Here is a 144,179-nt window from a genome sequence, read left to right as displayed (position 1 = left end):
CACCCCCATGTCTCTGTCCACTGCTGGGAGTCCTCTGCACCCACACCCATGTCTCTGTCCACCGCTGGGAGTCCCCTGCACCCACCCCCATATGTCTGTCCACTGCTGGGAGTGATATGCACCCACCCCTCACATGTCCCTGTCCACTGCTGGTATTCCTCTGCACCCACCCACTCACCCACTTGCGCCCTTGCTGTGGTACACTGCTGTCCTGGGCATACACCACCCCCAATTTACAGCTGATGTGCTGCACCAAGCCGTACACCTACATCCGTGGCGGTGTACGCCTTGTATCCATCATGTAATGGGGCTGTAGGGGTACGCGTGGTACGGCCCGTACCACCATTGTGGCGTTGACGTTGGGGTACGCGTGGTACGGCCCGTACCCACGCCCCCCAGAGCGTGGGTACACGCCCCCCAGAGCGTGGGTACGGGCCATACCACCATTGTGGCGGTGACGTAGGGGTAAGCGTGGTACGGCCCGTACCACCATTGTGGCAGTGACGTAGGGGTATGCGTGGTACGGCCCGTACCCACGCCCCCCAGAGCGTGGGTACACGCCCCCCAGAGCGTGGGTACGGGCCATACCACCATTGTGGCGGTGACGTAGGGGTACGCGTGGTACGGCCCGTACCACCATTGTGGCGGTGACGTAGGGGTATGCGTGGTACGGCCGTACCCACGCTCTAGGGGGCGTGGGTACGGTCCATACCACCATTGTAGTGGTGATGTAGGGGTACGCGTGTACGGACCGTACCCACGCTCTGGGGGCGTGGGTACGGGCCGTACCACTACAGTGTTGGTGACGTAGGGGTACGCGTGGTACGGCCCGTACCCATGCTCTGGGGGCATGGGTACGGACCGTACCACCATAGTGGCGGTGACGTAGGGGTACGCGTGGTACGGCCCGTACCCATGCTCTGGGGGCGTGGGTACGGGCCGTACCACCATTGTGGCGGTGACGTAGGGGTACCCGTGGTACGGCCCGTACCCACGCTCTGGGGGCGTGGGTACGGTCCGTACCGCCATTGTAGTGGTGATGTAGGGGTACGCGTGTACGGACTGTACCCACGCTCTCGGGGCGTGGGTACGGGCCGTACACACGTACCCCTACATCACCACTGCAATGGTGGTACGGACCGTACACACGCTCTGGGGGCGTGGGTACGTCCCGTACCACCATTGTGGTGGTGACGGGTACGCGTCCACGTCCACTTCCGTTGTGGCGGGACGTGGGATTGGTCGACACGCCCCCCGAAGTGACCAGACCATGGAGGTAATTAATGTGCAGGATGTATTAGTATTTTGTGGGGTGTGGGTTATGTTTCCTGCCCCTTGCACCCCCCCCCCCCTTGCCCCTGGGGATTGTTCTGACCTTCTGCGGCGTCTGCGTCGGTTTCTGAACACGAGGTCGTAGGCTATGAGGGCCGGGATGACGAGTAGGTTGGGGTCCATCGCTGTCCGTCGCGTACCGGTGCTCCTTGTTCGCGTCGTCCTCAATTTCCCGGCAGTTTTTGGCTCCCGTAAAAATATGCTACGTGCGGAGTGATGTCGGCACGAATCGTACTTGCTGGTCCGTAAAACGCTGCCTGACTCCGTCCGGACGTCGCACATGCACCGTCCAGAATCAGATTTGTATGTATTTTTTTGCCAGTCGGTGTTTTTTACGACTTGTACGGAAATGGTATTTCTGTGCGAATCGTACTTGCGAGTTTGTAAGGTGTTTTTCCTGGGTACGAGTCGGAAGGAGAAAACGCTCCGTACGACCATTTGTACCCGGGTTTTACAGGATCGGAATCGGCACCTTTATGTTAACGAATTTGGGATTGTTTTCATGTTTGTGGATTCGCCAATGGTGCAAGGTTACTGAGAAAGATGGTCCTTTGAGTTTTCCAAAATATGGTGCTTTTGAACTGCAAATTATTGACAGATTAGGAGAAATGTTATCTGAAATAAAGTCCCCATCTAGAGTCGTACAATTTGAAGCCTTAAGCTTGTGGGAAAAGACAGCAAGAGACATGGAAAGAGAGGACGAAATGGTAAAGATTCAGATACAGGAGGAGGAAATTATAGATGACAAAAAGCCTCAAACCGATAGTGATTTAGGGGATGGAATATTGGATGCATTATTAACTGAGTGTCCTCCACCTAATGTGGTCCCCAGTACAAATTCTGATAGTAGTGTACCAGCAAGTACAACAGTGGCTACTGCTTCTGTTGAACCAAAGGAAATGCAGATTGAGTTAACTCTACATACGTTCCAGATTTCCCAACCACCTGTTGATTCGATACCGATAGTAATACCTCCGGGCGTTAATGATCCAATTGTGACTGATTCGGTACAAAAATTACAAACTGTAACTGCACAAACAATGCGTAGACAAATTTTGACTGTCCAAATTAATATGGTCCCAACTCAAGAAGCTCACAGAACTGTAGAAGGAGTAATTACATCAGGGTTTATCTCGACATCTCAGAATTCACAGATTACAGAACAGAAACTGCCCCAGACAGTTCAAGCATTGAAAGATAGAGAAAATATTGTCTTTACAACACCAATAGCAAAGGGAGAAACAAAATTCATTGAAGATGGGATTTTTCGACCATGGTTTGAGGAAGCAGCAGGGATTGAAAGGACAGAGAACATGGTAGAACAATTTGACCCAGAACCCGAAAAAGAGAGACCACACAATGTATCAAATTTAAAAATTGAACTTGAAGAAATTCGTACCACACAAGTTGATGGATTTCTTGAAATCTCAAATGTATTGTGGATTGATTTCAAAATGTTCCACCAAAAGATCTTAACTGGGTAAAGATCAAGAGAACCTCACAAGAACTAAAAGATTTGGTTAATGCATTTTGTGAAAGAGTGTGTCAGGATTTTCAACAGCACAGCAAGAGAGAGTGTACTGATGTTAGTGATTCTTTGAGTCTCAATTTGTTATTGGATTAATGATCTTTGGTCAGACCAGTGTGTACATTCAGCAAAGTGTGGTTGGTTGGCAAAGAAAGTTGATAGATGGGATTGCGAAGGATGAAGGTGAGATACAAGGTGTGGTTCCACAAGCAGGAGTACAAGGTGCTGAAGGAGATTTGGTGTTTTACAGGACAGAAATAGAAGAGTTTTGGTTGGTCCAAATTCAAGTATGGATGTCGCGATGTTGAAGAAAGTGACCTTTTGCCATCTTTGTAACAGATTTGAGCATTGGAAGAGGAAGTGTAGACTTAAACCTGATGCACTAAATGGAAATGCACAAATAGAGGGAGAAATGCAGATGCCAGTTCAGCAAAAGCAAATGGCAATTCAGAAACGGGTACCAATGAGACAAGTGCTCCAAGCCCAGATTGTCTCACAAAATATGGGAAGCCCTCAGTTTAACTTAAATCGGTTGTCCAAAGCAAATTTGAATTTTTTTCAGAACCAAAATCAGAACACGTTTCAACAGTCGGCTGTATTTGAAATCGACAATTTTGGCCCCAACATTTCTGAGATCATTAGATCCATTGTGAGAACAGTGGAAGGTCCAGACCTACCTTATTTAGGGAAAACGTCCGAAGTTGTAGGAGTTCTAAACAGACAGATTGCAAACTCAGTTTTAGAGAAAGTTTTAGCAAAATTAGGTTCATTTGAGGAAAGTTACCAGATTGCTCTTTGTGACTCAAGTAATGTAGGCCTGCTAGGAAAACATTTGTGGTGCAAGTTAAACTGCACAATTTACTGTACACCGAAAGATATTGAAAATCAGACTCCTGATGAGGATGTACAGTTTAGAATGGCTCAACAAGAGACAGCTGAAGGATTGGTTTCAGAAATGACGGTTGAAAAATTACCCTCTGATTTGGAAGAAACAGTGACCCCAATAGTATGGGAGTTCACAACGAAAGATGTCGAATTAATAAAAAGTGCAGAACCAGTCTTAGTCAAATTAGAATCAGATGCCATGTATACAGCAACACCATCATACAATTCGACACGAGAGACAGCTGCAGGAATTTCACTAGTAATTGAAGATAAACTGAGCGAGGGACTTTTGGAGGAATTGATTGGAAGTTCATGTAACTGTCTGATCACAGGTTTATAGAAACCCAATGAGAAGTATAGATTAGTGCAGAAGATTAGCAGCATAGTTGGTCTGTGTTGTCCTGTGGAACCGAATCCAGCCAATATACCTTTTCAAATTGCATGTACTGAAGAATGGCTTACCGTTATTGATATCTGTCAGGTTTATAATGAGGATAGTCAGGAGTACTGCCAAGGAGGAGATCAATATATGTGACACATAATTGAAAAAGGAGCTAGAAAGGTGTCACCAGAGAGAGTGGAAGCAATTCACCAGATGAATCCACCTCGAAATCAGAATGCTAATGGGAATGGTTGGCTACTGTAGACAGTCAACACCAAACCTTTCCCTAGTGGCTAAGCCTTTACTGAGGCTGACACACAAGGATGTGTCTGATCCGCTTCTATTGGGCAACGATTGCACAAAAGCATGCCTAGAGTCGAAAGAGAAAATGTGTCGTGCCCCGGCACTAGGGATGCAAGTTTATTTAAAAGAATATACACCAATTTGCAGTGAGAGGGAGGGCTGCGCTCTCTCAGTGCCTGTTCAAAAACATGAAGATGTTCAAAAGTCTTTGATGTGTTTCTCCTTGACCTTTGACCCCATCGTCACAGAAATGCCCAGCTGCCTTAACTTAGTAGCTGTGGTTGATGTCAGTCACAAAAAGAGTGAGAAATTAATGATGGAATGTCCAATAACTGAAATGGGTTCTCGTTTTGTGGAATTGTTACTGAAATATTTTGAGATTGAAACAAGTCGAAATTCAAATGTATTGAGTCTACTGCTAGTAAAGGAAAATGTTTGTGATGAAGATGAACATGAATGCCTAGGTGTCATGGATCAGTGCATGACGCCAAGGTTAGGCGCTAATGATGGACCACTGACTGAGCCCGATCATGTCTATTTTGTAGATGGCCAATGTTTACAAGAATTTACCTCAGCACAAGATACAAAATTGAATGTCCTTACCATAGAATGCAGTCTAACTGCTCAAATGGGAGTAACAATTGTCATGGGAAAGATAGATGCAAATTTGGTTGCCCAATATAGTGTCCTGCTAGCTTACACATTTAAGGGAAATTTCACATGTGAATCTGAAAAGGACACTGTCTATCCAATGTTGATGTCAATATCGAACACTTGTGAAGAGTTGCAGGGTGTACAAGAAACTGTTTCAGAGGAAGAACAACAATGATGGATCAGAACAGATTTTGAGAAAAACGCAAATGATATCCAAGTATCAGCTGATGGGAGATCAATGTTGCCAGACAGTTTGTCATTGCCAATGACACGATACATGCATGGACATACACACTTAGAGACGAATTCAATGAAACGTCTCTTTAGAAAATGTAGATACCAGCAAATGTTTAGGAAGCTCGCAGAAGAGTGTCGTCGAGATGTGACATGTCAACCAATGAATGCAGGGAAAAGAACACACGCTACATTGAGTCACATAGGGAGGTCAGAAGGTCCTTTCAAAAGAATGCAAAAGGACACTGTCATCAAAATGCCTGATTCCTACACAACCAGAAGAGTTGACAATCACATGGTAGCAAATGGGTTATTGCAAAAATCGATCCCCAGGTATAGATTGCAAGTTTCTCTGAAATCAGATCAAAAGACCCACTCTATCAATGAGGTCCAGAAAATGATATGTGCAGAACTACAGACTGAACAAGTATTGCACTGTAGCTATCAACCTGAAGTTTCAAGCATAATCGAGCAACAGAAAGACATCATAGAGTCTCGCTTTGCAAAAGACTGTGTCTCAACATCACTGGAGTGGCTTAATGATGTACCAGTAAAAGCACCTGTGACAAATGCAGATGAGAAGATGAGCCATTGCTGTGAACGATTTGCTGATGTGGCACATAGTTTCTTACCAAGTTGCAGTGGCTACACGAGATCTGCATAGTGAATGGTGCGACAACCTCGATCTGAGAGATGATGACATTCGTAAGACTTGGTTGAAACCAAAATGGAAAAGACTGTTCCAAATGATCCTGGTCACAACGATTGCTGCGAAGAGTGATGGCCTTCTGAACTGGGTGCATGTCTTCCATGCTCGTAGGGTCCTGTGTCCCCTTGATGAAACAGCTCCTCTTCCAGAAGAGATGCCAGCGGTGGTTGAAAGGCCATTGAAGAGGGTCAGTCAAGCTGTAGGGGAACACACTGAGTTTGAAGCAGCACTAAAGCAAACCGAGGTGGGACTTGAAAAGCAAGAACTGGAAAATGGCTCGGATGAAATGGGTGTCGAAGTGGTGAAAGAGCCAGGTCAAGCCTCTGGTGAAAGAACTAGTGCTGTGGACTCACGAGTGGGAGTGGAAGAAAGCTGGCTAAAGGGGTACACGAAAAGTCTGCAGTTGTCCCCTGGAAAAACATTTGCACTCATAGCTGAAACGTCTGAATCAGAATAAAGTAAAGGCGATGGTGGAAGGCTTGGATTGAGAAAGTCCAAAAGATCAATGGTGCTCTGTCGGAGATATCCAGCACCTGAATGGTCATGTTGCATGGACAAAGCACAGAACGTCACAATGGATGAACTGTGTGATGCAGGATATGAATTGTATAAGCCACCCTGATTTCAAGCCTGAGACAAAAAGAGAACTGAGCAAAGCTGAACAATGACTGAGAACTGTCAAAAGCTGAAAATAAAACAAGTATTGGTCAATGGAAAAAAAGAAGAAAAAAAAAGAACTGTTCTGTGAAAACTAACTGTTCTAAGAAGCTATTTACAGAACTCTGGACTCAACCTTTGAGCCTGGCTATATATGATCTGATTGATCTCACATGTGGAATGAACTTGGTGTGATGATTACAAATACTCAGAGGTGTGATTATTTAAATCATCAGAGGGAGGACTGAAAGAGCCTAAACCTGTGCTTTCTTTACTAATGGAAACCCTGCCTTTGCTTCAGAAATAAAGAACTGCATTTGAAAGGTGACACGCACATTTCTGTGCCACAGAGTGAAAACATGAGCTCTTGAAATTCACAGACTTCAGCCAGACACTTTAATTTAGCAACTTATGTAACTCATGTGCAAGTAATTCATAGTTTGATTTAAATGTGTTTAGTTAGATGTTGTTCTCATTATGAAAATGTGACTATAACTTGTGAAAACTGTTAAATGTGCATTAGTAGAAAATAACTTGCATTTGATTTAGCACGACATTTTATAATGTAGAAAACAGAACCAGCTCGTGATTCAGCTTGGTCTGTTAGTTTCTGTCGACTTTAAAGCTGAGAACTGTCAAAAGCTGAAAATAAAACAAGTATTGGTCAATGGAAAAAAAGAAGAAAAAAAAAGAACTGTTCTGTGAAAACTAACTGTTCTAAGAAGCTATTTACAGAACTCTGGACTCAACCTTTGAGCCTGGCTATATATGATCTGATTGATCTCACATGTGGAATGAACTTGGTGTGATGATTACAAATACTCAGAGGTGTGATTATTTAAATCATCAGAGGGAGGACTGAAAGAGCCTAAACCTGTGCTTTCTTTACTAATGGAAACCCTGCCTTTGCTTCAGAAATAAAGAACTGCATTTGAAAGGTGACACGCACATTTCTGTGCCACAGAGTGAAAACATGAGCTCTTGAAATTCACAGACTTCAGCCAGACACTTTAATTTAGCAACTTATGTAACTCATGTGCAAGTAATTCATAGTTTGATTTAAATGTGTTTAGTTAGATGTTGTTCTCATTATGAAAATGTGACTATAACTTGTGAAAACTGTTAAATGTGCATTAGTAGAAAATAACTTGCATTTGATTTAGCACGACATTTTATAATGTAGAAAACAGAACCAGCTCGTGATTCAGCTTGGTCTGTTAGTTTCTGTCGACTTTAAAGCTAAGCAAAGGAATGTTTTTCTCTCCGTGAGAAGAGAACAGTGGCATGATTTGCAGCTGTGACCTCGGTCTGAGCTTTATCTCTGTAGTTGCTGGAAATGTTGAACAAAGCCTCGTTTAATTCTTTGCTTTAGTGAGAACAGAAAATCACGTATTTCAAAAGTGCATTACCAAGTTTAATGTTTCTTGCTTAGTTAAAAAAAGGATCTTTTGCAGTTCATGTTATGTGTATAGTTAGAAATAAAATGTCTCTTTTAATAGGTTGGTTAGGAGATTAAATTGTATTAAATAAGATGCAGAATGTACCGTGGGAAGGATCTTTGCCTGTCTGAGAGATGACGTATGAAATCTGCAGATGGGTGGAGGCATCCTTTTGGAGAAAGCTGGATTACAGTTGGAGGAAGAGAAAGTCACGCCACATGCTTTGTAACATTATTATTTGATAAACGCGTTCCTAGTTAGGAGTTTGAGAGAGCAGAGGGGGAGAGAGGAGAGAGAAGAAGAGACAGGACGCCTTCCAGAACACAGGCAGGAAGACTTTCAGAGCCCTTTGAGAGAGACAGACAGATTTAGAGACGCAAAGCTGCAGAAGAGTTTCAGACTCCGACGCAGAAATGAAGGAGAGGGCAGAAGTGATTTATAGATGCAGTGAAGGAGAGGGCAGACCTTTGAGGGAGAGCAGAACGTAGGCAGACGTAGGCAGATTAGATGTAGGTTTAGTTCCATTCTGATTTTTGCTTTGACTAATTGGCTTTGCCAAGGCTTATTTGCCCTATTCTTTGTTTCCCTTCATGGGAGATTCTGCAATTATTAATTATTGATTGGCTTATGCTAACTCACTCTTGCTTCTGGAACTTTTCAGGAGTTCTGACTGACATCTTTTGAGCCCCATTGTCTTAGAATAGGGATTATTTCCTTTATGGAACGCGCTGTTTACAAATTATGATGCTTTGTGCTAATCTAATTTTTCTGTTATCAATTCTGTAACCTGATTGATACCTGATTACTGAATGAAGAGTCAGAGATTCTTAAATTTTGATTGGAAAATAAATCCCTTTAAAACTGTTCATAACTCTCATTATTGGCTAAAATGTTTATTTGCATTTTATGAATTGCTCATGTTTATGTAGAAGCTCCCTGGTCATAAACGGTGGCAAAGATCCATTGAGCTTTAGCGGAAATCCGGGTAACGGTAATCAGAGGTAATGGTGTCACATTTCCTAGATTTTCCAAAGCGAGATTACCGTGGGATTACCGCTGGAACACAGGTCTCCTGTGGGACTTCTAAAAACACTTCTCGACCCCCCCCGAACCACTCAAAGCTCCCACCTTTTCTTTTCCTTGCAGTCGAGACGTCAAAACTCCTCTAGTCCCTTCGTCCTTCTCACAAGACCCAGTGAAGCATCAGAGTGGGGCCCCGGGGCACAGGAGTTTGCAGGGACTGCAGAGTTCACAGGGTTGCAGGAAGCACATGGACAGGGTCACCGGGGGCGCGGCGGACTCTGGGTTGCTGGGGATTCCCTCTCTTGCTGCACAGCTCGTGTTCCTTCAGTAGCTCTCCCTAATCCTTCATATCTGCCTGCCTTGGCTCACTCCCGAGTGTTGGGCCGGAAGCCAGCGAGCCACTGAACCTATAATTGCATTTTAATGAAAGACATCTTGAGAAGTTGTTCTTATCTGTGGCACGAATCTTGGAAACACATGCGCCTGGGCCTAAGCCCCACCATGGCTATGGTAGTGTGTGAACCAATAAGATAGCTGAGTTGGTTAATGCACCTGCTGCACGTTACAAGTGGTCGATGAAGGGGCCGGACCCTGCGGCTGCTTTGGCGTTTTCTAGTTTATGTTTTGCATGTTCACTCGGTGAACAACCAAAATATAGAATCCAGAATATCGACTCTGAAATATAGATAGGACAGAATATTGAATTATCAAAATATAGATAGGTCGGAATATCGAAATTGGTGTATGAAATATCGATTACCATAATATAGAATTAAAAAATATAGATTTCCATAATATCGAATTGAAAAATATAGATTTCCATAATATCGTTTTTTTTTTTTGTGTTATGTATGGTAGTATATGTGTTAAAATTATGTATTATTTTTGTGATGTATGTTTAATTTTTTTAAACTAATGAATGTTATGTAATTTAATTTTTGCGTAATTTAATTCCGTAGCGGGTTGTGGGTTTATAGGGGAATAGGGTGGGAAGTAATTTAATTATGGTATATTAAATATTAATTATATTGATTTGTTTTGATAATTAATTGATTGATAATTAATTATTAATTGGTAATTCATTTTTATTAATTGATTAATTGATAATGTTAATTGTATTTGTTATTATTGTGAGTGGGTTGTGGGTTTATAGGGGAATTGGGTGGGAAGTAAATTAATTGTTATAAAGTAAATATTAATTTTTATTTATATGTATTGATAATTAATTGATAATTAATTATTAATTGGTAATTAATTTTTATTAATTGGTAATTAATTTTTTCCAATGGTAATTAATTTTTATTAATTGGTAATTATTTTTAATTAACTTTTTATTGGTATTGATAATTAATGTAATCTTATTTTAATATTAAATCATTACTTTCCCTACTGTTGCACTCTCAGGAGTGGGAATAGTAACTTTTACCCTCCCGCTATCCAACGCTTTCCCTACTGTTGCACTCACTGGAGTGGGAATAGTAATTTTTACCCTCCGGCTATCCACTGCTTTCCCTACTGTTGCACTCACTGGAGTGGGAATAGTAATTTTTACCCTCCAGCTATTCAACGCTTTCCCTACTGTTACACTCTTTGGAGTGGGAATAGTAATTTTTACCCCTACACTATCCAACATTTTCCCTACTGTTGCACTCACTGGAGTGGGAATAGTAATTTTTACCCTCCCGCTATCCATCTCTTTCCCTACTGTCGCACTCACTGGAGTGAAAATAGTAATTTTTACCTTCCCGCTATCCAATGCTTTCCCTACTGTTGCACTCTCTGGAGTGGGAATAGTAACTTTTACCCTCCCGCTATCCAACGCTTTCCCTACTGTAGCATTCACTGGAGTTGGAATAGTAATTTTTACCCCTACACTATCCAATGTTTTCCCTACTGTTGGAGTCACTGGAGTGGGAATAGTAATTTTTCCCTTCCCGCTTTCCAACGCTTTCCCTACTGTTGCACTCTCTGGAGTGGGAATAGTAATTTTTACTCTCCCGGCTATCCAATGCTTTCCCTACTGTTGCACTCTTTGGAGTGGGAATAGTAATGTTTACCCCTACGCTATCCAACGTTTTCCCTACTGTTGCACTCACTGGAGTGGGAATAGTAATTTTTACCCCTAAGCTATCCAACGCTTTCCCTACTGTTGCACTCACTGGAGTGTGAATAGTAATTTTTCCCTTCCCGCTATCCAACGCTTTCCCTACTGTTGCACTCACTGGAGTGGGAATAGTAATTTTTACCTTCCCGCTATCCAACGCTTTCCCTACTGTTGCACTCTTTGGAGTGGGAATAGTAATTTTTACCCCTACGCTATCCTACGTTTTCCCTACTGTTGCACTCACTGCAGTGCAACAAAATCTCTACTTTTTTTACATTACTTTTATTATTTTTACATTTTAAGCTTTTTTATATATTATATTATGTATGTTTTATTTAATTGTTTTTAATATTTAATTACTTTTATATTATTTTTAATACATTTAAAAAATTCGATATTTTAGCTAACTATATTTTAACATTCTATATTTTGGAATCGATATTTTAGTACTTACCTGTTTGCAGATAGGGAGTCTATATTCTGTGCGTCTATATTTTGTCGTCGATATTTTGGGCATTCTATATTATGTCCCTCGATATTTAGTCACTGAACCCTTCACTCATGGCGCCAGAGGTCTGCCAGGCAGCGGAGAAGTGGTCCTTGAAAACTTAAGATACTTGTGTTTTTGTTATTGAAGGACTCCCACATGTGGCAATTTGTTCCCCAGATGTTCATCGGGGCTTTAAGTGTGGTAGAAATGTGTCTTTCAAAGCTTTATTGCAATGTGCGATAGAAAGGAAAATTAAACAATGATCATCTAAGGCCAAGATTGTATGGTAACACACTGTCTTGGAGTTAACAGTGAGTGCCCATCCCTTTGTTTCAGTGTGCTCCTGTGTTGACTTAACTGCGGCATTTTGCAGCTTGGCTCCTTGGAAACCTGGGGGGATGCACCCCAGAGTTGTAACTGCACCCTGCATGACTTGTCCTGCAGAAACCTGTATCCGAGTCTACAAATCCATCATCTCCTCCAGGTAAATAAAATGAACCCACAGCCTGCTTCCTTCCTTCCTTGTTTTTACACAGCGCTCTTATCGTGTTTCTGCTGCTTTAGGGAGCTTTCCGGTGGCCTGGATGAGGAGCAGGGATGCCGGGTGGAAAAAAGGAGTACAAGGTGGGATGGACAGATGAGAACGCATGATAGTTTCCACCGAACAAGAACCAAGCAGCTGGATGAATTGTTATTTTGTTTATATAGCTCCTACTGAACGCTAGTGAGGCCCCAAAGCGTTGCCCAGTATCTGTCCTGTTTGTGGTGCCTGGTATTCACGGCTGGGTGACTCGGAAGAGCGAAGCGTTGATGAGGTCACACTTGCTGTCACGTTCCATGTTCAGCTGAAGTATGCAGATCGGCGCACCAGTTTTGGGGTTTTAAGAGGCCATGATGAGGGGGGATCCTGCCTGGCTCACAGGGGAGGGACAGTTAGCAGGGAGTGGCCAGAGCTTCATTGCTCTTTGGTGTTATTGGAATCAGTAGTGATCACTGAGATGTGTGACTCACCTTCTGCACTTGGGAGTGTTCAGGGGTCAAGCCAGCCTCGGCCCGAGTGCACCCTACTTGATTGGTTTGTACAGATTTTATATTGCAGAAGTTTGGTCTGGGGCCATTGATGCCTCAATGTGCAAATCTGAGGTCCTTGAAGGAGCAAAGCTTGGCCACAGGAGCCAATGATGAGCTTGAGGGGCAGCGGTGATGGGGTCACAGCTTTAAAGGTGTAACAGAAGCCTGGCAGCGCTATTCTGAATACCCAAAAATCAGCAAACAATGAAAACTGGAGCATCCAGGTGTAGTGAAGTGACATACTCTAGCAGGGAACAAACCCAGAAAATGGCTGCCTGAATCCTGTGGCCAAAACCTAGGTAAGTGGAGATAGCTGTGAGGACCTCAGGCTGTAATGGAAGGCTTTTGGAGTCTGGTTTACACTCTTCACCCTGCTCGTGCAGTCAGGCGCAAGCCTACTAGTCGAGTCATAACTTAACTTTTGCCCTGTCACTATTTCGACAGACGTGTACCTTCTTTACCCACTCCCTCATAGAAACTTTACCACAATTGGTAAACATAAACATTGGTCGCTGCGCTCTACCGAGAGGCAAAGGATTGGCTGAGCATGAATTCTGAACGCCTTTATCACAAACTGATGGGTACTGTTAATGAGACAGCTCTCAATTGTAGTCCGTTATAAACACCCACCCACAAGCCGCACCCACACATACACCTAGAGACGACTGTTTCACAATACAGTACACACTATACTGAGTACAAGTTGCACGAAAAAATCACAGAAACGCAACATCCTGTAAACAACAAATACTGTTAAGGAATGCAAGACTAAGTAAAACATGAAATGTAAACCGGAACAACGCTGTTGTTCTGCGCCTCGAAGAGTAGTGTCTGTTATATCCTGCTGCGGCTGTTGCCTAATGGTAGGGCATGGGGGGCTGGGCCGGATTGGGGTCGGCAACCCCGTAAATTCCATTGAGGTACTGATTGTTTTTCATTTGTGTTTTCATGTTTTTTTTAGACAGCCCATGTTGATGGAGACATAGAATTTTCCCAAAACTCTTTCCATGAATTCAGTTGTGAATGCAGGCACCCCTGGCCTTAGAACAGATAATAGAAGGACCACTTGGGGGCAGAAATATAATTATCCATTGCCTTCTCATCCGTCTTTCTCGCCACAGTAATTAACACATAAGCTTCAGCCTCCCACTGAAACACCAAGCAAAAGTTAGCATGCTAGCCTCCCATCCCTCCAATCACCAATCGTATAAAAGGAGCGACCTTAGGAAAACCTGTTTTTTGTTTCTGCACTACTCCGAGTGCTGCGTGGATGAGATTGTCGGTAAGTGGGGGGTTTGTCGTGGTATTGCTGAGCATGCCTTGGTGTCCTTTCATTAATATTGTATTTTTTGTTGGCTAGTGCTCCCTGGTGTTGGGAGTCCTTTTGGGGTGGGGAGTGTGGTCCTGCTGTAGTGGACTTGAACTTGTGCGGGGGTCGTGGTATTGCTGAGCATCCATTTCTATTGTTTTTAGGTCTCGCCTAGCGACGCAGCGCATGCGCTGCTCACCTTGGCGAGACCTGTTGTCGTCAGTTTCTCTGACGAAGGGGGACAGGAGATGTGCAAGCGTACAGACAGGAGATGTGCACTCCGTACACGTGTACATCTCCTGTCCCCGCGTAGGGCTGGCGTTTGGACACAGCACGCACGTGCCCAAGAGGCTGGTAGTGGTGGTGCATGATCAACCTCATGTTACCGACTCTGCCTCAGTACTCTAAACACATTAGAGGGATGATGCGTCCATACGACCCACATCCAACAACATTTCCCATGCTCCCCTTTCTGCAGAGTTGCCCTCTATGCCCTTTGCTGAACTGGCACACTACTACTACATTTTGCCTCCCACTGTGCAAAAGTCATGCTTCTGGGAACAGCTAGTGCGTGAGATACGGCCTCACGGTGCAAGCCGAAATTACCGTGAAAAAAGACCAGAGCAAGCTGAACCCAAAATGACTGATAAAGCAGTCACTTTCATGGTGTGGGTTAAAGCTTGTTTTGAGATTCGCTTTATATGAAGTTGCAACACACGGAATTCTAAACTTGCACGCGTATGGTGTGCGGGCACCATACGCGTCCACATCTCCTGTCCAGGCGCGACGATCTTACGTCAGCTGCACATCAGCTGCATTACTTACAAGACTGGACTGAGTAAAAGAACACAGGTCTTTGAAGGGTCAGGAGCGCTACAATGAAGTTTCTGTCTTTTGGATGCTTGGACAGCTGGGAGACGCTCACCCTTCACTCAAATAACTCTCACCTGACACTCATGCACTGCTCATCCTGCTCAAACATTCTGTTCATTCTACACATAGTCACTGCTTGCCCTGCATGCACATACGACTCCATACACTTCTCAGCCTGCACTCGCACCGTTAACCCTGAACCGACACTGCGCATGTATCACTCACACAGAGCTCACTTTCCTCAAACACCTCACGCCATGCAGACATACACCGTGATTTCACACTCCAGTCTATCGTAAACAGCCCACGTGTTACATCTGAGGGTGAGGTAAGCCGTTACTGCAGAGACTTGGAGTCTGTCCTGAGCATGACATCCATCAGAAACCTCGAGCCAGTACAAGCAGAACAGTGTTCTTTCCCTGCAGCATCCTGAGAACATAATTCTCAACAGAGAGGTCAGCTGAGTGCGGCGTTCCTTTTCAAATACCACTCCTTCAAATGCCTTAGAGTGCTATTGCTCCATACCCTGCTGGTGCCACAGCCAAGCGGCTAGTAAGCCTGTCATCAACTTGCCTAAGCCCCAAAACCATGGCAGTAACACATGCAGCAGTTGGGCATGCTCACACAGACTGTTTAGGCTGCCAAAAGGACCATGTGACGAGTCCAGCTGTCATTCACTCTCACCCCCAGAAGTCTGCATCATACTAAACTGTTACTGTACCCTCTCCACATCATGCGTGACAGCAGCAGAGGGACTGCCTGGGTCCAAATTGGCTGCCACCGCCCAGTTCCAGCTTAGTGCTCAGTTCGTGTCTGACTCACGTTAAGCCATTCACAAGCAAGGTCCAGGTGGAACACAGCCAAGACAGTGTGTGCACACCACAGAGGCACGTTCAGACTCCACAGCCAATCAGCACTTCAAAATTCTGTGCAGCGTGCTAGGATTGCCTGGGGTTCTACTAGTGTGCCAAAATCACACCCAGCGAGTCATTCTCACTCCCAGACGATTCTGATAATCTGTCAAGCCATGTGATTGGCTAATTGGATGTACTGAAATAACCAACTAGGTCTGTGTAAGTATCACCTAGCATGCACAGACGGACATGCACTCACTCACTCACATGCCTCATCTAGTCATGGGAAATCAACAGTAGTGCAGCAAGTATTAGTGCAACATGATGGAGAGTGTAATCCCTTGCACACCACTGCATCATTACTTTGGAATGTGGCAGCCACGTTAGGTGAGGCAAACCCTCCACCATCCAATTCGAGTGCGATATAAGTACTTTTTTAGAGTAAGCACACATTTCCCATCCAAATGAAATCATAGTCTCAGGGCAGCCAAAATTAGCAAGCTCCTCTCTCAGTACTCCTTTTGAAAGCTTTTCTGTTTATCACATCAGGTCTAGCGACAGCTGTGCTGCCAAGTTGGACCTAAAAATTATAAAGAATGGAAAGAAAAAAGTACAGACCTGCATTAGTTGGATGAACATATGTGATCAGAAAAATGCTGTCACTTGCAGTGTAAGAAAGCCAAAAGCTCAAGTTGGCTCGCCTCTTGGTCCAAACTGCATTCTGTGGTTGGCAAATCAATATCTGAGGGCTGGCCCAAGGCCCCTTTCTGTATGTATATATGGTGGTTTTAGGTCGAGCCTAGGAAGCGCATGCGCTGCTCTGCGAGGCATACTGTATTTGAGTATGTACTTGAAGCCCCAGCCATTCTCCACCTATATTTGTCATTGGCTTGTGTCATTGTCCTTCGTAAATGATGGCTTCTGATTCGTCAATAGGCTTGTTAGTCCCTCCTTAGTACCGCCTTGTCTTCATATGTAACCTTCCATGAGGACTGGCCCTTTTACTTCTGTTGTTACACTGTATGTCTTATCTACTGCAGGCATGACATGCTTTCCTGCAACATTCAGCACGCCATGCGCGCCTTCACTTTCCAAGCTGCCCGGGACAATGGCAGCTGCTTCTTTGAAATGCAATAGGTATGGCATTTACAAGAGTTTGAGCTATTGGCACTATAAATGACAATGCCTTTTATTTATGTGTTAATTATCAAATCAGATAAATAAAAGGAATTGTCATTTACAATTACAATAGCTTAAACTCTCGCAAATGCGAGACCTATTGCATTGCAAATGCTTGTTATTTTAAGGCTTTCTGTCAAAAGCTTAGCATAATTTCATAATCGAAAGGCAATCAATCTTTCTTTGTGTGATGCTGTCAAGCTGATATGGGTTGAGGTAAATACCTTGCAGAAGACCCACACAGGTGTTCATTTACGTTCTAGTACTCAATTTATTTTCTACTGCATATTTGAATGGATATTTGTATACCTAAATTTGTACTTACTTTTCTATAGACGTCGTTTCATTGCTGCCTCCGCTCAAGTTTCACTTCTATCAAAATATGTGAACTGCATCACTACAAATTCCCACACATGAAAAACATAAAACATGTCTGTGGTTGTTAAATTGCTTTACGATTTGGCTGTGTTTGGTTGACAGTCACTCATATAATGAAGATTGCGTTTGGCATCATTTTGGAATCAGTGAGTTAAAAATGTGTTTGGACCTCTGTGGCAATTTGTATAAGCGTCAATTCTGAGGCAAAATTGCCTGGAACTAGTTTGCCACATAATTAAAATGGTTTGGCATAGTAGGTGATAATGCTTTGCTAAAGTCTCCCTGAATTTAAGTTTCTGAACTTCATATCGTTGTGCCCTCAATTTGGAGGTTTTTAATAAGTGTAGCAAACTGCTATTTACATTTGTGTAGTTTCTCATACCCCTGACAAAGTCCCAAAGTGCTTTTGAATGAGATTACTCCATTTATTGTATTTTGCTTGAGGTGTTCGAGTTTAAAGAGTGGCATATGTAGTAAGAGTTTTGGTATCAGACGTGAATTTTAAAGGGTTGTTCCAAACGTGTAGTAGTGAACCACTTGCTGCATTAATTATTGCATCCACACTTTGTTACAACCTTAATTTCATCATTTCACCCAATTCCACACAATTCAACTTCACACAATTCCATTGCACACCACACAATTCCACTCCACAATACATAATGCCACTAAGCAGCACATACATTCAATCCACCCCACAAAATTCCAAATATTGCCACATAATTCAACACTGTGCCACATCATTCCACTCAATATGTGCCACTCCACGACACACAATACCATTACATATAAGTCCACTACACTTAATACAACATACTTACTATGCACATAATTCCATTACACACAAACACACTGATTCAGCATTTCTCATATTGCTTAGCCTCTTTATGCATCTATAACCTCCTCTCCCATTCATTCTTTCTCTCACATTCTTTCCACTACTCTATCTAGAGTTCATTCACCACTTCATACACAAAGTATTTATCACACTCAATCTTACTTTCTATTTTATACAACTCTCACCCCTATCAATTCAACATCTCACTTATTTTCAATACAAAAATACCCTACAAATCCACACAATTCCACAACTAACAATTCCAATTTAAACCACACAATTCACTACAAACAACATACATCCACTTCACAACAAACAAGCATTTGCCATGCAATAGGTCTCGCAATTGCGAGGTTTTGAGCTATTGGCAGTGTAAATGACAATGCCTTTTATTTGTGTAAATGACCTGCAATAATAAAAGACATTGTCATTTACAATACCAAGAGGTCTGAGTTTCTAAAATGCGATCTTTTAAACATCGTTTTTTTCCCAAGAACCACAAATTGCCGCACTTTAACAATGGCGCCCGTGTCCGCTGTCAGCAGCTTCTAAATACTTTTAAGGTCCGAAAGGCATTTGAGATTTTGGAAGAATGCTTTTTTCTAGGCGTGTTTTTTATATAAATATAGTGCTTCTAGAGTTCACAACTTGGGCAGTAAACCATATATTCACCTTGTTTTATGTCTCTATTCCCTTAATGTACACATTATCAATAGCCTCCGCCGCTTCAAACTTGGCATTTTATTATTGTATTTATATACTACCCTTATAAGGCATTGAAGCAGTTTAAAAAAAGGTGCTTCAGTGCATTGCTTGCGAGTTCCAAATAGTGTTTCACATACAGGGCATTGTGTAAAGCTAAATGAGAACAGTAGATATAACACCCAGGATAATGTGCTGCATGGCTAAATACTTTTAAGGTCCTAAAGGCGAGACTGATTGCATTGCAAATGCTTATTTTTGTAGTCTTCTGTTTTGAAAGGGAAGGTGGAACTAAATACCAAGAAAACGAAACGAATGTAATTTAACCCATATAGATCTGTGAAGGTGCGCATTACTGCACATAATAAATTTCTTGAGCAAGTTCCAGATTTGATTATCTAGGAATTAGATTGACCAGTAATCTCTCTTTGTTGCAGCAGATAAACAAGAGTGCACTTAAGCTTCATCTAACGACCTCAGGCCATTAACATTCCATGAAAGACTTCAAACCGTCCCTACCATCTTCTTTTTACTGGGGACTGACAACCATTATTATTTAAAACTTTGGACTGCATCTTAAAAAGATATCTAAAAAGGTTTCTGAGGACTTTTTTAAACACATTTTTTCTCATTATGCTCCCCGCTCAGTGCTCCCCCCTATATCCTCCCTGGAGAAGGCTTATACAAGCCTTATGGATGTCTGTGATGGGTCGCCACTAAATCAAGTGGGTTGAGGATTATATATACAAAAAGGGAAAGCATCTGCAGACTCGCTTAATTTCTAGACCCACCAGTATTAATCTTCCTGAGACAAGTCACATCCTCTTTGTCACCTCAGTCAAGCTATCTGCTTCCTTATTGTGCCTCATGTTATGCACTTTATTATTGTGCCATTCCTTGAGTGTAGTTGGAAATTTCGATTGAGCTGTAGCTCCTAGCCTCTTGAACTGCTGTATCCGTTTTCCTAGTTCCCATTGTTTAGTCAAGATAGTGTGTGAAATATCCGACCTAATTTCGAAAGTGGATTTCCCTGGCCTGAGCAGCCTAGATTAGCGTGGGAAACTCTCACGTTGCCCTTCAGTCAGGGTGGTCTAAATGCACATGACATGCAGATGTATGCCCTCTGTGCTCAGGCCCAGTATCTGCACTTCTGGTTGTATACGGTCAAATGTCAGTAGCACATTGCGGGGAAACAGACTTGGCCTCCCTGGTCCCGCTTGCAACAGCACTTTACCAGGACTACAAACATACACGCACGGCAGCGGACACAGTGCAGTGCGCGTGGTGGGCGTGGGATGGTTTGCGGCGACGAGCGGCTCTTGATTGTTTATATGCTCCCTCCATATCTATAGCGCATAATCCCACGCTACCTGCAATGATGGATGACGGAGTGTGCGTATGGGCCCAGAAAAAAACTCCTTTTTACATTCGCAGACCTGTACCCGAATGATCAGTTCAAAGCAGCACCTGCGCTGTCTGATACCCCTAAACCTAGCACGATGGACATCCTTATTTACACTGAACTTAGGGCCACATGTCATGCACTTCACACCACTTTTTCGCGGCTCCTCCCCCGATGCTACATGCGCTTGAACATATACTTTCACATACTTTGCATCGTAAACTTGTCACTAGACTTTGCATGACGATGCAAGATAAAGCATCTGTGTGCGTTCCTGCCACTCAGGCTCAATGGAGATGGGACACAGACCCCGCTGTAACTGATGAGCAATGGTCATATTGTTGGGCGCAAACCGCAGCTCTATCACCCAACTACAGTCTACAGACTGTGCCTTATACATTTTAAATTTCTACATAGGCTGTGTCACACTCCCTTACATCTCAAACGTATAGGACTGCGCAAGGAGGCTAGTTGTTTGCGTTTCTCTGTACCTCAAGCCTCGTTCTTTCACCTGGCCTGGTGAATGCCCCTTGATCATGGATTACTGGCGCGAGGTGCACTGTACCCTCCAGCAAATTACGGGACATCAAATCCCCTGTACCCTGCTGCTTTGACTCCTTGGGTACGTGAGAGAGATGCTTTTAATACTAGCCAAACGCAACCTAGCTAGGCATTGGGGGAGGAGGGCAGCTCCTTCCGCGCTGGCATGGCTGCGAGATGCCACTTATTGCCAGGATCAGCGGGCCCATTTCTGGGAGATGATGCCCTTACAGACCCGCCCGAAAGACATTTGGGAATAATTCCTATAATTCCTGCAAACACAAGCTCCATCCCACCCTAAACGCCAGCGTGGTAATATTACAAATCCCTAGGCCAACAGTATAAGACAATGTTTTTTTTTTTTTGGTTTTTTATATGCAAACTTGTATTTTGTGAAAGAACACACTTAAATACACATACAACAATCCAATTGAACTGGCATCAAAGTGACATATCACGGAATCAGTGACAATCAATAGCGAAACCCCCAGCCCCCTCCCCGGACCCCTCGCTCCCCCCACCCGCACCGTCTCCCCTAAATTAGACCCCCTAGCCATTTCCCCCATATTCTGCTAAACTTTTTGGGGCAACCCGAGCCGTATACACCATTCGCTCCTGCGTTGCGCACCAGTCCACCCCCCTTCTCCATGCAGCGCATTTGGGTGGGTCGGTCTGCCTCCAGGCAGCTGCCATATCCCTTTTAGCCACTACCAGAGCAGTAGTTAGGAAATATTTCTCATTGCGGGATCCGTCCAGTCCATCCGTTATCCCCAGCAATGCCAATTTGGGGTCATGGGGGACCTCCCACCCCAGGGTCTCAGTTAACTCAAGCTCAATCTCGCCCCAGTAGTTCCCCAGGCGCGGGCAAGTCCATACCATGTGGAAGAAGTCCGCCGGGTCTGCCCCACAACGTGCACAAGAAGCATCCGGAGAAAGGCCCACACGGTAGAGGCGTTCCGGGGTCAGGTAGGCGGTATGCAGGTAATAAAGCTGGATGAGCCGCAGCCTGGCTGATGAGGTAATCGTCCTGGGTGCCATAAGGGCGTCCCTCCAATCAGCTTCGTCCAATGGTCCCACCCAAGCCTCCCATCGCTGCCTCATTCCGTCCCAGTCCACCGGGGTGTTATTGACCAGGGTCCGATAAATACGGGAGATTCCCCCCTTCCCAAGACACCCCAACATCACCTGAGCTTCGGGCGGGTTATGGTCAGGGATCCTTGAATCCAGAGGGACATGAGACTGGATCGCGTGGCGCAGCTGGAGAGATTTATAGAATTGCGAGGGGTGCAGCGAGAACCGGTTCTGAAGCTCCTGGAAGGAACACATGTGGCTCCCCCGCCACACGTCGCCCAAACGAGAGATCCCGAGGAGATCCCACGCTCGGAACCCGTCTAACCCCGCTACCTCTCGCAACCAAGTGCCGTGCCAGAGCGGTGTAACTAGAGTCAGTTTCCCCTACCAACGGGTATGCCGTAAGGCGGCACGCCATGCCAAGAAGGGGGCTCGTATAACATCCGGGAGCGACCGAGGAACCACCGCACCGTAGAGCATGTTTTGAATGGAGGGGAACCCCATAAGCTGCACCTCCAGCCTGTAGGCCGGGTCATCCCACCCGCCCGAGAACCAATCATGGACCACCAGGAGCCGAGTTGCAAGGTAATACAAGTAAAGGTTAGTCATGCTCAGACCTCCGTCATATGACGGAATCCGACAACGGTCCAGGGCCAGACGGGATCTACCGCCCCGCCAGAGAAACTTGGTCGCCATCTTATCCAACTCCCGGAACCAGGGGCGGGAGAAGGAGCAGGGCGTGTTCTGCAGCATGTAGAGGAACTTGGGGAGGATCATCATCTTATAGAGTGCAATCCTCCCCAATGGATTCAATGGGAGCGATTGCCACCTCACCAGGTCTGATCTGGCTTTATTGACCACGGGGGCCACATTGAGAGCCCAGCAGAGCTCCGGAAGAAGGGTGACCCAGATCACCAAATATTTAAAGGAGAATCTCCGGAGGGGAATATCAGACTGCCAGTCGAAGCAATCTCTAGATGGGTGCAGCGGAACTAGGACCGACTTTCTGGGGTTGAGAAGGAGACCCGACGCCTGACCGAATCGGCGAAGAATCAGACGAACAAGAGGACCGGAGACAGCCGGGTCGGAGAGATAAAGGACATCATCCGCGTACAGAGCTATCTTATCAGGAGCCATCCCCGGCCAGTCCCACCCACAGAGAGCAGGGTCCGACCGGACCAGAACGGCCAGGGGTTCCATTGCCAGGGCAAAGAGGAGGGGCGAGAGCAGGCAACCCTGTCGCGTCCCCCGCCCAATGCGGAACGGGCGGGATAGAGCCCCGTTCACCAACACTCGGGCACGTGGTGCCGCGTATAAGACCCGGACCATGGCGCGAAACTGGGGACCGAACCCCATCCTCTCCAGGACCTCTCCGAGATAAACCCACCCCACCGAATCAAAGGCTTTTTCAAAGTCGACCAGCAGCAGGGCCAGGTAAAGATGGAGGCGCCCCCGGTGAGCCATGGCGAGATGCAGGCGCCGCAGGCAGTGCCGAGTCCCTCGGTTCGGTATAAATCCACATTGGTCCGGGTGGACCAGGGAAATAAGATGCGGGCGCAGCCGTTGCGCAAGGATGGTAGCGTATATCTTAATCTCGGTATTGATGAGAGATATCGGCCGATAGTCCGAGCAGGACTGTGATGGGGACTGTGTCTTGGGGAGAACGACTATCGTAGCCGTGTCCGTCTCCGGTGGGAACGAACCTTTCTCCCTCACCTCTGCATAGAGGTCCAGAAGCTGCGGAGCAAGGGTTTCACGGTAGTGGGCGTAATATTCCTGTGGGAAGCCGTCCAGACCCGGGGTCTTCCCGGGAGCCAGGTGACTGATTGCTTCGTCGATTTCTTGCAGCGTGAAAGGCAAATCAAGGGTCTCACCAGCCTCCCGTCCCAAGCGCTCCAGATCCACTCCACTCGCCCCCAACAGCTCCGCAAGGGAGATCCCCGGCGCCCGAGCCCGGTACAGTGTGGAGTAATAATCGGCAAAGGACTGTGCCACTGCTACGGAGAATGTGTGAGTCTCGCCGGTGGGGCCCACAATAGCAGGAATAATCCAGTTTGCCCGGGGGTACATGGCCAGCCGGTGGAGAAGCGTACCGTTCTTATCCCCCCAACCGTATACCCGAGCCACTGAGGAGCGCCAAAGAGTTTTCGCCGCCTCCATGGAGTGCATGCGTATCTCGTCCCGCAGAAAGGCCAACCGCCGCGCCCGCGTAGCATCACTCAACGTCTCCTGGTCCCGCTCAAGCTCCAAGGCCTCTGCTTCACACGCCGTGAGCTGCTGGAGGTGTCTCCGGCGCTGTTGCTGCACGAGCCCCCTGGCAGCCCCTCTAATAGTTGCCCTGCCGGCTTCACAAAGGACGGCCGAGGAAGAAACAGAACCTACGTTATGGTGATATTAGCTAGAAATCTCCTCTCCCACCGCTTTCCGAAAGTCTTTGTCCTGAAGGAACCAGGCGTTCAGGCGCCACACCGGGTGGGCGGAAAAGGGAGGCGGACCGAGGGCCAGAAGCAGCGGCGAGTGGTCCGAGAGACCCCTAGGAAGAATGCGGGCGTCCTGAACCCCCGCGCATTCGGTAGACGGGACGAAGATTAAGTCAATCCGGGCATGTGAATGGTGTGCTGCCGAGGTGTGGGTATACTGGCGAGCCTGTGGGTGCCAAACCCTCCACACGTCGCACAGGCCCTGGGCCTCAGCCCAACTCGACAGCTGCTTCGCGCGATCGGCTCTGGCCAGGGAGATCGGGCCCATCGCGTCCATGCTAGGCGTGTAGACAGCATTAAAGTCCCCCCCTAAGACGAGTGAGCCCGCCGGAAGTGTCGGAAGTAAGTCTGCGGTGTATGAGAGGGCGGCTTGCAACAGGGACAGCACCGCATAAAGGGACAGCAGGGTGAGTGGCCGTCCTTCGAGAGTACCACAAACAGCAACGGCCATACCTTGGGAGTCGAAATGCACCTGGGTTAGAGCAAAGGGAAAAGTCCGCCTGAGCAGGATAGCCACCCCCCGGGAGCCCCTAGCAAAGCCTGAGTGCCACACGCTATCGTACCCGTAACGGGCGAGAAAGGGAAAGTTATTGCCAAGAAGATGGGTCTCCTGCAAGAGAAGCACGTCGACCCCCATGCGCTGCGCGTATTTGAGGACCGCCATGCGTTTGAAACGGTCCAGAAGGCCATTGACATTCCAAGACAAAATGCGCATGGCGGCCCTAGGAATGGGAGTGTCAGCCATAGCCCCAGCCAGGAGCACGCAGGGCACGTAGAAAGGGGCTGTCCGCAGAGCGAGGCCCCAACATTAAAGCTAAGGGGGACGCAGGCGCGGGGCCTCCCCAAGGGGAGAGACATCGGGAAAGCAGACAAGAGGGCAAGTCAAAAACGTCATGATGCCTTAGAACAACAACCGTGAGGAGAATATCCCCCACCAACATAATCCCGCCTAGGAGGAAGAAACAACCCCAAAACAACCCCAAGCCCCCACCCCCCACCCTCCCCACCCTATACTTCAGAAACAGAAGCATCTGTCGCCCTAACTATGTGGTACAACAACCAAGCTAAAACGCTCGGGCTTGAGCGTATAGTGGACCCCCTCAGTAGATCGGATCAAGACTAAATCCCCTGCCCTGGCCGAGAGCTGCAATTAAAGTGGAGCACGGAAGCCCAGGTTCTAGCCTTGTCAGCCCAGTAGGCCACTCCCAACCCCCCGCCCCCCCCGACAGACCACACATAGCAAAAGAAAGTCAAATAACTGGACTGCGGGAAAGGTCCGAGGTGTCCATCTGCGCGGCAGGCAGGGCCGCGGAGCCCACCCGTAGGGGGGACCTAGCCCGGGGTCCAGTAGCAGCGGGACTGGCAGGAGCAACCGAAGAGGCAGATGAAGCTCCAGACGCCCGACGCGGCCGTCCCATGGAGCGCGTGACGACCACCTCTACCTCTGCGCGCCTCCGGGGCACTGTGCGTCGCCGTCGACGGGTTCTTGACGGCCGACAAACACTGCCTGTCCCTTGCGTCCCGCCGTCGGTGAGCCTTGTCCTGATCGATGCAGTGGATGTTCCTCCGTCAGCCAAGTCCAAGCTGCTCGAGGCGTGTCAAAAAATATTGCTCTGTGCTGAAAGATGACCCGGAGGCGGGCCGGGAACTGAAGTTGGTATTGGAGGCCCAGAGCCCGCATCTTCTGTTTCACCTCTGTGTAGGACCGCCGCAGCTCTTGGACCTCCCGGGTGTAGTCCGGAAAGATCATGATAGTGTGATTTTGATAGGTGAGAGTTTCAGTGCGCCTGGCCTCATGGAGAATCGTGTCCCTGTCTCTGAAGTTAAGGATCTTTAGGATGAAGGGGCGGGGGGGCGCACCCGGAGGCCTGGGAGCCAGGGAGCGGTGGGCCCTCTCCACAACAAACCAAGCTGACAGGCTGTCTGCAGGCATCCAGGATTTAAACCAGCGCTCCAGAAAATCATCCGCCCGGCCCGACTCAGCCCCCTCCGGAAATCCCACCAGGCGGAGGTTGCTGCGCCGGGCTCGGTTTTCTGCATCCTCAGCCCGGCGATGCAGCCCCCTAGAGTGAGTGGGTGGTCAGCTCCCGTACCTGGTCCTGTAGCTGACGGATATCGTCCTCGGCTGTCGATATTCTCGATTCGGCCTCAGAGATGCGGGTGGTGGCGTTACGCAAATCCTGCCGGAGGAGGGCAACATCGACCTTGACCTCCCCTACCATACCTTCCAGGGAGGAGCGGGACGTATCGATGGCCTGCAAGATGGCAGCCAGATCCGTAGTGGGGGCCGATGCCGCCTCCCCGATCGGGCCCGTCCCTCTTTCAGAGGTCGTAAATTGATCAATCCTGGTTTGGGTGGCCGCGGGCGTCGGTTTGGAGGCCCTGTCCTTGCCCATGATGGCCCCGCTTCGGTCAATTGGGGACGGCCGAGCCAGCCAGCGAGCAACGCAGGGGACCCCCGGCGACCCCACCAGGGCCGGGGAAGCGGACGACAGGAGAGAGAGCGCACGGGCGAGGGCCTCCACTCGCCTGGGTGGCCAGTCATTGCGAGCCCCGTAGATCACCTCCCGGCGCGCTGCCCGATACGGCAGCCGATTAGCCCTCAGGGACCGCCACCGATCCGCGGCCTGTCGGAACCCAGGGTGGTACGACGCCACCTGCCGCAACCCGCAGCTAGTGCCAAATTGCCGCTGTCCTCAGTGAAGCCTCAGTGCCCAATCACCCCACACGGGTGGCCCCCGGGACGTAGGCGGAGGAAGGGAAAGGGAGCCGGACACCCTGACCGCCGGCCTGCGGCCCGATCACCGGAGACAGCCCCGCGCCGCTCAACCGCCCCCCGCAGGCCGGGACGAGCACCTCCAGAAGAAGCAGCACCGGCAGGGGGGGGGGAAGAAGAAGGAAAGCCGCCCCCCCAGGCCACTTCCAGGCCCCCCCGCACAGCTCCGATGGCCCCACTGTTCGCCTCCGCAGCGCCGCACTTACCAGCCACCTTCCGGCACCAGGCAGCCCCCCGGGACCAGCTCCACGCCCCCACAAGCCCCGCCGGGCAGCTCTGGTAGGTGTATCTCTCGCCTCGTGGGGGGGGGAAGCCCCCCGCGACTGCAGCTGCGAACACCTCTCTCCAGCCGCCGGCGTTCCCGGGCCCAGGCACCTCGTGGGCGCCGCGGGCTCGAGTAGTTGCCCGCCCGGGTCTCCGCTCCGGGATCGCTGTGTCCTCACCCCGGGCCCACCTCTAAGTCGTCTGGCGGCGCCTGGGGAGGACAGGATCTCTCCAAACTCGGACCCAGGGACGCGGGTCCGGTCCATGCCCCAATGCGCCCACAACAGATCGGCCAGGGCAGCTCGGGGCGGATCAGGTAAGGAGTAACGGGGCCGGGCGCCCGGAGCCTTCCCGCTGAGCGGCCATGCTGCTCCGGCGCCTCCTAGCGCTATCAAAGTTTTTAAGTAGAACTGGTGATGCCCTAGTGTGTGTGTCCTCCTGTTAAAACTTCTTTGTGACGTGCAGAGATTCTGAGTAATATTGGAGATGCTAATGTGTATTATGTTATTTACAGCATGTTGTCTCTCCCTTCAACATGTCCTAGGTGTGTGACCTTCCCTTCTCCCCTCTCCTCCCCTTATCTTTTTCCTGTGTCTGATGTTCTTTGATCCCACAGTACAATGTACTCGTTTGAAATGTTAACTAACGTGCAAGAGTTCTTGTTTCAGTGCATGGGCCAGGATCTGCTCTTTTATAGAGTACATTAGGAAGTTTACCAAGATCTTTCTTGGTTTACTCCTGCCAGGGTGTCTCCTTAACGGGTCCCTCTGTATTCTTTGTATATCAGTAGTGAGTGCACCCTCCAGGATCTCTGACACTCCCACTGATTTAAGTAAGGCTACAATAAACCCCTTTATATGTTTGCCTTTCTCCCCTTCAGGTACATTCAGAACGCCTATATTATTTCTTGCCTTAATCTCCACTCTGTCAGTTATGGTTGCAGCTTTCAGTTTTGCTACTGTATCCTCGAGGAACCTGTGTTCGAACTTCGGTACAGCCGGTTCAAATTCTTTCATGGAACCTTAATGGCCTCAGGATGGTTAGACAATGCAACAAATTGCTACAATAGTTGAAGGACTCAGAGGCTTATATTATAAAATTGCAGGAGACCCATCTTACTAGGAAGAGTGGTTAGAGCTAAACAAAAGTGGGTTTGAGACATTGTATGTAGAGATCAGAACTCTAATGTGAGAGGGGTAGTAATCCTGATAAAACAGAAGCTCGAGGCAACCATTATATGGAGTGAGACAGATAAGATGGGAAGATGGGCCATTGCCAACTTACAAGTGTATGGCAAAAGATACACATTGGTGGTATACTATGGACCTAACGTGGAGGATACTGACCCATTAAAAATAGTCTCCCAGAAATGAATGCCCTTCTCTGACCCAATTATCATGGCTGGAGAGTTTAACATCATCATGGACAATAACTTAGGTAAGTCAAATAATAGTAGGGCTAGAATGTACAGGTATATTTAAAAAACAATTATGCGACGCTGAGGGCGTGCAAAATCTGGAGGATGAGATCTGAGATGCATCGAGGATATACCTTCCATAACAAAAAATATGGCCATTCCTCTAGGATAGATTTCATACTATAAAATCAGGGCATTTGTGAAGATGCTAAAGAGGTTAAACATGTAACCACCGGATAGTTCTCTATTGAAAGGACTCACACAGGTAAGTTTCAAAGCCCTTTTATTTTTCATTAATAGAACCACCAACTCCAGCTGCCAGCCTGCTTGGTTCTCCTGGTAGTAACTGTCTTCACGAGACGCTACCATGGAGATAGAACAACAAGCACATGCAGCTAATAGAATGAACATAACACATCCCCCTTACTAAAAATACAAAGAAAAGAAAGAAAAGAAGGAAGGAATCAAGAAGAAAAGAAAGTAGGCATGAGAATAAAGAAATGCGTAAGTGAAAACATAGCATAGATAGTTCAAAACATCACAAATGAAATCAATACAATTCATAGTCCTCATAACGTTTTGGAGGACAACGCAACCTAGGAGATGAACCTCTTGCATGAGAACTTGGCCAGACAAATCACTTGAACATGATGGAAACAAGGATTTGTCTCCCTGAAATCTCACCAAGTGAGACATACTTGAGGAAGTGTATCTTTTCCTACCTCGCCCAGGTATGCTTACAACAAGGAAGACCAGCAGTCGGAGGTAACTGAAACATAAAAAGATTTATTGCGCTCAAGCGGGTACACCACCTCACAGCTCCATGTGGCTATGAGAGAAGTGGACAACTTACACAGTCACAGGTGGCCTTATATATGGTTGTGCTGGAAAAAGCGTAGGTGGGAGTAGGTATGAAGGATTAGCAACTGCCAAAGATGATTAATGATCCCGGGACAGTATCATGTACTGGTCAGGACCAGTTCCTCTGCAGATGTGTATATGTGGCATGCAGAGCACAAATATAAGATTACTCACTAAATTCCATAAATGATCAGTAATTCCGTGGTCAACAGAAATAAAGCAGAACTGTGTATAACTTGTGCCAGAAATATAAACATAGACACGCCTGTGGTTACAGAGTCAGGCGCTCACTTCATTAATAATCTGGATATGGAACAAAAGGTCGCATCTCTTGTGTCAACAATAATTTGTTACCATCAGCAGTCTTTTGTTAGCTGAAATACAGTTGATATCAGTTGATAGGAAAGTTTAAACAAATGAGTCATTGACCTTTTGTCAATGCGCTCTGCTGGACTTGCACGCTATCAAGTGAAGAACAAACATATGCTCTGGAGTCATTTGATATATCAACATTTCCTTGAGCAGATGGAGTGGACACATTATGTGCTGAGGTGACAGGCTAGAAAAGGCTAACACAAAATGGTGACTGAAAAATACAAAATGGAGGAGCTTTCGTCCATTCAAAACATGTATTTCCACAATCGACCCTTTGGACGCAAAATCCAACATTTTGTTGCGTCTTTAGCGCACATGCTTATAAATAGGCCGGCTGTTACTATAGTGGGCCTCATTGCGCTCATTGACATAATCAACTGTATTCACGCTTGATGGGGCGTTATCCGAAATGTCAATATCCATCAATTGCTGTGTTACAACATCCCTCATTATAAGAGCGTTAGTTAGTGTCACTGGGGGCATTGGGGGTGGTTTCAACAGTCGTCCTAAACACTGACAGCACATGGGTAGACAACTAATGAGAACACAGCACCCAATCACTACAAGGAAGATAGCCACTAGGAACATCCCTATTTTCCAGCCCCATGCAGATAAAGTGTTCTAAAAGGAACCTGCAGGATCCCATAAGCCAACATCACTATGGACCTGGGCTCCTATATCATACAGTCTCTTGACAGCTTCCCTAACCGACGTGGAGGAGTCAGGTATATACGTGCAGCAGGAGGCCCCGATCACCCTACAGACTCCACCCCGTTCTGCCAACATCATGTCTAGAACCATCCGGTTCTGAAGGGAAACTAATCTAACAGCGTTGAGCTCCACTGTGATGTTCTCAATAATCCCTGCTGTCTCCTCTACAGTTGCTTCCAAGAGATGGGATAACCTGCGAATATTTCTGGAATTTATGGCAGGGCCATATCATGGAACAAAGGCCGTCAGCACATCACCAGCTATCTCAGATACTGTATCTCCTTGACCAACACTCCTCCTACCCCTTAGAGTTTTGGAGGCTCTATTTACTTCCTTTGTACTTTTGACAGACATAGCTGGTGTTACAAGTCCTAGATGACAACAGCCACCCCAATTCACTGGTAGCCAAGTATAGGCCCTGGAACCACAAATGAAATAAACTGAATCACCAACATAAAGTTGAACTGATATTTCCCGAGAAGCCACCTCAAAAGTCATATTGCAATTGGTACTACCCCCCATGTTGGCAGTACCGTTACTTCTAATACATATACTCCCAAGCACACCACGCTGCCTTATTTTCAAAAAAGGTATTTTCATGGTGTCTCTATCAAGCGGAGGTGTACAGTCATTGTTTACCAAAAATAGTGGGGTGAATATATTAGAAAAGGGGAACATTGCATTAGGCAAGATAACTTCAGTGCAATTCCATGGCTGGAGGATATCATTTTGATAACGGTTGTTCAGGGAGACGGTTGATGTTCTAGTGGTAGAACGGGACGTGACCAAGTTGTAGAGGACCCCTATTAGCTCATTTTTCAGCACTACAATGTGTAATGCATAACAGGACGCTTCGAATGGCAGGGGTACTTGGAGAAGGGGTATTCCTTCGTCTACATAGGCTGGAAATTGCATGCAGATCCAGCAATTATTTTTATCAATTACTTGATGGGTCTGATGAAGTAGGGTAAGAAAAGAGTTATGACGCATTTCCTTCCTGTGATCCAAATCCTCGGGTGCTACTGTAACTGAAGGGACAATATCAGAGGGAAGCTCAGAGGGAAGCGGGCTGTTTTTGCTATAGGATGGTAAAGCTCTAGAAGATATAATAAGCCGATGACCAAAGACATTATACAGAATAACAGACATAATATACATAGTTTGGAGTACCAATGCCCTTTCTTAGTCAATTTAAGGGTGGAATATGTATCCTCCATGTCTAGCAAAGGAATGTGTTTAGTTGTTTTTCCAAATAGCAATACCATTCGAGATATACTATCTCACATGTGTGGCAGTTCAACAGTGTTCGTTATAGGCCTCACTGTTACAGGCTCTGCAATTGATATTATTTGACAAAATTCGACCTCACGCCCTCTCCTCCAATGGGTCTTTGGGCTTGGGAGGTATTCCTTTATTCTCCTGTCAAATCTTTATCGGCAGTGTCCTTATTTTACTAACCTCACTGCACAAGTTAGTCCTTTAAAGATGGCACTGTTCAGTGCGCGGCAGTTGGTGCTTGCTCCGTCCTAAGCACTCTTCAATTTCCTTGGGCGTAGATTGTATCCTGATACAGTTCGTTGATTGTCGATCTTTGCAGGAGTGCAGTCACCAGTCCTTCGGTCAGAACGGTCCTCTTCCGGTGGCAATTTTGGCCAGAATGGTGGTGCTCTCTTCACGTTTGATAAATTAATCCAGTTTTTATGTCCATCACATCGAACTGCTGTCTGTGTGACTAACAAAACTTGAGATGGCTCCTTCCATCTGGGCTGTAAGCTGTTTTTCCTCACAAAGTTTTTGGTCAGGACCCAGTCCCCAGGCTTGATGTCATGTATGTCTCCTTCCAGAGGCGGGGACCAAGTGTCTCTGACCTGTTGGCGAATGGTAGACAGGGCAGAAGTTAGTTCTTTACAATAATCCAATAGAGCAGAATGTGTCAATTCTTGCAACTTTGGTGGAGAGGCAAACCCATATACATTTGCTGGTCTGCCCATCACAAGCTCATTGGGAGAGAGTCTGTTTTTGGACGTAACAGTTGTTCTCAGGGAGAACAATGCTAAGGGTAAAGCATCTACCCAACTGAGAGTGCTTGATGCACATATTTTTTGCAGTTTATTTTTTAATGTAGCGTTGCAGCGCTCTACAAGCCCCGCCGCTTTAGGATGATAAACTGAATGGAATTTTTACTTGAGCCCCAATCCTTGGCATACCAGGTCCATTATTTTATTTGAAAAATGTACCCCGTTATCACTCCACAGACTTCTGGGCAGGCCGTAGCGGGGAAAGTACTCCTTCAACAACATCTTAGCTGTGCTTAATGCGGTGTTATCTTTCAAAGGGAATGCCTCCACCCAATTACTAAAACTATATATAATGACCAAAACATATCTTTTGCCATTGGCAGGGGGCATTTCTATGTAATCCATCTGTAGGCATTCAAAGGGGTATTCTGGCAATCTGAAATGACCAGGTGGTACTTGTATCCTTTTTCCCCACATTATGAAGAGCGCATGTCATACAATTCTTAGAAAGTTTTACAGCTGTCTTTCTTATATTTTTGTTTTCCCATATCTTTTCAATTGTATTTTTCATCCCATCAGCCCCCAGGTGTGCAGGACCATGAACCATCTGAAGCATGGGTAGGAGGAAACTATCGGGCAAGACCCACTTTGTCCCAAGTGTATTCATCCAAGCCCCAAGGTGTGTGTTAAAATAATATCCTTCCTTTATCCATTGCTTTCTTTCTACTTCACTTGCAAATCCCTGAATCTCTTTTACCTCTTTGTAAGTATCAATTTCATTCTTCTCCTCATCTGCACTTGACATTACATAAGTTAAGGTGTACTCATTCAATGCAGTATGCCTTGCTGTTTCGTCGGCAAAGGCATTTCCCTGTCCTACATGGTCTGTGATTTTCTTGTGTGCACTACACTTCATAATAGCTAACTTGGTTGGCAATGCAAGAGCATTTAATAGTCTTGTAATCAATGTGCCATGCTGTATTTTGGCACCTCCAGATGTAATGAACCCTCTCTCGGACCATAATCTTCCGAAGTTGTGAGCCACCCCCCAGGAATACTGTCTGTCGGTGTAGATGTTTACTACTAACTTCTCTGAAAGCTCACATGCTCTAGTTAGAGCAATTAGCTCGGCTGCCTGAGCAGACATCTGTTGTATTTTACATGTTTCAACAACTGTTTTGTTGGTCGTTATTGCATAGGCTGCAGAGGTAGTTCCATCTGGTCTCTTTAGACAAGAGCCATCCACAAATAGTGTTCCATCAACCGTAGGCATAGGTACATCTACCAAATCTACTCGACCTTTCGTTTCAGTTTCAGTAACAATCACGCAATCATGTTGTACTTCATCCTGCTCCGAAGGGAGAGGCATCAGAGTAGCTGGGTTTATTGTGTTACACCTCTGTAAGGTCACGTTGGTGGCCATTAGTATTAGCTCCTAATGAGTCAACCTAGCATTAGTTAAATGCTGCGTTTTGGTTTTGTTTAATAGTATGTCCACTGAATGAGGTACGTAAACCATAACTGGATGTCCAAGGTTAATAGAGTCTGCCTGTTTTACTGCAGCAGCCGCTGCAGCAATGTTTTTGAGGCAGTTTGGTAGGCCTCTTGCTACCGGATCCAATGTTGAGGAAAAATAGGCACATGGTCTATTCTTCTCTCCATTTTTCTGAGTTAGTACAGCCATTGCGCACCCTTCTCTTTCATGTATGAATAATGCAAAGTCTTTAGTATAGTCTGGTGTGCCCAATGCAGGTGCGTTGCATAAAGCAGTTTTTAAAGCCAAAAAGCTATTGTGATGTTCTTTCTCCCAAGGGACGGGATCTTCCACATCTTTGTGAGTTAAGGACAGTAATGGTTTGGCCAGGTAAGAAAAATTTGGCACCCATTGCCTACAAAAGGAGACCATTCCCAGAAATGCACGCACATCTCTTTGAGTTCTAGGTCTGAGAATGTTCTGCACCATTTGTATTCTGTCAGATGATAATCTCCTCCCTCCTTTCGACAGGAGATGACCTAAATAGGTTACCTCCTGTTGACATTACTGTAGCTTAGCTGGCGAAACCTTATGTCCATGCAAAGCGAGAAATGTTAAAACAGCATGCGTAGCCTGCTTACAGATGGCTTCCGTTTCAGCTGTGATCAATAAGTCATCCACATATTGCAGTAGTACCGTACCAGGTGGCATAACACAACTATCTAGTTGTCTTTAAAATGCCTGGCTATAGATGCTAGGACTTTCTGTATACCCCTGGGGAGCTCGACAGAATTGGTACGATCTTCCTTGAAAACTGAACAAATATTGGCTATCTGGGTGTATTGGAATACTGAAGAAGGCATTTTTTAGATCAATTACAGTGAACCACTGGGCTGAAGGTGGTACAGACAAAAACATTGCAGTAATGTCTGGTACAACAGGGTATTGAGGTTCCACTATTTTATTAATGGCTCGTAAATCAACAACCATCCTATATTTGACCTGTCCTGTTCCATCATCACGTTTAATCACAGGTAGAATGGGGCTAATACATAGGCTACTTGTGACTTCTTTTATTATCTGTCGTTGCAGCAAGTCTGATATGACAATTTTCAGTCCCTCTTCACCTTCTTTTGATGTTTTATATTGGGGAATACGAGGCAATTTAACATTTTGTTTTACTTTAATATGTACTGGGTCAATATCCATTTTTCCTACATCATTTGGCCCATGTGCCCATAATTTTGGGTCTATATCATGAAGTTCAGGTGGTATGTTATTTTTGTCTGAAACCATGTATTGTCTAGATAGGGCTGATTTTTGCTTAGGTAGAGCTATTTTCTTGCAAGTCAGGTAGACACCATCTGATGTACAGTATATAGTGGCATGCATCATTTTCAAAGCCTTCAGACCTTGATCTTTGGTCAAAATAATTTGTCTGTTCGGCGTGGTTATAATTCCTCTGTTGTCCCCTACCTCTCCCTCTGTCTGTATGGCGAGTTGTATTCCCCCTGAAAGTATTTGCATTATTTCTCATAGTCTGACCCTGGCCCTGTAACAAAGGGCACTCATTCTTCCAGTGACCCTCCTGATAGCAATTGGCACAGGTATTATACCCTAACCCTGCTCTTTACTGCGTCGGAGCTGAAGCAGCTCGACCAACCCCTCTACTACGTCGACCTCCCCTCTGAAAATGTGTACGTCCTCTTGACCTTCCTCTGTCAGGAAAAGCTTGCTGCATCAATGCTTTTGTTTTTAACTCCTTCATTTGCTTATCCTTTTTTCCTTTCTCTGCATTTCTCTTATTCTCATAATAGCAGGCCATTGTTAATAATTCAGCTGGATCTTTAGCAGTCCATGTACTTTCGTATGTCTTTATACTATCTGATAAGTCAGGTAGGAGATTGTGAACAATCTGGTTAGCAAAAATGCGCTTTCCTTGTACAGTCTGTATATCTTGTCCACTATATGCTCTTCTATTCTGCTGAGAAAATCAGTCACTTCCTCTCCCTCCTTCTGTCGACATGCAGTCAATTTATCCCAATCCACCTTTTCTCTGGGCAATATTTCCTGCATTCGTGTTATAATATGCCCTGGTAGATCCTTTAATGTTTGTGGCACAGCCCCTCCCGCTGGTCTACCAGTGTCATCACGTATTATGTTTTGCCAGTTAATGGCTGCGCAATTGTTGTCCCTGACTTAGCCCCATATGTCTTGAGGTACTAAAAAATCAAACAAAAAATCAATGTCCTTTAGTATCATAGGCGTTAAATTAATGGCGGATTCAAGTTGTTCATAAAAGATCCTTGGATTCTTTCTAGGATCAGGCAACTCCTTTTTAATGGCCAATAAATCGGCCCTAGTCCAAGGAGTATGAACATATTGGGGAATAGGTGGATTATTTCCACCTAAGGGATTTGCAATTGGATGTACCTCTCTCATAGGGAAAGCTGAGGTATCATAATTGAGTTCTGGGCCATAGTGTTGGTGGATATGTTTTTCGGTGGCGCCACATACAATAATGTCTAACTCCTTTTTGGTAGTGATAACAAGCATCAAACTCATTTTTACATTGTGCGATTGTTAATGTGGAATGGTCGCTATCCCTCCATAATTTATTTAACCAATCTGGCGGTTTGAAAATAATGGTACTGTCCTCTAGTAAGAGGTGACAGTGATCAAACAGTCATGCCGCCATACTATTAATGACGAAATTTTTAACTCTTAATTCTTGCATTCCTACAAACGTCTCCCAGGCTTCTCTTTTAGGTATTTCTCCTAGGTCCATCCATTTTTTTGTCATTTTCCTTATGATATCTTTTTCTTCGTGGCCTAGTCCGGTTTGTCTGATGTATTTATGTGGTGATAAACTATCCCCAGTTGGTGACCAAGAGTAAGGGGAATCCGTCCAGTTGTGTGTTCTTCGTGTATGTACTGAGGGGGAATCACATTGCATTGTAAATGGTGTCATTAACATGGGAGGCATTGTGCTGGAGGATGCTGGAGCAGATGGTATGGTCGGGGCGTTTCCTACTGATCCATGTGCACCCTGAAAATTATTAACAGGAGTGGCTACCTGTTGAGCCTGCACAACAGGAGGGATCATCTGCTGAGCTTGCTGAGCAACAACATTAGCTTGTTGACCCGCAGCCCCTGGACCCGGGGGTGCAGGTATTTGGACAATATTATACGGGGCGGCTTGTCTAACAAATCCTCCAATACTTAATCGACAGGGGGGCACTTTCTTTTTTCTATCGCAACAAAACATTTATCTGTTTTCATCCTAAATTCTCTGTCATGCTGTTCGATATTTTCATTTATCTTCATATTATTATATTCTGCTACCTTGACCATAGTTGTTTTATTCTGTTCTCTTTCCCTATCTTTTTTTTGTTTCATATTCCGCGTTCTGGCAGATTTCTCCCATGTTTAAAATACCTCAAACATAGCAGGTCGAACCTTTCCTTCCATCATACATTGTTGTAAATACTGTAATTTAGCTAAATCAAAGGTACCATCATAAGGAAACTGTAATTCCTTATCCTTTTTTGTGTACTCATGCCATATTTTATTGTATAAGTTCACATTCACTCCTTTCTTTATCATTAATATCCAACCAGGACTATCTTCAACAGGAGTGGGGACACTTTCGTCCAACCGATAACCTGAACTTATACAACAGAACGTTTTAGAAATGCATTTCTTCATTGTTCCTATTATTTTAGTTATAACTATTCTTTTACCACAGTCTTCAACAGACTTAATTGACCAAACTTAATTAACAAAAACATGCAACAGAACAATCTCACCAATCTGTGGTGTATCTTGCGGTCCTTGAATCGTCCGACTGTTGGTCTTCGGACAACACGTCTGTTTCAGAAGGGATCAGCTTGTGGACCTCTGCCGGGGAATCCTGTGTCAAGAGGCCTGTCGGGACTTCAGATGGCAGCTGCTGCGGAGAAACGCTGTCTCCTTCGTGCAGGGGCCCCCACGATCATTCGGTCCTCGGTCGCACCTCTCAACCACGGACTCAGCTAGCCGTTGGATGTCCCACGGAGAGGTCCCACCAGAGTCGCCAATTTGAGGAAGTGGATCTTTTCCGACCTCGCCCAGGTATGCTTACAACAAGGAAGACCAGCAGTCGGAGGTAACTGAAACATAAAAAGATTTATTGTGCTCAAGCGGGTACACCACCTCACAGCTCCATGTGGCTATGAGAGAAGTGGACAACTTACACAGTCACAGGTGGCCTTATATATGGTTGTGCTGGAAAAAGCGTAGGTGGGAGTAGGTATGAAGGATTAGCAACTGCCAAAGATGATTAATGATCCCGGGACAGTATCATGTACTGGTCAGGACCAGTTCCTCTGCAGATGTGTATATGTGGCATGCAGAGCACAAATATAAGATTACTCACTAAATTCCATCAATCATCAGTAATTCCGTGGTCAACAGAAATAAAGCAGAACTGTGTATAACTTGTGCCAGAAATATAAACATAGACACGCCTGTGGTTAAAGAGTCAGGCGCTCACTTCATTAATCATCTGGATATGGAACAAAAGGTCGCATCTGTTGTGTCAACAATAATTTGTTACCATCAGCAGTCTTTTGTTAGCTGAAATACAGTTGATATCAGTTGATAGGAAAGTTTAAACAAATGAGTCATTGACCTTTTGTCAATGCGCTCGGCTGGACTTGCACGCTATCAAGTGAAGAACAAACATATGCTCTGGAGTCATTTGATATATCAACATTTCCTTGAGCAGATGGAGCAGACACATTATGTGCTGAGATGGCAGGCTAGAAAAGGCTAACACAAAATGGTGACTGAAAAATACAAAATGGAGGAGCTTTCGTCCATTCAAAAACTGTATTTCCACATACTCCATTTGCTACCATTAGGAACAGTAACTACATTCTTGTAAACATAAGTGATGACAAAAGGACCCATAAACTTAGTGATACACTTTTTATGTCACTGTGGGTTTTTGATAAGTACCCATTCACCCACCTTCCATGTTGTGGCTTTGGTAGAATTCTTGAAGTCAAACCTCTCCTTATACCTCTCTTGATAAGATTTAACTTTAGCATCCACCTCCTCCTTATTCAGAACAGGACCCTCAATGAGAGGTAACCAGGCAGGATTGAGTTTGGATAAAGCAACTCTCCCTCTCAATATTTGAAAGGGAGACTTTTGTAATACAACATTGAGAGCAGTGCGATGTGCCCACCAAGTATCTCTTAAAACACTCTTGAGAGAAACCTTCCTCTCAACAGCCCTCTGCACACATGCCTTTACCACCCTGTTCATGCGTTCCGCAAGTCCATTGGCTTGCGGTGCATAAAGTGCAGTTTTCTGATGAGTGATGCCATAGTCCCTCAAAAACTCCTGCATCTCTTGCGAAACAAAGTGCACCCCATTATCCATGATGAGGAATCTGGGTATGCCCTCACATGCAAACTCATCCTTCAGGAAATCAATAACAACCCTGGTGCTGATAGAACTCACACACCTGTTGGACACCCATTTGGAAGAGTAATCCACCAAAAGAATCACAAACTTCTCTGAAGGACTCAAGAGTTCAAAAGGACCCATAAGTTCCAAACCAAGCTTTATCCAGGGCTCACACTGAACCTCAACAGGTGACAAAGGAGCAGTATTAGTGACTTGGGATTTATCACTGGAGGTACACTGACAGCGCTCTTTAACCACCTCTTCAACATGGCTATCCATCCTGGGCCACCAATACCTTTCACGTAGGCAACACTTAGTGAGATTCCTCCCTAAGTGTCCCTCATGAGCAAGATTCACCAGCTTAGGTCTTAAGGCATCAGGAGGTATTACTCTCTCACCCCGCATGAGTTGACCCTGACATAGAGTAAGTTCATTTCTAATGGACCAAAAGGGTGATAGATCAGAATCAAATCTCTTGCTGTCAGGCCACCCTTTAACAACAAACTCCTCAACAATAGGAAGCAACACATCTCCTAACAAAGCTTGTTCCCATTCTGACTCTTGGATAGCTGGTTCCTTGACCCAGCAAACACTAACAGCATCACCTTCAAAGGTATCATTGCAAAAGTCAGTGGGGAGTCTTGACAAGCAATCTGCTGCCTTATTGGCAGAGCCAGGAAGATATTGTACTCTTCCAATCCCTCACTCCAACGCTTAAGTTTAGGTGTGAGTCTTTCACTCTCCGGACATGAGAAAATCTGAACTAAAGGGCGATGATCAGATCTAACTGAAAAGGGAATGCCCCAAAGGTAAAACTTAAAATGTTTAATTGCCCAGACAATAGCCAAACCCTCCCTTTCGATACATGAATACTGTTGCTCTGGTTTTTTCAACGCTCTTGAGGCAAAAGCAATTACTTTTTTCACACCACCGTCAACTTGGGAAAGTACCGCTCCAAGACCACACAAACTAGCATCAGTAGTTAAGAAAGTTTTCCTCTTGGGGTCAAAGTGACCAAGTGTAGGCATCTTACCTATTGCCTGTTTGATGTAACCAAAAGCCGAAACACACTCTGGAGACCATACAAAGTGTGTGCCTTTCCTTAGGAGGGCCCTGATGGGTTCAACAGTGGAGGCAAAACCTTGAACAAACTTAGAGTAAAACTCAGCAAGGCCAAGGAAAGACCTGACCAGCTCCTCCAGACATGGACCAAGGTGACCCCCGAAGACACAACACGCATGATGAACACCATCCACTCCGGATCGCCGACAGACCCGTGCCCCCACCATGTCTTCAACAAGGCCGCCTCTACCATCGCACCCCACCTCCGAGACATCATCAACACCTCCTTCGACACAGCCACCTTCCCGGAAAGCTGGAAGCACGCCGAGCTCAGCGCTCTGCTGAAGAAACCAACAGCGGACCCGACCGACCTCAAGAACTTCCGCCCCATCTCGCTCCTTCCCTTCCCCGCCAAAGTCATCGAGAAGGTCGTCAACAAGCAACTGGCCGCCTTCCTCGAGTCGAACGGATCCCTCGACCCATCACAGTCTGGATTCAGAGCCAACCACAGCACCGAGACCGCCCTCATCACAGCCACCGACGACATCCGAGCCCTGCTTGACAACGGTGAAACAGCGGCACTCATCCTCCTAGACCTCTCCGCAGCATTTGACACTGTCTGCCACTGCACCCTAGTCCAACGCCTCAACGACACCGGCATCCAAGGGACGGCCCTGGAATGGATCATCTCATACCTCTCCGGCAGAACACAGAGAGTACGCCTCCCTCCTTTCCTCTCTGAGGCCACCGGAGTCATCTGCGGCATCCCGCAAGGATCATCGCTCAGCCCCACTCTCTTCAACATCTACATGAAACCCCTCGCTGCCATCGCACGCCAACACAACCTCAACATCATCTCCTACGCCGATGACACCCAGCTGATTCTCTTCCTCACCAGAGACCCCGACACCGCCAAAACCAGCCTACACGAAGGGATGAAAGACGTCGCCAAATGGATGGACATCAACCGCCTGAAATTGAACACGGACAAGACAGAAGTCCTCATCCTGGGACCATCGCCTTCCGCATGGGACGACTCCTGGTGGCCCCCGGCCCTAGGCACCGCACCCAAGCCTACGGACCACGCACGCAACTTGGGCGTCATCCTGGACTCCTCCCTATCTATGACCAGACAAGTCAACGCCGTATCCTCAGCCTGCTTCCACAACCTTCGCATGCTCCGTAAGATCTTCCGCTGGATCCCGACCGAGACCAGGAAGACGGTCACCCAGGCCCTCGTCACCAGCAGACTAGACTACGGAAACACCCTCTACGCCGGTACAACAGCCAAGCTTCAGAAAAGACTTCAACGTATCCAGAACGCCTCCGCCCGACTCATCCTGGACGTCCCCCGACGCAGCCACATCTCGAGCCATCTGAGAGACCTGCACTGGCTCCCCGTCAACAAGAGGATCACGTTCAGACTCCTCACCCACGCACACAAATCCCTCCACGACCTTGGCCCAAGATACCTCAACGACCGCCTGACCTTCTACACGCCCACCCGCCAGCTACGATCCGCAAACCTCGCCCTCGCCGTCGTCCCTCGCATCCAGAGAACCACCGCCGGAGGAAGATCCTTCTCCTACCTGGCGGCTAAGACATGGAACTCCCTGCCCGTCCACCTGCGACTGACCCCGGACCACCTCGCCTTCAGGAGACAGCTCAAGACCTGGCTGTTCGGGCAGTAGCAGACCCCCTCCCTCATGCGCCTTGAGACCCTTCCGGGTGAGTAGTGCGCAATACAAATCTCATGATTGATTGATTGATTGATTGATTGGGGAAGGAGCATCCACAATACTCCTAGCCAGATCCAGTTTTGGTCAGAAAGCCTCCCCAGAAATAACATGTCCCAAATATGTGACGGAAGGTACCCTAATCTTACATTTTAGTCTATTTACAGTCAAACCATTGTCACTCAGTCTTTGTAAAGCAATTCTCAGAACTCTGTCATGTTCTAAATCATCCTTCCCGTAGACCAAAATGTCATCCTGGAAGAACATGACGTTGGAAATGTCGCCCAAAATCATCTTCATAATGCGTTGGAAACAGGCAGCCGCAGAGGCTAACCCAAATGGCATTCTGATAAAATGGAAGGACCCCCAGTGGTGTCACAAAAGATGTTAAATGTTTTGACTCTGGATGGAGGGGCAGCTGGTGATAGACTGAGGACAAGTCTAACATGCAGAAAACCTTAGCACCATCAAGCATGTTAATCGACTCAGATGTTTGGCAGGGGTTGACGGTCAACCAATATCCACCTATTCAGACTCCTCAAGTCCACACACATCCTTTCACTCCATCATTGGGGGCCAAAACCACTGAGGCCAACCATTCAGAGGATTCGATTTCCTCAATCACACTTAGTAATATCAGTCTCCTGAGTTCATTTCTGAGAGATTCAAGCATCATGTTAGGAACTTTCCTAACCTTGTGTACCACAGGTGTTGTGTTCTGCTTGAGTACTATACGGTGTTCAGAGAAGACTTGGGTGAACTCCTCAAAAAACTTGCTAGAGGCTGCTGATTTGTCAACTAACATGACTTGCTCAGATGGAAAACGAGCATTAGGGTTGAGGAGTATTCCCCAAGTCTCTCTGATGTCTCCAGCCAAGAAGATTATCGCCTCGTTTGGCAACATAAATCTTCCCAATGGTCCCTCTCCCCTTGAAATGAATTTTCATGATGGCAAACCGAATTACATCAAAATGTGAGCCACCATAACTAACAGGACTAATGTCAGGGGCCGAAAGTTTAGGCTCGGGAAAAGTCTTGTCCCACAGTTCATTACCCAGCATTGTGAAAGGAGAGCAAGAGTCTGCCAAAACCACTATTAGCTTGTCACCAATCATCACCTCACATTCTGGAATACTGATGAAATCCGCGTTCACCACTCCATCACCTCGCACGCTTAGCATGACAGTTCTCAAGGTCTCACCAGTTTCAACATTCTCTACAGTGCGCACTTTGCCACTGGACTTGCATACTCTGTGTGACCCTTTATTCCACATTTGAGGCAGGTTGTGTTTCTCGCATAACACAGTGGGTAGTTGGAGGAGTGATTGGTGCTGCCACATCTATAGCATTTCATCTTCAAAAAATCTGTGGAAGGTTTGGTCTTGGTTCCACGCATATTTTTAGAGACATTGTCAATAAAGTCTTGAGGAGGTTCCCTTTCTCTTCGGGTCAATTCATGAATGCTACTAGGAGTTGGAGCACTATCCGTTATCGCCTTATGAGTTTTCATCTCTTTAACCCAACCAGAGTTATTTTCCATGCCCTCTACAATAGCTACAGCTTCCTTGAGAGACGGGTTTTTAGACAGAAGTTTTTCTTGTACTCTAGGACTATTAGTACACCTGACCAATTGATCACGTATGAATGAGTCAGTGAGGTCCCCAAACTCACAGGTACGGGCAAGTGTCTTAAGTGATGCTATATAATTCCCAATCTTTTCATTAGGCTCTTGGATCCTCATGAAAAACTTGTGCCTTTCTAACACAACATTGATGCGTGGTCCAAAATACATTCTCAACATTTTTATGGACATTTCAAACACATCAGACAGATCACCATATCCCTCACCAACAGGAATTACGTCAATAATTTCATAAATATTGCGCCTTTCCACTCCAAGATTATGAAGACCCCCGGGACCACGCACACAGTTCAGCGAAGACATCGCAGACTTCAACAGCCCGCACGCCCTTCCCTCCGCTGACTACATCCTCCTAGGGGACCTCAACTTCCACCTGGAGAACAACAATGACAGAAACACCACCACCCTGCTGCACAACCTCGCCAACCTCGGACTCAAGCAACTGGTGAACACCCCCACCCACTACGCCGGCCACACGCTTGACCCCGTCTTCCCATCCAGCAAGCACATCTCCTTCAGCCACTCCACTGCACTCCACTGGACTGACCACAGCTGCGTTCACTTCAGCTTCAGAAAAACCACGAAACACCACCACCCGCAACAGGCTCCTCGCCGGAGCTGGAGCAAGATCACCGCCGAGCAGCTCACCGCCTCCCTCAGCCAGAACCCTCCCACCTGCACAACGGACCCCAACGAAGCAGCCAGCAACCTCACCAAGTGGCTGACCACATGCGCCGATGACCTCGCACCACTAAAGAACCCTCGCAGCAGACCCGGCAGCAAGAAAACCCCCTGGTTCACCGACGAACTCAAGGACTCCAAGAAGAACTGCCGCACCCTCGAGAAACCCTGGCGGCTCGACCAGACCACAAACAACAGGACCGCCCTCAAGCACGCCACCCGCAAACACCATCAGCTGATCCGCGCCACCAAGAAGACAGCACTCAAAAATCGACTGGACAACAACGCCCACGACAGCAAGAAAACTCTTCAGCATCGTCAAAGAGTTCTCCAACCCCAGCGCCGGAAACAACGACATCACCCCCTCTCAAGACCTCTGCGACTCACTCGCCTTGTTCTTCCACCACAAGATCGCCGACATACACAACAGCTTCGACGCACAGACCACGCACCCTACCACCGAACCAACGCCCGCCACCACCACCCTCGGCAACTGGACCACGATCAGCACCGAAGACACCATCCACACGATGAACACCATCCACTCCGGATCCCCCACCAACCCCTGCCCCCACCACGTCTTCAACAAGGCCGACGCCATCATCGCACCCCATCTCCGGGACATCATTACCACCTCCTTCCACACCGCCACCTTCCCAGAGAGCTGGAAACACGCCGAGCTTAGCGCCCTCCTGTAGAAACCAACGGCAGACCCCACCGACCTCAAGAACTACCGTCCCATCTCGCTCCTTCCTTTTCCTGCCAAAGTCATCGAGAAGACGGTCAACAAACAGCTCGCCGCCTTCCTCGAGACGAACGGTTCCCTCGACCCATCGCAGCCAAACACAGCACCGAGACCGCCCTGATCGCAGCCACCGACGACATCAGATCCCTCATCGACAACGGAGAAACGGCGGCCCTCATCCTCCTGGACCTCTCTGCTGCGTTCAACACTGTCTGCCACCGCACCCTAGTGCAGCGCCTCAGCAACATCGGAATCCAAGAGAAGGCACTGGAGTGGATCATCTCGTTCCTCGCCGGAAGAACCCAGAGAGTCCGCCTCCCCCCGTTCAGATCCGAGGCCACCGAAGTCATCTGCGGCGTACCACAAGGATTATCACTCAGCCCAACCCTCTTCAACGTCTACATGAGCCCCCTCGCAGCCATCGCACGCCAACACAACCTCAACATCATCTCCTACGCCGACGACACCCAACTGATCCTCTCCCTCACCAAAGACCCCGCCACCGCCAGAGCCAGCCTACACGAAGTGATGAAGAACGTCGCCGAGTGGATGAAGAACAGCCGCCTGAAACTGAACTCAGACAAGACGGAAGTCCTCATCCTGGGATCATCCCCCTCCGCCTGGGACGATTCCTGGTGGCCCCCGGCCCTGGGCACCACTCCCAAACCAACGGACCACGCACGCAACCTGGGCTTCATCCTGGACTCCTCCCTCTCGATGACCAGTCAAGTCAACGCCGTCTCCTCATCATGCTTCAACACCCTGCGCATGCTCCGCAAGATCTTCAGATGGATCCCCACAGAAACCAGGAAGACCGTCACCCAGGCTCTCGTCACCAGCCGACTGGACTACGGGAACACCCTCTACGCCGGAACCACAGCCAAACTTCAAAAAAGACTCCAACGCATCCAGAACGCCTCCGCACGACTCATCCTGAACATCCCCTGACAAAGCCACATCACCGGACACCTGAAAGACCTGCACTGGCTCCCCGTCAGCAAAAGAATCACGTTCAGACTCCTCACCCACGCACACAAGGCTCTCCACGACCTGGGCCCTAAGTACCTAAACGACCGCATGACCTACGCCCACCCGCCAGCTACGATCGACCAGCCACGCCCTCGCCACCGTACCTCGCATCCGCAGAGCCGCCGCCGGAGGAAGATCCTTCTCCTACCTGGCAGCCAATACTTGGAACTCCCTCCCCATCCACCTCCGGCTAACCGAAGACCATCACTCCTTCAGGAAGCAGCTCAAGACCTGGCTGTTCGAGCAGTGACGAACCCCTCCCCCCAGCGCCTTGAGACCCTTCCGGGTGAGTAGCGCGCTATACAAATGTCGTGATTGATTGATTGATTGAGCTTGTCTCCTATGAGCTGAGAACTTTTCACCACCAATGGCTACTAAATATGAGTCAAAAAGTAATTTCCATCTTTTTCACGGTAGTAGTGGTTCACCTTTTTCACAAAGAAAAGGCGGTGGTTGGCTCATGATAGTGGCAGCCATGATGAAGTTTAAGAGTATTGAAGTTCAGTTACTTGTTTGGTTAATATGCACAAAAATAAGTCAGGGGTTAAATCAAAAGCAAGTAAAAAGATGAATGGTGCAGGCACAAGTAGTTTTAAAATGGTACAAACTGGCACAGTCTAAAAAGGTATCTCTGGCACAGATAGCTAAAGAATGTCAGTACAGCTAAAAACATGTGTAATTCAATTTGAAACACATTTCCAGTTAAATGACAAAGTACGAGTTAATCCTTTAAGGAATGATATTAAGGAAAATGTCTCAAGCGATTTGTGTTTACAATCGCTGAAATGTAAAGCCAATTTCACCTGTGGCGTTGCTCTGTGATGAGGTTGTCATGGAGACCCACATAAACAAAATGGCGGCACACAATGTTACGCTACGTCGATTGCGTGCGTGAGTGTGATGACAATGTTTAATGCCCCCAGGCTCTGCACGTCACGTTATCGAGTGCATGAGCAAGATCACGAGCGGTGAAGACGGTTGAGAAGGCAAAATCGGGAAAAGTGCTGAAATTCACTTAAAAACGGCCCAGACTGGCAGAAAAACCAGAACAACAGCAGCAAAGTCAGGAAATCTCGAGGATCACAATACTTCTCTGGTCACAGGAAAGGCGTGGAGAAGAAAGTCGATGCGCAGGTTCAAAGGAAAGAGGAAAAGTTGGTGGCAGGCTTATTCCTCCACAAGTGTCGATCGTCACCAGTGTTGAAAGGACTCACACAGGTAAGTTTCAAAGCCCATTTATTTTTTTTATTAATAGAACCACCAACTCCGGCTGCTAGACTGCTTGGTTCTCCTGGTAGTAACTGTCTTCACGAGACACTACCATGGAAATATAACAACAAGCACATGCAGCTAATAGAATGAACATAACATTCTCCTAGAAATGGAACTTAACATGGAACAGAAAACTAGTAGGTGGACACTCGACAGGTCACTGCTATAAGATCCAGATGTCGTTGAGCTATTAAAAATGGAGACTGATGAATGTTTTAACTAAAATGTTGAGGGAGGCATCGCTATTATTATTAAAGATTCTTTTAAATGTCGAGTTGAACCTAACCCTGTCGTTGACTGCGAAAGCTTATTCTTCTCCATCTTACTTTCTGCTACTCTCACTTTCTCTGGTATCCTAATCTATCGACCCCCTGGGGTGGGTGAACAATTTTTCAATTCCCTTCCGGAAGTAGTGGCATCCCTGGCGAGCTCATCCACCAATCTCACACTTCTAGTGTATTTTAACTTGCATCTTGAGGATCCAAGTAAAACGGATGCCTCTGATCTCATCCAAGACCTCGCAGCAATCCAATTTACACAAAAAGTCATAGACCCTACTCATATCAAAGGCCATACTTTAGACCCTGTATTTACCAACAGCATGGAGCAGGTAGTTGAGGCACCAATTCCCCTGCCGTGATCTGACCATTCATTGATCCCTTTTTGCTTGAAAGCTTCTATCCAACGTGATTTTAAGGGACCCAACTCCAGGAAAACACTCCCTTGGCCTAAACTCTCTATAGATGCCTGGTCAACCGTACTCAAACTCTAAACCTACATTCGATTCTGACATTCTCCTAGCTTCCGAGACACTCACACACTGGATTAAGTCCTCCTTGGACACAATCATTCCAGCTAAAACTACCCACCGCAGGATGAGAGAGAATCTCCTCATGGTACTCCCCCAAACTCAGACTGCTTAAACAGGATTATAAACAGCTGGAAAGGAAACGGAGGAAGGACTATAGTGAGACTAGTAAAATGATATATAAAGAAGCCATAAAAGGCTACCAAGCTGAAATTAAAAAGGCTCAGGCAGTATACTTCGAAGAAAAAATTAACGCAGCAGCCAATGCCCCCAAAGATATCTTCTGCATTGCCAAGACACTTCTGGAACTCCCTCCCCCTGACACCTCTATAGGTATAACCACTGATCGATGCAATGAATTTGCAGAATATTTTCAGGGAAAAATTCAGACCATACATAACACTTTTCCAGAATCCCCAGGGCCGAGCGATCTTCCTACTTCAATGACCAATGATCCATCTGACATAAACAGGAATATGGATCACACTCTGGAGGAATTTCCTCCTTTGGATCTAAATACTCTCTCAGACATTTTCGCACAAATAAAATCAGGCTCTCCACTGAATCCCGCCCCTATCCACGCTCTGCGCAAGGTGAAAGCGGTGGTATAGCCAGCCATATGGGACGTAATAAATCTCTCTATCTCCAATGGAGTAGTTCCTCCGGCCTGGAAGCATGCGATGGTAAAAGCTCTACTGAAAAAGCCCAGCTTAAATCCGGAAGCCTTGAGCAACTACCGTCCCGTATCACTATTACCCACGCTCAGTAAGATTCTGGAAAAGCATATAAACTCCACTCTGTCTACCTTCCTAGAAACTCATGAGCTCCTACATCTTTCACAGATGGGCTTCCGTCCCTAACATGGAACGGAATCCGCACTAATTGCCGTGGTCGAAGAAGCAAAAAAGATTATTGATCAGGGAGTAGCAGCGGCCATTATCCTCCTTGATCTCAGTGCCACTTTTGACACAGTAAATTTTAGCGATCTCCTCGATAGACTTCAGAGGGCCGGGTGGCAGGGGGAGTGTCAGCGGTCACCCGAGAAAACACTGAAGAGGCATCAGGGATTGCAAACGAGCATCGGAAGCGATCCGGACTACAATACCCAGGAGTCTATGCAGGGGCCGCGTTGATGACGTCAGTGTGTACCCGGAAGGAAGGTATTTTACTTTCAGCGCGGAAGCAGCGGATGCCGGGTACTCTTGCTGCAGAGATGCCAAAGTTCGTAGGGGTCCGGTAAGGGTGTGCAGTGCACCATATCTCTTTGTTCCATGTTAATGTTGCTCAGCGGATGCGGCAACCCTTGACGATAGCTAAATACGCTGTCGCTGTCCCATTGGCTGAACCCATTGCCGGGTTCTTGCGAGAGACCAGAACAAACCCGCTTGCTCTTTCCTGGTTACAAGCTGGGTGCTGGGCTCTTTGCGATACGGAAGGGAGGCGGCTGCCTTCCTTAAACCTTTGTGGCATTCTCTCTTGTTTGGCAAACCCTGGTACTTGTGCAGAGAGAACGCGTAACTGTGCTTGAACAAGCAGCATTTCCTTGGGCTTGTTTTTTCTTTATGGTGAAACTCTTTTGAGAGCTCTGTTGTGGATCTTCCTTGGATTCCAAGGCAAGGAGGGCGAAGAGAGTGCGTTGTGACATGTTGTTGTGAGAAAACTATCTCTGCGTAGAAAGCACAAGCAACACATTTATTCTTTATGATTATAGTCTGAGAAGTATCAGACACTTTGAGTTCTCATTCCACTACCTTATACCTTGTCTCCTGAGGAGTTGTGTAGTTACTCATTCCTGATTTAAAGGTACTCCATGTTCATTCACCATGTGATTAAGCGCCTATGCGTGGGCCATCTTTTTTGTTATTTCGCTACAGGGGAACGTGTATTCACACAAGTCAGCCCTGCACCCCTGTTAAGGCACGCCGAGCACATCCTTGGGTAGGTGTTATCACCGGAAATAAGCGAGAGGTCGGTGAGTTAGTGAGCTCTTGGTGTTAACGTGTTGTTTTATTTGTAGATGTGTATGAAGCCCTGATAACCACTATATGCTGACTATAATGCGGAGGAATTTTTCTTTACAGGTACATATACAGAGTACAAAGGGTCTGTAGTCTATTCATAGTTTCATATGTATATGTGTGTTCACTGTGCCTTACCTGGTCATTATTCTTTACAGGTCTTCCTCCCCGCTGTTCCCATCCTTCCCTTCCCCCGCTTGATCCCTCCATTGAGTCTGTAATGCTAAACCAGACCGTGGTGGTATCGAGAGGTGGACCATAAAGAGCAACATACGACTCTGAGGATCCAAGGCTGCGACAGGGAGCCATTGCATGGATCCAATCCTTTCTCAATGACAGAACATTTCAGGTTTTTGCGGGTGACTCTACCTCTAGGCCTTTACCTCTCAGCTATGGAGTTCCTCAGGGATCCTCCCTGAGTCCTACGCTGTTCAATGTGTACATGAGGCCACTGGCCGATGTTGTCCAGCCGTACGGGATCAAAAATGTCACCTATGCGGATGACACTCAGCTGGTGGTCTCTCAAAATCACCCACAGAATATTCCTCCTGACCTGGAATCCTGCCTGGAGAAGGTTGCCACCTGGATGCAACAATCATGTCTCAAACTAAACAGAGACAAAACCAAAATTATGTATCTAGGTAATACATTTAACAAGGAGCTCAAAGTGCCATGGCCAACATGTCTGAGACCCACACCGGTCCCTAAGTCCAAAATAAAAAGCTTGGGCATGTGGCTTGACAAGTAACTCAAATTCGACCAGCAAGCATTGGAAGTGGCAGGGGTCTGTCAGGGCATCCTGAGAAAGCTGTGGAAAATCCTCCCCCTTCTCCCAATGGGGGCAAGGAGAACCATGGTCCAGGCCTTAGTCCTCTCGCGCCTGGACTACAGCAATTCACAGTGCCTAAATCCACCTTAAGAAAGCTTCCAGTGGCACAGAACTGCGTTGCCCGACTACAGTCGGGCTCGTCTAGAACGCAGTCAGCCATGCCCTGCCTAAAGTTTCTACACTGGCTTCCCATAGAGGAGAGGATCAAATTCAAAGCCCTCTGTACTGCACACAAGGCCCACGTATTAACCAGCCTCTCATCGCTGCATACTGCCCGAGGAAATCTCTCCGCTCGGCGAAGCTAATGCTAGCTACCATCCCTAAAATTCAAAGGATGCGAAGTGGGGGACGTTCCTTCTCATACAATAGCTTGGGCGTCTGACAACACCTCCGAGAAATACCATTGTACCTCCTCAGGCAACTCTGGGATAACCTCCCTGGCTGAGTTCATGAGGGCATGGATGTAACGACCCAAAAGACATGTGGCATTTGCAGACTTAAGTGCTTTACTCCCTGAGGAGAAAATCTTCTTCACTGATTGCTCCATGCGCTTTGACTCCCCATCAGCAGGCATAGATGGGAAAGAACCTGCCGACAGCCTTGAAGAGCATGAAGCTTGGACCACCAAGCTTTCAAGGGAAGGATGGGTGGACAGGAATGCAGGATCCCCAGGAGCCACCTTGTATCTCCTTGCCACGGTCCTTAAAATCACTGGGTGGACATTGGCTTCTTCCAGACATCCAGAATGGGCTCTGTCAACTACTAATTGAAGGGAAGCAAAGGTTCTGCGACAGAGGAAAGGGGATGAAGAACCTCCGTAAGAATATTTGATTTTAACTTTGCTGTAGGAAGAGGCAACTCCAAGAGGTGAGCTGCATTCCTAATCGCAGCATGCGTCGGGAGGCCCTTCTGTGATGTAAGCTCCCATTCAGGAGAGGTGTCCAGGCCTCTAGCCTACTGCAAACCCTCAAAATCAGGTCAGGATCCACAATCTCTCCTTCCTCAGCCCCTCCATGTTCTTCTTGGTATTCTTCTTCCTCTAACAGCCTTTGAGCCTCTCTCCGAGATTTGATCCTCGGAATTGGGGTCGGCGGTACCAGGCCCGGTGCTGGTGACTTCAAGGTCGGCGTCGAAGGGAGATCCACAGGAACAGGAGTTGAAGCTGGTCGAGGTTGAGTCGGCGCCGGTCGGAACGAAATAGCGCCGGGGTTGAACCATCTAAAGGAGCTCGACCCTCCAAAGACTGCAATGGCGTTGATAACCTCGGCTTTGGAACAGGCCAACTCCCTGGAGCCATAGGCATAAAAGGCATTAGTTGTTTAGAAAAGGAGAGGATTTGGGGCAAAGCACAACCGCACCTATCCCTAGTGAGATTATTTAAATAGTTGGTGCTAATGACCGGAGATCCAAAGCCTCTAAATCTCCTGAAGCTACACACTTCAAACAACCAAAGCAAAATTTAATGGTCCAGCACCCAAGAAGCAACAGATATTAGACATTTGTACATGACATAAATAAATGTCGACAGTTAATCTTTCAAAAAATGGACTTTCAGCAGAGACGATTCTTGTCTTTTTTTGATCCTTTATTCAGAAATTTTCTTTCAACATATTAAAACAGACCATAGCCAACGCGTTTCATCCTCACGGACTTCTTCAGGGCATAAAATAGTAGCTTTGTTTTTCTGTGGTCTGGGCTCTTTCCTTACGATTGTAGGTAGTCTATTTGCTGTGTACGTTTCTACAGTATCTGGCAGAGTACTCTGGTGATTGAAAAACCAGTTCCTTTTATTTTTCCAGTTTGTTGGATTAATCAGTATCCGCCATTCCTCAGTCAGAGAGTATCTTTTCGTTTTGTATCTGCCGGCTACTCGCGTGGCGTCATTGTTACCAGGCATTGTTACCATTCCTAAGGCATTAGTGGTGCCTTAGGAAAGGGAGGTGGAAAACCTCCCAGGGAATATACCAACAGGTGCACCAGTTGGGGCCAACAGGTGCGCCAGTAGAGTTTGCAGCTCTGGCGAACAAGCCAAACAGCGCATTTAAAACATTTGATGGATCCGATCCTGGAACTGGGAAAACGGGATATGTCCGATCCGGTACCACAGGCTCTGGAGCCGTTCGAGACGGCATCAGGTTCGGCTCGAGTTGCGGCACTGGAGACCCCAGAGCCAGAGATGGAGTGGTTGACTTTGGCAACAGTGGAGGCGTTGCATCTCTCGTTGTCGGTAGACCTCGTAGTATGTGGACTTGGTGACTTCGAGCAGGTCTGAGACCTCATACGACACATCTTCTGCTTTCTGGCCTTGGCCATGAATAACTTGGTCTCACTCTCCTTCAGCGCCTTTGGATTAATTCGCTTGCACAAAGTGCATGTCCCAACGTCATGATCCGACGAGAGACACCATAAACAGTCTTCATGGGGTCCAGTGATCTGGCCCCCACATTCTCTGCATGGCTTGAAACACAATTTCCTCAGAGTGGTCATCTTTGACAGCTACAAAGTGGCAACAACAGCAACAAAGAAACCCCCAGAAATGGAGAACTTGGGGAAAAAAAACGTTATGCGTCAATGGCGCAGAAAAAAGGGAACTGACGTCAGCACACCTACGAGGTCTTCTTATGGCTCCGATGAGGTCACACAGAGTCGCATGAGGAGCTGTTACATTGTGACATCCTCATCAACATGGAAGAGATGAGGAGATGCACATCGGGTAATTCAAAAGGTGAGGAATCTCCAGGCAGATGTATACATCAGAACACGAGATAGGGTTAGTCCACTTAAATAATTGAGGGAAGGCAGGCGGGCTGGACGGTTTCCCAATGAGTTTTATAGGGCTCTAGGAGATTCATTAATCACCCTTACTGACATGATTGTTTGGCGAGATATTGTGCAACGGTGTACCACTTCCTCAATCATGGGGAGAGGCTGTAGTTACTTTAATTTTAAATCCAGGGAAAATGCCCCAAACTCTGCGAATCATATGGGTCCATATTGCTTTTAATTAGGGACCATAAACTAATAAATTTACTAATGTTCTGGCAAATAGGCTGGGTCTGGTAGTGGGGCCTTGGTGCATAGAAATCCGAAGGGCTTTATGAAGGGCAGATTCCTCTATAAATTGATGCCTAAATGAATATGTTCAACTGACTTAGCTACTACCTTTGCGTCCCCATTATCGGTTTTCACACTGTACACCATTAAGGTGCTCAATAAGGTAAACTGGTCCTACCTTAATGCAGTCCTGAAACTTAACTCAGGAGAAATCTTTCAAAATGTGACCCCTAAGTTGGCAGGGTAGGCCCAGAAGTGGGTCCCTTGCTCACTTTGCCACTAGATTCAAGCTAGCCTGGCTGATAAGCGGTGTTACCCCGAAACCGATCCCAGGATGCTTGTTTCCGGTCCAGTGAAGACATGGCTTGGCAGTTCGGGCTGGACTGTTTCCATGAGGCACAGGGCCAAGACTAATTTGCATACAGCTGTGTCTGAGCTGGGGTGGCAAAGTGAACTAATGAATGATGATGGATTTAACCCAGATCTGTGACTGGGGGTGAGTGTTTGAAAAGTTTCAGCACTCCGTCCATCATCTCCTTGTGTTTGCATAGCAAATAAAGTAAGCCTTGGACTAATAATTTTCAGGAAAGCAGAAGAGCCTGTGAAACGTAACAGGGACTCCAAACTGGTGTTCTATTTGATCCTGTTGGCGAGGAGGGAGATCTGAAGGAAGTGTTTATCAGAAGATACTCCTACTAATGCCAAGTGGCTGACCTCTGTAATATGTACTCTGAAAATGGTCACCTCCCCTTAGTCCTTAAGAGGATCACATATCTGAGGGCCGTTGGTCCCATGGTTGGAGGGAGATGTGATGGAAAGGTAAAACCTAAGGTCCCATGATTACACTGGACTTCGAACTCCTGTAAGCCTAGGGCTCTAGACAGAAAAACAGGATAGCATCGTGGGGTCAGAGGTTTGAAGCTGGAAGTAAAAAAGGTGAAAGAGGAGAAGAAGAAAAAAGAGTGCACTTAAGCTACAACAGAGAGCTATGGCCATTCAAATTTTTTATAAGAATAGTAAGACAAGAATTCTTTCTTCAGCACTAGAAATATATAATGTTAAGGCTAAGGAAACGGCTTTGAATGGATCAGAGTTATGGGGACACTTAAAGGACACAAGGCTAGTAGTGGTTAAAATACATTAATTTGGTCCCTACTAAATCTTCCACAAAGTGCTCTCCGCTTCCCTCAGTTACTGGATGTAGGGGTGTATCCCAATTCTTCAGCAGCCAAATTACAACCCTTGATGTACTGGCACAGACTCTGGTCTACAGCGGAATTATCTCCTTATAGGTTACCACTTTAGAAAATATTGCGAACAAAAGGTCATATGAAAATTCCCTGGCTAGCATATGTTAAAAACATTTTCTATAGTATAGACGTTGCCAATCTTTGCAAATCCTCAGCGAATGCTACATTGGTGCCAAAATCTGCCATTAAATAGAAAATGAAGGTCTTTCTATAGGAAGTGGAATTGCACAGATGCATATAGGGGAGTCTGAGCGAGATTTCTAGATCATAAATCTATCTATTTATTTGATACAAGATTCTGCCTATTAGTAGCTTCTGTATTCGCTGGGAAGAGAAATATTGTTCTAGGACTTTATGCCCATCTTGCAGATGTGAGATTGAAACCTTGCACCATTTTTTATTTTTACAACGCTTACGTAATCCGCTGAAAAACGTGGATTAAGCCATTTTGCCACTTTCAAGGGATTAGACAATGCCAAACTGTGCTGAGAGCTAACACTGATGATGCTATTACTATCAGTGTTTTGCATGGGTTATACGCACAAACTTTTTAGCTTTTAATATTGCGCATCACTTAAAATGATCTTCTAGTATCTCCCATTGGAAATTTTGGCTTTAACTTGTATTTTTATTTTTTGCTAAACAATTTTATTGATTTTAGACAATAGTAAAAAAAAAACAGCGATGCAGTACAGCTCAGTGTTGATAAGAAGTCCCACATTTGTTTGGATGTTAAACCATGGTAGCTCATAACCCCGAAAGGTCCCAAGTGATACATACAGCCAATCAAGTAAAATGTATTCCTTCTATCGGTCCCAACCATTTGCCCCAAACCTTACAGTGCTTAGCCGGACAGCCCCGAGCTTCGTATAATGGCTTCTCTTGTGCTGCACACCATTCCACTCCCCTGCACCGCTTCGCGACTTTATGTGGGTTGGGAAGCTACCAGCTGGCAGCTATGTCTCTTTTGGTTATGATCATGGCCGTATTGAAGAACAGTTTATCATTCCTGGACCCATACAGACTGTCTGTGATCCCCAGGAACGTGGTTAGTGGGTTATGTGGAACCTCCCAACCCAACGCTTCTGTGAGCTCATGTTCTATACACCCCCAATACTGCATTAAGAGGGGACAGGTCCAGACCATGTGGAAGAAGTCCGCCTGGTCCTGGCCGCAGTGCATGCAGGATGCAGTCTGGTTCAAGCCAGCACTGTGGAGGCGAGTGAGGGTTAAGTAGGCTGTATGCAAATAGTACAGTTGGATCAGGCAGAGCCTAGCTGACGGAGTGACCATCTTGGGCGCCATCAGTGCGTCTCTCCAATCTTCTTCTTCAAGTGGTCCCACCCAGCTCTCCCATTGGCTTCTGAGCCGATCGAGTGCAGTTAGGGTGTTGCTAGTTAGGGAACGATAAATATGTGAGATTCCCCCCCCCTTCCCAGGTTCCTCATCATAGTTTGCCCCTCTGGAGGACTATATTCCGGTAGCATTGTGCCATCCGGTATGTGTGAGTGTAGGGTGTGGCGCAGCTGTAAGTATCTGTAGAATTGTGATGAGTGTAGGGAGTGTCTGGTTTGCAGATCTTGGAAGGTGCATATGTGTTCGCCAGTCCACACATCCTGAGTTGGGAGATCTCAAAAACGTCCCCTGCCCGGAATCCTTTTAGTGTGCTAACCTCCCTAAGCCACATGCCATGCCAGAGTGGTGTGTATTGGGTCAATTTGCTTGTCCAGTGGGTGTTGCGCAAGGAGGCCCACCAGAAGAACAGCCTGTGTCACCGCAGGTAGAGTTCTAGGTATGGGCCCCCCATACATCATCATTTAGATTCTAGGTCGACCCAATTAGCTCAATTAGAGTCTGTATGCCGGGTCAGATCAACCCCCGTTAAACCAATCATGCAATGTGACTAGGCGGGTTGCCAGGTAGTATAAGTTAGTCATCCCCATGTCCCCGTCAAAGAGCGGGATTCGGCTTCGGACAAGGCTATACGAGGTCTCCGACCGCCCCAAAGGAATTTAGTGGTTAGGCTATCTAGTTCTCCGAACCAGGCCCATGGGAAATAGAAGGGGGTGTTTTGAATGACACAGAGGAATCTAGGGAGGATCATCTTTTTAAACAGGGCGACCCTCCTTAGGGGATTCAGTGGTAACGTCTGCCATTTGCAGAGGTCTTCCTTAGCTCTCTTCACCAGCGTGGTTATGTTGAGGGACCAGGCGAGATCATGGAGCAATGTGATCCAAATCCCCAAGTATTTAAAGGACTGTCGCCTGATGGGTATTGTGGATTGCCAATCGAAGCAGTCTCTAGTTAAGTGTAGAGGGACCAAGACTGATTTGCTTGGGTTAAAGCACAGACCGGAGGCCCGTCAGTGGGGACCAGATTGGGCTGGTTCCGCAAGGAAGAGTAAGACGTCGTCAGCATACAAGGCAATTTTGTCTTCTTCCGAGTTGGGGCACCCTCAACCCCGAATTCCGTCATCTGACCGAATGAGGCACTAGGGGTTCCATCGCTAAGGCGAAAAGGAGGTGTGAGAGGGGGCATCCCTGCCTCGTTCCTCTTCTAATGGGAAATGCTTCCGACAATACCCCATTGACGAGCACACATGCCTGAGGCCGAGAGTAGAGGACCTTCACCAGGTTGCGAAAGCATAAACCGAAACCCATCTCGGCCAACATGTCGTCCAGGTATTGCCAATCCACTGAGTCAAAGGCCTTCTCAAAGTCAATGAGAAGTAGTGCCAGGTAGGGAGTTAGTAACTGGCGGTTTACCAAGGCCATATGGAAATGTCGGACACAGTGTCTAGTCCCCCGCAATGGCATGAATCCACATTGGTCGGGGTGGATCAATTAGGTGAGGTAGGGCCTCAACCGTTGGGCTAGGACTGCAGCGAATATTTTAACCTCTGTATTTATGAGAGAGATTGGGCGGTAGTCAGCACAGTTGGGCGAAGGCGGTTGTAATTTATGGAGAACAACAATGGTGGCAACATCCGTTTTGGGGGGAAAGGAGCCCTTCTCGAGGGCTTCAGCAAATAGGTTAGAGAGGTGCAGGACAAGCGTCTCCCGGTATGCAGCGTAGTACTCCTCTTGAAGACCATCGGGGCCTGGGGTTTTACCAGGTGAGGTGCGCGCTATGGCATCACTGATCTCCTCACAGGTAATGGGGAAGTCTATATCAGCGGATTCAGCTGCGCTGAGGTGAGGGAGATAGAGATGACCCGAGCTGAGCAGGTCAGGGAGGGAAGTTTCAGGATGTTGGGCTGAGTATAGCTCGCGATAGTAGGAGGCAAAGGTCTGGGCCATTGCGAGGGGGGAACGATGGGGAAGGCCGTCCGGGTCTTTAATCTCCGGAAGTATACGGTTAGCCATGGGATATGTGGCTAGTCTATGTAGGTTCTTCCCATTCTTGTCCCCCCAGCCATACACCCTAGCTATAGAGGATCTCCATAAGAGCTTGGCAGCGTCCAAGGAGAGTTGTTTAATTTCACCTCTCAGGTGTATGAGTTGGTTCTCCTGAGTCTCGTCTCGGTCTTCGGGATGGCGCTGTTCAATGAGGAGCACCTAGGTCTCTCACAGGGTGATCTGGTTAGTTTGAGCCTAACGCTGGAGCTTAAATTGGCCCTTGGCGAAGCCATGGATGGTGGCTTTGCTTGCCTCCCATAGGGTACCGTGGGATAGAACAGAACCAGTATTGGTGAGGAAGTATTGCTGAAGCTCCGCCCCAATCGCTTTTCTTAAACTCTTTGTCCTGGAGGAACCATGCGTTCATCCTCCAAGTTGGGCGAGTCGAGTTAGGGGGTTCCCCAATGCTCAGGAGTACAGGTGAGTGGTCCGAGATGCCCTTGGGAAGGATAGTGATATCTCTAACCATTTGGCAATCGGTAGGGGGAACAAATACGATGTCCATACGTGCATGGGTGCGGTGCGCCGCTGACGTGTGAGTAAATTGCCTACTCCAGGGATGCCAGATTAACCAAGTGTCGCATAGGCCCAGGGAGTCCGCCCAGATCGCCAACTGTTTGGCGTGCATGGCTCTTACAGCTGAAGGGCTGCTTGCAGTGTCAAGGTGGGGATTTAGAACCGCGTTGAAGTCGCCTCCAACTATTGTAGTTTCCAGAGATAGGGACATGATGAGGTTGGTGGTGTGTTCCAGAGTCTTTGTGAGCATCGATGGAGGCGAGTATATGGAGACTAGGTTGAGAGGGTTTCCTCTTAACATTCCACTTAGAGCTACAAGGCCTCCCTAGGGGTTGCTAGTGGCCTGTGAGAGCACAAAGGGGAGATTGCACCGCATAAGGATCGCTACCCCCGTGAGCCTAGAGTAAACCCTGATTGCCAAACTCTATCATAGCCATATCTCGCTAGAAAGGGGCAGTGGTTGCCCATGAGATGAGTCTCTTGGAGTAGGAGTATGTTGGATGCCTGGCGTTGGGTGTAGCGTAGGACTGCAGACCGTTTAACCCCATTGAGGAGCCTGTTGACGTTCCAAGATAGTATACGGAGGGAGAGTCCATTATTATTCGTGCACGTCATGGTGGGTGCAAGTGGGATTGGAGGTCTGCATGACCCGGGTTGGCTGTGGGAGTGACTGGGGTCTGGTTTGAGTGCAGGATAGCAACTATGACTGATGATTGTAAGCGGTATGCGGGACTATCGTAGTGTACAATAAAAAGGCTGGTGTGACAACATGATAAAACAGCAGGACAAAAGTCCCAACCCCCCCTCCCTACCCCCTCCCCCTACACTTCAGGAACAGAAGCATCTGTTGCCCCAAATTAGGCAAAGAAAGTAACCAAACTAAAACGTTCGGGGTTGGATTGCGTGGAGGACCCCTCCTTATATAAGGATACTCATTATCTCGGCAAATAGATCAGTAAATTGTAACAAGAACCCTGCCATGGTGCATTTGATATTGAAATAACAAAATCGCAGCCCCGGTGAGGTCCATCACTTTAGGAGCACCAAGCTGCGAGAGATGTCGGAATCAGCAGAAGCAATGTGGAGGCTTTCCGGTGAGGCGTTTCTTGGTACAATGCGGCTCTAACTTTAGGTTCTGCAAGTCTGCGGAGTGTGAACTCCATGTCTTTTCCCCGTCTGGCCCTCTTGGGCTCGCCTCTCAATGATGGTGGTGGCACCTCAGATCACCGGGCTTCTGGAGAGATCCAAGTCTGTGGCTGCAGGATCCAGAGTCTTGGAGGGATTCCTTGCGGGGTATAGGTCATCCGTGGAGCCGTCTCGGCGCCTGGTGGGGGAGCCCATCGAGTTCACAATGGAACCGTAGCCCGTGCACCTCCTTGCGTGCCCCGACTTCTGCCTGATTGTGTGCGTCTCCTGCACTGCTTGGGGGATGGGGGACCGGGAATCTTCGTTCCAGATGATACAGAGCGGATCCGGAGTGGTCTTTCTTCAGTTATATAGTTCCAGGCTGATTGTGGAGACTCGAAGTGCGTTTTGTTTTGGAATACAACTCGGAAAAGAGCAGGGAAGAGGAGTCTATATTGGAGGCCCAAAGTGTGAAGTTTCCGCTTGACCTCAGTGTAGGAGCGCCGCTGAGCCTGAACTTCTTTGGTATAGTCTGGAAAGATCATTATGGTTTGATTCTGGAATTTCAGGGCACCTTGGGTCCGAGCCGTGCTCAGGATAGCGTCTCTATCTTTAAAGTTAAGGATGCGAGCAATAATGGGGTGGTGCGGGGCACCAGTGGTGGTTTGGGTTCAAGAGATCCCTGGGCACACTCTATAGCAAACCATGGTGACAGTGCGTCTTTGGGCATCCATGAGGTCAACCAGCCTTAAAAAAAGGCTGCCATTTGGTCTCGCTCCGCCCCCTCCGGGAATCCCACCAGGCGGAGGTTGTTGCGCCGTGACCTATTTTCGGCGTCCTCTGATCTTCTGTGTAATTCTTTGGTGAGGCTTTGCAGTTGGGTCACTTGTTGGATGTCATCTTCAGCTGTGGATATGCAGGAATCCGTTTTTGAGATATGAGCCGTAGCGTTGCGCAGGTCTTGGCGCATGAGTCATATCTACTCGGACCGCCCGATCTTATTTTCAACCGAGGTCTGGGACGTGCTGATGGCCTGGAGGATTGCGCCATGGTCCGCCCCGGGGAGGGAAAGACCCCCAGCCGCGCCCTCCGTCGGGCCTGGCTCGCTTGTGGTGTATTGGTCCATTTTTGTCTGGGTCTGGGTGGTGGATGCCATGGGGGCTCGGTCTTTCCCCATCACAGATGTTGAGTGGAGCCCGGGACCATCTGAGCGGCGGTGAAACGCAGCGCAGGACTCACACAGAAATCCGTAGGGAGGTCTCACAGAGGGTAAGTAGACGGCGGATAGGATCAACGTTTGGTCAACGTTTGAAGTCGTCCGCGCCTCCTGGCCCAGAAACCAAAGGAAGACAGACCACGGATCCAGTCAGGCCTCAGTGTCAGGAAGAGATCCCTTCGGCCGCAGGACGGCACCAGACAGGACCCGGGGGGGAGCAGGTAGACGCAGGAGCCCCCCACGTGCTGTGCAGGCGTTTGGGACCAATCAAAAGCTCCGGGTTTGCTGGGGCGGTTCTCAGTCTCACCTCTCTCGCCGGTTCCTCACCTCCCCAATGGTCCGGACGGCTCCCGGGACTGGTCAACTCCTACAGTTCCAGCCAGGGCACAGCCCTTGCAGTTCATTGGTTAGCGACCAGTGGGGGAGGCGGTCTGTAGTATGGTCTCCCGGATGGTGAGCGTGCAGTGGGGCCCAGTCCAGCCAGATACCTCGATGGCCGCCTTCCCAGAAAGTGGGTCAGGTTGCAGATTCCTTCCTCCTCAGGGGGGGAAACCCACTCGCAGCTCACAATCAAGCTCTGTCAGGGGCGTTCTGCAAGTCGCACCGAGGGCCCTACAACTGGCAGAGCGCCAGAAGCAGCGACGGATCAGGCAGCCGGACCCACTCTCAGCTGCACATAGAGGGGGGTGACCGGGGGAGCGCAGAGCCGGACAGGTGTGTTGATGCATCCGCACTCGCGCCCGCCTCAGTTCAGGGTTCTCCCCCCCGGATCACACGGCCCGAGGCCTCCGATAAGCAGGAGCACTCACCGTTGAAAACCAGGCGTCTGGGCCGGAGGCTTTATCCCCTCCCCGGAATCCCGTCTGCGCCAGCAGACTGGTCAGTGCAGTACTCTATTGTGCCGCCAAGGACCCAGGCAGCTCTCCTCCAGCGCCGGGCTCAGTCCGCAGCAGCGAGAATCCCGGGCATCTGTCTTGGACTTCCGTTAGATCTTCCGTTTATCCACAAATGGTGGTCGCTCAGCTGGGGGAGCCCAGCAAAGGCGCCCGCGGGACGCACCGCACCCCACCCCACCCCACCCCACCGAGGGCCTAGCCCCAACAGACCAGCCACGGAAGGTATCAGGCCTCCCCAGCAGTGATGCCCACTGGTTGTCATAAGCGTCTTGGAGAGCCAAGCATGGAGCACCCAGGCAATCTTCGGCGCCGACAGGTGGGTCACGGCTCGTCTCAGATCTCCGGGGTGATTATTAGGAGCAGGGAAGGGAGTGCATCCCGTCATCAGGCCGCGGCGTGGGCCTCAACATTGGAAGGCTACGGCCAGCGTCAAATGGGAGATCTGAAGGTACCAGACATACCAGATTGATGGAACCGCATCAGGAGGTCGGGGATTATCTTCAGGGTATAAAGGCAACTGCCGATGGCTGTAGATGAAGGAGCAGATGACGGAGGTGTCCAGAGCACTCTTAGAGTGCGACTCCTATCTTGATGCTCCAAGCCACGCCTCCCTTAACTTGTATTTTTAAAGAAATGATAGCACTTTAGTAGTTTTCATGCACAATATTTTTGTTGTTTTGCAAAATATATGCAAGAAATTTGCATTTTCTAATGATGAATTTTTTATATTGTACATTGGATTGCTAGTATTTATTATTGAAAACTAAGTGCAATTACATTGTTGTATTTGTTAATAACTTATAGCAACTTTGATCTTTTTATGTGCAAAATGTTAAGCTGTTTTTTTTCAAATCTGATTATGATGAATTTGGATTTATACATTTTAATCAAGCCTAGTCTACCTGGGATTTGTATGTGATGAACTTAAACTGCTTTATGTACTGTATGTTTTTTAAAGTATCTTGTATCGGAAAATACATGAAATATGCACATATTTCCTACCATTATGCAATGAAAGCATACAACACAGTAGTCCAGGTGTATTAGTATGTGCTGACTGAGGCAAAAGGGTGAGGGAGGCCTACCAGCAACTTTCCAGTCTCTGGCAGGACTGATCACCCTGGTCTGTAAAGGTCCATCTTCATTAAAAGATATCAGCAAGAGGGTCTTAGAACACCTGTCTATTGTCTACACTCCTTACATCAGGTAAATAGCCAGGATGGCTCCACTGTGTGATCTTCATTCTCAGCTCATATTACTCAGGTTTCTCACCACAGCTTCCAGAAACCCAAGCTATGTTTCCCTCCCCAGTTACAAGATCCAAATTATAATGCAGTAAGTGGATGACTTGTTTTAAATCACCAGAACTGACAAGGAGTCAGCTATCTAGCAGTTGTGCATCCAATTATGCCACAGATGCAGCAGTCTATACTTATGAAAGATCAACCAGCTCACTTGAACAGCATTTAGTAAGATATTTTGTATCCTGTTATATTGGTGCACCACCCTAGAATCTACCAACAAGCAACAAGGCAGCGACCCTCAGTGGTCTTGCAGTGGCATAGTTGCGGTCCCCAAGCATCCAAGTAGTATCTCAAACCCTGTTCTGCAGAAACAAAACAGCAAGGGAGCGGTAGACTCAGTGTTCCCTACTGGAAAAATGTATAAGAAGAATATCATAAAATGCTAAATGCCTATCAATGCCATGATGCATTACATCATACACAGAGAGGTAGAAATTAATTACTTACCTGTAACTTCAATTCTTCAGTGCTGGTATTGTTCATAGTGTCACATGCTTCAAATATTCCCCGTTGTCAGGCTGGAATTCTCTGTACTTTTCAAATGTGTTATTGATATTATTTTATCTATCTGGTTTGCTATGTAATATTTTGATGTATTGAAGTATGTATTTTTTGAGGTGGTTTAAGCCTATTTTAGTGATACGAGTTTTTTTCTCATAGTTAGAATATTTATATTTATAAAGTTTGTTTATTGTGTGTATAATGTAAAATGCTGTTATTTTATTGATTAGCAATGAAATGTTTTTGGCAGTATTAATGTAGTTGATATTGTGTAGTTGATTTAGGTTCATTTAAAGGTAACAATATTTTTATTTCAGGTACGTTTGTTATCGATATAAGTAAAAACAGATGCCATTAACTGGTATTTTGGTCATCAATGTTTGCGTTTTTATTAGTTAGTATAGAAAGGGAATATTTTTGTAAACAATATTTATTTTCCAATATTTTTGTGAATTGATATAGCCGCTATTGATATTATGTAATTGATCATATATATCGGGGATTTGCTCACTCTTGTAAAGATTCGGTTAAAACACACATTTAAAAATATGACAGAGTCTCTGAAAACCAATCCAATGTAAGAATAGCACTATTTTTGACCACTTGGATATTTGTTTTTTAACAACTTTAGCTACACTATTTTACAGGTATAGAAAGCTAAACATAATTTTGCTCACTTTTAAAGTCCTCAGACATGATGTTTATCTGCAGCACTCTTCAAAACTATAGATAAATATTCCGCGGTTTTGGGCAATGTTCCTATTGATAGTAAGTGAAAATATTACTTGGGATACTTGCGTTGTGCAAAAAATGGTGACCATAGTGTTGATAACAGATCATGTCAACAAAATTAGATGTATCATCATACAATTCATCATTTGAAAATGCAGCGGATTGTTCTAAATCAGACAGCATAGTATGCACAGTTTCAATGTACCAATCATCAGAGAGAGTACTGGAGGTGATGATATCACTGACAGAAATTTTGAACAAATGCAGTATTCTTAAGAGTTCAGTGGGACCATACACATCATAGGAAACTGTGTCCCAAACTATTCCTTAAGGAACTAGAACTGCTGTAATGTTCACTAAGGACAAGTCCCTCTGGTCACGGTGTGAAGATGCATGCGGTTTCAGGACCAAGTTCACATGTTGCACTGCAGAGCGTTCTCGGAGGTAATGTCTATTCAGGAGCAAGAAAAAGACAGTCACTATACCAATCTAAAGGACTAGGAACAATAGACCAATTGCAATCCAGAGCTGTAGCCAGGGAAAAACAACGCAAGTCTTTTTCAGCCAGAGGTAGAAATCACAAATTCATTGTTTGTGGGGAACAGTCGGTGGTGGTAACTCGGGTACACTTGGATCCAATGAGAAATCGTCAAAGTCCATGAAGTAGCCAGATGCAGTCCGTTCTATCTTTGGTATCTCAGCTGGTTTTGTGGAACTGGCAGATGCCTCCTTTCGAGAAATATTCACATAGATGTCAGTTTTAAGCCGAATTGAGATCTGTGTGTCATTTGCAGTTTGATGTTGCGCAGCTTCAACAGGTCCCAGTTGCATTCCATTGCTGGTAACTCCTTCACTTCGTGGACTGGAGTCTTCAAAAGTTATTATTCTTTTCATCTGAACTTCCTGTATGTTAGCAAGTGGAGATCGGTGGCTCCCCAGGAGCCCACCTGGTTTACTGTTGAGTATCAGCCACATAGTGTGGTTTGATCAGATCAATTGAGGCACATCTCTTGTCCGTGCAGCTGGCAAGGGGCAGAAGAAGTACTGTTTTTGTTCCTTCGACAGCCAGAACAGGTACAGGAGCTCTGCAGTTGAGGCAGGCATGACTCGTGGGTAGGGGGGCAGGCGGGGGGGGTCGCGAGGGCGATAAAAAAAATGTCATTGAAAAAAAATCACTTACCTTGCTGCCTCCCTATCCCGCGTCACTGCTCCTGCTCTCCTGCTTCCGATTTCAGGAACAGGAATCAGGCAGCCAGGCTCCCTCCCCTAAGCCAATCACAACACTGTAATTGCAGTGATTTGATTGGTTTGAGCGTCGTGACACAGCACTCAGCCAGGGGATGTAGGGGTGGCCCTGTTCTCCATGCAGGCTGTAATGCAGCCTGCATGGAGAAGTGGGAAAGTGCCCTTGACTGGTTTTAGCAGCTCGAGAGGGCCGACCAAACAGTCACTGCGCACTTTTAGGTTTGGGCAAACCACTCCTCCACTGCCCTACTTGCAGAGCAGAGTAGCCTTGCCCACCCGCCCGTCCGCAAAGAAGCCAAACATAAAATGATAATTAGTGAAAGTTATTATCATTTTATGGTTTTGCTTCTGCACTGCTTGAAAGAAGTGGGGTGATGTTCCTCTGCCATAACGGAGGAGCTGCCCCTGTAAGATGGCTCAAATTCTTTTTTGTCCACACTCTTTTCTCTGACCAGGTCTCCAACTTTCGGGACCCAGGCAGGTCTTGCCTGAACAGCTTTTACTTCTCCAGTAGCGGTGCGTTTTACTTTGACGTTGCTTTGTAATGCCCGGAATTCATTGAGTTCCTGTAAAACAGCCAAACGATCATTGATGTCAAATTGTTTTTTATCCGCCACTGTGTTGTCACAATGAAGGTCAGGTACCCAGATTCTTATCCCGAACAGGACTTCATATTGAGTACGGCGCCCCAGGGATTTTCTTGGCATGTTGTTAAGTGCCCTCTGAACCCCCTATAGGTGATTGACCAAACTGCCACTCGAGCCTAATACCCTAGCTGTTTAGGATTGCTTGACGACCCAGTTCTTCCTCACCACGATCGACTGTCCCTCCGGATGATACGGGTAGGAGTACCGCAGTGCTACACCCAAACTTCCCATGGCATCTTTGTAAGCCAGTGAGCTAAACACAGGGCCACGGTCGGAATGTAATGAGCCAATTGCGTATGTTCCAATGAAGACTCGCAAATCCTTTATAACACTTTAACAAAACCCACAGCAAGAATCTAGAGCAAGAATCCATTGCCACCAAGATGTACTTGTAAGCTCCGCCAAGGGGCTGCAGTGATCCCATTAGGCACATGCGAGGGGTCTGTCTGATATCAGTATTGTTGTTTGAGGTGGGCGTGCTACAGTGGAACCTTTCATTTGTTGACAGAAGTCGTACTTGAGGACAAAGCCCTTGATCTAATTAGCAAGACCTGGCCACCAGTAACGCTATTTTAGTAGTGAAACAGTCGCAACGATACCTGCGTGTGCTGAGCCCAGACCCTTGTGTGCAGCTAGAATTAATCCTAATCTACGAGCTTCTGGGTGTTACGGAGAAGCACACAGACGTTGTGTCTTTCATTCACTTTGGCGCGAGAGGGGACCAACTTATCAGGGTTTGACCCAGACTGGCAACAAAGGCCTATTTCGCTTCATCGCCAGAGGGACGTTGTTAATACTACGTGGGGCATCACTAGCCTGAGCTGGGGTTTCCTGAGTGTTAGTGCATTTGTTTCATCAGTCATCAACATTATTTTGACCGTATTATGGATATAGCGGTGGACTTGCCAGCTATTCCAGGGATTATTTGATTAGAATTACACATTTGTCCTATGTTACCCGCAGTGTGTATTTGGACACTACTAACAAGACAGGATCCATTACATCGTGGAACCCTGGCTAATGTTCATCATTTTTGCCTTGAAAAAGTCTGAATACTGATATGTACAGACGAAACACGTGTAGGCTTCAACAACTGCTGGGAATTTGTCTTACAAGAATAAATGAGTTTTTTCAATGGATATGACTAATGGATGATTTTTGAGAACCTACATATGATCTGAATAGAATATACTCGCCTACGGATTTAGAAACTTTAATACATTTTATTGGGACATATACTCATGGGATATATGCTTTTGTTGAATTTATTGTGACTTGTAAGGGTGTGCTACAACTGTGTTTCTAGAGATGTTAATCTACGATCCATGTTTGGTATTGGTCTATCCCCCACTTCTGGAATTTGAGCATACGGAATGTTTTGCGCATCTAACCTCTTGCAAGGCTGAGCTGTTGCGTGTGGCGTTTACAGCTATCATTTTTTGTCCAGCTATCCTCGTACTGGAACGAGTGATTGTAGCAACGGCAGCAGTTTGCACTGTCGCCTTGGCGGCTTCATCAGCCAATGAATTCCATTCAACCATTGGACTCTACTTAGAAATGGCCATCCATTCCCAATCCATGCTGGGTTTTGTGGAAGCCAGACTCCTCATACTTGAAGCCAGCCTGCTGTTGTCAGAAACTCCATTACCTAGAATTCCCTGCTCACTGCTTCGTCTCCACCCTTGCAGGCCACGGATGGGTTGAGGAATTCAGCTCACCTGTGGCTGGCTGCTGCTAGCCTGCTCACACCTGATGCATGTGATTACTGTGAGCTCTTTTAAGCCGCAGCTCCTTTCAGGCCAAGGTTGGTAATTGTAGCTGTACACCAGTGAGACCGATCCTTGTTTCCAGTGTTTCCAGAGCTTTTGATATCCTTGTTTTCAGTGTTTCCTGGGATATAGTTATTCCTTGTTCCTGCGCTCCTGCTGTTTTCCTTATTCCTGAATTAGCACTGCCTGCAGTGCTGCCTTGACTCCTGAGCCTTAGCATTCTTTGTTCCTGTTTCCGAACTGCAGATATTTCTTATTCCTGATTTGCACTGATTGTAGTGCTCTCTTGACTCCTTGTTTCCTGAGCTGTAGCTATTTCCTGTTTCCTTGAACTAGCACTGCCTGCAGTGCTACCTTGACTCCTGAGCTATAGTAATGTAATGTTCCTGAACTAGCACTGCCTGCAGTGCTACCTTGACTCCTGAGCTATAGTAATTTAATTTTCCTGAACTAGCACTGCCTGCAGTGCTGCCTTGGCTTTTGAGCTTTTTCTAAATTCTTGTTCTTGCTCCAGGCTACTTTGTTTTCATGACTTCTGATCCAGCACTTTTCTAGTATACCCTTGTAGCCTCCCCTTCTGTATATCCTTTTCCAGTCCTTGTCTTTCTTCCCATTTCCTTGGTTCCAGTTCGTAGTTTGCTGTCTTCCTGTTCTACTCTCTTGCTTCTAGTTTCCTTGTATGTTTGTTACTTGCTTTCTGCATAGCGTGCCCTAGTTTTCCTTCCTTTCCTGTTAAGCACTCCTCCTTGCTAGCTTCTTGTCTATTGTGCTTGTGATTTGTTCTATCGCCTTGCTGTTACTGCCTTGCGTGTTCATGTTTGATCGCCAGGATCCGTGGGCACAGCTGATAGACTAGGTGATGTTTCTTGTTCACTGTGAGTATTGTATTTGAGTTACATTTATAACATCACCATGGGTATCAGTTCTACAGACCCTGCCTTTGCATACATATCCTATATGTGGGTATTTGCAGTCAGTATCTGTAACAGCAATTGTGGGTGAGGAACTTACTGAGCTTCAGTCTTACAGCGTGGAGCTCCTCAGTGCTTTACCCCACATTCCCTTTATTGTTAATGTTGTTTTATAAATATGTCTTGCATATCTGTCCTGGGTATAGTTATTCTGAATGCTAAATCACCTCTTAAGTGCTTATTCTTTCTGAGTTCTAGCTATCTTGTTCCTTTGTTCAGGCTTTCCCTTTGGAGTCCTTTTCTCCTCTAACTTCTTGTGTGATCCTGGGCAGTGCTGTGCTCCCCTTTCTGCTAACGTTTTCTACTGAGGCACCAGTCCTTGCCCAACTCTCTGACTGTGTCCCAGATAGTCCCAGACAGTCCCTGACACTGGCGAGCTATTGTTACTTCTGTTGCGCTGTCTAGCATCGTCAGAGCCCATTCCTCATTCAGTACTAGAGTCCTCAGTAGCCTGGGATTTTCTTATATAAGGCCAGCCATCTTCTTCTTTTTAAATTGAGGTTTAGTTTTGTGTTTATCTTCTTGTTTGATAATGTAGTCTGAAGTGCGATTAGTTTCTTTTTTTGGCTTGACTCGCTCTTCTGATCTGTGTTCTGACCGTCCTTCCCTCTCCGAGTGTTTTGATGAAATCCAAAAGGACCAAGAGGAATGTGTATCAGTATACTGATACCTGTCAGGTTTTTTGATATTATCACGGTTTCTAAAATTGTATCTTCTTTCAGAGAGCTCCTGTTGAGGAGACCCACCCCGTGATCCCGATGCATTCTGCTTATTATTTATTGATTGTTTGTTATCCCATTTCTTTTTAGAAGATTCAGATGCTTGCTTTGAGTTATCCTTTTCTGAATTACCCGCTGCTTTCCCAGGTTGGGCTCCCAAGTTATCTCTACCCAGCGAAGCATAGGTTTCTCTGATAATCTTAGGCAGTTCTTGCTCTTGTTGTGCTGGAGTGAATTCCCTCAGGCGTTGGCGTATAGCCACCGCTGCTGCCTCCTTTTATGTTACCTAACATAATTGCTTATTCATGGGCAAAATTACCCATCAGTTTCATCCCCAAGTCCAGGGCAGGTTCTACCTCGTACTCATTCTGTATTTGTTTCATTACATCTGTTAAAACTGCTATTGAGGGGTACCATGAGTTCTAGTAAAAACGGCAGCAAAAACTGTACCCCAAGTGGTACAATCCTCTATCGGGGGTAACACCACCACCCTTTGCCAGGAGGCCGTAATGCAATAATTTCATAGTAACTGCATGTCTGAAATTTTCTGTACTGTTAAGAGCAACTTCCTGCTCTTCTTCCTCTGTACCTGCAGTGCCGTCTCCACTGACAGACATTGTGGGAGGAAGTAGTAAGGAAGAGAAATAAGGTTTTGCACAGTGTGGGGAACTATAATCCTTCAAGCTTGAAAAACCTACAGCCAATACATAGGGTCTACCAACTCACCTGCTGCGGATTTCCCTTCCCACTCCAGATGTCTCTGGTTAAATGTGTGTAGGGGTCTCTGAGAAAGTATGGCTGAACTACTCAGATTTGACCGTTAAATAAGAACCAAACCAAAGTTGGCGGCGCCATGTCGTGTAGTTCCCAGAAATGCATAGGATCTGCGCATTTGTTGGACAACAAACTAAGGGATTGGTGTCTAGACTGATTCCGGACAGCCCCACAGGATATGTCCGCCTTTAGACCAGCTAGCTCACAGTGCCACTATAAGCCCCCGAACCCTACCAAGAAGCGAATAGTTTCTGGCAACCATTAAGCATGACAACCCTTCAAGGAGCGTGGAAACAGTACAGTACTTTTCACTCAGTCTCACTTAGTCTCAGAGAGATTCACAGAATAAACGTTGGGGTCATTTTCAAAGAGAATTTATTGAACCAAGCCATTCTAATATAAAACTTATTTGCTGCGACAATCAATAGACAGCAGCAAATGTAAGAGATTACAAGCACATTTCTACCATGGTGCTAAGTAACGAATATATGCAGGCATATATAATAATAGTAATCTTTGCGTACTCCTACTATGCGTACCCCACCCAAGTGTACCTAAGATGTATGTGGGTGTGAAGCCAAGAATCCTCTAGGAAAGAGCCAACACCATGACCTTATGGGAGAGAATAAAGGACACCGTCTTGGTCAGGAGTTGGACACACCACAAGGAATGTCAGACAGCTGTGTGTCAGTGTAGACGCGTCTCCTCTAGTTACCTAGAGCAGCCTGCGGTGGGCTCGAGAGGCTGTCCTCCAACATTGGACAATGCGGGCTGCCTGGTTGGGACCGAGCACCCCGAAACAAAGAAAAGGGCCAGCCCGCGGCACAATGCTGTGAGGCCACAATGAAAAGGGCACAACAAAAGAAAAGAAGTCACAGCTCTCTAACGCAGTGGGAGAGCGGCTAAAATGCACGGTGCTCGTGAGGAGAGCCCCATAATGCCCTGCTGGGCTTGCCCGCATTTCTTTCACAAAAACCACTCGCTTGCACCTTGTGGTTGCCCCAGGACAACGGAATCAGCACCAAATAATAGCTTAAGTGAAGGAGAAGCAGAAGGAACAGGGTAGCCTCCCCCAAAAGAATCACCAGGGTCCCCACCCTAAGTTGGGTGGGACTCTGAAAAGATAACCCCTCAAGGATTTCCAGACATTTCTCAAGCACTGCCCAGGCTGGAACATGTGTTCTTCAGTTGGGAGGGCTGTGCCCTCTCAGGGCAAAGACTATGACTGTAGTCTCTGTGGCCTGAAGGTGGTAAACATAAGGTTTCATGTTGCGCAAACATCTTTTAAGGTGATAGGTTGTAATTACTCATGTGCGTTGATTAATAAGGTGAAGCCCTTTAGGGGCTATGTTTACATTGCAGTATATTATGCTTAAAGGTAGTAAGAGTGTATGCTGCAAATGCCCTCTGGGGTGAAGGGATATAAAAGCACAAGCTGTGATTATAACTATGACGCTCTTTAGGGACAATGTTTTAATTGCATTATTCATACTAAAACTTATGCTGAGTACACAAATCACCCAGACATGCATAGACCCTTTCTCCTGTGAATGTTTTAATGAAGTAATAATGCTGACAACCACTCATATTCAAGGTATACATGCTTTATTGCCAATATTAAGAGCTCATGGTCAAGGTATACATGCTTTATTGCCAATATTACGTGTGCCCTTTCAAAGTGATATTACATTATTGCATTTTAATACAAATGAAGGTTTTTAAAAGTGATTTTGTTGATCTAAATCCCCCTTTGGGAGGGGTAAGCGTGATTACACAACATTTCACCGAGAAGTATTTACATCAGCTTATGTAAATTTGTAATTTGCTGCATAGTATTGAGTAGTGTGTGTGTCACAAATGTACCTTTTCCTTTTTCAAAATTCACAAATTTCCAAACATTATTGCGTATCTGTGAATGGGGATTATTATCCCACACCACCTCCCTTGAGTAGGGTTTGGACTGCACTGCTTCACTACCCTATAAGAGTCAAGCGCTACAATGGGGTGTTTGGTTCCCAGTGGAGGACAAATAAGGACCCATTACTTGTGCAAGCCACACAACTAATGACTCATTTCCTAACAAAGAGTGATTCTTCAGTCAAGTTCTGTTGAGGCCAGTTACAGACAAACACCAAGATTACAACTTCATTGAACAACCTTTATAGTGAGAAGGCACTAATACCAAAAAGGCTACCAAAATGACACCGAGTAGGAAAATAGAAGACTCTTGTGGAACAAACAGCAGAACATGTACAACTAGTATGCTAGGAAGCTCTGGTAGCTGCATTTTGCAAACTAAAAAAACAGGACCTACAGACAGTGCATCCTCCAATATTATTATTAAATAAAGTTGGTAAACTGTGTTCCAAGACTTTGGCAGGTTATATGCAAGACTCTCTTAATGTAATACTATTCAAGGACCAGAAGGTTTATTCAGCATCAAAACATCAACAATGACATCTAGTAGCTTACGGCTTAACTTCCTTACACAGGAACAAAAGTAAACTGCACCGATACCAATAAAAGTTGATGCGGAATATGCCTTTGACCGGGTTCTATGGACATATTTATGGAAAGTAATGAAAGTTTTTTTAACAAGACCTCCTGCTCCTATCATAATTATTGGGGATCACTACTAAACATGTTTTGATTACACTAGACAGAAGGCAAGGGTTCTCTTTTCACCCATGCTATCTGATCTAATTGTAGTGCCCATGCCAACTGTGCTGTATATTAGTTTTGAGATTAACAGCTTTTAACTGGTTCATAAAATTAAATTATAGGCTGTCAACCTGCTCTTATCATGTAGTGATTCTAAACCTTTGGAAGAACCATTAGAGAGTATGAAGAAGTTTGGAATTCTTTCAAGTTACAAAGTCAATGTCAATAAAATAGATACTGACATGGTAATAACATATGGAGGATAGGTAGGCAAAATAGAACTCTGAAAAGGTAAACTATATAGGGGTTAATATTTCTAAAAAATGTAATATCTTTTTGCACCTAATAACGTGAAATGGCCTGAGAGAATAACACCTCCCTTGTCATTATTTGGTAGGGTTAAAATGACAAATTGTCAGATCCTGTTCGGGGGGGTTACGGGACAAACAAGGAGAACTGAGAGCGGTGGCTGGGATCCTTTGCCTCTGATATTCTGGGGTCTGTCCAGGTATGGTTCTGCAGAATTGGTCCAAGTACAACCCCTTCAGCACTTGACACTCATTGGTAACTAGGGCAAGCAATTACAGGCTTCTTGGGGAGGTGGTGTGGGGGTGTGCAAGCTCAGAACTCAACAAACCCCCAGCAGTGCAATAAGGGATTTGTCCAACCCAATAGTTTACTTTGGAAAAGAAAGATACCTTAATACTAATGTAAAACTTAGAAATTTACAGAACAGGCTACAGGTATACTTGGGCTTCTATGCCTTGTACCCTGGATCACTTCCCCCCTCTCCTGAATGTCCCCACCTTCATAATTAAGCAGGTCTTCTTCCTCTGTGTTTGAGTTTTCTAAGGCTCATTTGTAGATCACCCCTTTGAATAGTTTATGCACTCAGTGATCTTGTACAGTTGACGTTACAGTTTTCACCACAATAGAGTTGATGCAGTCCTACTCTGGAGGCTGGTGGGGACCTACAGTGTACGATCTTCTTCCAGGTGCAGAGACTCCGGCTAGACGTTCTTCCTCCATTTGGGCAGCAGCATAGGCCTCTGCCTAGAGTTTTTGCAGGTATGGTGGGCTCTAGACACTGCCTTTGTGTAGCACGAGGCTCATTACAGCAAGATATCTCCAAGATGGGAGCTTTCTGCACCTGTCCACAGCCACACTCAACACCCCTACCATCTAACTAATGATAGTGCTACAGGAGGACCAATCAGCAGACCCTCTCAGCAACATGCCCAACTAAATTTCTAAAGGAGCCTTGTCACCCCTGTCCTCACTTCGGTGACTAGTTCTCCTTCTTTCAGCTTCAGGAATTTCAGCAAAATGCTTTCACTGCCTGGAAAACAAACCCACCTCCATCTTGTGCAATGGATCAGGCCAGAATCTTCAAAAATAGAACCAACAGGCCTTTGTCAATATGGGTCATTCATGTTTAGCATGAATGCACCACACAGGCCACATACAAACACTTGCATAACATACATTTGGGATGTTAGTGCTCGGATCTTGGCTAGCACATAGAAGCAAAACTTCACACAAATGGACCAGCACGCTTAAACTCCAATGGCACAGGTAAAAAGGTCTGTTCACAACTATGAATTCAAAAAAAGGCAGCACACTGCCACAACCACTCTACACACTAGGCCCATGATAGGCACAGTAGTCCACAGTCAGTAGATGAGGACATGCTTGGTGTGCTCAACCAGGTCACAAGAAAGGTCCAGGACATCATTCATATCAAGGCATAGGCCTAGGCCTCTCAGCATACACTAGATTAGTGTTACGCGAGGGCCAAAATTAAAAAACCAAGACAGCAGATACTCGAGGTTCGCCTCTGAGGGCAGGAATAAATGACTGTACACCATGCAGAGGACTTTCCTGTCCCTTCAACAATCCTTTTGATATATATATGTACATTTTCAACAATTTTCTATTTATGTATCAAAATACTTCTTTGACAAACTAGAAGTACACATCAATAGATGTATTTTTAGATAATAAAGTCCACAGTCCAGGAATTTTGTAAACTGTAACATAGTGGTATATTTTGCTGCTGAAAGCGATGTGGTAGATCGAGAAGTGAAAAAGCTTCCAGCCATGCAGACATTAACATTATCAGTTTTTAAAATTACTTTTCAAAATTAAAAATAACCTTTATTACAGTAGATGCTTTATACAATTTCTGAAACAAAACATTAGCTTGTGAGCATTCATTAAAAGAGAGATGAATACTTACAGCTTTTGCAGTCTGGGTGGTGTCATCATAACAGTTTTTATTGTCTGTATTGCCACTTTTGTTCCCCCTATGTACCTGAGGATTTAAAAACAGAGACAATATTTCAATGATCAGTTCTGTAAAGGTATAGCACAGTAAGTATAATAACGGAAACATTTATATTAAGTACTTTCAGTTATATACGTTTGATAAATACGATGCAGCTTTCTAGTCCTGAATTCCCCACTCAAGGCAGGAAGATGGGGATATCAGGGATCTGTAGAATAAAATGTACCCAACAGAACACTACCCAAGTAACATCTACTATTAACAGAGATGTTACTAGGAAGATCCTTGAATCTTGAAAGATTGCCATAATAGCCCCTGAAATTTAGATGGTCACCCTAAAACACAGACAAAAAAGGTATCAAAAATATGCTGCAACATAGGACACCCAAAGACATCTACAGGACTATGGCAGCCACATAAGGTGTAATCTGTGACCTTGCTATAGTCTCTTCCAGCCCTCAGGAGAAAAGAGACCAGGTTAGTGTCCACCTTCTGGGTAAGACAGTGTTTACTTTCAATCATTGGACTCGGGCACTTGGAATGGAGAGTAGATCTACCCTTTTCTAGAGAATGAGATTGCCAGTGTTTAGTAAACATGTTCACATGTTGTGAAGAGAACCACTTCTTGACTTGAAAAAAAGGGGATCACAATCAATGTTCAGAAAGGCTGAAGATGAAAGAGTGAGAGAAGCTCCATTGGTGCTGTTGCCCGTGAGGGCCTCATTCAGGTTCTCATAAGGGATAGACGCCCTCCTCAAGAATCATTTGGTGCAAGGAGGTTGGCCCTCACAGAGGGGATGATTCCAGGCTTTCACTTATCCTGGGATGGCTGCAAGTCCCAAAGCTCATTAGCAGTAGGTCAGAAGTGAACTCTTAGTTTTGGGGAGCAGATTTTGGCTTGGCGAAAGTGGTGGGTCTTAATGCTTGCACTCTACATTACCAGACATTAACAGTTTGGTGGCTGTCATGGAATGCTTGGGTGACTGGCAGTCAAAGATACCATCACCTTGAGGTGCCTGGGGAACAGCCTCACCAAAGACAGAAGCAAATGCGCAGTTCACGCAAGACGTAATACGTATGGGGACGTGAGGAGAACGACAGCAAGGAGACACCGTGGCGAGGAGGAGGGCGGGCCACAGATGACAGAAGAGAAGGTAAGTGGGTTTTTAAAAAATATTTTTGCAGGGGGCTGACTCAGCAGAGGGGCGTACTCCGCTCCGCCACGGAGTCTGAGTTTTGCCGCAACTTCACTTTCCCAGCGGAGTGCGGAGGGGAAACAGCGTTTGCAACGCTGTCTCCACAACGCAATTCCTTTACAACGCGGCGTTGTTACCATGCGTACCATTACATCGCAAGTCGTTTCAACGACTTGCTGTAGGGAGCGCGCAATCCAACACCTTCCCTGCTGTTGCACAAACTGGAGTAGGAATAGTAAATCATACTATTCCTAAGTCCAGCGCGACCCCTACAGCATGCCGTTGAAACGACTTGTGATGTAATGGTTTGCGTTGAAACAACGCGGTCGTTGTAACAACCGCATTGTAATGGAATGTGTGAACAACGCATTTGTTTAAAATAGCCATATTCAGCGCGGAGTTGGTAAAACTTCACTGGCAGAGCGGAGTACTCTGCCTGGGCTTAGATATGACCTCAGAAAGTGAGTTCTGTCATGAGGATGCCAAGTGACCTAGAGCAGACTTCAAATAATGTTTCAGCTTGTGGAGTCCACAAGGATCTAAAGAACTTGGGTTCTGATGTACTAAGAGTCTGGTTCTGGGACTCTGATTTTCCGTACTGACCTATGTATTATTAGGTTTATTTGCACAATGAACATGTTGGGACAGAAAAGTCCTTTGCACGGTAAGAGACGTGTACCCCTACCCTGAGTGCACAACTACACTGTCCTCTGGATCCATAATGCTGATGTTTTGTCATAGACATACACGGATCATTAGTGTGCACCATGACATAGGTCTGTCCCACAGATTATGGTTTTGTTGGACCGGGAGGAGTGCCCAACTCGCTACCCTCAAAGTGGTGGAAGTCCATTGCCTACTCCAGGAGTAAAGGAGTACAAACACAGTGGTGGTAGCACACCGTACAGTGATCAGTAGTAAGGAAAAGGACCTTTTTACACTACCCTGTCTCACTGGAGTGAGGTCTATAGGATCACTCTACTTTTTAAAAGTTCTGGTACTGTGTGCTTAACTCACCCTTGGCCCACATTAGGTAGATGTGTGGTACTGCTAGCACAGGGGTAGTGACTCTGTACTGGATAGAGCAGTCTGGTTTACTACATGTATGGATAATATATGTACTGAGTGTATGCATGTCTCAGAGGAATACATTACATGAGAGATGTAGTTATGTGCAGTTCGTGTGCAGGGACTGCATGTACTATCTGTATGAGTGAAATACAATACATGATGAAGAGTTGTGCAGCGCGTACATAGTTAGTGTGTGTGCTGGCAGGAAGTGTTTGTAAAGAGCACACCCGCGTCAAATATAGAAAGGCTTCAGTGCTGAACAGTGCGCACAGACTGAGTGTGTGTGCTGGATGCTAGGGTACATTTAAGGGTACAATCCATAGTTATTAGTGCTGAACAGAAAGTGTGCTATGAATGTACACTGAGTGAGTGTGCCTGCAATGGTATATTGTATGGAGGACCCTGGGTTCCAGTTTTGGAGCCCCAGGCCTGCGTGGTGAAGACATGAGGGCAAGAGGAATTCCCCCAGAAAGATTTGAGTATTGCTGCATTCCTGTGAACTGGTGTAGGAAAGTGCCCTTTCTGCATGGTTGCACCCTAATGTTTTACCCGATACCTGATGCGATTTGACTGTGTGCCCTGGGTCTCTGCCAATAAGGTTCGCTGGGCCTGTGTTCTTTTTCTGAAACTGTACCATTTATTCCACAATTAGCACAACTCTGGCCTACCTGTAAGCCCCTTGTAAAGGGTACCTACTGTATCAAGGGCATGGTAGCCAGGGAAAGGCCTATGAGGGCTGCAACACCCTCCGAGAACTTTCACCACAAACATGCACCACTGTTTTTGCAGCCTGCGTGTTTTGGTGCAACTAAAAGTGAAGAGTCGACATGGCACACATCCCAGTGTTCTGCCTGCCCAGCACTGCCTGAGGCCTAGGTAAGTCACCCTTAAGGCAGGGTGCCCGTGCCCTATACCTCGTGTGAGGACCTATCTGCATGAACAGACAGGTCCCTATAATAGCTAAGGCCATTCTTAGATATATATTAGAAGTGCCCAGTAAAGCCATCCTGAGTATATTGTCTGGAAATGGTCATCACAAGTTTTCCAGTACCACAATGGCTTTACTGAATCCTGGGATGTTTGTATCAAACATCTGAGAATAATAAACCTGCACTGAGTCCAGTGTCAGATGTATTACTCCCTGCACTCAGGGGTCCCTTCTAAAGGAGACCCCTTAACCAAACCAGCCTCTGGTGGGATCCTGACTGGTGAGCACCAGCCTGCCACCACAAGACAGGTTTCTGGCCCCTGGGGTGCAAGCCTTTCGCCCTGGGCCCAGAAATAAAACCTTTCCTGTGCAGAGGTGTTCATACCTCCCCCAGGTCAGGGAGAGCAATCTTCAAAAAGGCCTTGTCACCTTTGAAAAGCGATCCCCAGTCTCTCCTGCTATCAGGAGCAGGCCTCCTTCCTGTCTCACTCTCTTTTTGGTGGGAAGACTAGCGGGAAAAAAGTGGAACAGCCCAGAAGGTGTGCTCACCTCTGCAAAGCCCACGCCCACTCTTCAGTGCCCACCATCTTGCAGACAGCATCCTCCAAGAACGCCGGGGACCTGACCTGCCTTGCCTTCCCAAAGGACTCTGATCTCCTGTGGACACGATATTTGTCCAACAGCAACCCAAGCCAGGACTCCAGTTCCAGCTGGAACAGCGAGTCCTCACCACTTTGCACCCAACGCCCAAGTCTGAGTGGCCCAACAACCCAGCAAGGTCCCCCTGGAAATCCTGGTCATGGATCCAGCATTGGACCTGGACCTCCGACCTTCTCCTAGATGCCTGCAGCTTCATTCTGATGGGTCCCCGCGACCGGAACCAGTGAGAAGAACCTGACACGAAAAGACACCCCAAAACCCACAGCCCATGAGTCGTGAAGTGCCCGACCGATGGTGTTCTAGTATTCATGTACTATTCAACTTGGTTTCCTTCGTCTAGTCGTCTGGCTACAGCCTGAAGACCTTTTCCTCGACTAACATCCTGCATAGGAAAAGCATTGGGCTCCTGACACCTCCTAAGCACCCTGCAACCGGCCGCCCCAGTGCAGCTAGTGGTGTGGACTTGGTGCTAACCTAGGACCCCCTTTGCCCTAACCTTAACCCCTGGAGCTAGCCTCCCAAGACCGAGTGGCCTGCCAGTGAGCAGCCCCAAACCAAGGTGCCCCCTAACCCCATTGGCTAACATTGGCGCCCTGCACCCGGCCGCTCTAGTGCCGCTGGTGGTTCACATTGAGTACAAACCTGAACTTTGGTTCAACCCTTCAAAACTCAGTTATAAAAACCATTTACTTACCTGCAAACGTAACACTTCTTTTTTATCCATAGGATTGCATAGTGGACTTTCTATAAAAAATATTCTGTGTTGAACTGTCTTGTACTGCAACAAAAGTAACTTAGTGTCCTCCCAAGAGATAACCTGCTTACTGCCATAATGTAATGCTTAAACTGTGTTAGGAGTTTGTTTCATCCCACACTAGAAAAGTTACTACAAAGTAACTAAAAGTAATCTTAAAGTAATGATAAGTATTTTGAAGAGCTTACAATCCATTTTCTTGACTGCAAAGTCATTTGTATGTTACTGAAAAACAAGTGCACACTGAAAACTGAATGGTTTTACTGTATTTAAAGTATAACTCACCTGCTACTGAGTAAATCTTGGTTCTAGTAATAAAAATAACAAAGTAGCACCTTTTTATACAAACAATTGGTCTGGATTCAGTTTTTGAGTGTGTGACATCATTTCTTGTCTGAGCATGTACAACAAATGCTTAACTCTACCCTCTGATAAGCCTGGCTGCTCACCACAAAAGAGAATAAGGTATTCTCTACTTAAGCCTCTGCTATACCTCTGGGGATCCACTGGACTCTGTGCACACTATACCTTACTTTGGAATAGTATACAGAGCTAGCTTTATACAGTTGGGTAAGGACAAACTGGAGAGAAGGAACAGACTCTCTTTACATCTCAAAAGACTGCTCTTTGATTGCATGATAGATCACAAGGAGGTGGCCTGAACACATCTCAGGAAGGGAGATGGGGCTGATAAGAGAATCTTAAAGAGTAGGACTGGGGTCTGTGATTAGCCTTTTGATGCACATATCATTGTGGCTGACATCCAGGTGTAAATTCTGGTTAGTCTTAAGAATTATGTTGTGAACAATCAGCTTTGGAGTTGTGCCTGCTTTAACAGACCTTTTTCATGACAGAAGTGTGCACAAAAGAAGAAGAACCCGAAAATATAACTTCAAAGACCCCAGACCCTTAAGTACATTTCATGTCTGAAAAAGGACTATAAGAAGGGGAGGTTGAGTCCCCAAAAATGTGTCATCTGCCAACCAGCCAGATGGGCTGTGTGAGGAGGGGAAGCTCTGCCAGATTTCTGCCTGTGACTAGAACTGGGGACGTAGGCCAAGGGACATCACCCAGAGACATCAAGACCATCTGCCCTGGAGCCTGGAACACCATCGCCTGCATGCTTGCCAAGACCAGTGTGCCCTGTGAGGAAGAGGGGCGTGTTGGATGGAGCTCTAGGGAGCCCTGCAGAGAAAAATCCCTGAGCAAGGTGGGAGGAGAGCGATTGCACATCGATCGGGTCGTTGCCAGTGTGCAGGAACAGTCCGGCAACCCCCCCCCCCCCGTATGCCTGCACCCCCACGGTGATCCCGTAAGCCAACAGGGGCCACAGGTAAGAATACTTGGGCCAGAGCAATGAAGCCTTTTTTTAAGATGCTCTCCGTAAGTCTGTGCCCAATAGCATGCCACACAGCAACCCCATACGCCAGAAGGAGATGCCGGAATCAATGCGCCCAACTGTTCAGGCGGAGAACCAGACAAAAGGATTACTGCTGTGCCAAAGAACTCCCCCTTTTTCTAGCGGAAGTTAATCTTACCTTTTGTATCTGCCAAGCGGGAGAAGCTAAGATCGCTGGAAATTCCTGCACAGCCGGATGATGATGCATTCATCACGAATTGGCCCATCTTAGCTAAACAGAATACAGACTTGTGAGTGCCTGAAGAGCAGGCACTCGCTGCACCGCTGAAAACTGTCACATCATCGGAGCGGGTAAGACTGACACCGGGCCTTTGGGGCCTCAGGGGTTTGCTTGATAAAGGTGATGTGGCACCATAGACACTTTAGAGCATGGGTACTCACAAACTTTCTCTTGGGGGCCAAATTTACAGTGTGGTTTGCGGCCGAAGGCCGCACCGGTGGGGGCGGGGTCAGAGGGGGAGGGGCGGGGCTAAAGCAAAAAAAAATTGTGACCATGAAGTTGAACACAGGTCCCTGCAGCAGACGCCTTTGTCCACTGAGCCACCAGACCCGGCATACACACATCTCTCTCTCTCTCTCCCTCTCCCCCTCCCTCCCACTCCCTCCCCCCTTCCTCCCTCTCTCCCTCCCTCTCTCCCCCTCCCTCCCTCTCTCCCTCCCTCCTTCCCTCTCTCTCCCTGTCTCTCTCCCACTGTCTCTCTCCCACTGTCTCTCTCCCCCTGTCTCTCTCCCCCTGTCTCTCTCCCCCTGTCTCCCTCCCTCCGTCACCCTCCTCCTTCTGTCTCCCTCCTCCTTCTGTCTCCCTCCTCCCTCTGTCTCCCTCCTCCCTCTGTCGCCCTCCTCCCTCTCTGTCGCCCTCCCTCTGTCACCCTCCTCCCTCTGTCGCCCTCCCTCTGTCTCCCTCCCTCTGTCTCCTTCCCTCTGTCTCCTTCCCTCTGTCTCCTTCCCTCTGTCTCCTTCCCTCAGTCTCCTTCCCTCTGTCTCCCTCTCCCTCCCTCTCCCTCCCTCTCCCTCCCTCCCTCCGTCTCCCTGTCTCCCTCTGTCTTCCTCCCTCCCTCTGTCTCCCTCCCTCCCTCTGTCTCCCTCCCTCTCTCTGTGACCCTCCATCTCCCTCCCTGTCTCCCTCCCCCTCCCTCTCCCTCTGTCACTCTCCCTCCGTCTCCCTCTCCCTCCCTCCCTCTGTCTCCCTCCCTCCGTCTCCCTCCCTCTGTCTCCCTCTCCCTCCGTCTCCCTCCCTGTCTCCCTCCCTCTCCCTCTGTCTCTCTTCCTTTGTCTCCCTCTGTCTCCCTCCGTCTCTCTCCGTCTCCCTCCCTCCCTCCCTCCCTCTTTGTCTCCCTCCATCTCCCTCCCTCCCTCCGTCTCCCTCCCTCCCTCTGTCTCCCTCCGTCTCCCTCTGTCTCCCTCCCTCCATCTCCCTCCCTCCCTCTGTCTCCCTCCCTCCGTGTCTCTCTCTGTCTCCCTCCCTCTATCTCTCCCTGTCTCTCTCCCTCCCTCTGTCTCCCTCCCTCTCCCTCTGTCTCTCTTCCTTTGTCTCCCTCTGTCTCCCTCCGTCTCTCTCCGTCTCCCTCCCTCTGTCTCCCTCCGTCTCTCACCGTCTCCCTCCCTTTGTCTCCCTCCGTCTCTCTCCGTCTCCCTCCCTCCCTCTGTCTCCCTCCGTCTCCCTCCCTCCCTCCGTCTCCCTCCCTCCCTCCGTCTCCCTCCGTCTCCCTCCGTCTCCCTCCCTCCATCTCCCCCCTCCCTCTGTCTCCCTCCCTCCGTCTCTCTCTCTGTCTCCCTCCCGCTATCTCTCCCTGTCTCTCTCCCTCCCTCTGTCTCCCTCCCTCTCCCTCTGTCTCTCTCCCTGTCTCTCTCCCTCTGTCTCCCTCTCCCTCCCTCCCTCTGTCTCCCTCTCTGCCTCCCTTCCTCTCCCTCCATCTCCCTCCGTCTCCCCAGACTGCGCCTGTCTCCCTCTCTCTGTCAACTTCTGTCTCCCTCCCTCTCCCTCCGTCACCCTCTGTCATTTCACCCCGTGTGTGTCAGCCCTCAGACCAGGCTGAGACAGCTTCCCAACGCGCGCACACACAGCCGCACTGAGACAGCTTCCCAGCACTCACACACAGCCCGCACCCGAGTACTTCACAGGTCTTTAAAAGACCATTTACATGTTAATAAAGCTTTGTTGTATTTCACCTCTTAGGCCCCTGCATCTCCACTTTGAGAATCACTGGAATCCCCCGGCCCCCACAGAGCAGAGTCTGGGCAGCTAACACTATTGAATTTGTTTTTTTTAAACACATGTAGGATGTCTGCAAGGTCCGCGGGCCGCCGAGGAAGGCTTGCCAGGCCGCTGGCGGCCCGCGGGCCGTACTATGAGTAACCCTGCTTTAGAGTAAAAAGGGAACTCTTGAGTATGGCCCTCATAGTTTGTATTCCCTTATGTAGCCACAAGTGAATGGAGAATAACTCTGGACACGTTACAAGAAGGAGAGTGGGACTGGGATTAGCCTGACACCTACTAGAGCCCTGACCTCTAGAAGGATTGGGTTGTTGTATTTCAATGTCGCATTTCTTTGCATGTCTAGAATTAGAAATAATAAAAAATAAAAAGCACATATTTGGCTGGACATTGATTTACTGTTAGTACTGTCTGCACTTTGAGTTATGAGTCATGTTCCCTGACCTGTATTTACATTCTTTCCCTCCCCGCCTGAGAGAATTTTGTCTGCTGAGTTACAGCTATCACTCAGAGTAAAGTGCAGAAGGGGTTCTTGGCCCAGTTAAGCAGGATTTTTAGTAGGTCGGGCCCCGGAACATCTGGAGTAAATAAAATGCCTCAACTACCACGATTGGGCACTCTGGACAAGCTTTTGACAGAACATTTGCAGGGGGTTGGCGAATGACCTGCCTAATGAATATTAATTAGGCAGAATGTGATTTGCAATTTGCGATCCCCTGTGATTGGCTACAAACTCAGGGATGGTGACCTTGAAGGGACAGCCACCACTTTACCTGTGTTTGCATTCTCAAACGGGATACTTTTAGTTGCGTAACACAATATATGGGGCCACCCTGCAGAATGTGATAAGGGACTGCTGGATCTCCAATATCACAAATGTTCATAGGCTTTAGGCAGACTGGGGTTTAAAACTGTAATATAGAGGAAATATGAGGTTGACTAAGGCAAAAAAGAGAGAAACATCGGAACTGGGTAATAAAGGCATAAACAGAATTGACAAATGTAATAAAGTTGTCATTGGCTTGTATAACCAACACAATATGTATATTGAAATTTACAGCCAAAGGTTACAGGGATGTTATAGTTAAGTTCACGTTTTACCCACCCAAACCATAGAAATTCTGCAGCTATAGTTATACTCACGTTAGGAAACTATAACCCGTGGCCTAAAGTTACTTAGCGGCACAAGTTCTAGTTATTTACAATAAGTAGAACTATAACTGCCAAATTTCTATGGTTTGTGTGTGTAAATCGTGAATCTAACTATAATGTCCCTGTAACCTTTGATTTTTTTCAGTGAATTTCTATGTTTTTTTTAACGTAAAGTAATATAATTATAGTACGTTAATACAACCACCATTGCACACAGCCTTGGGCTGTTTTCAGAACTGTAGAAAAAGGAATGCCTACTTTATAGGTAAGCTGCGGAGGAACTTAGCTCGAGGCCCTGGACCTTTCCAGCCTCGTATTTGTGAATATATAGTAGGGGTTTGAGCATTTGCTCCTCCTTCAAAGATATGAGCGTTTCCAGTCAGAAGGATAATTCCTTTACATAAAGAGAGACGATTGTCGTGTGATGGTTTTTAGATGAAGTTACTTAATTGGCATCAACATCTTTGTAATCTAAGAGATCATGTTTTTGCTCTTCTGGGAGCGCAACAGCCGATACGTGTTTCGCCCTTCGTTGTCAATTAGACCAGGGCTTTCTTGAGGACAGTAGAATAATTCACAAATCATACAGTGTATAAACAGCTGAAATTATTTGCAGCAGAAGGTCGTCCCGGGTTAGTCCCTCTTATCAGACATAGCGGCGAAATAGCCTTGGGCTGTGCTAGGCGGGGGTAGGATGCACCCAACCCCATGCTGCGCACAGCCTTTGGTTGTGTGCGGAGTGGGTATGGTGTGTGAGTGGGCGAGGGTTTACTTTCATTGGGACTTGAATCCGCAAACCCCGATACAGGCCCAAAACATTTTTGGGCAAATTCTTGCCTATGAGGGGTCCCGCAGAGACCCTTCCATGTGTCCTATTGGGTCAGGATACCTTTATCCTAACCCCCTAAATGTTTTGACACTTTTCTTTTCCCTTACCCAGGCCAAGCGACAAACAAAATGGCAGCTGCAACTTTCTTTTCAGGTTAAGGTCTGCCAATCAGGGCCTTGCTTTGGCCCTGGACCCACGGATCCACCTCATGAGTAGATCCAAGTCCCTAGATATCTATATTTTTCTTTCAATACTCCGAAAATACTGAACAGATTTACATCAAATTACAGCAAGCATTTACAATGCAATGGTCTCGGCAATATTATAGGTAGAGCTATTGGTATTGCTCATTATTTTTTTGCATATGTGAAACCTATTGCATTAGCAGAGAGAGAGTGAGATAGAGAGAGAGAGTGAGGTATTGAAATAGAGAGTGAGGTAGTGAGAGATTTACAATTTACATTTACAATGTCTCTGCATTGTTAAAGTTAGAGCTATTGGCATTGCTCATGACATTCATTTTGTTTATGTTTTTGTTTTTAAAACATTTAACCCCTTCAGCGCTCATGACGGAGCCACTCCGTCATGAGCCACGGGTGCCGTGTGCTCATGACGGAGTGGTTCCGTCATGCTGCGGCCGTTGGCCGCCGCTCCTCCCACGCTGCGCTGCTTCCCCGCCTGTGCGGGCGATTAGCGCAGTGGGCGGAGTCATGACGGAACCACTCCGTCATGAGCACAGCTCAACCGTGGCTCATGACGGAGTGGCTCCGTCATGAGCACAGCGCCACCGCGCTGCCCCCAAACCCCCCCAGCGCTGCGGCGGAATTCCTGCCGCAGCCAAGGGGTTAAAGAAACGGCATTGTTATTTACAATGTTAATAGCTTAATCACTCTCAAATGCGAGACCTATTGCAATTGCACCCACACACAGAGCCACACACCCAGAGCCACCCACACAGAGCCACTCACATAGAGCAACCCACACACAAATAGAGCCATCCACAGAGCCACCTACACACACACAGTTACCCACACACAGACAGACCCACCACGCATAGAGCCACCTACAAAAAAAGTCACCCAAACACACAGCGCCACCCACACACACAGAGCCACCCACACACACACAGACCCTCCCCCACACACACAGAGCCACACACACACACACACACACACACACACACACACACACACACACACACATAGCCACCCCCCCCCACACACAGAGCCACCCCCACACACACAGAGCCACCCCCACACACACAGAGCCACACAGTAACCTCAAAATTTAACACATATTTACTTTTTGCTGGATCAACTGACAAACCCCTCAACAGGCTCTATGAAGATTAAGATTTCATGAGTAATTATTTTTTTTACAACAGGAAGTGAAGTATAATTTGTAGGGAGCTAGATCCTAAATCTGAGAGCAAAATATATCCTGTTTTTTATTAGAATAACTGGCCAAACGCTGCTCTTAACATGGTTTGGTAAATAGAGGAGACATCCTTGTTTTGTTTCCATGGCAGCTTCTTATGCACAGGCAAGGCTCACACACGTGACAGAGGGCGGGGGTGCAAAGCCGTGTCCATATGAGCCACTTCCAGGCTGCTCCCTCCCATGCTGTCAGTGGAATGTAGAGCAGACCAGCTGTCGGGGTTACGTGGGAATGTACACAAGTTAAAGGGCCATCCTTTCAAAGTATGCGCAGGCTGCAGGGTTCTCACGAGGGTTCAAAAGGTACCAGCAGACATGCAGTTAAAAGCGGTGCCTCTTTAAATGTCTGCCTCACCCCCTTGCCCTCTCTCCCTCCTGTCTCTGGTAGGAGCCGAAGTTGGCTTTTCAACGTGCAGTGGAAGTCCTTTATTCACTTTCTCTCGAGGGTCTGGTCTGCCTAGATTTTTTTAAAATGTAAAACTTGTCCATATTCTAGTCGAACCCATCGCGTTTATTTACACAGTGGCAGATTTTGCACTTTGGGGGGGAGGGGGGCCGCCGAGCTATTGTTTAATGATTGCAATGGGTTTACTCTCTCCCGGCTTTAAAAGCTCGAGCCGTTTTCTCTAAATATAGCGCCTAATATCAGGCATGCTCATTTTTCCATGAGCGCTAGGTTTTGACATTTCAGTGGGTTGAAGCACAGGGAGCTGTTGTGCTATGCAAAAGACAAAGCCAACATTTTTTGTAAATTAGAATAAAACGCTCATTTCCACAGCAGACAACGCAAACACCCTGGGGAGAATTTAAAACCTGACCTTTCCCATCGAGATGGCGCGTGGAGCTAAAAAAGTGGCTGGCCGGGCTTCCCTGCCGTGAGAAAGAAACACATGAGGGGGTGCACGCACGCACATGCAGTGTTAAAAAACAGACCCGATTCCATACCGTGAAATCCTAGTACATCGCGTGGGGAATAATAGCGGCAAGAAACCACTTTACTTTCACTTTTTCTACAGTGTCGGATGATATAATGACAAGCAACAAAAAAAGCTATTATCGGTGCGCATAAAACGAAGGCATTAGCATGAGACATTTTTAACAGCAGATGCTCTCGGAGACTCACCAGTGACTCAAACACACAGGGTCTGCAGTCTAAACAGCAGCACAGTGGGAGAGATGACCCTGCGGCTAGAGAGCTGGTGCGACATTCCTGAGACTATGAACCTACAATCCGTGCAGGAGTCCACGGGGGCGCTTCCTGAACTGTGAAGCCTTGCTTCAGGGAGCTAGGTTTGTGAGGAGGTCTCCGTTTCAGCTCAACAATGCCGTTTGTTAGTGACGGGGTAGGTGTACCTTCCACAAACTGGTCCTGATCTATCCCAGCTCACTCCAGCAGCCTTGTGCGTACCGGTATGTTCCCCTGTAAAGCAGGCAGATCGGCCTTGCTGGCTGACAGAGGTAGAAAAGCCTCCTTACAAGGCTCGGGCCTGGTTTACTGTGAGGCTTCTCCAGGTGTCCACAAGCCTCCTCTTTCAAACTGAAGCCCCTGGTTTATGGTAGCTGCCTCCCTTCTCCAACCGCGGCTCCTGTCACCTAGGGAAGGGCTCGTTGCTCCTCTGTTGGGACGGTGTGAACGGGTGCTGCATTTGACTCCTGCCTTCCGTGACCGATGCCCACCCCCTCCCCTCATCCGTATCAAAGTACCACAGTGCAACTCAGAGGCTGCAAAGCACTGTTCTCTCGAGGAGCTGAGGTACAGTGCTCTGGAGTCATGGATGTGTCCCGTCCCCTTGGACCTTGACCTAGGTACCCCCCGAGAGGGCCCGCTGTAGCCTTACCGTTAATGATGTTGCTGTTATTTGGAACTCCTCCTTTGCCCGTATGTCGAAAGCAAAAGCGCATGAATAATGTGCATTTGCTTGAGGAAGGTGAATTTGCCACTCTCACCAGCACCCAGCTGCAGAATCGTCACAAGCCGCTTGATGCGATTCTTCTCCACTTGAAGGTTTTTATCGATCTTCCTCGACTTGCGCTGCTTCTCGGCCTCGCGGCTATTAAGCACACAGTGTGGAAAGCAGACGTAGAGCACCCAACGGGTGGGCAGGAAGTCTGCCATCTTTGCAGAGCTTCATGCGAGGGAGGCCAAGAAAGAAGCGCGTATGACCCGCCCTGAGAGGCCCGGCCCACAAGCTCTGCCGTCCTCTCACCACCTCTGTTCTTAAATGCGGGAACTTTCAGACACCGCTGGAGGGGTGGGGGGGGTGAGGGCAGGGGGGGTAGGTGAGGAGGGTAGTTTTGCCCTAATCTATTATGGCGATACAAAACTCCTGTGCAAAGCGCTGAAGCTGCTTTTTACCACTTGAATAACAACTGCCTGCGCGTGAACAGGCCGATTGCTGACACACACTAAGCCTGAATGCACATGCACGACAGCCTAGACCATGAGTACAATGACAACAAGCACACCACTGCCTTTCTCCGAGGCGAAGCAGAAATGCCTCGGAGAAAGGCAGCGGCGTTTCTGGATTCGGGGGCGTGTTTTTCTTTTCTCTCCTCTTGCCATTGGCTGGAGGAGATAATGAGAAAAGTAGCAAAAAACACGCCCCCGAATCCGAAAAGGACGGGGCCTGTTCGGAGAGACAAACCTCTTCTCCAATGGCTGGCCAGCATTCAAGAGGCCAGCCAATGGAGAAGAGGGGAGAAGCGGGTTCAAGCCCCTCTTCTCCAAAACATAAAATCTCGGAGCGAGACTGCGCAGGCGCAGCCTTCGAGCCGAGACCTAAAAAGCACTCTTTCTGGACTAAGATCCAGCTTACTGACAAATTTGGTGTAATTCCGTTCAGCGGTATGGGCTATAGTTGTTTTAAAAAAATGCAAAATCCCTATAAAGATTGAATGGGGAAAATGTGTTTTGGAACCCACCTTGTTTCTCGGGCTCTGCTTGACCAATCACACTAAAACTTTCGAACCAGCAGCTTAAGTAACTGAGACACTAGTTTTGCAAATTTCGTGATGATTCGTCAAACCGTGCCAAAGTAATTAGCAAATCAAAAGATGCTTTGTTCACAGGAAAAGTTGTTCTTAACTATAACTACCAATTGGCTATCACCAGAAGGTTAGATATAAGTATATATATTCACAAACAAAAGGTTATAGAGACGTTATAGTTAGGCTCAGATTTCACTCTTACAACACCAGTGAAATTCTGCAGTTATAGTTAGTAAGCCAACTATAACACGTGCGCCCGCAATGCACTGCTTATGACCTCACATATTATATCACTAATGACATGGTCAGTGATATCACTAATGACATCAGTGAGCGCTTTAAAAACGTTTATAAATGTTAAATATATATACCACGGCATGTTGGTGAATCAGTGGGGGTAGGAGTGCCTGTATGGATGATCTAGTGGGTGCGTGACTGACTGTATATGTGAGTCTGTATAGGTGTCTCAGTGGATGTTTGGGTGAGTCACTGGTTGTGTGAATGTCTGTATCAGTCTGACAGTTGGTGTCTAAGTGGCTGTATGGGTGCTTGAGTGGGTACGTGATAGGCTATATGGGTGACTGATTGGTAGCCTGAGTACCTGTATGGGTGTCTGAGTGTCTGTGTGGGTGGGTGAGGGTGTGTGTGACAGCCTGTATGGGTGAGTGAGTGGGTGAGTCAGTGGCTGTATGGGTTAGTGAGTGCTTGTGTGAGGGGCTCTATGGGTGACTGAGTGTGTGTATGGCTGTCAGTGAGTGAGTAGATGTGTCAGTGGTATATGGGTGAGTAACTGCATATGTGAAAGGCAGTATAGGTGAGTGTTAGAGAATATGAGTGACTGTATGGGTGAGTGAGTGATTGTGATAGTGGCTGTATGGGTGAGTTTGCTTGTGTCAGTGACTGTGTAGGTGAGTGAGTATGTGTTAGTATTTGTATGAGTAAGTGAGTGTGCAACTGTATGGGTGATTAAGTGGATGTGTGATTGACTCTATGGGTGAGTGAGTAACTCTATGGGTGACTGACAGTATGTGAGTGGCTGTATGGGTGTATGAGTCGATATGTCAGTGGCTGTATTAGTGAGTGAGTGGGTGTATGAGTGGCTGTAAGGGTGAGTGAGCAAATGTATGTGTAGACCTATGAAGCAGCGAAGTGCGTGGGTGTGTAAGTATTGATATGGGCGTGTGAATGGGTTTGATAATGGTAGTGTGGAACTTAGAATGGGTGTTAGATTTGGGGTCTCTAGTTGGCACAGGTAGGTACTTGTGACAAATAGGGACCCTTGCCTCCAGTCAAGGTAAGGGGGTACACTCCTAAAATAACCCCTGCTCACCCCCTTGGTAGCTTGGCACGAACAGACAGGCTTATCTCAGAGACAGTGTGTGAAGCATTTGTGACCACATACAGTAATCCAGTGACAACACTACAAATGGACACCACACAGGTTTTATATCAAAAATAAGTATACTTTATATAGATTTGCCACAAGACAATAAACGACAAAAATACACAATACTATTACTTTAAGATGGTAGTTTTTAGCTTAGTTTAGTTCAGTTCTTAAGATGCGACACTTTGCGTCAATGTACCTTACGATGCGTTGCGCTTCCACGACAAGCAATGTCGCAGTGATGGAAATGCAGCAAAGTTCTAGTGCAAAGAAATAAAGACGTGAAGATCTTCCAGATACGGCACGCTTCTCCGGGGATGCAAGAAGTTCTTGGTTCGATGCGTGGACTATAGCGGCGACATCCTTGTTCAGAAATGCGACGGCAGCAGCTCCGACGGCGGTGCGCTTCTCTTGGGATGCGAGGCGCTTTCCTCGATGCGGTGCAATGCGACAGTTCCAGCGGCGACACCCTTGTTCAGAAGTGCGACGGCGCACGCTTCTTCCTTGTTGCGAGACCGTTCTCTCGATGCAGTGCGACAACTCCAGCGGCGACACCCTTGTTCAGAAGTGCGACGGCAGGCAGCAGCGACGACGACACGCTTCCTCTTCGTTGCGAGACGCTTCTCTCGATGCGGTGCAGTGCGACAACTCCATCGGCGACACCCTTGTTCAGAAGTGCGACGGCAGCAGCAGCGACGGCGACACGCTTCAGCTTCGTTGAGTCGCGCTTCCAGCTCCTTGCGACACGCAGTCCCTCAGAAGGCCCAAAACAGCAGCAGGCACTTCCAAAGAACTCTGAGGAGCTGGGGGTTGAAGTCTGTTGTCCCTGAGACTTCAGCAGGAGGCAAGCTCTGTTCCAAGCCCTTGGAGATCCTTACAAGTTGAAATAAGCACACAAAGTCTCTTCTCCTACCTTTGGCAGTCAGGCAAACCACTGCAGGCCAATCCCCCAAGCAGCACTTCAGCTTAGGGATAGTCTCTCCTCAGTTTCTTCAGGTTCCGCTCCTCAGAAAAGGTTTCTTCTTGTTCCAAAAGTGATCTAAATTCTTGGGATCAGGGTCCCACTACTTATTCCCCAAAATCCTTTGTTCTCTGACGGGAGAGGGGCCTTTGCCCAGTCCAAACCAGTTCCTGTTTACCAGACTTCTCCTTTCCTTTCACAGTCCAAAAACATCAGACGCTCCACAGGAGGTGGAGCCAGCATTTTGGAGAGAAAGCACAGCCCTGGAGCACTTTGTTGAAATGATTCCTTCTCTCCTTTCACAGTGCAGGGCAGAGACATCAGACGCACCACAGGGGGTGGAGCCAGCACTGTGGAAGGCAGGCACAGCCCTATTCAAGGTTCAGGTGTAACCCCTCCCTCCTGTCAACTTGAGACTCCAGCCACTCACCTGAAGTCCAGGAATGTTTGCAGGGGTGATGTTAGTTCTCCAATCCTCTTGGAACAACTCTCAACACTACTGAATGGATACAGGAGCTCTGCCGGATGTCCCAGGAGGGAAGGGGAATTGGGATGACAAGAGAGAGAAAGAAGAGACAGCAATCGTCTGGACCTGCCAGGATCTGGATTCTCACCGGGGGTGTTGCGTGCCTAAATGTTCACCTGTAGACAAGTATGATTGTTAGTTCTTTGTATGTGTTATCCTTTTAACATCTTAATATTTCTTCATTAATACTTTTGTAATTTACCTCAATATTTTGGCTTGTTCACCTTTTGGACCTTTAGCAGAAACTGAACTGTGAATTAAGGTTTGTGTTCTCTCTCTCTCTATATATATGTACCTAAATAACACTAGAAACAGAACATGCATACATTAAAGAGATGTCTTTTGACTAAAATGAATAAATATTTCCTTTACAAGAGCTTTTATACCTTTTGCTTAATTATCATTGCACCATAATGGGGTTCTCTTCATTCCTGTTCGTCAATCAGGAATAGGTCTCTAAAGTCCTGGGTTTCAGTCTTGCAACCTTGTGAAAAGAACATGCATGCAACTAACATCCAATATAAATGTAAATGTCAGACATTAAATTAAACACCAGCAATATTACTGTCATATGCTGTGCATTTTGCAAGTGTACTTCAACATTAAACACCATTTAATCTCTTTAACAGGGACCAAAAAGCAAGAGTCTTGTCCCAGTACTTGCGCTAAAAGTTTGACATTGTTCAGCTGAAACATGGTAATTCTTTCCTTCAGCTTGCTTGAAAAGTCACCTTTAAAATAACAAGCTAATTGGCGCTTAGTTTTGAAAGGAAAGTTGTCTGGAAACACATTAATCACTGTCACTGCTTCGAAGTCCTACCGGCCTGGAGAAGGAAAATGCAGAGTCTTGGAAGAAATATCCAATGCTTTTCCTTGGAAACGAGGACACACACTCTCCTGATGATTAACAAAAAGCCAAGCGCTTGTTAAGCATTGAGTGCTGACATTTATACCCCACAACTGGGCGTTGGCTCACGTAACGTCAGTGCTTCTTCTAGAAGGTGACCTTAGTCTCACTAAGAATAAACAAGCATTGGCCATGCTACAAATAAACAAGCCTTGGCAATGTCTTCTGAGAACCAACAAGCATTGGCCATGGAATCATTAAACAAACATGCATAAATCAAGCACACAGTGAGACAGAATTTGTGACAAGGAATCAAATATGTACTAAGACATGATTATTATGAAAACCCAAAGGATGACGACAAATTATGCATGCCTGATGTTGTGAATTCCTAACAGTCCTCCCCCTCAAAGATCCTAACACTGGACGTGGTTTAGAAGGATTCTGTTGATGGAATTGTTTCACCAATCGTGGGGCATGTACGGAAGATGCTGGTTCCCACGAATTCTCTTCGGGACCATGACCCTTCCACGCCAGAAGGTAATGTAGTATTCCTCCAATACGAGCGGAATCAAGTACCTTGGCAACCTCGAATTCCCAGTGATCATGAATCTTTACAGGAGGAGGTGGAGGACCTGCTCGAGCATCACTAGAGAATGGTTTTACTAGGGATACATGGAACACCGGATGGATTTGGAAATCAGCAGGGAGATCTAATTCAACAGCAACTGGATTAATGAGTCTTTTGATTGGAAATGGTCCAAGATATCATGGATGTAACTTGCGGGAACCGCTCAATCTAAGATTCTTTGCAGATAGCCACACTTGATCTCCTACTGTGTAAGAGGGAGCTGGTCGTCTATGTTTGTCTGCCTGTGTTTTCATTAGTTGCTGGTATGTTTGTAGGTGCTGTTTTACCTGTGTCCGAATCTTTACTAAATTATCGTGGTGATCCTGTACGGCTGGCAGATATGAGTGAACAGGTATGTGTACAGGAATAATGCGAGGATGATAACCTAAGAGACAGAAAAAAGGGGAAATTCCTGTAGCTGTGTGTACGGTATTATTATACACAAATTCCACTAATGGTAGAGCCTTATCCCATTCCGTGGACCAAGTAGAAATTAGACAACGCAGGGTTTGCTCCACGGTCTGATTTACTCTCTGTCTGTCCGTCTGTTTGAGGGTGATATGCAGAGGATAGACGGAAATCTATGTTAAGGGCAGAGCAGAAGGTTTGCCAAAAGTTTTAGACGAATTGAGGGCCCGATTGGAAACTATGGTGGTTGGCAGGCCATGTGCTCTTACAATGTATTGTGTGAACAGAGTTGTCAATTCTTTCGCAGTGGGCATTTTTTTTAGTGGATAAAAATGGGCCATCTTGGTTAGATAATCAACTACCACCCATATGATGGAATAACCGTTTCACTTAGGTAAAACAGTGACGAAATCCATACTTAAAGTATGCCAGGGCATGGGTGGTACGGGCATTGGTTGTAATAATTTGGCAGGGGCAGCATGGGAAGACTTGGATTTTATACAAGTTGGACAAGATTGTACATAATGTCTCACATCGTCAGATAATGTAGGCCACCAAAAGGTTCTCTCACACAACTCTAAGGTCTTTTTGAAACCAGGGTGACCAGCAAGAACAGTATCATGATTCCAGTGTAACACCGTATTGTGTAGTGTTTCAGTAGGTACATATAAGCGATCTTTAAAATATATTGGCTCCTCTTTTTTGATGGTACCAGGTGGAACGGGTGCAGTCCTTAGTGCTTGTTGTATTTGAGTAAGAAAGTTGTTGGAATCGCATAAAGCAACAATTTTATGTTCAGGAATGATGGGAGTCGAAGAGTGTATTTGTTTGTCAGCATTAGGGTAGTTTAATCACGACAAGGTGTCTGCCTTTTGTTGTTCTTTACCAGGTCTGTAAGTGATTAAGAAATCAAACTTGTTAAAGAATAATAACCATCGTAATTGTCGAGGTGTTAGTGCTTTCACGTTCTGGTAGAATTGGAGATTACGGTGGTCAGAATAAATGGTAACAGTGTGACGGGCTCCCAAAAGGTAATGTCGCCACTCCTGAAAGGCCAATTTAATAGCCAACAACTCTCGTTCTGCCACAGTATAGTTTTGTTCAGCAGCTAGGAGTTTTTTGGAGAAAAAGGCCACTTGGTGGAGGTTTCCAGAGTCAGGATCTCTTTGTGTAAGAACTCCCCCAACAGCTATTTGGGAGGCATCTGCTTCTACAAAGAAGGGTTGAGAAGGGTCTGGATGATGCAAAACGGGAGTTTCTGTAAAAGCTGTCTTTAATACCTGGAAGGCACGTTCTGCCTCTGTGGACCACTCGAATTTCACTCCTTTTCTTAATAGACGAGTGATAGGAGAGACTATTGAAGAGAATTGCGGAATAAAACGCCGGTAGATGTTGGCGAAACCCAGGAACCGCTGAACGTCTTTCACAGAACCTGGAGCGTCCCAGCGCAAGATGGCTTGTACCTTGGAAGTATCCATGGCAATACCTTCAGGTGAAATAACATAGCCTAAAAATTCGATATGAGTGGCGTGAAAAACACATTTATCAAGTTTGGCGAACAAATGATGCTCCCGCATTCTCTGTAGTACTGCTCGGACATGACCAACATGTTCTTAAGTAGAGGAAGAATAAATAAGGATGTCATCGATGTAACAGATGACAAAGACATCCAAAAAGTCCTGCAATACTTCGTTGATAAAGAATTGAAATGCTGTGCAGCAGCATTGCACAACCCAAAGGGCATTACGGTGTACTCAAACAGGCCAAATTTTGTCCGAAAGGCAGTTTTCCACTCGTCTCCGGCCTTAACTCTAATCAGGTGGTACGCACCTCGTAAATCAAGTTTGGTAAAAATGGTCGATTTCTTTACTTGGTCTAATAAGACCGGTATTAGAGGGAGGGGATACCTGTTCTTTACAGTGACCTTATTTATTGCACGGTAGTCAATACAGGCGCGCAATTCTTTGTTTTTCTTCGGCACCAAGAAGAGAGGAGAACTTACTGGGGAAGTAGAATGACGTATGAAACCTTTTAATAATAGATCATCTAGGTATTCTTTTAAATATAAGGTCTCGGGTTCTGACAGAGAATAAACTCGACTACATGGTAGAGTGGCCCTAGGGATTAGATCAATACAGCAGTCGTAGGACCGATAAGGTGGTAGTTGGGTAGCTTGAATTTCAGAAAAGACATCCTGAAAATCCTTATACTGGCTTAGTACAGGTGTTTTGTTTGTCTGTTCTATCATGGAGTCTAGATTTTCTCTTTCTAGTGTAGAGGCACAGTGTAAGGGTAAAACAGGTTGTAGTCTGTTGGTGTAACAAGCATGCCAACAATGTGTAGAGTCTAGAGTAACTGTGCGTTTTACCCAATCGATCTTTGGGTTATGCACTTGGAGCCAAGGGATGCCCAGAATGGCTCCAAACACAGGAGAGTCAATTAAGTCAAAATGAATAAGTTCCGAATGACCATCCGCACAGATCATAGTCAAGGGTTCTGTATGATGAAGAATTAGACCAGAAGATAACTCAGAACCATCAACAGCTCTCACTGGTTCTGGCATATCTTTTTTAATCGTGGGAATGTTTAAAGTGTTGCCTAAACCGATATCCCAAAAATTCCCGGTAGCCCCAGAATCCAATAAGATGGGTATGACTTTTCTCACTTGATTTGAGAAGAGCAAAGTGACTATCAGAGTTAAATGACGAGGAGAATCTGTGATAGCGTTTGCCAAATAATGATATGAGATCTTGTCGCCCGAATTATCTGATAAGGGGGTCTCAAACCTTATCGGGCTAGGGAGTTTTCCGTCAGGGAGTCCACTGAGGGGGAGTGTGGAATATCGGTGACACCAATTGCCTTAAGGGGATTGTTTTTGATGAGACAATCTCTAGCAAAGTGTCCTGAGCGACCACAATACAAACATAGATTGAGCCTGCGTCTGCGATATTTCTCTTCTTTTGACAAAGGTCCCCTAATTCCCCCAATTTGCATTGGTTCAGGAGAGTCAGATAGGGGTAATTCTTTCTTCTCATGTTTAACTACCACCACACGGGTAAAATCCCCACGATTCTTTTCTCCTCGCCGTTCACCTAAACGATGGTCTAGACGAACCACTAAATCAATACATTCTGCACAATCTGTGGGAGGTTCAACAATTTGGGCAATGATATCTTTTAGTTCGTCTCGGAGGCCACGATAAAATAGTGATGTTCTTTTTTCTTCTGGCCATTCTGTTTCTGCAATAAGCCTATTAAAAGTGGTAATATATGTTAATAAATCCTGTTTACCTTGTTTTAAACTCAAAAGCTCATTGTCACTAGCTTGGACAAAACGATGTTTAGCAAAGAGCTTTTGCATAGTGTCCTTGAATCTCTGAAAATTGTGTAGAATGGGATCATCCCTTTCCACATATGGTATTGACCAGGTTGCTGCAGTAGCACCCAGGTAAGAGAGAATAAACGCTATTTTAGTAGAATCATCTGGGAAGGCTAAGGGGCGACATAAGAAATGTAAGTGACAGTGGTTCAAAAAAATATGAAATTTTGACTGATCCCCAAAGAACCGCTCAGGGGGTGCCAAGGGAACAGGAGTAGGCGTGGTGACTGAAACGTCAATCGGTTGAGCATTGTACGTAGATGAGGCCGATACACTTGATGTAACATGTGAAGTGGTAGCATCTGACTGGTGTGGTGTAAAGTTAAACCGTGGTGCTTGGAGAACTTGTTTAGGGCGAACTGGAACATTCTCCCAAGGTGACTCTCATGGTTTATACCGTTGTAGTTCGGATTGCAAATTATGATTTGTCTGCTTAAGAACCGCTACCTCATGTTGCAAAGCTGCAAAGGCTTTTGATAAGTCCTGTAGGGAAATGTCTTTCTCTTCCGGGATATCCATCGCCCAGGCAAACTTGAGATTTTGTGGCTTGGCTTTATGTCAACTTGAGACTCCAGCCACTCACCTGAAGTCCAGGAATGTTTGCAGGGGTGATGTTAGTTCTCCAATCCTCTTGGAACAACTCTCAGCGCTACTGAATGGATACAGGAGCTCTGGCAGATGTCCCAGGAGGGAAGGGAAATCGGGATGACAAGAGAGAGAAAGAAGAGACAGCAATCGTCTGGACCTGCCAGGATCTGGATTCTCACCGGGGGTGTTGCGTGCCTAAATGTTCGCCTGTAGACAAGTATGATTGTTAGTTCTTTGTATGTGTTATCCTTTTAACATCTTAATATTTCTTCATTAATACTTTTGTAATTTACCTCAATATTTTGGCTTGTTCACCTTTTGGACCTTTAGCAGAAACTGAACTGGAAATTAAGGTTTGTGTTCTCTCTCTCTATATATATGTGTCATGATTCCCCCGAGGCAAGCGCTAGCAGCGACCCACAGACTTCCGCATTCCCCCGAGGCAAGCGCTAGCAGCGACCCACAGACTTCCGCATTCCGAGACGCCCGGAACTACAGTCCCCAGAGGGCATAGCGCGTCTCGCGAGAAGACGCGCTTGATGCTTAAGACAGGAAGTCTCCTGCCTCCAGTTGTCGGAAATTCCTGTGGTGTGATCACGTCCCCGTCCGATCCGTGTTCTACAGTCCGTGGCCTTTGCTGTACGGTAAGGGTGCTTGCACCAAATATTCGTTTGAACCTTCCGTAGTCGAGCGGCTGCTCCTACGAAGGACTACGTTCGATATCCAGAGGATTTGTCCGGCCTGCGTTTTCGGCAGGCGGAGCGAGAGAGAGAGCCTCTCCCCGGATCTTTGTTCGGCCAGCATTGTCGGCCGGCGGGGTGGTGGCTTCACGACTGAGCTTACAGGCTCCATTGGCACTCCTAGAGCTCCGAGGAAGCTCGCAAGTGCGGGGCCCTATCATCGATACTTGTCCTGCTCATCTCCATAAAGATTACAGTGTGAAGTGAACACGAAGGGAGAGTGTGGTGACTGCGTACAGAGGATTACAGTGATGGGTGCAGTACTGTGGTGTATTGTCTAACTGTTTGTTCCTGTGACTCTATCTTAACAGGGGTTATCGCGAGTGGTAGAGGGCTGCACTCTACCCCTGTGAAGTGCGGTGAAGTCAGTAGGAGGGTAGGTGCCAGATCACGCTACATAGCCTAACAGGTCAGAGTAGGAGGTTAGCATAGGGGCTGATCCTTGTTCGTTTTGTCATTGTTACAGCCCAACATCCCGCCTCAAGCATTGTCAGCCCACCTCTCAACCTGCCTTCAATCTTACGTTACCTACGTCATGTTATGAATGGAAGTTATTTTTCTTTACAGGTATAAGGGCCATGGGCAATACCACATGCGGTACACAGTCTTAAGTGTTGTATATGTTGAGGTGATTCTTACTGGTGTGTGCTCTGTTCTTTTCTCATTTCAGATCTCCCTCCCCGGTGTTCCCTTCCTTTCCTTCCCTCGCTTGATCCTTCCGCTGACCTGCGCTGTAACAGCATTCAGGCTTGGTTAGATCAAGAGGTGGACCCCTCATTCTTCAACCCGCTCCTGAGGACCGGCCGGCATAACAGAATTTCCGACCCAAGAATTGCGGTCCTCCCGGGCGGTTTCGGGAGTGAGGATGGCCACTCTTGAAGAAGTATTAGCGGTGTTGGCTACCATGCAGGGAGAGCTAGCAGCCTCAAGGCAGGAGACCGCCGACTTACGTGCACGGATGGATAGCATCCCGAGAAACCCATTTTCCATCGGCCCGATGGCTGGGCCGTCCACGCCGGTAGTGGTAGAAATGCCGGTCTCTATTCCGCTCGCCTCTCCAGAAAGGTATCAGGGGGGTCCGGACAACGTCCAAGTATTCCTCACACAAATACAACTGCACTTCGCCTGTAAACCCAAATCCTTCCCCACGAATCAAGCTAAGGTGGCGTTCTTGATCTCTTATTTGGTGGGGGATGCGGCGCAATGGGCCGTGCCACTAGTGGGTCGTGACGACCCTCTCTTACATGATTGGGACGCCTTCATGGGGGAGTTCCTCAGAGTGTTCGATAGGAGAGCCGACTCCTATACCGCGGACCGAGAATTACTCGTGCTCCGCCAAGGTGATAAGGAACTGGTGGTTTACTTGAATTCCTTTCGCAGGCTGGTAGCAGAAACCAAGTGGCCTGAGAGTAAACAGGCGGCCCTGTTTCATCAGGGTTTGCGGGAAGACCTTAAAGAAGTAGTGGCCCAGATAGATCCCCAACCTGCCTCCTGTGAGGACCTGATAAATTTAGTGCTTAGGCTGGACCATCGGCTGAGCGAAAGGAAAGGGGTACGGAAGGATAGGTACCCACACCCGCCGGAGAAACACCGGAACACACCTATCGGTCCCTCGCCTTCCGGTGAGCCTATGGACCTTGGGGCTGTCAGAACGGCGCTGACCTTTACGGAAAAGGAGACTCGCCGTAAGCAGGGGCTTTGTCTCTATTGCGGCAAACGGGGCACTTCGTAAGGGAATGCCCAGTAAAGCCAAAAACAAGCCGGTTCCGCAACCCGCGCTTGGCCTCCGCCAGCGCTGAAGCGCTGCTGGAAAACTAGCAGGCTCGGAGAAAGGCGAAGGGTTTTCTCGGAGTCCTGCAGTGATCCCTTCAGTGACCGGAGAAGAGCTGACAGCCGGGGGGCATTTGTGGATACAGGTGGGTTTGGGAGTAGCTCCCGGGAGAACCCGCATGTCGGCCATGGTGGACTCTGGTGCAACAGGCATGTTTATGGATATGGGTGCAGCACAAAGGACTGGTATTCGCTTAGTACCGAAAGACAAGCCTGAGGTGGTATACGCAGTAGATGGCCGGCGATTGATTACAGGGCCCGTGGGGTATGACACGGAGAGTCTGGAGGTGTTCTACGGGAACGCTCATAAGGAACAGGTGATCTTTAGCATCATCAATGCACCCCAGTACGAGATCATCTTTGGGTTGCCCTGGTTGCAGCGACATAACCCCAAGATTGTTTGGGTGGATAAAACAGTGCATATGACCTCCGAGTATTGTGCGAAGTATTGCCTTGACACTCCGGTGGAACCCGCCTTGGCGTTAGCCCAGAGGAGCGTGATTGCCACCGCCGCAGAAAAGAACGTGCTGTTACCCGAAGCGTATCAGGAATATCGAGGAGTTTTCAGCGAAGTCCAGGCCGAGGCATTGCCCCCACATAGGCTGTACGACTGCCAAATAGACCTGATTCCTGGCGGGGTGGTTCCTACGGGGCGCATATATGCACTCACTGAGCCCGAAACAAAACATTAGCGGGAATAACTGGACAAGATCCTGGGATTGGGATTCATACGCCCGTCCAAATCCCCTGCCGCCTCCCCGCTCTTCTTCATCCCAAAGGCCAACGGAGAGTTGCGGGCATGTGTGGATTACAGGGCATTAAATGCGATCACCGTAAAGAACAGGTATCCGCTGCCGCTCATCAGCGTGTTGCTCGAACAAGTAAAAAAGGCCACTATCTTTACGAAACTCGATCTTAAGGGGGCATATCACTTGGTTCGCATGAGACACGGTGACGAGTGGAAGACCGCCTTTAAGACCCGCTACGGGCTGTTTGAATATTTGGTAATGCCGTTTGGGCTGTGCAACGCCCCAGCAACATTCCAATATTTCCTTAATGACGTCATGCGGCACATTCTGGACCTCTACGTTGTGGTGTACATCGATGACATCCTGGTGTACTCCAACGATGAGGTCTCCCACGTACACCACGTAAAGACCGTGCTCGGCATTCTGCAGGAGCATAACCTCTTCTGCAAGCTGTCGAAATGCGATTTCCATGTCCGGACAGTGGAGTTCCTAGGGGTTATTCTGAGTCCCGCTGGCCAGGAGATGGCGGAGCGCAAGGTCACAGCGGTGAGAGAATGGCCAACTCCCCGTACCGTGCGAGACATTCAATGCTTCATCGGGTTCGCCAACTTTTACCGGAGATTTATCCATCAATTCTCCGGGTTGGTGGCCCCCCTCACTCGGTTGTTGCGGAAATCGCAAGGGTTCGTGTGGGACGAGGCCGCTCATGGGGCATTTGAGGCATTGAAGGCCGCCTTTGTGACGGCACCCGTCCTGGCTCACCCGGACCCGGACAAACCATATGTGGTGGAGGCCGACGCCTCGGACTAGGCAGTGGGCGCTATCTTGTCACAGCGACATGACACCACCGGGCAACTGCACCCGGTGGCCTACATGTCCAAGAAGTTGAACGGGGCGGAGAGGAACTATCCTATTGCCGAAAAGGAGCTCCTGGCCATCAAGGTGGCGTTTGCCGAGTGGAGGCATTTCCTGATGGGAGCTCGGCATGTGGTAACGGTCTATACCGACCACAGGAACTTGCAGTTTATGGCCGCCGCTAGACACCTGACGCCCGACAGCTGCGCTGGACGTTGTTCTTTGTTGGCTTCCATTTTGTCATCACCTACCGGCCCGGAGCGGAGAACCGTAAGGCGGACGCCCTTACGCGTCAATCTTCACCTGTGAGGTCTGTGGGAGTCTCTGAGGGGAGCATTATAGCCCGTGGGCAGGTGATTGGGGTCTTGCAGCCGGACACCTTTCTTCTTGGAGTTCAACGGGGGGTAGCGATGGCCAAATGGAGGACCTGGCTTCGTTTCCATCCGGAATGGCGTCTCCAGGGGGGGTTCCCCATCCATAACAACCGTCTGTTGCTTCCCTCGGAACGGTTGAGAAGACAGGTGTTCCAGTGGTGTCACACGTCCCCCAGTGCGGGGCACCTGGGGGTGGCCAAGACCAGAGATCACATCTTGCGACAGTTCTGGTGGCCCTCGCTAGGAGGGGATGTGCTTGCGTGGGTCTCCTCCTGTGCTGTATGCGCCGCCATGAAATCCGACCATCGGTGCCCACAGGGGCTGCTGCGACCGCTGCCCACACCTAACAAACCCTGGGACCGCATTTCTGTGGATTTCATTGTTGGTCTACCCGCAGACAAGGGGTACACTGCCATCTTGGTGGTGATTGACTTTTTGACCAAGATGGGGCACTTCATAGCCTGTAAACAGGTACCCCCGGCAGGCCTGTTGGCGGAATTACTGCTGGAAAACGTGGTGCGACTGCACGGCCTGCCGAGTGTGATTGTGTCGGATAGGGGGTCGCAATTTACTGCGAGATTTTGGAAGACGTGGTGCTCCGCCTTGCATATCAACACTGCCCTGTCCACTAGCTTCCATCCGCAGACTGACGGGCAGACGGAGCGTCTGAACCAATCTCTCAAGCAGTATCTCCGCTGTTACGTGGACGGCTGTTTCCACAGGTGGGTGGACCAGCTGTGGTTGGCGGAGATAGCCTACAATAATGCCACACATAGCTCCACAGGGGCCTCCCCCTTCTATTGTACCTACGGCCACCATCCACGTTTTCTCCCTTTTGCATCTCCAGGGTGGCAGCACGCCTTGCCAGACGTGTCGGCGCGGGTGGCGCACATAAAAGACACCTTGACTCAGGTACAGGGGCATCTCCGAGCCATGAAAGACCGTTACAAGGCAGCATCTGACAAACATCGTCGGCAGGGGCCCTTATATCGTAACGGGGACCGAGTATGGTTATCCACAAGGAACATCCACTTCCAACAGCGCAGCGTGTTTAACCCTAAGTTTATCGGCCCGTATCGGATCCTGAAACGGATCAATCCAGTGACTGTCAAACTACAGCTGCCGGCCCACATGCGCATACATCCGGTATTTCACGTGTCCCTCCTAAAGCCAGCTACAACCGTCCTTCGGAGGCCACCTCAGCCGGTTCTGGTGGACAGTGAACTGGAGTACGAAGTTCGGCAGGTGTTGGACTCAAAGGTGCGCCGAGGGAAGGTGTGGTACCTAGTGGCCTGGAAGGGTTACGGGCCGGAGGAGAATTCGTGGGAACCGGCCCGGGGCATACATGCTCCACGGTTGCTGTCTGCCTTCCATCGCGCACATCCGTCCAAGCCTGGCCCGTAGGGGCGCCCCGTGGGTTGGAGGGATGTACTGTCATGATTCCCCCGAGGCAAGCGCTAGCAGCGATCCACAGACTTCCGCATTCCCCCGAGGCAAGCGCTAGCAGCGACCCACAGACTTCCGCATTCCGAGACGCCCGGAACTACAGTCCCCAGAGGGCATAGCGCGTCTCGCGAGAAGACACGCTTGATGCTTAAGACAGGAAGTCTCCTGCCTCCAGTTGTCGGAAATTCCTGTGGTGTGATCACGTCCCCGTCCGATCCGTGTTCTACAGTCCGTGGCCTTTGCTGTACGGTAAGGGTGCTTGCACCAAATATTCGTTTGAACCTTCCGTAGTCGAGCGGCTGCTCCTACGAAGGACTACGTTCGATATCCAGAGGATTTGTCCGGCCTGCGTTTTCGGCAGGCGGAGCGAGAGAGAGAGCCTCTCCCCGGATCTTTGTTCGGCCAGCATTGTCGGCCGGCGGGGTGGTGGCTTCACGACTGAGCTTACAGGCTCCATTGGCACTCCTAGAGCTCCGAGGAAGCTCGCAAGTGCGGGGCCCTATCATCGATACTTGTCCTGCTCATCTCCATAAAGATTACAGTGTGAAGTGAACACGAAGGGAGAGTGTGGTGACTGCGTGCAGAGGATTACAGTGATGGGTGCAGTACTGTGGTGTATTGTCTAACTGTTTGTTCCTGTGACTCTATCTTAACAGGGGTTATCGCGAGTGGTAGAGGGCTGCACTCTACCCCTGTGAAGTGCGGTGGAGTCAATAGGAGGGTAGGTGCCAGATCACGCTACATAGCCTAACAGGTCAGAGTAGGAGGTTAGCATAGGGGCTGATCCTTGTTCGTTTTGTCATTGTTACAGCCCAACATCCCGCCTCAAGCATTGTCAGCCCACCTCTCAACCTGCCTTCAATCTTACGTTACCTACGTCATGTTATGAATGGAAGTTATTTTTCTTTACAGGTATAAGGGCCATGGGCAATACCACATGTGGTACACAGTCTTAAGTGTTGTATATGTTGAGGTGATTCTTACTGGTGTGTGCTCTGTTCTTTTCTCATTTCAGATCTCCCTCCCCGGTGTTCCCTTCCTTTCCTTCCCTCGCTTGATCCTTCCGCTGACCTGCGCTGTAACAGCATTCAGGCTTGGTTAGATCAAGAGGTGGACCCCTCATTCTTCAACCCGCTCCTGAGGACCGGCCGGCATAACAATATGTACCTAAATAACACTAGAAACAGAACATGCATACATTAAAGAGATGTCTTTTGACTAAAATGAATAAATATTTCCTTTACAAGAGCTGTTATACCTTTTGCTTAATTATCATTGAGCCATAATGGGGTTCTCTTCATTCCTGTTCGTCAATCAGGAATAGGTCTCTAAAGTCCTGGGTTTCAGTCTTGCAACCTTGTGAAAAGAACATGCATGCAACTAACATCCAATATAAATGTAAATGTCAGACCTTAAATTAAACACCAGCAATATTACTGTCATATGCTGTGCATTTTGCAAGTGTACTTCAACATTAAACACCATTTAATCTCTTTAACAGGGACCAAAAAGCAAGAGTCTTGTCCCAGTACTTGCGCTAAAAGTTTGACATTGTTCAGCTGAAACACGGTAATTCTTTCTTTCAGCTTGCTTGAAAAGTTACCTTTAAAATAACAAGCTAATTGGCACTTAGCTTTGAAAGGAAAGTTGTCCGGGAAGCCTCTGCTGGAAACACATTAATCACTGCCACTGCTTCGAACCGGCCTGGAGAAGGAAAATGCAGAGTCTTGGAAGAAACATCCAATGCTTTTCCTTGGAAACGAGGACACACACTCTCCTGACGATTAAAAAAAAGCCAAGCACTTGTTAAGCTTTGAGTGCTGACATTTATACCCCACAACTGGGCGTTGGCTCATGTAACGTCAGTGCTTCTTCTAGAAGGTGTCCTTAGTCTCACTGAGAATAAACAAGCATTGGCCATGCTACAAATAAACAAGCCTTGTCAATGTCTTCTGAGAACCAACAAGCATTGGCCATGGAATCATTAAACAAACATGCATAAATCAAGCACACAGTGAGACAGAATTTGTGACAAGGAATCAAATATGTACTAAGACATGATTAGTATGAAAACCCAAAGGATGACGACAAATTATGCATGCCTGATGTTGTGAATTCCTAACAGTCCTCCCCCTCAAAGATCCTAACACTGGACGTGGTTTATAGGGATTCTGTTTATGGAATTGTTTCACCAATCGTGGGGCATGTACGGAAGATGCTGGTTCCCACGAATTCTCTTCGGGACCATAACCCTTCCACGCCAGAAGGTAATGTAGTATTCCTCCAATACGAGCGGAATCAAGTACCTTGGCAACCTCGAATTCCCAGTGATCATGAATCTTTACAGGAGGAGGTGGAGGACCTGCTCGAGTATCACTAGAGAATGGTTTTACTAGGGATACATGGAACACCGGATGGATTTGGAAATCAGCAGGGAGATCTAATTCAATAGCAACTGGATTAATGAGTCTTTTGATTGGAAATGGTCCAAGATATCGTGGATGTATCTTGCGGGAACCGCTCAGTCTAAGATTCTTTGCAGATAGCCACTCTTGATCTCCTACTGTGTAAGAGGGAGCTGGTCGTCTATGTTTGTCTGCCTGTGTTTTCATTAGTTGCTGGTATGTTTGTAGGTGTTGTTTTACCTGTGTCTCAATCTTTACTAAATTATCGTGGTGATCCTGTACGGCTGGCAGATTTGAGTGAACAGGTATGTGTACAGGAAGCATGCGAGGATGATAACCTAATTTGGGACAAGGAATCAAATATGTACTAGGACATGATTAGTATTAAAACCCAAAGGATGACAGCCAATTATGCATGCCTGATGTTGTGAATTCCTAACACCTCCCATCTAGATGCAGATATCTCTATTCACCACTGGGCTGACTCATCCTGTCTCTTGGAATCCCCCAGCCCTGTCACTCACAGAAACCAGAGAAAGGAATACACAACCTAGCAGAGGCAGGCTTGAAAGGTTAGGCAAGAAAATACCTACTTTCTAAAAGTGGTATTTTCAAACACAGAATGTTAAAACCACCTTCACTAAAAGATGTATTTTATCATTCTGAGTTCAGGCATACTAAACTCGAATTTCTACCATGTTCTCTGAGTCAGTTAAGATTATAAGCATGTAATAATCTAACAGCCCATTCTGGCCTATGGAGATCAGGTAGCCTTGCAATGGTGAAAAACGAAAATGGCTGTAATTCACTATTAGGACATGCCACACACATCAGGGCATGTCCTACCTTATACTTACAATGCACCCTGCCCTTGGGCCTACCATAGGGGTGTCTGATATGAAGAAAAGGGAAGGTTTAGGGACTGGCAAGTGGGTGAACTTGCCCAGTCAGCATGACAGTACCAGACTGCAATGGCAGACCTTAGACACATTTTACAAGGCTGCTTCTGTGGGTGGTACAACCATTGCTGCAAGCCCACCAGCAGCATTTGGATTTACAAGCCCTGGGCACACTCAGTGCACTATACTAGGGTCTGACAAGTAAACCAAATCAGTCAATCATGGAATCACTAATCAATACATTCATTTACAGTAGGGAGCACTTGCACTGTGGCACTGGACAGCAGTGGCACAGTGCCCAAAGCATCTAACACCAGCAAAAACACATGAGGCAACAGCAAAAATGGAAGGGAGACCCACGCCAATGGTGCCAGGTCTAACAATGGGTGTATGAAAGCTTATATGCGGGTGTGAGTGCGTGCGTCAGAGATTCTGTGGAGGATGTCATCAGTGATATCACTGACCATGTAATGAGTGATGTTATATGTGAGGTCATATGCAGTGCATTGGGGGGGTACACGTTATAGCTAGCCTACTAACTATAACTGCAGAATTTCACCGGTTTGTATGAGTAAAATCCGAGCCTAACTATAACGTTGCTGTAACCTTTGGTTTTTTCAGTGAATTTCCAAGGTTTTTTAAGTCCAAATTCCTAACTGTAATGTCCCTGTAATCTTTGTCTTTTTTCCAGTGAATTTCTATGTTTTTTTAAATAGTAGTCACATTTGCAGAGTGGTGGAGAAAAGGGGCTCGGCCTCCGACCAGGTTTCAGGATTCTGGCTGGACATCCTTGGGGGCCAACTACCCCTCCTGTTACCTCCAGTAGGTCCCACACATCAGGATTGCTAAGAGGTTGTCAGAGGCCGCGCCCCCTTTCTCCACAACTCTGCAAATTCACTTAGTGGCGCACTACTAGCTGGGGGATGAAGCTCCCTTAGCTCTTGAGGGTCCTTGGGAGCCAACTACCCCTCCTGTTACCTCCAGTAAGTCCCACACAGCCGGATTGCTAAGAGGTTGTTGGAGGCCACACCCTCTTTTTCCACCACTCTGCAAACAAACCTTCTGGCGCACTACTGGTTAGGTGAAGAAGTCCACTTTAGTCCTGTGGCCCTCAGGAGGTGAGGGGACTTCATCCCCCAACCAGCAGTGTGCCAGGAGGCGCATTTGCAGAGTGATGGAGAAAGGGGGCGTGGCCTCCAAACACCTCTCAGCAATCCTGCTTTGTGGGACTTACTGGAGGTAATATGAGGGTTTATTGGCCCCAAAGACCCACTGGATCTGAGGGTACTTCATCCCCCAACCAGCAGTGCGCCAGGAGGCGCATTTGCAGAGTGGTGGAGAAAGGAGGTCTCCGGCGAGTTGGCGGCTTTTTGCAAAAAAAAAAATCTTATATTTTTTCTTAGGGAAAGTTGGGTTTCCAGATATCTATTTTCAAAACTTAAATAGCTCTGGAACTACTGAACGGCTGTTCACCAAATCACAAAAATCACACTTTCTGGATCAACATCTAGCTTTCTGCAAAATTTCTCGGTCCCTGCTTGACGGATCACGCCAAAACTTTCAACACAGCAGCTGAACGAAAAGGGGGAAGATTAAAAAAAATTGTGAAGATTCGTCAAGTGGCGCCAAAGTTATTGGCAAAACAAAAAAAGATTTTTCAATGGAAGTTTTGGTTTTAACTGTAACTAGCTACTTGAGATAAGGTGCTGTGGGGCGGTCATGTGATGCCCTGTTAGAAGTCTGATGTGTTTGTGCGATGCCTACCGTCTCGCCTACACAGATGCATGCGCTGTACTACAAGAAATATTGTTTACGATTCAGTGGCCTTACAACTCACCCACAGTATACCATTAGTTGTTTTCTTTGTCACTTTCATGTTATGTTATGTTAAAAATGCTTGTACCGTGATACGTATACCCTTGGGTGTCTTGGCGCTATCTCAACAGAAAGCAGAGGGGGGCAGACAGAGAGCTATAGAGTGAAAAGCCTGGTCTTCAGAAGCTTTCTGAAAACCTGTAGAGAGAGTGCCAATCTTATGTGTGATGGTAGAAGATTATATTCCCTGGTTGCTCCCGCCAGGAAGCTGCTTTCACCCCATTTGGTTTTCTTAAATATGAAGGTGGTAACTTTGTGGGATCCGTTGAGAACGCACCAAGAAACGGATTTTCTCATGAAGTCTGGTCCTATTGCATGCAGAGATTTAAAGGTAAGGCACAGTGCATTAAATGTTATGTGATTCTTAATTGTTAGCCAGTGTAGTTCTTTGATTGCTTGAGAATATAATGTTTGGGAATATCAAGAAGTAATCTAGCTGCAGCGTTTTGCAATACCTGCAGTTTCTTAAGATATTGTGCCTAAAGATTAATATAAAGTACATTACAATAATCTATTTTAGATAAGACTAAAGAAGACATTACTATTTTTCTAGAATTTTGGGGAAGAAAGTGTATAATTTTTCTTATGAATCTAAGGGTTTTATAGGCGGAAGATAGAACTGAATTGACTTGCTTGCCAAAGTTAAGCTTATCGCCAAGCATTACCCCAAGGCTTTTTGCCTTTGTGGTGTGTTGGGGTAGGGCACCCAGTTCCGCTGCCCAACATACGGCAGACCAGACATTAGGGTTGTTTCCCAGAAGAAGCACTTCAGTTTTGTATGAATTAAGTTTGAGACAGTGCTTACTCATCCATCTGCCATTCTCTCCCATGCAATTAAGAAGCTGATAACTGATGTAACTGGCGTCACTGGCAGCTGATAGAATGATCTGTGTGTCGTCTGCCAACAGATTGAACCAAGGGGGCAAGCTCTCTTACGTAAAGTTTAAACTGAGAGGGACTAAGGAATGATCCCTGCGGCACCCTGCAAGGTAGAAGAAAGTGCTGGAATGAGAATTGTCCAGTTCCACTGTATTTACCCTGTTCTTTAGGCATGATTCAAGTAATTTGAAGGTTATGTCTTTTATGCCTAGATCTTCCAAGACATAAAACAGGGTAGGATGGTCTACGGTATCGAAAGCTGCAGACAGATCCAATAGGATCAGTGTGGCTGTTCCTCCTCCATCTTGGATGAGTGTAAGTTAATCTGTTGCATTAATAAGGGCTGTCTCTGTGCTATGTTCTGATCTAAATCCAGATTGTGTGGGATCTAATAGATCATTCTGTAAAATGAATTGATTTAGTTTTTTGTTCATGATTTTTTCAATTATTTCAGCTGGAAATGTAAGTCTGTAAATATGTCTCTGTGCTATGTTCTGATCTAAATCCAAATTGTGTGGGATCTAATAGATCATTCTGTAAAATAAAATAAATTGATTTAGTTTTTTGTTCATGATTTTTTTCAATTATTTCAGCTGGAAATGTAAGTCTGTAAATATGTCTATAGTTAGATGGATCTTCTGGGTCAAGGGTGAGTATTTTTAAAAGAGGAAGGATGGAAGCCCTTTTCCAGGGAGTGGGAAAGATCCCTGTGCCGAACATAGTATTGAAGATATTCCTAAGTACATTGGCTACACTCGCTGGAATTAATTTTAGCACGGATGGAGGGCAGGGATCTTCTGGAGACCCTAATTTAGTAATCTGAATGAAATTTAAGGTTTGTGTCACTGTGATAGGGGAGAAATTAGTCACAATGGGCCAAGGGTGATTTTTAGTCGTCGGGCTCCAATGTGTGATGTTAGATTCTTAGGATGATGAAATAAGTGATACATTTGATCCACTTTATTTCTGAAATATTGGGCAATGGTGTCACAGAAGGTTTGGCTGCTGCAGACTCCCCTAGTTTCTGGTTGCTTCATGAGGCTATTTATTACTTGAAAAAATTCTCTAGACAAGTTTTTTGCTGATTCAATCTGTCAGATAAAAAATGTTTTTTATTCTTCGGTCAGAAGTTTTATTTTTGGCTAGAGCTCACTTATATGCTTCCTATTTGTGAAGCTCATAATTGAGTCTCCATTTCCTCTCTTGGCATCTACAGTGTTATTTTTCTAGACTAAGGGCCTCGGAAAACCAAGGAGCAGAGGGCTTTTTCCTACCTTGTTTGGTCTTTTTTATGGAAGCTACTTAGCTGAGTGCCACCTCTAGTCAATTATTATAGTTCTGAGTAGCTAGCTCAGGGTCTTCCAAGTATGTATGTGTGGTTTTTGCAAGTCATAGCTGTAGCTGATTACTATCTATTTTGGACCATGCTCTGTAGGTGACCATATCTGCTTTATTATTCTGACCTATGGCTAAGCTTACACCTTTTAGCTCAAAAAAGTGGTGACGTGATCTGACCAAGAAAGCAGTAGAAAATCAAGATCAATGATGGAGTAGTTGTTTGAGAAAATGGCATCCAGTGTGTGGCCAGCCGTGTGCGTGGCTTTTTGCACATGGTGCGAGAGACCAAAGACATTCATGAGTTCTACCAGAGCTATGGTGTCCTCGTCTTTTTGGGATTCTAAAGGAAAGTTTAGATCCCCATGGAGTGTAAAGTTCGTTTGGTAAATTTCATCCTCTAAAAGGGAATTAATGTTGTTAAGGAAATTGCTTTTGGGACCCGGTGGACGATAAATAAACAAGGGTTCCTCTAAAGGATTTATTTTTGGACAATACAAACTAAAAACCTAAAACTTCACAGTCTTCATTAGACATAGCTGTATATCTGGCCATGATCTTCTCCCTGTGAATAATTCCAAGCCCCCCACCACTTTTAAGTGGGCTATCCAGTCTGTGCATGGTGCAGCCCAACGTGATTGCTGCTAAGAGTTCCAGGGTTGAGGCACTGTTTGCCCAGCTTGTGTAATAAAAATTATATCTGGTTGTTTTTCGTCAATTACCCCAGCCATTTCAAAGGCATGCTTTACCAATGATCACGCATTAATTAGGGCACTGCGATATTGAGGAGGATGCTTCAGTGAATAGACGTATCAGCGGCATGTAGAAAGGAGCTGGAAGATTAAAACCGCAGTACTTACAGCATTAGCTGTTACCAGACCAAAGAGAAATCATGTTTACTTTTAACATAGGCATACAGCTTCTTATTTTTGTTACTTTCATCCTATCTCCTGTCTCTATTGACGATTTAGTTAATTAAACCCACAACTGTACTACTCTACATCACTCTTCTCTATGCCACTCCACTTGACAACACTTAATTAAACATAATGCCATTCCTTGCCACTCCACTCTATGCTACTATATTCTACGCTATGCCACGCCACTCCCAATGCTCTCCTATGGAGTATGTCGTTCGGAGAAAGGGACTACAGGTTGGAGCCAGAAGACTGGATGAAGGGACCCAATGACTGGTGGATGAAGTTGAAAAGTTGCTGGTCACCAGGACACTGTGGGTCGGGCACCTAAGGGTGCAGGGTCCGTGGGTGCAGGGGTGGCTTTTTGTGTCAAGTTCTTCTCACCCGTTCCAGCCGAGATCAGGAAGACCCTTCAGGATGAGGCTGCAGGCGTCGAGGAGAAGGTCAGTGGAGGTCGTCCAACACTGGATCACAGGTCACGATCGCTGGGGGACATCTCTGGGGTGTTGGGCCACTCGGACGAAGACTGTGGGAATCGGGTGCAGAGTGGTGAGGATTCGTGGATCCAGCTGGATCTGGAGTCCTAGCTTGGGTTACTGTTGGACAAATACGCTGTCCACAGTAGATGAGAGTTCTTTGGTGTCCCTGGGGTTGTTGGAGGCTGCTGGCTGTAGGACATGCCGGTTTTAGCTTGCAGGGGTTCTGAAGCAGGAGACAGAATGGAAGGGCTGGGGCCAAGGCAGTTGTTGTCGTCCTCTTCTTCTGCAGCACGGCTCTTCGGTTCTTCTTCCTCTTGTCACGTCGAATCTGAAGAGGCAAGGTTTGTGGTGCTCCTGAAAACTAGATTTAGGGGCGTTACAAGGGTGTGCAAGTTGGGACCAATGGGTCCCTTCCCTAGGGTGTGTACACCCCCTAGTATGCAACCATCCAGTGGGAAGAGGGGCATAGGCCTCTTCCTAATTGGGGGTGGAGACTGAGAGGTGGCCTTCACTTCGCCTGCCCATCTGAGGGGTGGGGTTGGGAAAGGTGGGCACACCTCCCTTACTGGCTAGGTTTTCATGCCGGTTCTCGTGCCTAAGATGGAGGTCCGAACCGGTGTAAGCCACTTGCTGCTAGCAGCAAAAGGCTGGGGGTAGCTAACAAAGGCATCAGGCCTTTGAAGCTCCCTCTTCGTGGACCCTGCCCATCCTGGGGGAGGAAGCATGACACCTCTACCCAGGATGTGCTTTCTTTCCAGACCCAGAGAGCAAAGGGCTCTGTACCCATGGGTCCATAATCTGTCTGGTGGTGGCAGATGGCTGGGAGCCAGTCAGGGACCACACCAGAGTTTGTCGTTTTTCAGGGGCCATCTCTAAGATGCACTCAAAATGGCTTCACTGCACTTACAATGTCTGTGACTGACACTGACACTGTAGGGGGCATATTGCTCATCCAGCTGTGCTGTCACCTGAGTATGTTGCACCCTGCCTTTAGGGCTTTAAGACCTGCTAGAGGGGTGACTTACCCATGCCACAGGTAGTGCTGGGGGGCCATGGCACACAGGGATGTGTGCCATGTTGACTCTTTAGTTTGTTCTGCACCAAAACACGCAGCCTGCAATAGCAGAGAGGGTGTTAAGGTGAGGGGTCTCTGAGGGGGCACTATACATGCTGCAGGCCTCATATGCCCTCTCTGATCACAAGGCCCAAGGTACCAAGGATACCCTTTTCAAGGGACTTACATGTGGCCCAGAGGTGTGCCAATTGTGGGTACAAAGGTACAGTTTTGGGAAAGAACACAGGTGCTGGGGTCTGGTTAGCAGGATCCCAGCACACACTGAGTCAAGTTGGCATCAGGTATCTGCCAAAAAGTTAGGGGGTAACCATGCAAAAAGGGGCACTGTCCTACTGCCAGGTTAAGGAGATGCTGTTGAACTTCTGGTTTGAAGCCGGTGACACGGAGCAAGGTGTGTCTGCGAAGGAGTAAGCTAGAGCTGATGCCCTGAGCAGCCATATCAGCAGCATCTAAGGAACACCTAGTGGTAGTGTTAGAGATCAGCTTGTCTTCTGAGACCAATACACATCCTCTCTTACGGGGCTCCTCTGGGAAATGTTGGAGGAGCTTTTCCATTTCGTCCTAGTGGGCACGGTCATATCTGGAGAGCAGGCCAATGGAGTTGGCGATACACCAATGATTGGTAAACTGTGCTATGATGCATTTTCTAGCAGCGTTTATTCTTTAGTTCTGTTTGGCCGGTGGACAGGTGTCACCTGTGCCCTGTGCATTTGTCAGCTTGCGTGCTGTATGCACCACCAGGGAGTCAGGAGAGAGTTGGCCGCTAACGTAAATGGGATCTGAAGGGGAGATTTGTATTTTTTATCAACCCAGGAGGGTGATAACCTGAGCCTCAAATGGCTACTTGAAGATACCAGGAGCAGGCTTGAGCATTCCTTTCAGCATGGGCAAGCACTACATAGAATGATGGGCAGAGGAAAGAGTTTTGAGGAAGAAATCCTCTTTGACAGATTCTTTATGCATGTCTACATTATTGTAAGCTGCAACCCTACCCAATACATAGTTGTAGGAGGTGGTGTTGTCTGGAGGGGAGGGGTAGGCAGGGTAAAGATCGGGGTCCGTATCGCTTGGTGGATCCATGTCATTAGAATCCCATGGGTTCTCTGGTGGGGGCAGGTTGTATGTTTACCCCCACCATGTTCACCCAAGTCAGAATGTGGTGAGCTCAGAGGTGTGGACAAAAGTGGGTCAGGCACAGAAAGAGGGGGATAGTGATGGAGGAGAAGAGTAGTGGCGGCACAGGGTCAGGAAGAGGACTGGTAACTTTGCTGTGCTTCTTCTGCTGCTTTGTTGGTGGTGGAGGGGGCTCCAGAGCGTCTTCTAAGCTGTGCTGTCTTTTTGGAGGACACGGAAGGTTGCATGATGACTCAGCCCGTCTGTGGGTAGATGACTATTTGCCTCTGGTGAGCATCATATTTGGCCTGCAGTTTCAGCAGGTTTGACCACTAATCTTCCATCCGGCACCTTGGTTTAGATGTCAACAGCTTCGGATTTGACAGACAGGTTGATGTTGAGCTGGGAGTAGATGGAGTCGAAGGAGTCGGCTTCAAGATTTTCTTTGGCACCGAGCCAAAGTTAGGCATGGTGTTCGAAGTCGGAATCGGAATTGTCATCAGGCGTGAAAACCTCCTTGTCGGCAGCTGAAGGCTCAGGATGATTATCCCCTCAAGGTCCTGGGTGCTGAAGAGATCTAGGGTAACTTTGCTGGTCCATCGTGACATCTCGAGTCAATAGGCTAATATCTTTGGGGCTTTCCAATTAAGGGATTATTTGTTTGTCATCTGCATAGATATAGCATGTAAGCTGAAATGTATTGATAATTGCCGGTAATGACTTCACATAAATGTTGAAAAGCATTGGGTGAGATGATAGAGCCTTGAGGGACCCCTCCTTTTGTAGAATACTGTTTGGACAGTAGTAGCTGCTACTTAACGGCAGTCGGGCAACCGGGGGAGGGAATGTAAAGAAAAAATACAAACACATACCTCTCGGTCCTCTTCGCCCGCTTCCAGGACTTCAGAGCAGGAAGCAGGAACAGGAAGCACCCAGGCTTCTAGTGTCCCCTAGCCAATCACAACGCTGCTGATAGCAGCGTTGTGATTGGTCTGAGCACCGTGGTTTGGCACTGAGAGAGGGAGTGGGAGCCTGGGCATGTTCTCCAACCAGGCTGTAATTCAGCCTGGCTGGAGAACATGCAAAGTCAGCATCACTGTTTGGCCGGACTGAGACAGCCAGACAAATATTCATGCATACTGAGGAGAGTGCCACCACTCCCCCGCCTGCTCCTCAGACACAGGCCAGCTCCGACCCTAACCAGCTGAGCAAGGACTGAAAAATAAAATGATAACAATGTGTATTATTTTATTTTGCCTTTTTCATCTGCTCACAGAGCAGTGGGGCAACGCTCCTTTACCTTAGCTAAGGAGCCGCCCCCGTGTTTGGATGAGAAAGGTGGAGTATAGATGACATTAGTACTGCTTTGAAGGTAGGATGTGTTCAAGTCGAGAGTAGTTCCCTCTATGTTGGCTTCGTAGAGTCTTTGCATTCGAGTGTCATGGTCAACTGTGTAGAAGGCAGCTAGGAGGTCCGAGAGAAGTAGTGCATCAACCCCTTTCCTTCTACAGTATTTTTAAGGTCATCCCAGATGGCAATGAGGGCATATTCTGTGCCTCTTCCTGGGAAGAATCCTGTTTGGTAGTGTGAAAGTATTGAGTTATCTTCAATGAATTGTAACATCTGGTTGAATGCTGCTCTGTTTGCCCAGGAAAGGCCCATTTGCAAACGGTCAGCAGTTGTCGGGTCATGTGGGTCCAGGTTTATTTTCTTTAATAATGGAATTATGTATGCCTTTTTTAGGTTTTCAGGAAAGATTCCTGTGGTTAATTATTGATGATTCTTCTTACTGGCTAGGCAGCCGAGGTAGTTAAAAGAATGTTCTTGAATATTTGTGGTGGACAAGGGTCGGAAGGGCAACAGGCTGGTGGAGACCTGGCGAAGGTCGGCCACGGGATACTTCCAATAATATCGACAGGGCATCTGTTCCATCACAGGCAAGGCATTGTGAGAGCAGATCGAATGGAAGTAAGTTGCCCCAATGGTTGAGGCCCTACCGGGGGTGGGGGTCGGCCAGCCAACTGTCCCAGGCAACACGTTATGAGTCAACCCGATACGAGAGAAGGGGAAATCCGTTTTATTACAATACCAACAGAGGAAGAGGAGCTCTGAAGATCCAATAGAACAAACACCATGATTGCGTTGATTCAGAGCACCCCTCCAACCCAACGGCGGAAAGAAAACAATCTAACAATGGAGCCGATGACCATACGCATTACAAGCAAGGGATGGAGTCACAGTACCTCGTAACTCAAGAAGAATTCTATGAAGAAAAACAACTTGCACACATCCAGGCCCAACAATAGATGGCAGGAGTATGCACAGCGTGAATATCTAAAGCCACACATGCCTTGAATATGACATTTACTGACTAAAGCATCTTACATTTGAGAGGTACTCAATCATAATTTGTTAAGACGCAAACTATGGACATATATGTCACGCATTGGCTCAAGGCTCTGGGAACACCCGGAATCTAGGCAACTGCTATGTGGTGATCAGGGTTGCCTTGAACACTATTCCAATAACTCTGTGCTCATTGTGTAAAGCTAGCTATGACAGTCCCTTTCATTTTGGCAGTCTGAAACCTTGGTACTGAAAGGGTGAGCAAGAGACTGTTTTCAGGCAGCTCCATGAAACATTCAGGTGCTCTAATCATGGGCCCAGCAGTAACAGTTCAAGTATTTCACTTCTTCCGTTGATGAGATCTTATTTCCAGGGACTAGGATTGGAACCCTGTAAAACAAGCATTAAACATGCAATAGGTCTCGCCTTTCATTAAGTTAAAGCCATTTGCTTTGCTATACAATACCATTAGCAAAGCAAATGGCTTTAACTTAATCAAAGGCAAGACATCTTGCATTTTCAATGCTTGTTCATTGTGCCATCTGTGTACAAAGTCACACAATCGTGTCCTCTGGCCTGGTGCCATGTGATGTTATTTCCTATGATGTCAAAACAGAGTCTATTGTGCTCAGGACCATAGACAAAAAATCTCAGAGTGGACAACCCCGTGAAGTACCAGCTAAGTAGATTATGATCAGGGACACTGGAATTATGAGAGTTTGCTGGGTGGATTTTCTCCGTCATAATGGATTTGCTACATAATCCATCATCTTCTGTATAATTTTCAGATTTTAAGAAAATAAAGTTTGTTACTAGATCAAACAGATCAAAAGTTACTAAAAGATGGTGACACATATTCCTGCACAGTGGAAGACCCTTCACAAAAGTCAACTGGTCACCATTCAATTTCTTACTGCTTTGAGTGTTAAATTGTTACTAATGAGGTGGACCTCTTGCCCACTAATATGTGTAAAAAATGACAAAATAATTCAGTAAAACTTTTATAAAATGTGCGGCATGCCATCGCAAAATGTTCCTTATCTTACTGCATAATTTAGTTAACCCGGCTCCATAATTTGATCCTCCCTGTCGCATAATTCTAGAGGCCCTGACAATTTATATAAAAAATACCTTAAAGAGATCTGCTGAAAGCTGCAGGTTTACTGAAAACCATAACCAGTCTGTCTCTCTCTCTCAGCTCTTCATACACCACACTGCTAAGCGCTGCATCCCATAACAAGATAACCGCCTCTCGTGCGCCTCCATCACACTTCTAGGCACTTTGTCCCATGACACTATCACCCCACCTCGGTGGTCAAGGACTTCATGGAACCACTACCTGTAGGAGAGTAGGGTCTGCTTTCTATGTTCACCCCCACCTTTTGCTTTTGCTTTACTGGTTTTCGACTTAGATGTGGCTGTGGGCCTGCTAATCATACCCACAGCCCTGCTGTTCTCTCTCTAAATTAATACTATGCACTTTAGGTGCATAACCCATTTGGATAGGATCACCTTATTGGCCCCTGTACAGTGTACCTTAGGTACCCAGGGCATAGGTGTACCCTAGGCCTACTAGGGGCTGCAGCATGTATTATGCCACCCCTGGCCTGGCCTTCCATTATGACACAACTGGCTGATCACTCAGCTGGGGCAAGGTCGTGTAATCACCCCTTGCTTAGGTGTAGTATTCCTATACCTATCTTATATATAGACACATGGGTACCTATCAGCCACTCCTATGGCAGGCCTTAACAATCCTGGAGGCAGAGTGCTTGGTAACATGTGAGATGGTGCTCTAGCATGAGCTGAGCCTGTCTGCAGCTTTCGGAACCATGTCCTTGTAGCTGTTCTATGATATAGCCTACCATATACTCTTAAAGTGCCTTATAATCTTAAACGGTTATGGTAACTATGGTTTGGCTTTATCAAAACATGTCGTGTAAGGTGTCTAACACTTTGGAATAATACCCCCATCCCATTTCTGGGGATGAGGATATTATCCCTCCCTTCTAGAGGGAGAAGACATGTTGAAACCTACTTACCCGGTTAAAGTTAACCAGAGCCCCAGCATCACAAAATGGATGCTGCTGCCACAACACAAGTCTGACCTCCTGCTGCTGGGAGTGATCCCGGCACAGGAGGCCTGGACAATAGGTTTCCTGCCTTGGGAGGTGCGAGCACCACCCCAGACAGGCCTTAGTGTATTGGGGCAGGGAGGGATGAAAGAAACGAGACACTGCCTGGGGCACACAAGGTGTCCCATGCATAGTCCAGTTCAAACCGGTGCTGGGGCACTCCAGCCCCAGTCCTGGCGCGAAACTGGACAAAGGGAAGGGGGTGTAACCACCCCCCTCCCAGGTCCCACCCATAAGGCGTGACCTAGCAGGCAACCCAGCCCCCCAGATTAGTATAAGAGTGGTAGCTGGGCCCCAGGAGGTTAGATTATCCTGAACCTGCAACTTGAACAGAAACTCTGGACCTTCGACATTCGACGAAAGAAGAAGACTGAAGAATCTCCCTTGTGGCCAAGGAGTGGCTACCCTGTGCAAACAGGCACCATCAAGAGACTTACCCTTTGCTTTGCTGAAGTTCTACGAGGGACGTACTGCAGAGCCCGACCAGAGCCTTGACTTCCAGACTTCTCCGACCCTGATCCACATCCACAGCCGAGCTGAGATCCGTGGAGGGGACGTGGGACCGGCTACCTGGGAAAAGTGGCGAGTATCTTCCAGCGCAGCTTCTGAGGCACCCCCGAAGTTGTGCACCGGGGATTGAGAAGCCCCAACCCCAAGCACCATCTGCAGCGAAGATCAGCCCCCCACACTCCACGAGTCCTGCGTGGGGCACTTCTGCATTTTCCTGCTTGCCGCATCTGTCCGGTTGCTTGCCCGTTGGCTAGCAGCCTTTGCGACGACACACCTTTGAACTTCCACTGCTGGTTTGGCTCCTCCAGACTGGCTCCTGCTCCTCTGCAACAGAGAAGCACCCCAGACCTTCCTGGTCTGCACCAGAAGCAAGTCCTCCATTCTTCGTGGGTTCCGCTTGCCAAGGCTTGGTGAGTCCTAGTTCGACTTCGATGCCGCCAACAGCAAGAGCCTTCGTGGGACAGCTCGCCTCCTGGTCCTGGTCGTCCTCGATGTCTCCTGGTACCCGTGGCTGCTGCGACAAGCTTCACATCTTCACCTGCAATCTCCCGACATCGCCTGGTTCCTTCCTGGTTCCACGTGGTCACTGGCTAGTGACCCTGACTCTGTCCCTTCTGCTTGCAGGTATCCTTCCTTCTTGATCCCGGCCTTGGGATCCACCGGACACTCTTCACTGACTGCCTGTCAGCCACTTTCCTTCAGGCATCCATAGAAGTCCACGACGAAACCCGACGCAAGTTCATACCTATGCACCCGCAGCCCGTGGGCTAGGTAACTTGGGTACTTCGGTGCTCACAAGGGTATTGACTATCCTAGGGTCTAGTTTCCGAGTCTCCACTTTCTAGCTATACCAGAAGTGTCCTAAAACTGCTTATTTCAGAACTGTACTATTTCTATCGATTATACGCATTACGCGTGAGTGTTTCCACTCTGCACCTGAATCCCGTGGGCCTCCCACTTCCTAACCTTGGGGAGTGTAGTGTAGCCCCAGTGATTCCCTAGGCCTAGGCCTATCCTATTTCCGTGACAGTGGTCCTTATACCACTTCTTTAGTATATGGTTTGCGTGGCCCCTAGGGCCTAACTGTATTACTTACCTGTGTGACTTAATGTATGCTTGAATAAGACTGTTTTGTACTTACCTCGAATCTCATAAAGAGTGCTGAGGGTTTGACTAGAATAAATACTCTTTATTTTATATATATATCTGTTGTGGTGTCCTTTCATTTGGTATTCAAGGGATTATATATGGTATAACAGCTGGCTTCACATGCCATTCAGAGTTTAGCCTAAGACTGCTCTTGTCCATGCTACCACTAGGATAGCTGGTCTATAAGGTTGACTTGACAACCAATCACCATAAGGGTTGTTTGGACTGATATAAGGTGTACACTAGAACTAGTGACATCATACATCAGGCCAACTTCTCACATTGGTGAGCAGCGGTTGGGATCTGAGCTTGCTGTTGTAATACCATTGTAATCTTGAGATACTAAATTGAAAGATCATACAGATATTGTTTAGGTACATATAACATAGATTATAAATACTTAAGTCCTACTGGACTTAGTTGTTGTAGGTTGAAGGGCCTAGCACACCCTGACTACAACTACTAGAGAGGTTTAGTAGATACAACTAGTGTTGGTAGGTGCACACACCACACCCTCACTAGATCATGTCTCTGGGAGGAGATCAAGGAGATTCTCTCTCAGGAGGGGTAGGTCTTAGAAAGATCCCCTCTAGATATGATACCCTAACTTTTCAGGAGATGAGACAATTGTGTACCTCCAGAAAGTTAAAACAGGGTGCAAACCCTACCCTCATTCAGCTAGTAGAGATCCTAGAGGAGTATGATGCTCTTAGGGCCTCCCAGGTTGGTACCCTAGGTACAGGTGAGGGTCTACCCGCTACAGATGAGTCAGATGGGACTTCAGATGAGGAGGTAGACAGCCAGGTCAAAGTTAGAAGACTTAGCCAGGCTAACCTAAGCTTACATGGGAGTCTGCATGGGGTCCCCCCATACAGACCCACAAGTGGGCTTAACCAGAGAATCAGGAGAGACAGATCCCCTTCAAGGGAATCCATCCACTCCCATGTCTCTAGCATCTCTAATGCCTCTTCTCACAGGGGAATGACTTCCCCCCAGAGAAAAGAGCATGAAGCCAGAATGAGGGAAGCTAATCTAAGGATTGAGAGGGAAGAACTTGCCCTTGCCAAGGAGAAGCTTGCTCTGGCTAGAGAGCAAAAGTTAAGTGGGTTAGAACCCACTGGTGGCAGCAATATCCCTAAGGATAGAGACAGGACCTATGATAATAGAAACCTGAGCAAGATTGTCCCTCCCTACAAGTGTGGGGATGACATCCACAAATGGATAACTGCTTTGGAGAGGGCTTGCAAAGTACAGCAGGTACCCCAAAGTCAGTGGGCAGCTATCTTGTGGCTCTCCTTCTCTGAGAAAGGTAGAGACAAGCTCCTCACAGTTAGTGATGAGGATGCAGACAATTACACTGTCCTGAAGAGTGCTCTAATTGATGGGTTTGGCCTAACCACTGAACAATACAGGTTGTTGTTCAGGGATACCCAGAAGACACAGACTCAGGTTTGGACTGACTTTGTAGATTGTGCCACTAAGGCTCTGGAAGGCTGGCTAGTGGGAAGTAAGGTTAAGGACTATACAGGATTGTATAATTTGATCATGAGAGAACAAATCCTTAACAACTGTCAAAACCAGCTACTGCATCAACACCTGATTGATTCTGATCTGACTTCTCCCCAAGAATTGGGAAAGAAGGCAGATAGATGGGTCAGGACTAGAGTTAAGCAGAAAAAACAGAACCAGGGCGGTGATCAGAAAAAGGCAGACCAGAAGGGTAATGATCAGAAACAAAAAGACCAGAAGTCTTCACCAGGCCCCCAAAAGGCTCAGGGGGAGGGTGGTCCCAAAAAGGATAAAAAGAAAGATGGCCAAAAGAAACCATGGTGCAACTATTGTAAGTCCAACTCACATTGGTTTAGTGAGTGCACCAAAAAGGATAAGCCCCCAGCCACCATTGCCCCTAAGGCAACTGTACCCCCTAGTTCAGCTGTAAGTGGTGGTTCCCAGCAAAAGGGTGTAGTAGGGTTAACCCTGGGAACTGAGGAGGATTCTGGCCTAGTCAGAATACCTACTCAGGCTGTTCTGATCTGTGATGGGGACATAGCTTTGTCCTCTACTATAGGCCCCAGTAACCTGGGCAAGTACAGACAGACTCCTTTTATCAACCAAAGAATGGCTCAGGCCTACAGGGACACTGGGGCTAGTGTCACAATGGTGACACCTGCCTTTGTGGACCCTGGACAGATCTTACTAGGTGAGAACTACCTAGTGACCAACGCTAGCAATGCCACTACCTCCCATCGTGTGGCAATTGTTAACTTCTCCTGGGGAGGGGTAACTGGCCTCAAGAAAGTTGCTGTTAGTTCAGACCTTCCTGTAGAGTGTTTACTGGGCAATGATCTTGAAACTTCAGTTTGGTCTGAAGTGGAGTATAGGACCCATGCAGAAATGCTGGGGATAGATGCACATGTCCTTGCTGTGACCAGGTCACAGGCCAAAAAGTGCACCACTGAACAAGTGCTGGATCATGAAACTATGGACCAGTCACAACCCAAGAGAAAGAGAAGTAGGGTAAAGGCTGTGCCTTCCCCCCTGCCTCAGGTAGTGGATCAGCCCTCACAGGAGGATGATTCTGAGAGCCCTGAAGGAACTGTCCTAGAAGAACTTGAACCTGATCAGGTTGAGTTTCTTGGGACAGGGGGACCTTCAAGGGCAGATCTGAGGCAGGCACAATTAGACTGCCCCTCTCTTGAACCCCTCAGACAGCAGGCTGCTGCTGAGGCTGCAGGGAATGCTCAAGGTACCCATAGAGTGTATTGGGATGAAGGGCTGCTGTATTCAGAGGCTAGAGACCCCAAGCCTGGTGCATCCAGGAGGTTGGTCATACCACTGAAGTTCAGAGGCTTCCTTCTTACCTTGGCCCATGATATTCCCCTTGCAGGACACTTAGGCCAGAACAAGACTTGGGACAGGCTTGTCCCTCACTTTCACTGGCCCCATATGTCAGAAGATACCAAGGAGTTTTGTCGCTCCTGTGTCACCTGCCAAGCCAGTGGCAAATCAGGTGGCACCACAAAGGCCCCCCTCATACCACTACCTGTGGTGGGGGTTCCCTTTGAAAGAGTGCGCATAGATATTGTAGGACCAATGGGCCCACAAACAGCATCTGGGCACAGATTCATACTGGTGATAGTGGACCATGCCACCAGGTATCCAGAAGCTATTCCCCTGAGGACCACAACAGCTCCTGTTGTGGCAAGGGCCTTACTTGGAGTATTCTCCAGAGTGGGCTTTCCAAAGGAGGTCATTTCTGACAGAAGTGCCAACTTCATGTCAGGATATTTGACTGCAATGTGGAAGGAGTGTGGTGTGAACTACAAGTTCACCACACCCTATCACCCACAGTGCAATGGGCTTGTTGAGAGATTCAACAAGACCCTAAAGGGAATGATGAAAGGTTTACCAGACAAGCTTAGGCGAAGATGGGACATCCTTTTACCCTGCCTTCTGTTTGCTTACAGAGAGGTCCCACAAAAGGGGGTTGGCTACAGCCCTTTTGAGCTTTTGTTTGGGCATCCTGTAAGAGGACCCCTATGTTTAGTAAGGGAAGGATGGGAGAGACCTCTCAGACAACCCAAACTTGATATAGTGGATGATGTACTTGGTCTCCGCTCCAGGATGGCAGAGTATATGAAGAAGGCTTCTAAAAACCTTGAGGCAAGCCAAGAACTCCAAAAAGCTTGGCATGACCAAAAGGCTGTGCTGACTGTTTACCAGCCAGGGCAGAAAGTGTGGGTGTTGGAGCCAGTGGCCCCAGCAGCACTCCAAGACAAATGGTCTGGACCCCACACTATTGTTGAGAAAAAGGGAGAAGTCACCTCCTTTGTGGACCTTGGGACTCCCAGAAGCCCCCACAGGGTGCTTCATGTCAACAGATTGAAGGCATATGTTGACAGGGCAGACATGGGCTTACTCATGGCTACAGATGAGGGGCAGGAGGAAGAGAGTGACCCTCTCCCAGACCTGTTGAATCAGAACCCTGATGATGGCTCAGTTGATGGTGTGGTCTTTTCTGACAGCCTCACTGTCCATCAGCAACAGGACTGCAGACAAGTTCTGCAATCCTACAGACATATGGTCTCTCTGACCCCAAGTCAGACAAAGTGGTGCACCCATGAGGTGGACACTGGTGACAGTCGGCCTGTGAAGAGTAAAATCTACAGGCAACCTGACCATGTCAGGGACTGCATAAAAGTTGAGGTACAAAAGATGTTGGAGCTGGGAGTCATTGAACCTTCAGAGAGCCCTTGGGCTAGTCCTGTAGTTCTTGTGCCAAAACCTCACACCCAAGATGGTAAGAGAGAGATGACGTTTTGCGTGGACTACAGAGGTCTCAATGCTGTCACTAGGACAGATGCCCACCCAATACCTAGGGCAGATGAGCTCATTGACAGACTGGCAGCTGCTAAGTTTTTGAGCACATTTGACCTGACAGCAGGCTACTGGCAAATCAGAATAGCTGAGAATGCAAAGGCCAAAACTGCCTCCTCGACCCCAGGAGGACATTATCAATTTGTGGTAATGCCCTTTGGTTAGAAGAATGCACCTGCCACTTTCCAAAGGTTGGTGAATCAAGTCCTTACTGGGTTGGATGACTACTGTGCAGCTTATCTTGATGATATTGCTGTCTTTAGCTCCACCTGGGAGGATCACCTGGTCCACCTGAGGAATGTTTTAGAGGCCCTGCAAAAGGCAGGCCTCACTATCAAGGCCACTAAGTGCCAGATAGGGCAGAGCAAGGTTGTATACCTGGGCCACCTAGTCGGTGGGGGTCAGGTTCAACCACTGGAGAGCAAGATCCAGACCATAAAGGACTGGACTCCTCCAACTACCCAGACTCAGGTCAGAGCTTTCTTGGGCCTGACTAGGTACTACAGAAAGTTTGTTAAGAACTATGGGTCCATTGTGACACCACTTAATGACTTGACCTCCAAGAAAATGCCAAAGAAAGTTCAGTGGACAGTAAGCTGTCAAAAAGCATTTGATGACCTAAAGCAGGCCATGTGCAGTGCACCTATTCTGAAAAGTCCAGACTACTCCAAAGAGATTATTGTCCAGACAGATGCTTCTGAGTTGGGTGTGGGAGCTGTTCTTTCACAACTTAATATAGATGGTCAAGACCAGCCCATTGCTTTTATAACTAGAAGGCTGACCCCTAGAGAGAAACGTTGGTCAGCTATTGAGAGGGAGGCCTTTGCTGTGGTTTGGGCCCTGAAGAAGCTGAGGCCATACTTGTTTGGCACTCACTTCAAGATTCAGACAGACCATAAGCCCCTCTTGTGGCTAAATCAGATGAAGGGTGAAAATCCCAAACTTCTTAGGTGGTCCATTTCCCTACAGGGGATGGACTTCACAGTGGAACATAGACCTGGGACTGACCATGCCAATGCAGATGGACTCTCCAGATATTTCCACTTAGAACATGAAGACTCAACTGGTCAAGGTTAGTTTAATGTCCCTAAGTTTGGGGGGGGGGGGGTTGTGTAGGAGAGTAGGGTCTGCTTTCTATGTTCACCCCCACTTTTTGCTTTTGCTTTACTGGTTTTCGACTTAGATGTGGCTGTGGGCCTGCTAATCAGACCCACAGCCCTGCTGTTCTCTCTCTAAATTAATACTATGCACTTTAGGTGCATAACCCATTTGGATAGGATCACCTTATTGGCCCCTGTACAGTGTACCTTAGGTACCCAGGGCATAGGTGTACCCTAGGCCTACCAGGGGCTGCAGCATGTATTATGCCACCCCTGGCCTGGCCTTCCATTATGACACAACTGGCTGATCACTCAGCTGGGGCAAGGTCGTGTAATCACCCCTTGCTTAGGTGTAGTATTCCTATACCTATCTTATATATAGACACATGGGTACCTATCAGCCACTCCTATGGCAGGCCTTAACAATCCTGGAGGCAGAGTGCTTGGTAACATGTGAGATGGTGCTCTAGCATGAGCTGAGCCTGTCTGCAGCTTTCGGAACCATGTCCTTGTAGCTGTTCTATGATATAGCCTACCATATACTCTTAAAGTGCCTTATAATCTTAAACGGTTATGGTAACTATGGTTTGGCTTTATCAAAACATGTCGTGTAAGGTGTCTAACACTTTGGAATAATACCCCCATCCCATTTCTGGGGATGAGGATATTATCCCTCCCTTCTAGAGGGAGAAGACATGTTGAAACCTACTTACCCGGTTAAAGTTAACCAGAGCCCCAACATCACAAAATGGATGCTGCTGCCACGACACAAGTCTGACCTCCTGCTGCTGGGAGTGATCCCGGCATGGGAGGCCTGGACAATAGGTTTCCTGCCTTGGGAGGTGCGAGCACCACCCCAGACAGGCCTTAGTGTATTGGGGCAGGGAGGGATGAAAGAAACGAGACACTGCCTGGGGCACACAAGGTGTCCCATGCATAGTCCAGTTCAAACCGGTGCTGGGGCACTCCAGCCCCAGTCCTGGCGCGAAACTGGACAAAGGGAAGGGGGTGTAACCACCCCCCTCCCAGGTCCCACCCATAAGGCGTGACCTAGCAGGCAACCCAGCCTCCCAGATTAGTATAAGAGTGGTAGCTGGGCCCCAGGAGATTAGATTATCCTGAACCTGCAACTTGAACAGAAACTCTGGACCTTCGACATCCGACGAAAGAAGAAGACTGAAGAATCTCCCTTGTGCCCAAGGAGTGGCTACCCTGTGCAAACAGGCACCATCAAGAGACTTACCCTTTGCTTTGCTGAAGTTCTACGAGGGACAGACTGCAGAGCCCGACCAGAGCCTTGACTTCCAGACTTCTCCGACCCTGATCCACATCCACAGCCGAGCTGAGATCCGTGGAGCCGACGAGAGACGTGGGACCGGCTACCTGGGAAAAGTGGCGAGTATCTTCCAGCGCAGCTTCTGAGGCACCCTCGAAGTTGTGCACCGGGGCTTGAGAAGCCCCAACCCCAAGCACCATCTGCACCGAAGATCAGTCTCCCACACTCCACGAGTCCTGCGTGGGGCCCTTCTGCATTTTCCTGCTTGCCGCGTCTGTCCGGTTGCTTGCCCGTTGGCTAGCAGCCTTTGCGACGACACACCTTTGAACTTCCACTGCTGGTTTGGCTCCTCCAGACAGGCTCCTGCTCCTCTGCAACAGAGAAGCACCCCAGACCTTCCTGGTCTGCACCAGAAGCAAGTCCTCCATTCTTCGTGGGTTCAAGTCCTAGTTCGACTTCGACGCCGCCGACAGCAAGAGCCTTCGTGGGACAGCTCGCCTCCTGGTCCTGGTCGTCCTCGACGTCTCCGGGTACCCGTGGCTGCTGCGACAAGCTTCACCTCTTCACCTGCAATCTCCCGACATCGACTGGTTCCTTCCTGGTTCCACGTGGTCACTGGCTAGTGACCCTGACTCTGTCCCTTCTGCTTGCAGGCATCCTTCCTTCTTGATCCCGGCCTTGGGATCCACCGGACACTCTTCACTGACTGACTGCCAGCAACTTTCCTTCAGGCATCCATAGAAGTCCACGACGAAACCCGACGCAAGTTCACACCTATGCACCCGCAGCCCGTGGGCTAGGTAACTTGGGTACTTCGGTGCTCACAAGGGTATTGACTATCCTAGGGTCTAGTTTCCGAGTATCGACTTTCTAGCTATACCAGAAGTGTCATAAAACTGCTTATTTCAGAACTGTACTATTTCTATCGATTATACGCATTACGCGTGAGTGTTTCCACTCTGCACATGAATCCCGTGGGCCTCCCACTTCCTAACCTTGGGTAGGGTAGTGTAGCCCCAGCGATTCCCTAGGCCTAGGCCTATCCTATTTCCGTGACAGTGGTCCTTATACCACTTATTTAGTATATGGTTTGCGTGGCCCCTAGGGCCTAACTGTATTACTTACCTGTGTGACTTAATGTATGCTTGAATAAGACTGTGTTGTACTTACCTCGAATCTCATAAAGAGTGCTGAGGGTTTGACTAGAATAAATACACTTTATTTTATATATATATCTGTTGTGGTGTCCTTTCATTTGATATTCAATGGATTATATATGGTATAACAGCTGGCTTCACATGCCATTCAGAGTTTAGCCTAAGACTGCTCTTGTCCATGCTACCACTAGGATAGCTGGTCTATAAGGTTGACTTGACAACCAATCACCATAAGGGTTGTTTGGACTGATATAAGGTGTACACTAGAATTAGTGACATCATACATCAGGCCAACTTCTCACACTACCCACTTAGGATCAAAAAATAAAGACAACACCTTTCCAACCACACGCCCTACATGCTGTAGCTTGCTGCCCGTGTGGGCAAGTGCTTGAGCGCCTAACATATGGGTAGCAACCGCTGTATAAGTGTTATAATAAAATACTGCAGATCTCGTGTTATAAAGCTATGCTATGGTGGTACCATAACCGTAAAAAACCCTGCCTCCTTTTGCCAGAGGGTGTTGACAAGGTTGAAGTGAGCTCCATCTCTGCAATTATGAGAAGGGAGTTAGAATCATCGCGGAATCTTAGAAGGTGAACAAGCGGACCATACTCTTCTCTGGGAGCGGTGACTGCCCTGACTCAGAGGTGCCTCGGAAGCTGTGGTGTCACCGCTGTGTGTTCAGAGGGGAGTCTGCTGCTCTATGTGCCACAGGGACCATGAGAGAGGTCTGTCAGTCAGAGGGCCCTGTGCCTGGGGCAGGGGGGCGCTCTTGAGCCTGCGGCACGCGGTCGCCCTCACTCCGGGCCCCCGGGTGGGTCACTGTTGCCTGGCGGCGGTGACTCTGTGCCCGGTGCCCCAGCCGCACTCACCATCCTCAGCCTCAATTGCTGCCCTTGGTGCTGGGTGAATCATAGTCCTTCTCCTATGTCACCGCCCCTGTCTGACGGTTAGAGAGCTGATTGGCTCCATAGGGCACGTACTCTACCTCCAATAGGTTCTTCACAGTCTATCGTCATGGTGTCCCTGTGGAATTACAAGTGTTATCAATAGTATTACAAATACAAGTGTTTGATTGTATTTCCAAATGTATTAACCATATAATTAACGCTGACCTTTGTCCTTTGGCACTCTGAATACGCGAAACCTTCCCAAAACAACAGTCGTGGTATTCACGGCCGCACTGCCTAGCTTTCCTGCCAAGGTATGATAAGTGTCGAACGTGGCAGCCATCTTAGAGTCAGTCGCCACTTCCAAAACTTAAAAACAGCTGCAAAACAAGCGCTCCGAAAGCTAAAGAGGATCGCGCCGGAGCTTGTCTTTATGAGGCCATGTGTTTGAAACACATGGCTCCATAAAGATAAGAAACCTTTTGCGAACCACGGAAAGCATGCGAGCCTGTCCAAGTGGGCCGTCTGAAAAAGCCAAAGGGAGGCAACATGGAAAGCTCTTTTCCAATGGCTGGCCACCGCTTAGCATAAATGGTGACGCCAGCCAATGAAAAAGAGGGGCGGGGCTTAAGCCCTTTACTGAAGCTACTCAAAAACATTAAATCTCGCCGAGCGAGCTGCGCATGTGCGCAGCCACACTAGGCGAGACCTAAAAATGTTCTTACAGATCTACAGGCACACAATTCCTTGTATGATGCAGATATTCATCTCGCAGTGAACAACTACAAATATTTGTAATGGAATAATTGATATGCTAATTGTTTTTTACTTTTATTCAATACCACTTGACCGCTGTTTCTGCACCAAATGTGGAAGCAGTGGGCCATGCTAATATGACAGCGCAAAATTCTCATATTTTAAACCACCCACACAGTATAGGTTTGTCTCCAACACTTACTGCAATAACCAAAAGTAGACAAACCTGACCCAAGTGTTTTCATTTTTTAAACAAACTATTCGCTTGCAATTTTTTAGATGAATATACTGAACAATAGTTTGTGGCCTGAAAAAACCCAATACTGATGCAATCAATAGTAGGAAATGAGCGTTGGTAAATGCAGCGCACAGGCACATTATTTCCTGCATATTACTTTCCTAAAGTTTTTGTCTTTCTGAATGAGGCTATTCAACCGACCACACATTGTGATTTTGCCATGTTAAAGAATTATTATTTGTGTTGGTGCCTACGCAACATTATTTACACTTTATGAATTAAAGATTGCAAGAAGAGAAGAAATGCATGCATTAATTCCTAATTGCCCATTTAAGAAAATATTTTTTAAATCTAAAGGAACATGTGTTTGGAATTACTTGGAAATTAATGTCATCGAAGATCTTCTAAATAGGTAACACTTGCGAAGAGTGGATTGTTTACAGTAAAATCTACTGGATCTGTAAAACGTGCCAACAATGAGTCAAAGGTTATTCATTAGATACATAGAAAAAAATTGTGAAGTGATGAATGTTCATGTTTTCCTTTGTGGTTCAAAGAAAATGTGTAGATCTAACAGGGATCTTGTGTTATGGATTTACTTGCCCCTACAGCAGAAATCTGCTAATTCTGAAAGGGAAGCAGCAAGAAAAATTAGGGAAATTGTCACTGAGAATATTCAAGGAAAACAGGGTCCGGGATCGAGAATTTAGAAAAGGCTTCAAGAGAAAAAAAAATCTGGGTCAAAACTAAACGAATCTGCATTTAGATATCTAACGGACACAACAGAAAAATAAAAACATAAGCAGTAGCAATAGGGAGTAAGATTTGCATTGCAATCTTCTCTATAGAGGACAGAAACCATCAGACTGCCTTGAAACTTTATCAATGACTCCATATTTTTTGCACCCTACAATTTGAATGAAGGTAAAAAAATGTGGTGTACACATTAATCAACGTAGTTTGGTCACGGGAAACAGCCATAACATCGCATGCGTTACATCGCATGCTTTAACAACGCAGTAGTTACAACAATCACGTTGTTACAAGAAGAGCCATTACATCGCAAGACATTTCAACGACTTGCTGTAGGGGGGTGCACTGGTGTTTGATTTACAATCCAACACCTTCCCTGCTGTTGCGCAAACTGGAGTAGGAATAGTAAATTCTACTATTCCTAAGTCCAGCTCGCCCCCTACAGCAAGTAGTTGAATATGCTTGTGACGTAGTGGCTCGCGTTGTAACAATGCGGTCGTTGTAACGGCCGCTTTGTAAAAGCATGTGATGTAACACATGCAAAGTAACAGTATATATTCTTGGTCACAGTAAAGCAGTTTGAAATTTCACTAGTTACTCCCATGAAAAAACCAAGCATTACATACATACTACATACATGGCTTCATTACGATACCAATCAATGTGTTGTATATTGAAGGTTCCCTACTGAAAAAATAAATTGGATGGAATGCACAATTGGGACAGTCACGTATACCCTATTGTTGGAAATTTCTATATTTGGTGCCTTGTTTGCTAAAAGAACAGCCCATGTATTTAACTGTGATGAACTGCCTCAAGGAGGCTATCAGGATTTGGTTCTCCCACTTTGAAGCTTGACGATTGGCAATCTTCAAAATGGTCTCCCTCCCTAAATTTGTATACCAACTACATAGCTTCTCTTTCACAATCCCAATGCAGTGGTTTCGCAAGTTGTATTCCCTTCTTAGTACTTTCCTTTGGGACGGTGGCATCCCCGCGTTGCCCTAGCCAAGTGTTCCCAGTCCACTTATTGCAGAGGTGTAGCGGCAGCGGATTTAGAGTCATGTTATTTTGCATCCCTCCTGTTGATCATTAACAACTAGAGGTAGGATACACTAGCTGACCAAGCGTATGCATTGTAAAGACTGGAAATGGGCAACACCCCACTAGCAGCCTACCTATTTGGTGCTGGGCATTTGACGAGTCTTACCCCAGCGACTAGACTGGCCATTAATTAACTACAGCGAATGAAGTGATTGAGGAGATTGACAGAACAGGCACCACTCTGGCATGGAAACCTCCTCCTCAAAGTAGGCCAACTTTTGGGATTCAAACAATGGTATCTCAATGGGATCTTCACATTAGGGGATGTTATGAAGGGCACAGTACTTGCATTGTCTCAGGATCTCCAGTTGGAATTTAGATGCATCATAGCCAATTTTATAAATACCTCCAACTCAGGCAAGTTCTGACTCCCTTACATCGCAGCACTGTCGGATCTCCCTGAATTCAACCCCCTGGAGAGTAGACTCATCATGGGGAACCTCGAGGATCACAAGATCACTAAACTCTCAAATGGTCCTATCAAACCAACCAGATAGGTTCAGCGGCCTGGGAATGCAGACGTGGGAGAACTGGATAATAAAGAAATGCTGGGTTCCTCGCAGGAGGCAGCCATTGCAGTCAGACTCTGAATAATTCAATTCAAATACATACACAGGACCTATTTAACACGACACAGACTGTGGCAGATGGGTGCAATAGCCGCCCCGACCTGTCTCCAGTGTGGGATGGAAGAGGGCACCTTTATTCACATGATATGGAGCTGTTCCCTGTCAGGTTTTGGCAAGGAGTGATCATATGTCTTAGTGGAGTTTTATCATGGAAGATCCCAGGTACCCGAGGTTAATGATTCTCCATTTCATGGAAGATGCAGATGGGAAAAGATATACATTATTCCTCCTTTGTGTGGGACTGACACTGGCCAAACGTGACATTGCCAGGGATTGGAAGGTAATGACTCCCCCATCAGCTTGGAAGAAGGGTATAGACTTCTGCATGGGGCTGGAGGTGGCAGCATACAGGGCACGAGGCTGCCCTCAGAAACACTTTAAGATTTGGCAGGATTGGGCAGACTACGGGGTTTGATCTGGCGCCCATCCACCTTGTACGGCAGTCCTTAGATGAGGTAATTGGGGCATTCCAGGATGGCAGAGTAAACACATGATGAACATCAAACTCACTCATCCTTTCTGTTTTGGCACTACCGCATTTCAGTTATCAGAAGTCCGTGGGATGGGGTGAGGAGGTGACTTTGGGTAGGGCAAATCAGTATTATTCCCTCTTGATTTCTCCTTTGTTGAATTCGGTGCTTATTTTTCTGTTATTATTTTCTCATGGGAGCCATGTTAGCTCTGTTGGACCCGTACCTACAAAATTAATAAAAAAATATATAGAAATGAAGAACTGAAGCCTTGAACAGTCTTCTGAACATCCATTGAGCACCTTTTTCAGCTCAATAGCCAGATCAAATAATATAGCACAAACCCAACACTACATTAGTGATGCAGAGTGATTAACATTGTTAAAAGTTGTTAGTTTGTATACAAGACTGGGGCAAAAGACACACCGCACAAGACAGGAGTGTTGTGTATGGCAAAGCTTTCTTACGATAGTAAAACATGCAACATACAAAATTGTGTGTAACTGAAATGAGCGAATGGAGCGAATATTTAAGAGCCGGAAACAGTACCCATATCAAAAGGACTTGTAGGTTCTGACTCTGCCTTCTGGATATTTAGGAGAAGTAGACACAAGTAGATGTTGGTAACACTTGTAGACCAACATTAGCACCCCATGATCAATGGGGGGGGGGGGGGGGGCATCAGTTCCCCTGGGCTAGAAAATACAAGACCCATGCTCCGAATTGAAATTATTGCTAAAGGGAGGGCAAATCAGGCTATGTGGGCAGAAGATCAGTAGAAGAAGGGGAAGACTGGATCTACTTTTGCTGGTATGACTTAGATTCGCCTCTTCCATGAAAGGATCATAAGACTTGCTGCTGTGTTCGAACGGGCTGGGAGGGTTGCTGATGCATGGAAGGTTGGCCCCTGGAAAAAGCCAAACAAGTGACAGTAGTGCTGGAAAGGCGAAATCTCAGCAAGCATGTCATGGTGTGGCTCTTATTCAAACCCTTCAAAGAGGACTCTACGTTCCCGCTGAAGGCCTGTGCCCATCAGATTGCATATGTATTAGTGCAGCCCTGACATCTCCAAAAACCATAGTGAAGGACATAGTATCAGAAGAGACTAATCCGCAATTCAGAATCTATTTTGAAGCAAGGACTATCTTTAACCATATTTTTCAGTGGCATTAATGATAGACCAGAATCTAAGGGCCTGATTAGGAGTTTGGCGGTAATGGAACCGCAGTTGAAATGGCATCGGACTCACTGCTGCCTAGTTGGTGATCCATCCACCCTATTATGACACATGCAGATTCATAGACGAAAGTCTGCCGCTGCACCACGGCCGCTGCCAGGAATTCTCGAACTCGGTGGTGGCGGGATAGGCCAATGCCTCTGTTGCAGTGTTGAGTGCCAGTGTAACTGCTGGCCCAATCATGATGTGCCTTCCCACTGACATGATTGTGGCAGTCAAACCTCCACAGCTGAACTGACAGAAAGGGATGGATATAAGCCTGAAATTCACCTGTACTCTACTTCACACGTCCTGTGCCACCATGGAGCCAACCCTACAGGTCCTGCGGCTGCTGTTGCTCGATGACGTCCAAACTAACACAGTCGTGGATGCAACTGATGGTAAGACACAATCTACCCCGTTTCCATTGACTTCCCAGTTAACAGATGCACAGTCAGGGACATCTTGAGGTGTTTGGGTGCCCTGGCCCAAACCCATTTTGTGGTTTCCTGTTCGGAACCGCTTTCATTGTATGATCTAAATTCACCTCTTTGATGCCCTCTTTGGCCAAGTCACTGACACTGCACATGCACACCCTTCCAAATTCCAAATATGTTTACATCTAATATTCATGGATAGTGCTGTGTGTTTTTATTGTTGTAACACAGCAGCTCCTCACTAACATTTCATGAAATAAGCTTTGTGACACCCTACCATTTCTCACAGGCTAGGTCCTGTTTTGATATGAAAAACACTAAGTATGGATGTTTCATGAAAACCTTTTTCTCTGCAAAATGTCTGCAGTAGACTCACACATCACCGACATTAAAAAGTAGTTTTTGGAAAATGTTAACTAAACCAATCTGTGGAAGAAGTATCTCAAGGTCATCATGGCAAGACTCTCTGTAGAACAGGGTTGGCTTAATAAGGAGGCACCATGAAAGTTTGGCTCCCTGGGACTGAGCCCATTTTTCCCCATACCTCTAAACATGTATGTGCACAGGCCACTGACTTCAAGTAGATCATGGATAACCAATAGCATCACCAAGTGCCATGCATATGTGTGTAAAGTGTGCAAGATATAAAAACAAATACATCACCAGCAGCATTCTTCTCATATAACTAAAGTAGGTGCAAGGTGCACACAAAATAATGGGCCCGTCCAAAAACATAACCCAAAAAGGTATGAAAACTTACCAGCCTCCAGGTGTGCATAAAAACAAATACCTAACTTGCACACATCAACCATATATCCAACATACATCACAAGGAGAAGTGCAAGCAAAATGATGTAGACATTGCTTTAGACAAGCCGAAATCTTAACATGTGAAATAACACCCCAATCAATGTCGGGCCCAGTTTGGGACCATCCCACATATCCATCCCTGCAACATTTCCCCTTGTCCAGCGTGACTCCTGCACTGGTTCCAAACTATAACTACACAAACCTATTCATATTGGTCACCAATCAGGGTGAAGCAAACACACCTGTGTCCCACATTCCAATGTATCAAATCACATCAGTTTGGTGGTGCAAATGGTCAACATTATGATGAATGCCTGCCCATGAAAACTTATCACTTTCACATACCATATCGAATTGTGCATGTACAAAAAGTACAGTCCAACAATATTTGTAGCATAACTTGACATAATGTGTAAACACAATAACACTGTGTCACAATTAAACCTCTGCAACGTTGCTAGGTTCCCAAAAATAGTAACTAGGGAGGAGTAATGCCAGGACTGCTGTTTTTCAAAACAAAACAGATTTTAATTAGATCAAATAAACACAGGGAACAAACATAACAAAATGCTAATGGCCAGTCCAGAGACAATTAGTGTGGCATAGCACATTGCAGTGCTACACAATTTGCCCTGACTGACACTGCTAGGGTAACCTCCTCATAAAGGGGCATCCATTGGGCAGGGCAGGCACCTCAATATGTTATTTGGGATGAGGACGTTGGTTTTGGGAAGGGTGTCCTTGGGTTGGGACGTGGTGGTGTTTGATGAGGAAAAGGTGGACTTACGTTTAGGAGGGGGGCTTTGGGAATGGGAAGTTGAGGAATGATTGGCAGGGATGCCTTAGGAAGTGGAAAGGGTGGATGGGTGGGTAAGAGGGGTAGATTGCGCAGTAGCAGGGGTGGTCTTGGGTGTGGGAGGGGTAACTCTGTGTATCGATACTGTTTCATGTGCCGAAATTCTCGGGATATTGATCAGACATGACTCAGGCCATTGCATCACGGGCCTAATCTGCTATAGGACACCGGGGCATTTCAATGCAATGCAACAACAGGAACTGATCACTGTCTTCAATAACATGGCAATATCACATAGCAGGCTACTGGTATTGGGAGATTTTAACTTGTGGGATAACGACCAATCACACACGGCCTTACATAACATTATACAATCCTGTAACAACTTGGGTCTGAAACAATGGATAATTACCCCACACACAGGCAAGGGAATATACTGGACCTGATATTCGCTGCTGAGGATCTCGTCACGTTGGGACTAACACTACCAGTAGACTGGTCAGACCACCATCTTGTAATATTTAACAACCATACTCTGGCTAACACAGAGTTAACAAACACACAGACCAGGACCTTCATCAACCGTGATTGGAAGGGTCTGCTAAAAAGGAAAGAGGAAGGTAAGTCCGATTTCTGTCAAGTTGGGAATTCGTTTGATTTTGAGAACGACATCACCACCAACTACCATCTATTATGTAAAGAGGTAACCAGGCAACTTGATGATATTGCACCACTGAAAGTTATTAGCAAAAGAGGGAAACCCTCTGCGCCCTGGTATACGGATAAACTGAAAGAACTCAAAATTGTCTGTAAAAAGGCGGAGAGGTGTTGGAGACTAAACTATCTAGAGCAGGAGAAGTTGACCTGGAGGCAGACAATTGGGCTTTATAAGAAGGAGATTAATATTGCTAAAGCGAACTATTTCGCAGACTTAATACTTAATAGCTCCAACAAATCCCGTGATACCTTCAGGATAGTCAAAGAGCTGTCTCATCCTGAATGTGCCAACAGTCAAATTAGACCCTCACAAGAACTATGCAATGGTTTAGCTTCCTTCTTTCAGGAAAAAGTCGCAAAAATAATCGAGGGTATGAAGGATGCTTCCCCCCCTCCATTGCAGGGCAACAGTATCAACAGGAACAGGGAGAAGAGCGAAGGAAATATAAGACCCTTCACCCCAAGGGTTACCTTGGAGAATTTTGAAACCCCGACAGAACTAGAATTTGCAAAGACAGCCTTTAATGTTACATCAGGATCACCGCTGGACCCCCTTCCTCACAAAATAGTAAAAGAATTTGGGAACGAGTTCTTTCCAGCACTTCGACAGTTGTGCATGCAGTCCTTCAACACAGGTACTGTACCAAAGGACTGGAAATTAGCAGTTGTCACCCCCCTGCTGAAAAAATCTAATCTCGACCCGAGCTGCCATAAAAACTACCGACCTATATCACTCCTGCCATACCCAATTAAGATCATGGAACGGATGGTCAGCAGAGGTCTGGCCCTCTTCCTGGAAACTAATAACATCTTGGAAGAGGAGCAATTTGGTTTTAGACCAGCTCATGGAACCGAGTCAGCCCTGTTGACGGTATTGGACGACCTACGAATGAGGGCGGACAGGGGAGAATCAGCAATTCTAATCTTGCTTGACCTGTCCGCCGCTTTCGACACGGTGAGCCACGACATTCTGCTGACCAGATTGAGGAGCATCGGAGTTGGGGGAGCTGCGCTTGGCTGGTTTCACTCCTATCTGACAGATAGATGGCAGGCAGTAACAATTCCTCCGTACCAGTCAGAGTTTGGCTCCAGTCCCATCCGGGGTCCCACAGGGGTCTGCCATCAGCCCAATACTCTTCAATGTTTATATGCAACCCCTGATGGGCATCATCAAGACTCACGGCATCAGCGTGGTCAACTATGCGGATGACACGCAGCTGATGATCTCTCTTGACGGTACCCAGGCAGACTCACTCGAGACTTTTCACACCTGTATGCGAGAAATGGTTTCCTGGCTCAAACAGAATTCTTTACAATTCAACAGTGACAAAACTGAAATAATGCATTGCAAAGTAGGCAGAATCACTAGAAGCCTACCCATGGACTTCTGGCCTCTGGAACCAGGGGAGTCGTTAACTCCGGTAAAGTCAGTAAGGAACCTCGGAGTCAGTTTTAATTAAAATCTGAGTCTTGAGACCAATGTCAACAAGCAGGTAGGTAGCTGTTTTGCTTTAATAAGAGGACTGCGCAAGCTGCTGCCTCTTCTACCAACACAGGTTAGAGCCACCATAGTAAGAAGTACCATCCTTAGCCGCCTAGATTACTGTAACTCTCTACTATTGGAATCCCCTGCCTACCTGATCTCCAGACTTCAGAGCATCCAGGCAGCTGCGGCTAAACTGACTCTCTCCCGAGGGCGAAGAGCCTCCACCACCCTTGCCTTGGCAGACCTTCACTGGCTACCTGTACACCAGAGGATCCTTTTCAAATCTTTATGTACTGTCTTCAAAGCAGTACATGGGATGGGCCCCCGTCCACTTCAAAATAAATTTAAGTGGTACGAACCCACCCGGTCCCTTCGATCCTCCTCTTCCAATCTTATTGACATCCCAAGGATCAGGAAAGCCACTTGTGGTGGCAGAGCCTTCAGCATAGCGGCAGCACATCTGTGGAATAGACTACCCATTGACATCAGGAAAACAGATTAACTGATGGCCTTTCGAAAAAAGGTGAAAACCTGGCTTTTTCCTAAAATTTAACCACCTAGACTCACAAGTTATCCCTCCTGCTTTTCCCCCGCTGCACAGAGTTCTCAGCTTATGTACATAGCGCCAGGATGCCCGTAGGGTTACAGAGCGCTCTATAAATGTTATAAATAAATAAATAAATAGTTAAGTCCTTGGAAGTGGTGGTTGGAAGTTTGGGAAGGGTGATGACAAGGCACCATGAGGGATCTTCAATACATTATTTGGAAGTGGGAATGGTAAGGAGTGGGGTCTTGGAGGTTGAGGGAGTGACTGTGTGTGATTTGCTTGGGTTTGTTGGGGTGCGGGTGCATATGTGTGAGGTGCATGTGCTAGGAGTAGGAGTGTATCTTGTTTCTGTAGCATCTGTTGGATGCTTGTATGCGTCTGTATTTCTTAGGTGTGTAGAATGTGACTGGTGTATCTTTGGATGTTGCAGCAGTGGAAGTGCTGGGTATGGGAGTTGTGGATGCTTGTGTGGTGATGACAGTAGGTGTGGTTGAGTGTGGTGTGTGTATGGACGTGATGCTGGGGGTGGGTGTGGTGTCTTCTGTGCTGGCTGTGGATGTGGTGGTGGGGTGTTGTGTGTGAATGCGTGTGTGCTGTCATCTGTGCTATGTGGGGATGTGATGGGGAGTGGTGTGAGTTATGTGGGTATGGTGTTGTCAGAGGTGGTTGTAGATATACAAAATGTACACTCCAACAATATGTTTTTTTTTTGGTCCTCATTTATGACAAAAGAACAAAAGATGTATGGTCAGATACCGAAGTCATAGACCCACAGCCTTCTGGGACTTAACTCCTCCTGATATACCTTCCTTCAATCCAATTTATAGAGGTTGTGGGATCACCCCACCCTACCTCTCCTTGGATATATGTGTCTTAATCCTTGGACCGTTAGACTTCTAAAGTTTGTGCATACTTTGAAAAATAAGAGAAGAAAGGCTCCCAAACATTAACCCTCTTTTTAGATCTGCTTATGCAATCTAATCTACCAATACGTTTTACTGACATTAACCAGCCCAAAAATGATAGTGCAGTCTTGGAGATCCAGTTAAAGCAGATTTACCTGCAAGCTATTATTATTAAGGTAAGAAGTAATAGATCAATCTGTTTCACTCTCTTTCCATAAAATCCAGCTCCGTCCGTAACCCCAAATAAAATCAAAGGGAGGCTTACCTCTGTTCTCTTTTTTAGGCTGAGCTACAGCACGCATGCGCTGTCTGCAAGGCTTTTGTCATAAAAAAAAACACTCTTTCCCCGCCTGCTACTTACCATAGGCTCCTTTCACTGTCGTTTTTAGGTCAGGCCTGAGCCAGCGCGCATGCGCTGCTCTGCGAGGCTTTATGTAAGGGCTTCAAAATCTGACCACAGGCTATTGGCTTTCTAAGAAAGACAGCACGCAATTGGCCAAAGGTGTCTTTTTGTCCCACCTTTTCTTCCCAATGTTGACGCCCATGGCCTAATGCTTGCGGTTATGCGCAGCAGCGGCATCTGTTTCCAATTATTGTGCCCAGACCCGGGCGCGATAATTGGAAACAGATGGGCTGCTGCTCCCAAGCGCGTGCCCACACCACTCACTGGCTTGTTCTTGCCTGCACAACCCGTAGCATCTGAGACGCCTTTGGTCCGTGCACTCGGGCCCGCCCCCTCTCTCTCATCCGGCTGAATTGTGACACCGGAACGCTTGCAGCAGCACTGTAAATGCAGACGGGGGAAGTAGCGCTGCGCACACGGGAGAAGACTTCTCACTTCTTTGCTTAGGGGTGAGTACCTTTGCGGCTGTCATGATTACACCGGAACGTTTTTTTCGTGAGGCGTGCAGCCTTAGGGACATGTTGGTGACTATTTACACAGTACGCTCGTTGATGCCCCGGTCTCCTCGGCGAGTGCGCACTCCTGCAGATCGACTATCTCTTTGGAGTAAGTGCGCGTTTCCCGCCAGGGTTACTATTACATCACTTTTTTTTTTGTCCAGGAACTCTGCCAGCACGTTCTCAGATCCCACAGTGCTGCTACTTTATTAGCTTCTCCGCCCTTCCTTCTTAGCCCCTTTGTATGCACAGGCGTGCCATTTATTATGTCTAACAGGATGCTTGTCTCAGACTGCAACTTATGAAAGTTGGGGTCTTTTCAGTTTAACAAGAGTCGTGCCTTCTCCTTTGTGATACGTGCATTTTATGCTCACCATATAGGGGTAAGGTGTACTTCTTGTTTTGACAAAACTGACAGATTCATGGCCTTTTGGAAGGCGATAATCTGA

The sequence above is a fragment of the Triturus cristatus genome, chromosome 1_1 (genome assembly GCF_964204655.1).
Source record: "Triturus cristatus chromosome 1_1, aTriCri1.1, whole genome shotgun sequence".
In the NCBI taxonomy this organism is placed as follows: domain Eukaryota; kingdom Metazoa; phylum Chordata; class Amphibia; order Caudata; family Salamandridae; genus Triturus; species Triturus cristatus.
The sequence above is the reverse complement of the archived record's forward strand: the minus strand, read 5'-3'. Positions refer to the sequence as shown.